A 142386-nucleotide genomic window follows, 5' to 3' on the forward strand; every position below is an offset into this window, starting at 1 on the left:
CTTTGGCGCAGGCCAGCAGCTGCGACTCACATTCGACCCCTAGCCTGGGAACTTCGTGGCCCTAAAATGAAAAAAAGAGACAAAGGAAAAAAAAGAAAAAAATTTAAGACCCCAGCCCCAGGGTGCTGATGAGGTTAGGAGGATGGGTGCAGGTTAGAGGCCCCCCCCCAAGAGGCTTGGACATGACCTCCAAAGGTCTCAGAGAAGTAACACAGAAATGTCCCACTCTTAGAGTTACCAAAGCCTGCCTGTCTTGGCCAGAGGGAGTTGTGTCATAGCATTCTGAGGTCCAGGAGTGCAGACCCATCTGGACCACTGACCCTGAAGAGCCCAGGGGACTGGCCTCCTGGAGGGATCGGTGCCTGAGGCGTCCACAGGAGGGCAGTGTGGCAGCTCAGAGGAACTCTGAGGACCGGGCTCCAGATCCTCCATTACTTCGTCCCGCAGACCTTCTGTCCTGAATCCCCTCCACTCCCTCTTCCTTCCTGGAGTTATTCGAGGGCTGTTCACTAACCCCTCGCACAGGGACAGCTGGCGGAAACTCTGACTTTTCCCCTTCTGCAGCTGGAAGACTCAGGCTTGTCATCCTGTCGCGCCCAGAGCCCCACCCCTTTAAGTACAGGTGCTCTGGGTGCAAGCATGGAAAGTCGAAAAGGGGAAGGGTCAGACGGGTGTTATCCTTGGCCCTGGACGTTTGCTAGCTTTGCCCTTGCCTCTCAGTTCTCCGGGTTTGGTTTGCAGTGCCAACACCCAGCACGAGGGGGCGCTACCGCCCCGCGAACCTGCCCAGCTGGTCAGCTGCGGTAGGGGCGCGGGGGTGGGGTGGGGGGGGGCGGCCAGAAAGAACCGAGAGGGCGTTCCTCTGGGCCCCTTCTCCAGCGTTTCTCCATCTAGAACTTATGCGCAGTTTTGTGCAGGAGCGGCGTGGGGGTGGGAATGCCTCTGGAGCGCAGGCCCGTAGAGTGGCGGAAAGACCTCTGGGGACACCTGGCATGGAGCTTAGAGGGGTGTAGGGAAGAGAGACCTTCTTGCTGGGTGCTTGAGAGTCCAGGTGCAGGCTGCAAAGGGAATGCAGTTTGGAGAACTGGTAATTCCAGAAGAGCTGGATGGACGTAGCCTAGTACCAACCACTATAGGGACAAAGCAGTTGTTCTGGAATTAAGAACCGCTTTACCTCGATATATTTTCTTTCTTCCTTCCTTCTTTCCTTCCTTCCTTCCTCCCTCCCTTCCATTCTTCCTTCTTCTTTCTTTCATCCTTTTGAAGATTGAGGTGAAGAAGTTCTGTAGCACAGTGGGGGTTAAGGATCCGGCATTGCCACGGCTGCGGCACAGGTTGCAAGTGCGGCGGGGGTTCGCTCCCCCAGCCGGGGGAACTTCCACATGCCATGGGTGCAGCCAAAAGAAAAAAAAAAAAAAGATTGGGTGAAATATATAGTAAAATTCAAAATATTCTAAACTTAGATATACAGCTCAATTTTTTTTAGCTTTTTAGGGTCACACCTGTAGCGTATGGAAGTTCCCAGGCTAGGGGCTGAATTGAGCTACAGCTGCTGGCCTGCGCCACAGCAGCACCAGATCTGAGCTGCATCTTTTACCTACACCACCGCTCACGGCAATTCGGGATCCTGAACCCACTGAGCGAGGCCAGGGATCAAACCTGCACCCTCATGGATCCTAATTGGATTCGCTGAGCCACAGTGAGAACTCCCTGATTTTTTAACTTATGTATTTATTACATATACAAACACTTATTACATGTAGGTACAATGCTTATGTATTCACAACTATAGCTCTTTACATATCATGGCTCACACTGGCAATTCAAGCCAAACTTTTATTAAGGGGCTCCTGTGTGACCAGCACCATCCTTACTCTTTTGTAAGGAAGTGAGGACAGAACATTTGTCTGGTGGCTGTGATAGGGTTGGCATTATTCTGAATCATAATCACTCCTCGACGGAACGATACCACTCGTGCATTGGAAGGCAACCGCTGGCTGTGTGATCTACCTGCAGTGGCCATATTTTTGGAGTCTGAAGTGGGACGAGTTGTCTGCTGTGTCTGAATATACACACTCACGGAACCTCAGGAAGATATTATTGGATCCAGGATATTCGGTCAAGGCAGCCACGCTTCTAGCACAGAGCCAGGCGTGGAATGGCCAAGGAGGGCGTTTTTTTGGGGAATTGATCTTGCTCTCTGGCCTGGGGCTACATGTCTCTGGAAGCTGGATGAAGGGTGACGTCTTTGACCACAGGCTGGATCAAAATGAGCTGGAGCCTGTCGCGTGTGTGTGAATCCGTTGGGCCCTTCCGAGGCACCCGTCTCTCCCCAGCTTTGTGGTCAGCCTGGCCTTGCCCCACCCAGACCCCATCCTGCCCCAAATCAGGGAAGTGCTCTAGCGGGAAATCAAGTGAGTGGGCAGGATGTGACCCATGGTGAGGCAGCTCCCAGATCTGGCCTGGCCCCTGAGTCAATGAGCTACTTCGGGCTCTTTAAGGAAGCCCTTCCGCCAAGTCACTGCAATGTGGATACCTCTTCTTTTCCCTCGGCTGCTCCTCCCCATCCAGGTGTGGGTCTTTGGGGGCGGGGAGCTGGTCTCCTCCTCCTTTAAGCCACGAAGGGCCCGAAGAGCCGAAGGGCCGTTTGGAAGAATAAGGGACACCAAGAGACCTGGCCTCAGCCTGGGGGCAGAGGAAGCTGCTCCCTTGGGGGTTTGGTGACAGCCCTGGCCTGGGGGCCTGGTCTTTGGTGGAACCCTGGGGTCCAGGCCTGGTGAGGGACTGGGGAGGATAGAGGGGGCTGGGCCTGGCTGGGGAAGGCTGGCCTGGAAGGCACCCAGCCACGGCCCTGGGCCAGGGTGGAAAGTATGTGTGTGAGCTCATTTGGAAGGTGGCTTCTGGCCAGTCAGGCCCTGCCTCCTTTCCAGGCCCTGGCTGCCCAGCCCCCTCGAAGAAGGCTGCCTCTGGGTCTCCCCAGTCTCCCAAAACTGTCTGAAGGAGGAAGGCTGAGACCCCCCCGCCCCAGACTAGGTGACAGGAGTTGATCTCCTAAAGGAGGTGAATTCAGATTTGGGGGAGGCAGAGTTCCCCTTGTGGCTCAGTGGGTTAAGAACCTGACTAGTATCCATGAGGATGCAGGTTCAGTCCCTGACCTCGTTCAGTGGGTTAAGCTGTGGTGTAGCTCGAGGATGTGGCTCAGGTCTGGCATTGCTCTGATTCGACCCCTAGCCCAGGAACTTCCATGTGCCATGGGTACGGCCCGGCCCTAAAGAGACAAAACAGGAGTTCCCGTTGTGGCACAGTGGTTAATGAATCCGACTAGGAACCATGAGGTGGCGGGTTCGATCCCTGGCCTTGCTCAGTGGATTAAGGATCTGGCGTTGCCGTGAGCTGAGGTGTAGGTTGCAGATGCGGCTGGGATCTGGGATGTGGCTGTGGCGTAGCTCCGATTAGACCCCTAGCCTGGGAACCTTCATATGCCGTGGGTGCGGCCCTAAAAGGACAAAAAAAAATCAAACCCAGATTTTGGGGGGTGGGTTCTATGGGGGTCCAGGGACTGTAGAACAATGGAGAAACCTAGCCTGGGGTTCCCCTAAGGCTTTAGGGAATGGGCCCTGAAGGCTCCCAACACCCCCCCACTCCCTCCTAGGCCCTGCCTCAGACCTTCAGGACCCCATCCCTCTCCCAACTACTGCCATTGTCCCATTCAGTTCCTCTGGTCTCTGAGTCCTGCTGCCTCCTCCCCTCCCTCAGAATACCTGTTTCTGCCCCCAAGAAGGAAGGTGACTCCTGGCCAAGTGGATTCCTGAGGAAGAGCCCGTCTCCCTGTGCTCCTGCTACGCAGCACAACAGGTAGGCACGCATATGCTGACAGATTCCACAGAACACACACTGCCCCACAGACACCCAGCTACACACGGGCCACACTGAAAGAGACACTCAAGAGATGTGGTTGGAATGTGTGGAAGAAAAAGTCCGACAGACCTGTGTTTTTAATTTGAATGAGCGATGAGCTTGAGCAAGTCTCCTCTGGGCCTCAGTTTACACATCTGTAAAATGGGGGCCGTGTTGGTGCCTGTGTCCTTGAGTGTTGTGAGGACCTCTGCGGACGCTGGTTTCCTTCCACCTCCCCTTCGCTGGAAAGGGAAGTAGACACAGCAGATACAGAGAGGCCTGGGAAACCTACCAGACTGCGGGGAGACAGGGCCTGGGGGGAGGGACAGTGAGTGTGCGTGGGGGTCGCTCTGCTCAGTCTTCTCTCCTCTAGGGAGCCTAGCTCCTCTGAGATCTTCCCTTCCCTTCTCATCCCGCTGACCCAGCACCTGGCTGGCAGCCTTGGAGGGGTGGGCCCTGCTGGTGGCAGGAGCCCCGAGAAAGGAGGTGATGACAAGGGAGTCCGGGGCTCCCTCTCCAAATGTGTGGGGTGCAGTGGTGGGCAGAGTACAGCCTCTGCTCAGCGCTCGCCCCCGGTCCAGGCTCCTTAGCGCCGGCTTCCCTGGGTTCTGCCCAAACCTCTTCGCAGATTCCCCTTGGCTCCCTCCTGGCTGCTCTAACTCACATGTGCTGCTTTCGAATAAAGGAACTTGGAACCATAGAAACTGGGTCAGGCCCAATGGACAAAGCAGGGTAGGGCCAGCGAAAGCAGTGTTTGCAGGTCTCTCAGGAGCCCCAGGGCCCTCTGATCGCCCCTCGCCCCAGCCTGACCTGCTGGTTTGCTCAGTTGGGGCCCAGTGGGGTCCTGGGGCAGTTTCCCTGGGCTGGATCCCTCAGGCCTGAGGCTCGTCAGAAGCACGGGACCTTGCAGCCTCCACCCCGCAATTCTCTCTGCTTGGGAAGCCTCTTCTACCTCTTCCCCCTTTGTCTCTGGTCCTCCATTCCCATCTCTCCCCCTTGGCTTCAGAGAGCATCTTGTGATTCCAGAATCAGGGCCAAACAATTTCCTCGTGATGGGGAAACCACACTCCAGCCGCGGGAGCCCTAGGCTCCCCCTCTTCTCCCCTCTGGCGGTCCCCCCTCCCCATGCTCCTCCGCTGGCTCCAGCTGTGTTTTGCAGAACTCCCACTGGATAACATCTGTAATTGCCTCCAGATGTGGGCCACAAAAACACAAAGGGGCCATGAGCTCATCTTTGAGCTCCTTGCCACACGCACTGGCCCCACTGCCCCCAGATGCCCCTGAATTCTCAGGGTCCCCATCCTCTCCAGTGAGGGTGGCAGGGAGGTGGTGTCCAACTCCACTGAGACGCACAGGCTGTGCCAAACAGCTGTTGGCAGGAGAGGCACAGGAGGCCAGGCGTAGGGTCAGGGTTCCTGGCTGGCAGGAAGGTGGGGTACCCCTTCTGCCAAAGCAATCACACGAGTCAGCCCTGAATAGCAGCTGGACAGAACGCCTGGCTTAGGTGGGGCCAGGGCTCTTGGAGGCAGGCCCTGGAGGGGGCCTGGGCTGCAGCCCGGGGAGGGCTGGACTGAGGCAGGAAGGGAAGGAGGGAAGAAAGAGGGCTGCTCCCCTCCAGCTGAGCTGACTCAGCAGCTGAAGGATTCCTCCCTCCAGGCTGGTTTGGAGAAAGAGTGGGTCAACAGCCCAGGAACTGTGTCTGGGGCAGCAGTTTTGAAGGAAAGAGGAGACAAAGCCCTGTCATTCCGCCCTTCCAACCCAACCATCCTCACCTCTTCTGGGCCTCTGGGGGGAGACCCCTGTTTTGCCGCTCCTAACTGCCTATGGGGCAACCCCTTCTTTTCCTTTCTGTGGCTTCTGGCCCTGAAGAGGAGCTCTGGACCGGGGAGAGGCTGAGGTCCTGAGGGCCGGGGTGAAGGGCCTGTCCCCCAGCCTGAGGCTGACTGTGACAGGGAAATCCCCCAGCAGGCCGCATGAGGCCTGACGAAACCCAGGGTCTGCGGCTAAATCACACGACAGGGTCTCGCAATTTAGGAAGATTTTCCGAGCGGCCTCAGCTTGGCCACTTCCTCTTGCCTCTGAAGTCCTGGTCCTCAAAGGTAGCCTCTTAGGCCAGGTTGGGAGAGAGCAGCTAGCGGGCTCTGTGGACCACTCCCCTGGCCCCCCGGAGTGTGCCCGCCTCCCCAGCTCTGGGCCCTGCATCCCTTTTGTCCATCAAGAGTGAACAGATTCAAGGAGTTCCTGTCACGGCGCAGCAGTTAACGAATCTGTAATTCGTTGAGGTTGAGGGTTTGATCCCTGGCCTCGCTCAGTGGGTTAAGGATCCGGCGTTGCTGTGAGCTCTGGTGTAGGTTGCAGATGAGGTTCGGATCTGGTGTTGCTGTGGCTCTGGCATAGGCCAGAGGCTACAGCTCCAATTCGACCCCTAGCCTGGGAACCTCCATATGCCACGGGTGCAGCCCAAAAAAGGAAAGCAAAAAAAAAAAAAAAGAGTAAACATATTCCTTTATGAAAAATACCAAAAACCCACCTCACAGAAAACACTGCATGGCCCTCCTGCTTTCCATTCCCCTCGTAGCCACATCCCAAGGCACACAAATTGCAGCCACACAGAGAATGTGAAACACTGTTTATTCTTCGTGGAAAGGATGAACAAGGTCAAAAATGTCCTTAGAGGGCACTGACCCAGCCCCGCCCTGCAGGTTCCTGGGGTCGGATGCCTCTGCCCCCCACCCCCACCCCTCCCTATCCCCCTTGTTAACAAAAAGGAACGATTTGAAGGGAATTCATATATAATAATTATAATAAAAATATACATTAAACAAAACAAAAAACCCAAACAAGACAATTTAGCCGAATTGCCAGCACCGTTCACCTCATTCCTCCCACCCCCTGCCCCCGACCCCTGACATCCCTCTCCCTTCGCTGCCCCCCCCACCCCTGTCCCCAGGGTCTCTCACTCTCCCAAGTCTCCAGTACCATAACCACCTTCGGTGGCCGAAGGAGACTTCAAATGGGTGGGCTGGGTGGGAAGGGGGGCAGGACACCTGTAGGATGGGCTGAGCAGTAGGAGGATCGGGAAGGGAGGGGCTCACCTGACCGAAACGCCCCGGCGCCTGCCAGCCCCATCACGCAGCCTGGCTGATCCTCGGCTCCCTAACTAGGTGGTTGCTCTCACTTCGGTCCCCAGTCCCCAGTCCCAGGACGTGTGCCCTCGCTGCTCCTTTTTCTGGCTCCCTGCCTTCTCCTCCCTGCTGTCTGATAGAAGCAAAATGGCACCACACAGGAGCAGGTGTGCCTTTCTCGGGCCCTTCCTGAGAGCGCCCAGAAAACAAGCCCTCCTGGTACCACAGCCCACCCTGACGCCCTGCCTGCTGGCCTGGCCAGCCCGGCCCCTAGCCGTCCACTCCCGCCGCACCTCCCTGGTTCACTTTTTGGTCCTGTCCTGTTCCCTCTGACTGCTCTGCCCCTGGGTCCCTACCCCAGCTGCCTGTGTTTGAGCAAGGTTCTCTCCACGGCTTCCAGTCTCCCCCCCAGGGCTCCGGGCCAAGTCACCATCCTGGGCTCCACCCTGGGGAGCTGCACCCCCTGGCCTCAGCTCTTCCAACCTTGACGTCCCCATTGGAGGCTAACATTTGGGAGGGTAGGGCTGTCAAGAGTTTCTGCAGCCCCAGTTTAGTCCTTAATGGCTCAGGCTCCTTCCGAGGAAGTTCTCGGGGGCAGGTGGGGTAGAGGCAGATCTTTGTGGAGAGGACTGACCCTCTCTGAGCTTTCCTCCCAAGGTCTTAGTGCAGCCCCCACCCTGTCACTCCCCCAGAGTCTCCCGCACAAGGGGAATAGATTTCTTTTCGCCAGAAAGAGTGGTGGGAGGCTGTCAATTGGGAACACCTGGGGGCTTGTGGGGTGGGAGTGCCCAGAGCCTCCTGAGGTCAGAGTTCAGAGGTTAAAGGTGTGTCAGGGAATGGAAAAGGAGCAGGTGACCCCACTTGACCTTTACCAGCGAGGTCCGAGGGTCCTGCCTTCAAGTGCAGAGCCTAAGACATTCAGATGGGGCTGAACACACACCAAGCCACGGGGGGGCCCCTGAGGGGCAGGGGCCGCTCAGCCCCCAGGGGACTCATCTAGGGAAGAAGCGATGCCAGCGTGGAGGGTGGGACAGGCCAGTCATGGGACAGAGAAGAAGGGAGGTGGGGGGGGTTGGGAGGGGGCTCGGGACGGCTGGGAGCAGCCCACCCACCACCACCTGCTGCCACTGGCCTTCAGAGACAAAGTTCTCGTGGTAGGAGTGGGCGGGCGGCAGTGGGGGTCAGACCTTGTCCAGCAGGGAGCGCTGGCAATAGAGCAGTCGCTTGGGGGTCCCGTGGCGTCGGAAGAAGAAGACGGCGAGGCCCACAGCCAGCACCAGGAGCAGCAGCAGCACGGGCAGCACCACGGCGGCCGCGCTCACTGCCCCGCTGCCTTCCTCGTCCACCTCAATGATGATCACCTCTGTCTCCTCCTCAGTCCCCTCATCCGGCCGGCCCCCCGACGGGCAGCCCATCCAGTCCCGCAGGGCTGACTTGGGGTAGCCCGGCTCGACCTTCAGCTTCTGGTTGTTGAACTTCCAGTATTTGTTCCCCTTGTAGAAGTAAGTGAAGACTGCGGGGTCAGCGAAAAGGCGGCACGGAAGACAGGAGGTGGGGGCAGCGTCCAGAGACGGGCCAAAGAGAGAAGAGCATTAGGAAATCCATCAGGGGACCAGCCAGATGAGTTAATCTCTTCATCTTTCTGAGCATCAGTTTCCTCAGCTGTTTAAAACCAGGTAATTCTAGCACTGAGTTGAGAGAGGGCTGGGGATTAAGGGATCTGAAGCGTGGAGAGCACTTAGCCATGCCTGGCCCATGGCAAGGGCTCCCCTCTACTCATCATTATTTTCTATCCAATGCTCTCCATCTCTCCTCCTGTTCTTTCTTTCTTCTCTTTTCTTTTCTTTTTTTTTTTAGGGCCGCACCTGCGGCACATGGAGGTTCCCAGGCTAGGGATCGAATCGGAGCTGCAGCCACCGGCCTACACCATAACCACAGCAACGCAGGAGTCGAGCAAGGTCTGTGACCTACACCACAGCTCATGGCAACGTCGGATCCTTAACCCTCTGAGTGAGGCCAGGGATCGAACTTGCATCCTCGTGGATGCTAGTCAGATTGTTTCTGCTGAGCCACGATGGGAACTCCCTTCCTGCTCTTTCTCAACTCCCTGTCCCAATCCTCCCCTCTCAGACACCTCCTGTGCCCCTCTCACCTTCATCGCTGCCCATGAATGACCCCCTGGGAGACTCAGGGATTCCTTCCCAGACTTTGATGTTTTTGGGGTACTCGCTGTCCACTGCCCTGAGCTCCTCGTTGAAACGGTAGTACCTGGAGGACAGGATAGGAAAGGAAGTGGTTGGACCCTGGGCGTGTCCTCTGAGGGGCGTGGGACCTGAGACTGAATTCAGCAGTGAGCTGGGGGTGCTGCGGACAGGGTGGGGGACAGGGGTTTGGAGTAATGAGGGCCTACAGCTGAAAGCAGCGGAAGGTGGGGGTGGAAGGGAGGGCCCAGGCTGCAAGGAGCCACCAGCAGCCCTTAATGACAGTGCCGGGCAGCTGGGGCGGAGGCACGGTGTTGGGGGCAGGAGGCGTCAAATGACCAGGTCTGAAATGGTGACCCGGTCATATCCCACTCATTCAGCACCCAGTGGAGGCTGCCCGTTGCTAGGTCACAGCAGAGGCTCAGCCAGCTCTTTCCCCAGGGAAGCACCTCAGGGGGAAGTGGGTCTTCCTCCAGAATGGAAGGAAGCTGGTGGTTCAGTCTGAGGGGGAAGGCCTGCGGCCGAGAGGCTGAGGTCTTACTTGTTTCCCCGGAAGAAATAGGTCTTTCCGTTGGGCATCCAGAAGAGAGCAGCATCAATCTTGTCAGTAGGCAGTCCTCGGCCCAGCTCCTTAATGTGCTTGGGGTAGCCAGGCTCCAGGGAAGCTTCATCAAACACCCAGTGCTTGTCTCCTGGTGGGGAGAGGGAAGGGCGGGACCTGGGTTCCAGCTGGGCTCTAGAGTCTTTGGAGGAGTCAAGTGGAATCCGCTCCACCAGGGAGACCCTGCCCACACCCAAAGACTACGGCAGAACGTCAGGTTACCTTTGAAGAAGACGAATTTGCCGTCTTTCCTCTCGTAGGCAGTGTTGATGGATGCTGGCAGGCCCCGCCAGAACTGGCCGATGGGCATGGGGTATCCATCCATCACCTGGTTTTTCCTCACCCGCCAGAACCAGCGTTCCTGGGAGGCAGTTTATCACGCTTTGTAGCTTAGTCCTCCAGCTCAGTCCCCATCGCGCCCCCACAGGCTCAGGTTTAGTATTTAGTCCTCCTGCTGCTGTTTGCACCCAGCCACCTGGTCACAGAGCCCTTTCACCTCTAATTCCAGCCCATTTGTTCCACTCACCTTGAAAACAAACATCTCCCCTCGGAGCATGGCCACGGTGTCAAAGTTCCCATCACAGATGTTGGGCCCATAGGTGGGGTTTTTGGGCTTATCAGGAACAGAGGGCTTGGAGGTGGTCCTGGGTTGAGGAGGCATCTTGGTGGGAAACCCTGACTCACTTCCTGGAGCAGAGAATACGAGGGGCACTTCAGATTTGGTGGCAGAGTTGGAGGAAAGGACAGACATATGGGCAGACCACACCTTTGGAAAGGTGAGGATGGTCCTTTTGGGGGAGGCTGAAGAAATCAGCTGGGAAAGTGGAACCAAAAGCAGGAGTTGGGGGAGTTCCCATCGTGGCTCAGCGGTAATGAACCCAACTAGTATCCATGAGGACTCGGGCTTGATCCCTGGCCCCACTCAGTAGGTTAAGGATCTGGCGTTACCGTGAGCTGTGGTATAGGTGGCAGACGCATCTCAGGTCTGGCGTTGCTGTGGCTCTGGCATAGGCTGGCGGCTACAGCTCCGATTGGACCCCTAGCCTGGGAACCTCCATATGCCGTGGGTGCTGCCCTAAAAAAAACCCAACAATGACAGGAGAGGGTGGTGGCAGGGTTAGTTGGGGGGCTGGGGGGAGACCGTCGGGCATGAGGGAGGGGAAAATGCACAGGCCAGAGAGAACAGGAGCGGATAAAGAGCAGATGTGGGCAGAGATTACTTGCCATAAAGTTGCTGGATGCCCCGGCGGTCATCATCGGGTAGCACAAAATTCTCTGTGTCCATCCACTGGTAAAAGGGTGCCATGATGGCCGAGGGGTCATTGGAGTGCTCAAGGCCCAGGGCATGGCCCAGCTCATGCACAGCCACCAGAAAGATGTCATTCCCTGGAGGGGTGGGGCGGTTAGGATGGCAGCCTGGGTCCCTTCCCTCAGACTCCCTGCTTCCCCATCAGAAGCTTCAGGTTCACACCGGAAGCCGGCTGGCTATGTTTCTACCCAGAGTGACCAAACCCTGAGTCCCAGCCACATTTTTGGCAGATGAGGCACAAAGCGATTCAACAACTGTTCTGGGTAGAGGTGACAGTGCTCTGGGGGCAGATCCTCATCCCAGCAAGAACTGTGTTAAAAGGTGAAGCCGAGGGAGTTCCTGTCGTAGCTCAGTGGAAACAAATTCCACTAGTATCCTTGAGTACGCAGGTTCGATCCCTGGCCTCGCCCAGTGGGTTAAGGATCTGGCATTGCCGTGAGCTGTGGTGTAGGTTGTGGACACGGCTCGGATCCAGTGTGGCTGTGGCTGTGGTGTAGGCTGGCAGCTGCAGCTCCAATTCAACCTCTAGCCTGGGAACTTCCATATGCCCAAGGTGTGGCCCTAAAAAGCAACAAAACAAAACAAAACAAACCCCAAGGCCTTATCTGGGCCTCTGCTTCTCCCAAAAGCTGGATATGACATTTGCCTGGAAATGTGGGTGATGCAGATGCTCTGATATCCTTGACTGGGAAGTCAATTACTGGGCAAGAGATAGGATCAGATGTAAAAAGCTCAAAACAGGATTCCTGCTTTCACTGGAAGTCAGACTGGGGGATCTTTGTGGTCCTCCCCAAAGATTTGGAGGTCTGAGGTTTGGGGAGGAGGCAGAAGAACCCCCACACAAATGACTCTCAACTCTCCCAGGGAGGAGTCTCCGGGCCACCTTGCTCACCATTCAGATCCTCATTCCGGACAGTCCAGGGTTCGGCAGAGTCAAAGTGCGTGTCTCCTCCAATGTTGGGGCCTGGGAAGTAGGCATGGGCCAGGAAGCCACCCTCGCCATCGAAAGGCGTGCTGTCACCATGGAAACCTTCAGCAAAGAAGATCATGATGTCCGCCTGCTTCTCGTGGCCCTCACGGATGTAGGCATAGGGTACCTCTCGGAAGCGCAGCGGCGTGGCACTCTCCCACACGCGGAACGCCTTGCGGATGGCCTCGAATGTGGCATATTCGCCCACCTTGGGGGTGTAGTTCTGGATGCTGCGGTCCCGCCACGTGGGGAGAGGATGGGAATGTGTTAGGATAACAAGGGGCAAACTCTCCTTTCCTCTGCTCTCCCAGGTCCGCCTGAACCGCCCAGCCACCTTTGTCTGACCGGCTCTTCCTGCCACTTCACGATGCCTCTGCCCCAGGAATTGAAGGCTTTCTGGCTTTGGGTTGTCCCCTCCATAGGCTGCACCTCGCTTCAGGATTAGAGCCGTTTTCCTCCCTACTCCCAAGGATGCTTCCCAGGAACATGGGTGAGTAGGGCAGGGAGCCTCTGGGTCTCTAAGCATCCCCAATAGGGAAGGGTAACCCGATGTGAGAAAGGTCACTTGCCTGTGGGACTCACCAGAAAGTGATCTCGTTATGCTGCCATTTGAGGCCCTGGATGGCATAGCGCTTCCTTCGAACATTGGCCTTGATCTCAGCCCCGAACTTGTCTGGAACACCACAGCGGGGGCGCCTCATGGCCCTGGGGTGGGTTGAGGGGTGAGGATTGTGGTCAGGAGCGTGTATGAAAGAGAAAGGTCTCAGGGGGAATGTGTGGAGTCAGTGTGGGGAAGAGCCAAGGTCCTAGGTCCAAGGGAACAGGGCAGGGTCAGGATCAGCTTGTGGGGACAAGGTATGGGGATGGAAGTAGGCATTCGGGTGGCAGCCTCTCTGGTGTTCAGTGTCATGTCGGTGGGTGCTGGGCAGAATTCCTGCCGGGGTCCAGCACTTACTTCATGGTGTCTGCATCAGCCTTGCCTGTCACTCGCAGACCGTAGAACCTCTGCATGGCAGCAATGGCAGCTGAGAGTGACTGGGGCGAGCGCTGTGTGTGGGTACGCAGGTCCCCAGGGGGCAGGTAGCCATACTGCTGCAGCCAGGCCTGTAGGGAAGGGATGTGGCTTGGAGCATCCCCACCTGGCCCAAGAGGAGCCTCTGCCTCCTCACAGCACCTGGAATGCACCCTTGGCTTGGTGTGGAAAGGGCAACAAGCTCCCAGCTTGGCTCTGGCAGTAGGTCTGGAGGAACTCCCAGGCTGGATCCAAACTCTGGCCCGGGCCCTAGTATGGCGGATTCTTTTGGAGGGGTGGGGAGCCAGAGCTCTGGGCTTTGGCTATAAATCTTTTGATGGGAGCCCTGGTGGTTTAATTGCGTTCTAGGATGTCTTCTCAGAGCTGAGATCGCTTCTAGTGCTTTCCTCCTCTGCGTCAGTGTTCTTCTAAATACAGCATGTCCCATCTGAGACTAGGATGTGCCTACAGGGGGTGGAGAGGGGGAAGGCTGAGGGGACCCCACTTTGGAGCCTGGCAAGAGGCCCTCCTGGGGCATGTATGCCTGTGCCTCCAGGATCTTTACAGCTGAGATCTTTTCAAAAAGGAGGGCAAAAAGAAGCTAGGGCTCTGGAGGGCTGCTGATAGGGAAAGCTGGGGTCTTTAGAGGTGGCAGAGATGTGATCCAGGATCCTGCCACTATCTGCATCCAAACAGCATCTAACCTAGGGCTTGGGACCTAAAGACCCATTTGAGATTCTCGGTAGAGGGAGTGAGAGATTGGGTTGGTGGTTAGGGTTAGAGTTAGTATTTTATTTAATTTTTGCTTTTTAGGGCTGCACCCACAGCATACAGAGGTTCCCAGGCTAGGGGTCGAATCAGATCTACAGCTGCCGGCCTCCACCACAGCCACAGCAATGTGGGATCTGAGCCGTGTCTGCAAACTACACCACGGCTCATGGCAACGCTGGATCCTTAACCCGCTGAGCAAGGCCAGGGATCGAACCTGTGTCATGACCCTAGTTGGGTTTGTTAACCACTGAGCCACGAAGGGAACTCCAGGGCTAGCATTTTAGTGACTATAGTTTATTGCAGATATGTTGTGAATTGTTCATAATATAAAGGCTGGCATATTGCTTTAAAGTTAGGTTTTTGGCGTTTGATTGAAAGGCACACACACTGCATAGGCCTGTTGAGGAAAAAGTCAGCCTTTATTGTAAGAACAATGAAGTCTTTTCCTAAAGCCTGGAAGGTAAAATGAGCTAAGTTATATATGGAATACGAACATGCTGGGATCCTCCTATGGGGAGACATTACCCGGACCGCTCTAGTCTGTGCTCCAGCTTTGCATTTTTTTTTTTTTTTTTTTTTTGTCTTTTTAGCTATTTCTTGGGCCACTCCCATGGCATATGGAGGTTCCCAGGCTAGGGGTTGAATTGAAGCTGTAGCCACCGGCCTACACCAGAGCCACAGCAACGTGGGATCCGAGCTGTGTCTGCTTTGTCTTTTTTAAGCAGTCCTCAGGGTGCTTGCTGCAGGTTACCTGCAATGTGAGCTTGGGGTGCAGAGGGGTGCCCCTACCCCAGGTCATTAGGACGGCTCTCCATGTGGCCTGTCACCTCGAGGCCCAGGCCCTGGTGGTGGAGTCCTGCTCTTGCATTGGGGTTGGGGGTGATTCAGGAGCAGCTGACTGGGGACCTGAGCCCGCAGGGGCAAGAATTGCAACATGGTTCTGGGAAGTGATCCCCCATGGCTGATGACGGGAGTTAGGGCCCGAGATGTAAACAATACAGCCTCTCCCCAGCCAACAGGCCTGGCCAGAACTACCCTAGCACCACCCAGCTCTGGGAGCCCCTCCTCTGTGGTGGGGGTGGGGTGGGGAGCGAGGTTTAACCTCGGGTATACCAGAAGGGAGCAGAGCAGAGTGCGTTGCTCCTCGGCTGGTCTCCTGGGAGCTCCAAACTTGCCCTGACCTGTGCTGGCTGATGCCACAGTGAGTGCCTGCAGGAGGCCTGCTGTGGCCTGTGCCCAAGTATGCAGGAAACTCCCTTTGCCCCTGGCCTTACCTAGAGGGGAGTCACACCCCAGGCTTATGACCTCTGGTGGGGGAGCAGCTGCTTCAGCTTTGAGAAAGGATGGGAGCAGCCCACTGCTGGAGCTGGAAGACTGAGGTCAGGCCCTCTCAACCCTCAGGGAGCAAAGCCGAGGAAACTTCTAGGGTAGGATGACAGGATAGAGGGTGGCAGAGAGATGGGGAGAATCCACATCCGGGGGGAGTTCTAGGATAAACCCCGCTTCCTGATGAGACTTTCAAGAAGGTAGGCAGGTCTAAATATTCACACCTACAATCTCCACCCTGTATCCAGCAGAGGAAGGTGGAGACTTAGTCAAGAAAGGGACTTCTCTGGAGTCAGGAGAGCTGCAAGTCCTGGAAAGGAAGGGCCCCCATTCCTCTCCTCCTCCCAGGCCTAGGATCTAAGCAAAGCAAGAACCACAGAGGAGACTATGAGGTCGGAACCACAGAAGAGAGGACTCTTGTGTCTGCGGCTGAGTGGGGGAAGGGCCAAGTGCCAAACAGGCCAGCGGGAGGAGAGGGCTGTCCAGGAGCTGGTGCAAGACTCGAGGTGGTGGGAGGGAGCTGGCTGCCTGAGGCCCAGGCCACCCCAGCTCTCAGCTCTCGTCCAGATTGGCCTGGAGAGGGAGCAACTCTGTTGGGTCAGAGAACTCAATCAGCTGGCTTTGTCTTGAAAATTGAGTGGTGCAAGGTATTGCCCTAGGGGAAAATCAAGGACAGGGACTCCCCTGGCCTAGGAGTCCTTGGGGGGCAGCGGGTTGGGGGACTCTCTGGCTTTTCTGAGGGCCCTGGATCCCAGCCCCTGGGTCTGCTCCTCCCTCCCTCTGCCTCCCATCCTTCATGGCCCAGACGCAAATGGTGGTTCTGGCACTGGGGCTGCCCATGACCCACTTAAAACGGAGCCAGGGCTGCTGCCCCTCCCCTAGGGGACCTAGTGGGGCAGGGGAGGGAAGGAAAGCAGGGCAGGCGAAGTTGGCAGTGGGAAGCCCCCCAGATGCCCAGGCTCCTTTTGTTCGGAGCTCTCCCCTTCAGGCCTCAGAGGAAGACTCCAGGCCTGGGGAGAGGTTGCCTCTTGCTTGTGGATGGTGTCAGATTTAGCCCCTGGGCAGATTTTCACTCTCCCAGGTCACCCCGTTCCTAGGGCCACACTTTTCCCCTCAGGACAGAGGGAGTGTGTTCTTTCTGGAGATGTTTCCTCCAGGGGTGGGACCAGGGCCGGGACCAAGAGGGAGGAAGCCAAGTCCAGATCCCTTCCCCCTGCTCTGCAGCTCAGGCCCTTCCCGGCCCCTCCCGACCGCACCCAGGCCCTGGCCGTGCTGAGTGGGTTGGGATGGCCCAAAATAAGAAGCTGATCAAATCTGTCTCCCACCTTCACCCCAAAATAAAAGAGAGAGAGAGGAAAAAACTTCCTCAGACAACTCCCACGCGGCTTCCTCCCGGGCCCGGTGGGCCAGCGTCGGGGAATGGGTGGGGGGCAACCCAGTCTGTGAGACGTGTGCGGGCACCTAGGGCCAGAGCCTGGCCCTGCTCCCCGGTACGACACCCCCAGTCTCCCTGCAACTGACACAGAAAAGCAATTAACAAAAAGAGCCTAAAGGCGCCGATGGCGGAGCAGGGAGAGGAGGCGGCGGCCAGGCCAAGCCCCCGGCTCACAAGGAGAGCTTTGTGTGTCCAGAAACTCGGGCCAGGGCGCCAGTGCCGCGACCCTCGACGCCAGGGCTCCGGGCCGGGGCACAGAGGGCTCTCTCGTGGAGGTGGGGGTGGCAGGGGGGCCAGGGCCGCTCCGCTGTCCACCCCCCGACCACACCTGGCTGCCGAGGCGTCGGGGGAGGGCCGGGACCGCCCCGGAGGCAGGAGGCGGCAGCGGCGGCCGCAGCGTGGGGGGCCGGGGGCAGCACGGCGCGGTCTCCGAGTCCCCCCGGCTGCCCGAGCGCCGCCGGCGAGCGCGGGCGGGAGAGCGCTGGAGAGCTGGAAAGTTGGAGAAACAACAAACTCTCGCACATGACAAGAAACCGGGACAGCGCGGGGTCTGAGCCGAGTCCAAATATTTATCAGGCTCCTGACCGGTTCCAGGGCTGAGCTCAGAGCCCAGGGGAACTGGGGAGGGGTGGGGAGTGGGCCCCCGCTGGAAAGTTCTTCCAGGGAAAGGAATGGGGAAAAAAAGTCAGCGGCTGGGGTGGGGGGGCAAAAGTTGGATCGGTGAGAGGAGGCAAAAGTTGGATCGACTTGGAAGTTTGGAGAGGGGGAGGGAAAGGAAAGGAAGGGGGATCCTGCAGGCCGAGACCCCGAGAGCCCTCCTCTCCGACCGGGGGCTGTTCCCCCGAAGACCCCCGGGCTCGCCTCCCCGCGGGCGCAACTCCGGGCAGGGCCCGAGGAGCTCACTTACTTCGGGGCTGAAGCTTTGGGCAGAGCTGAGGGAGGCGAGCGCGGAGGCGAGCGTGAGCAGGGGGAGCAGCAGACTGCGGACGGGTCGCGGGGCGGGAGACATGGTCCGCGACCGTCCAGGCAGTCGGGCCGTGCGGGCTCCGCGGCAGGGCCCAAGCCCCGGGGTCGCGCCGCCGCTCCCTCGGGCAGCCTTTGTCTTCGGTAGGCACTGAATTTGGGTTCCTAGGGCGCTGTCCTCTTGGAGATGAGGGGCTTGTTCTTGAAAGCGCCTGTTTGCTCGTCCCCTCTTTTCCGTTTTTTGATCTTTCTTCTGCTTAGTGGGCGAACTGGATCGTGAGCCCTCTCTCTTGCTCTCTCCACTGGTCCCTCCCTTCTCCCACAGCCTCCCTCCGCCCCCGCCCCTATGCCCTCCTTTCCCGGTGCGGACGTGGTTGTTTCAGCCTGAATCCAATTACAGCCAAGAGCCGGGTAAAAAAACCCCTAAGTTGCCTTTCTGTGGTGGAGGCTGCCATCTGCAGGGGTTGAGGCCACAGTCGAGAGCGGGGGACTGTGGAGGGACTCAGGGGACGGGATGTGGGAGACTTTCTCTCTCTAAGCATATTTTGGGTGGCTTGATTCCTCTGGTATTCAGCATTTGTCTCACCTCCGTGGGAAGTACTGAGAGGCTCAGTGGCTGGGGCAAACAAGAAGCTCAGAGTCCGTGATGGTGGCGGGGGGCGGTCTTGCTCGTCCAGGAGACCTGATTTGAGGGGTTGTCTCCTGGGACCTGTGGCTCAACCGTATTTTTGTCCCTTATTCTTGACAAGCACCTGTGTCCCTCCCCTGACCAACCCCCTCCCCCCTAAAAGCAACAATAGCAAGACCTAACTACCCACTGAGAGATCCCACCACCACACTGGATCTGGGGATCCTGTCCTTGTAGAAAGACAAATGCACTTCTTTATTATTGTCATTTGTAATCTGCTGTTCCTTAAATTAGGACTGGCCAGGGAAGAAAGGAGTGCAAGACTATGGAATCTAGGGAAAGGCAAACGGAGTCTGGTGAAATTGCTAGAAAAAGGGAGAATGGGAGTCAGGACTAAGGAGTTCAGTTCCCCCGCTACCCCGGAAAAGGAGGTAATCCCTTAAAAAGTATAATCTCCAGAGGCTGAGGAGACTCTGAGAACAAAAGGTGGAGGTTTGCAGGGAAGGGGGAGGGCAGGCTAGAGCTGATGGTGGGAAAGGGAGACAGATAAGAGGCTGAGGGCTAGATCTGGAAAAGCAAAACGAAAGAGGCAGGAAAAGTGTGGGAGAGCGAAAACTCGACCATCAGCGAAATCTAAGATCTAAGAATTGCATTGGTCAGCGAGAGAGGAAGGAGGTAGTGGGGGGAAAGACAGCAAAAGAAGGAATAATGGAGGTTGGGCGAAATTAAGTCAGGTAGGAAGTTTCAGAAACCCCAGAGACCCAGGAACTATCACATTTGTGGCAGGAGAATGAAAGAAAAGTCTAGTGCTCTGTATTGTATTGGAGCAAAGGTCCTATTTCCCCCAGACTCCATGGGAGGAGCCACGATCAATACAAGGAAAGGTTTCCCTGGGACCTGTGCAGCTAACAGGTTTGCAAGAAGTATACGGTGGCTATGAGGTGCCCTAGTCCACAGTGACTATTTGGTGGCTAAGCACCTCAGGGCTCCCCTATACAAATGGGGGTCAGGAAGTGCAGGCCTCTCTCCAACCGGCCTCTGGAATTCAGTCAGAACCACAGAAACCTCAGGATCCAACTCTTCGGCAGAACAAGCAATGCCCGTCTGCTTTTCCCCGAGTCAGTCTTCCCAGTGGGGCGATCCTCCAGGGCCATGTATCTTAAGTTTAGGAAAACAGATACCAATTGCTTGCCAAGAAGTAGGTCTCAGCTAGGAAAGCCTTTTTCATCAAAACATTTATTAAATGTGTAACTGCATGCAGCCTGAGCTGTATATGGGCTGTTAAAAGGCTTGGGTCCCTGGCTAAAAGCAGGAAAAATGTTGCCCCTTTTTCGTTTGTTGCCCCTTTTTTGTTTTCGCAGAGCTATAGCTCATAGTTAGGCTAGTCCCATGGCCTGAAAAAGAGGCGGTAAATATCCCAGAGCAAGATTCCTTTGAACTGGAAAGGAGCTGGGGGTGGGGGCACCGAGCCATCCCTTCTAGGCAGTAACCTTACAGACGGTTCTTCTTGGTGTCTTTCCTCCTTTGCCCGGGAGACAGATGGGGAGCATAAAGTTTTTCCTCTGGCTGGGAGGCCGGGTCTAGGTGATGGAAAAGAAAGCCAGACACAGGCTGGGGAAGGGAGACAGGAGTTGCTTTTTATTGACTTGGTTGTGGGTTCTGAAGTAGAGCCCCTTTGGATTTAAGAGCATTCTTCTGCTTGCCTTCTTCTTCCTGCAACTTCTCCTGCTGCCTGAGCTGCCATGCCTGTAACCCAGCATCCATTTCCTGTGACAGCAGTACAACTCGTCTCTGAAACAGACAGGAAAACAGTGTGGATAACATCTGGGGCTTGAGCTCTGCACCGTATATCCTTCCATTCACACAGATCAAAGTCAGAGGTTTCAGCTGGAATATGACACCGCTGACTGGGGAAGGGGTGGAACCAGGTCCTGGGCTGGGAAGCAGGAGGAAGGCAGCAAAATGTGTGTCTACCACTGGTTCCTGCCCTAAGAGTGCCCCATGCTATCCTCCCTTCTCACAGTCCTGTTAAAACCTTTGGCTGATAAAACTTTGGAGTGAGGGGTAGGTGTTAGATGCCAACATAGCGCAAAACAAATTACTACTAGAGTTCTCTTGTGCAGCAAGTTAAGGCTCAGGCATTGTCACTGCAGAGGCTCGAGTCGCTGCTGTGGCATGGGTTCGATCCCTGGCCAGGGAACTTCCACATGCTTCAGGTACAGCCAAAACAAAAACAAAAACAACAAATTACGATTTAAATTTTCTCCCCCTGAGTTCCCATTGTGGCTCAGCAGTAACGAATCTGACTAGTATCCAAGAGGACATGGGTTCAATCCCTGGCCTTGCTCAGTGGGTTCAGGATCTGGCATTGCTGTGAGCTGTGGTGTTAAGTCGCAGATGCAGCTCGGATCCCACATGGCTGTGGCTGTGGCATAGGCCGGGAGCTGCAGCTCCAATCTGACCCCTGGCCTGGGAACCTCCATATGCCACAGGTATGGCCCTAACCAAAAAAAAAAAAAAAAAGAAAAAAGAAAAAAAATATTTTCCTCCCTCCAGTTACACACAGTTTGCCCGGCTGGGGTTCTAGCCACTCACTGCAAACTTTTCCCTTTGTGCTTTTCTTCGAAGCTGGCCTTTCATTGGAGGAGCAGGGCGGCCATCTGCAGATAGAAGGGAGAGAAAAGGCAAGTGTTAGAGATGGCCTGCAGCACCCTGGGAAAATGGCTGTGACATGAAAGAAGGAAGAACCAGTCCCCAAGCTTGGCTCTTCCATTTCACACCCATTGTAGCTTAATTCCCCTAGAACACTTCCCTTGTCTTCAAGGGGGAGGTGTGCCAGAACCACCAAGAACACGCTCCCCCTTCTTCCTACTCTATTTTACTCACTCCTCATTAGCTTGGAATTCAAGGTCCTCTGTGGTGCTGAATCTCGTTTGATCTTCAGAAACCCTCCACTCAAGCAATCTGATTACTGTCCTACTCACCTTGCTGAATTCTACTTCACTCCATAGCGAAACACGCTCTTTTCATTTTCTTCTGGCCAAATTCTCTTCCTTAGGCCCACCTCAAGCCCTATCTGTCCCAGAAGTCCTTCACTAACCCCTTTAACTCAATGAGCTCTCTCTTCTTAAAGATGTGCATATCCATCACTTAATATTCACCTATTTGTTTGGAGACATTTATTGTACTATTGATTGTTTTCAGCTTCCTTTCATCATCTTGGGTCCTTCTGGAAAGGGGCAGAGCACTGAAATATTATTACTAAATGTTTTTTTTTTTTTTTTTTTTGTCTTTTTGCCTTTTCTAGGGCCGCTCCTGTGGCATATGGAGGTTCCCAGGCTAGAGGTCTAATCGGAACTGTAGCCGCTGGCCTACGCCAGAGCCACAGCAACGCTGGATCCGAGCCACCTCTGCAACCTACACCACAGCTCACGGCAACGCCGGATCCTTAACCCACTGAGCAAGACCAGGGATTGAACCTGCAACCTCATGGTTCCTAGTCGGATTTGTTAACCACTGTGCCACGACGGGAACTCCTATTGCTTAATTTTTAAAATGTCCATGCTTTGTTTTTCCAGCTGGACTTTAAGTTCCTTGGGATCAGGGACTATATCCCTTCCTTTCACGGTAGTATAGTGTTGGCACATAATAACAATTCCATAAATATCTGCTGACTTGCTGAAAAGATGCAGTATGTGGCCTCAAGTAGTTTATAATAGAGATTAAAATACTTTTACTTTCTACAAAGAAAGAGAGTGAAAACTCTGCCCAAAAGTCTAAAGCCAAGACAAATAAGAGATTATTTATCAGGAAAGGAAACCAGTACTGTGTATATTAGGTGCTTTACGTTGGTTATTTCATTTTATCCTTACAAGAACCATCTGAGATAGGTATTCTTGTTTAACAAATGTAGAAACTGAGATACAAGTAAGTAATTTGTGTAAGACCACAAAGTTAACAAGTAGAGAAGCCTGGATTAAGAATCAGTTTCAGGCTTTCCAATATTCCATACTACTTCAGAGAGATCCTAGGCTTCCTGCAGTAAACACCAGGTAGAGGAATTCTTACTATGGCACAGTGGGATAGGCAGCATCTCTGTGGCACCAGGACACAGGTTCAGTCCCTGGCCCAGGTTAAAGGATCTGTGGTGTGGATCTGATCCCTGGCCTGGGAACTCCATATGCCATGGGGCAGCCAAAAAAAGAGAAAAAAAAAAAAAGTAGGAAAACAATCTTCACCATCCTCCTCTGTCACAAAGTATTTGATTGAGCAGGTTTTATACTCCTACAGAATCCAATACTCAAGTCTCTGTGCTGCTGAAGGGGGCCTGGCCTTTGCCCAGTTCTACTCCTGTCTTTGCTACTACCTAGCTGTGTGCTCCCTAGCAATACTTCTGTAGGCATCAATTTTCCCACCTGTGAACTGGAGTCCCAAGAGAGTGGAGAGAGGCTTCAACTTTTGTAAGGGCTTTCCTTTCTAGGATTCTTTTTTCTTTTTTTTTTTTAACGTAAAGGGAGAAACTTTTCCTAAGGGAGCTCACCATCCTCTGTGCTCGCCCTTTTGCACTTCTCTCTGAGATGCTCATTTAGGCAGCCTTTCAAAGAGCTCTCCTTGAGCTTGGTAACAAATTCTCAACAATGTATTCACCACACAGAAGAGCGGTTCTTGGTAACTTAGAAAAAACCATATTCCTCTTTGACCAGCGTAAAGTCTTGTCACTCCCCCAGGACGTCCCAAATCAGAATTATCTTCTGCTTATCCCCCAAAGCCAAGAAGATCCTGTCTAGTTTTACTTTCCATAGACGGTAGTTTAATTTCCAAAACAAACGACAGGGTTTCTCCCCCCCCGCACCCCGTCCCCACTGCAAAGATAAAGTTCAATACATTTAACGACACCCCAATAAAAGTTAAAGGAAAAAAAAAACTCAATACGTGGTCGGCTCAGACACACCCCCACCGTGACACCTCCCCCAACTCCGTCCAGAGGCGTTTCCTCTGAAGTAGAATTAGCCTGATTAGTGCTCACCCGCGTAAGACCAGTCTGGGAGCTCCGTAAGAGGTCCGTAGCCAGAGGGGTTGGCAGCAAAGCCCTGCCTGGGTGGAGAAAAACAGCCCGGTGAGGACTAAGTTCAGCTTCTGGTCCACCCCAGAGCCCCCCAGACCGGCACTCACTGGAGTCGCCACTGGCTGCCCGCCTGAGCCGCCGTTCCGCAGTGCAGCCTCCGGACACCTGCTGGGAACAGAGGACAGAGTTGGAAGAGCGACTGTGCGGCCAACTCAGGGGTCCCGTCCCATCCCTGCAAGCTCCCGAGCCACCTACCCTATACACACTTACTAGATAGCAATATACCCCAAGCAGCCATGCTGAGGCGCAGAGCCGGAAATGGGCGTGGCCTCGATGGCCACGCGGGACGCTGCGGGGGAAGCCGGAAGTAGCCATCTTGAATCTGGTTTTCAATCACGGGCCCCGCCATCTTGGCTCGCCGTACGGAATAGAGGGATAAAGCTGCCTCCCCGGTTTTTTAGGCGTCGTGTGAATCCTCAGTGGTGGCTACAACTTTGGTGGAAGTCGCGTCCTTCCAGACTGAGCCGTTCTGAACTGTCCTTTGGAAACGCCCTTCGTCGCCCCTGGGGATCTCTAGTCCTTTGAAATTTATTCTCATTTCTCAGTTGAGTGACATTCACGTGACCTCATTCTGTCTTCTAGCATCACTGTAACATTTTCCCCAGCCTAAGACTCAAATCTAGGTTTCAGTTCTCACTTATTTATGAAACAATATTGAAGAGTTTATGTGTGACAAGCACTGTATTCCTTCCGTGCAGGAGAGTCTATGGAGAGCAAAGCAGAAGTCGCTATTAGGATAGAGCTCCTAGTCTAGAGAGAGATGACAATTATCAATTACACACATTGCTGTAGTATTACAGCTGAGATGAGTGCTGGGAAGGGAAGTAGGAGTTGTTTGTGAGTATATGATGAGAACTTGATCCAGAGTAGGCAGTCAAGGTTTTCTTGAGGAAGAGCTAAGATCCCATTTCGTTTTTTTAAGAGCTTCCACCACCATTGTCTAATATAAGCCTGTAAAAACCTTGTGAGGTAGGTAGTAAGTGGCCAACCCAGATCCGTGGCTTCCTCTCTCCTTTTAAACAAAAAAAGAATCACTCACAGACATACTTCATTTTACTGTGCTTTGCAGGTAATGCATTTTGTACAAATTGAAGGTTTGTAGCAGCCTTGCATAGAGCAAGTCTATCCATGCCAGATTTTCCAACAGCTCACTTCCTGTCTCTGTGTTACATTTTGGTAATTCTTGAGTATTTTCAGCTTTGGCATTATAATATTTGTTATGGTGTCTGTGATCAGTGATCTTTGACATTACTGTTGTAATTGTTTTGGCCTTTTTTAGCAATGAAGTATTTTTAAGGTATATCCTTTTTTTTAGACATAATGCTATTGCACCCTTAATAGACTACAGTATAGTGTGAATATAATTTTTACATATACTAGGAAAGTAAAAAATTCGTGGGACACACTTTATCTTGGTATTTGCTTTACCGTGCTGGTCTGGAACAGAACATGAATTATCTCTGAGGTATGCCTGTACTTGCTTTTGGGAAGTCCTTTATCTTTAATTTCTTCATTGAAAAAAAGCTTATTATACCACATTTATGAAAACATTTTAATAATGATAAGGTAAGTGAAAGTGCTTTATAAATGGTGGAACTCCTACAAAAGTGGCCGTTACTGTAGGACTAGACTAGACACTGCTGACTGGGCAAACTTGAAGGAGTGGTGTAATGGCCTATCTGGAAGTTTATCATTTCCTCCTGTAAGACTGGGAGGTTTTTCCACAGGAGGTGGCTCTCAACTGTGCTTTGAAAGAGGGGAAGGGTGGATCCTGGTTTAAGAAGTAAAAGCAGCTGTTTTGATAACAATAAGAATGGCAATAGAGGAGGGCTGACCTAGAAAAGATGGGAATAAAAGAACTTGGCTATATGCCAATGGATGGTCCCAAAAAACTAAGCAAGAGAAGTAAGACAATAGAATACAAATACCATTTTACATTTGTAGCTTTAATTTTCAGTTATCAAAACACTTCTATATAAATTTTCATAAACCTGTAAAGTGGATAAGATAGTCTAGGAAGCAGTCACCTTACAGATTGCTTGCAATTTTCAGAGATCAGGAAATTGAATCAAAATGTGGCTGTAGATTTATTGTGTTACAGTTGCAATAATGACTGAGTAACAGCTTTCCCAAGCCAGGCTCCATGTGGCTTTGGCTGGTTCTGAGATGGACAGCTGAAGCAGACAGTGCTGCAATCCCATTACATAATTTACAGTTGGAGAATAAAGCAGGAGAAGCCAAGGGCTGGGAAAAAAAAAACAAAACCTCAGTGTCAACATTCAAGATCGACAGGAAGATGACAGGCTGGCACTACCACCAATACTATGTAAAGGAGTTGAACCAGCAACACTTCTATCTTCTAGTAGTTCACACACACTGTGGGTGCAAAATCATAAAAAAGGCCACATGCTTTAAGGTGAACTAATAATGTGGACAATAGGAACTCCACATGCAGAAGTGAACATATGCACCAATTTAATAGCTGTGGGAGTCAAGGAACCAGAGCTGAGGACTTTGGGGCAGAAAGGGAAGCTTGATCTGGAAAACTGGGAAATCTGGGAGGCGAAAGGTCTTTGGAAGGAAATCAAGTTCAGCCTTTGACGTGGTTAGAGTGATGTGGCAGGGGGACAATCGATGGGTTGCAAATAGCAGGAAATATGGGTTAGGATTTTGAGAGGGAGAGAGAGAGGGAATACTAGTGCTGACAGCTAACATCATCAGCATTCTCAGGGACCTCATGGAACACTGTTGCGGGGGATGGGGTCTGGCACAGGGACAGCACTTCTCAATGACTTCATCAGACTCTAAGCCACAGGAAAGCAGCTTCATCATCCCCTAGCTAAATGTCTTTCATCCTCTGGATTTCATCCGGCAAAGGTGGGAAGCATCAGGAAACGGAGCTTCATGTCTTTCCTCTCTTAAACTCCTTTGCCTCTCAAGGGCATCATGGCCTGTGTTTGGCTTTAATATTTTGTAATCCACTCATGTTTTTGTCCAGCGTGTTTATTCAAATGCCCTGCTGTCAGGTCTGTATATGGTAATTTTTGTACAAGTGCCCTAGGAAATTCAGTGCTTTTAAAACCGTTGTGATGAATAATGATGACATTGGAGAAAGATGGTAAGTAAAGCTGACTCTAGGGAGCTAATTCCCCCTCATTTTGCAACCTCTTCCCCTTTTTGCATACTGTGACTAAATTCTAAGATTGAAGAAGAGCAAACTATTTGGGAAGTGTCTTGTTTCACATTCCTTCATTAGCTTCCTCCTTAAGACAGCTTAAGATCAAATCACTGTCACCTCAAATCACTGTCACTTCATGCAAGAACTGTGGGAACTGACAGCTATAAACCACCCACTCACACAACACACTGCTTTGCATATTATTTCCTTATTACTTACATAATTTATTGTAACATATTCCTTTTCTTTTCTCATGGCTGTCAAATCCCTGTTCAATCAGTAAGGGCTAAATTCTGCGTTAAATGACACAGCTTCAAGATAGGTAAATTATGACCTCGGGCTACATTCTTTTTTTCTTGCCCCGAAAGCTGGGACTTCTCTGAAGCGGTGTCCCTTTCCACCAGGCTGATCTTGAAGATGGGGGGGGTTCTCTGCGAATCTCTGCAGAGTGGCTTTAAAAGGGGCCAGAGCGGGACAGCGTTGTAGACACAGCAAGGTCTAAATAGGAAACTGTATTGCTTACAAGTCATCTTTTAGTTTCAAAATGTGGTGAAACATTTCCAGATCCCCCTCCTTGAATTAGCCCAGCAACTCCCTCTTTTATTGGGTCCACGCTTCAGCTAAGACTCTTCAGATGAAAGCTGCAGTGGGGACTCCAGTCTCGCGGGCACCCTCAGCCTGAACATTTTTTGTTAAGTGCTGCCTCCTGGCGGCAGCCCTTTGGCATGACACCTTCCCAGCCCGTTGGAGACCACTTTCTTTAATTTGGGATCTGGAAGCTGATGCAACAGCTTCCCTGAGGGGGCGGAGAGCTGTGGTGCCCTTCCGGGAGACCCCTCTCCTGGCTCCAAGCTGGCGCCGCTCCCTCCCCTCCCCCATGGGGCTTTGCGGTCCAGAGTCCCTTCAGAGTTTCAGCCGAGAGCGTCTCGGGGCTGGAGGCGGGGTTGCCAGGGTTCGGGGCCCTCGCCCAGACCCGTCGGGCCGCCAGCTCGTGCTGGATTGGGAGGGAGGGAAGAGGAAGCTGAGCGTTCCCGGGGCGGAGGACGCATCTAAGGGTATCCACGGTCATTTTCATTTGCCAAGGGCGGCGCAGCTGTGCCTGAGCGAGGACAGGACTGGGGAGTGGGTTGCGGGGCCTCTCGGTTCTGAGACCATTGCGATTTTCGTCTACACCCATCACAACCCCCCTCACCTAGAGTTTCCCGGAGCCTGGGGAGGGGCAGAGGCCGCTTGGCCAGGTGGAGGGAGTGACGGGATCCGGGCGAGACGGGGTTCTGATCTCCCAGGGCAGAGCCCGCCTCGGCCTCCGCAGCCAGATCTAGACTTCGGGGGCTACCGAGCTCTCCAGAGGGGCTTTGGGGACAGGCGGTGGCTGGGTCGGAGTTGGAAAGGCGAGATCTTCTGGCTGCAGACACGGAATCCGTGGTCGAGAGAAAGAGGGAAATAACTGGGAACCGCGGGGACGACGTCGGGGGCCGGGCTGGGAGATCTAGGCGGCGGCGGGGGCGGGGGGAACGACGGAGGGGGCAGGGGGCAAAGGTGAACGCTGCGCTGGGCGGGGGCAGGGAGGCCACGCGGAGCAGGGAGGATTGCAGCGGAGGGGGCTGTTCTGGGAAGAGTTCACGCAGCAGGGTTTGCGGTTCCCCCTTCCTCGAACCCACCTGCATTTGTGTGAACCTGAGCGCTCGCCACCCTCTGCCTTCGCCACCTCTGCCCTTTCATCCCTTCGCACCTTGCTCTTGACGCACCCAGACTGGTCACCCGAGCCCGAGCCCGGGTGTGGGGCACAGCAGCTTCCGATCCGGAGAAGTCGAGCTAGATGAGGGGCCTTTTGTTTTTGTTTTTCTATTAATGAAGCAGAAAGTCCCTTTCAAACCATTCCAGGCCTCCTGGTAAAACTGAAAACTCTACTCTTCCCCTTCCCTTCAACCCCTTCTCTCTAAAAAGAATAAATAACCCCAAATACTCAGTTGTTTGGGAGCCAGAGCAGCAGCGAAGTGGGCCTGTGGGCAAGTTCATGGCAAAACTAGAGCCCAACCGGGAAATTACTTTAGGAGAAAGGGCATTGCTCATTCATTTATTCTTTGGGCAAACATTTTTATTTTTATTTTTTTGGACTGTCTACATGTCCTGCACTGGGAATAGAAGTAAGTAAAGCTCTGGTGGTTCTGCATTCTAGTGGGGGAGGTGACAAAGCAACATATTCCAGGTGGTAGTCAGTGCCTTTGAGGAAAAGTCTGACTTGGTGAGAAGGATGGTGATTGGGAAGAAATTAGTTTTCAGAGACTCCTCAGGAAGGGTCTCTCATAAGTGGCTTGGAGCACAGACCTGAATGGAGGGCGCGAGGGAATGAACAGTATCAGTGGGAAGGAATGTTCCAGGCAGTGGGAACAGTACCTGCAAAAGCCCTGAGGTGGGAGGGAGCATGATTGTATGGCCAACAGCCAGGAGGCTGGTGTGGCTGGAGTGGAGGGAGGGGGAGCAGGGACCAGGGCCCACAGGGGCAGCTCTAGGGTTGTCTTCGTAGGACTTCACTCATTTACAACTTGGACCTGAGCCCAGAGTGGGATTAAGGGGCAGGCCAGCTGGGCAAGCAGCCTGGTCTAAAAGGGCACTAAATTATCCTTGGAGTAATTCAGACGTTTGGAGCCAATGAACTCTGATTTCTGTCTGTGTCTCTTGGTGAATTGTAAGTTGGCTCCCCTCCACTGACAGAATCCTTGACCACTGCTGACCTAGGCTACCTGTCTCTGGAATAATTCTGCAACACGCAGGTACAGACAAACTGCAGGATTAGCCCCTAGACCAGCCAGCTGATATTGCCTAAAGGCAGTGATCACAGCTGGAATTCTGAAAATGCACCACACTGTAAAGTGCCACTCCCTGAGATTTATGCTATTGTCTACATTTAAAATGACTTGATATGCCTCCCAAGAACCGGTCTGCTTCAGTAAATTTCACTTGTAATGAAGTCTTGAGATAAGCTCTTTGAGTTGAGTAAAAAGAATGAGGCTTATGGATTTTAGTCTTTATTCTGAGAAAATGGGTATTCAATCAATAGATATTTAAATAATCCTGACTTGAGGGGGGTACCCACTCATAATCTTGCAGGGTGCCAGGGCTTGCTCTGGTCCACTTGCCCACCTCTTACCTGGCAACATACATATCACCTGAAGCAGTCGGGGACCTGAGATGTGAACCGGCTCGCCTAGCGTTCCCGCGTGTGCATGGCTCTGCCTACCCCCACCCCTACGGGCCTTCTTTGGCACCAATTGCCTTACAGGGAGACTGAAATGGCACTGAGGCTCTTGAGATAGGACCATAGAGTGTCAGCGCCCTCCCCATGGATCCTATGCCCTCCCCAGGGCCGCGGATAGTATGTAAGTAGGAGATGAACAGGGCATGGAATGAGGGGGGAGGAGCGTGGTAAAGCTCAGCCAGAGAGCACCGCAGAGCCTAGATCGCTGGGAGAACTTGAGAGCTCAGTGAATGTAAGACAACCAGGAAGTTCAGGGGCTGAAGTAGCGGAGAGGAGGGGCTGAAGCTCTGAGTGGAGAAGGTGCCTGGAGGCGGCTGGCGTCGAGGTCCTCTGGGTCTGAACCGGCAATCCCAGCTCCAAGCCGTCCCCTCGCCCCTCCCCGCTGCCGGCCAGAGTCACACATGTGTTTTCCTGTTTTCCATTTCGGTCCCCGTCGTCACCCTCTGCCTTTTCTGCTCCTCAGAGTCAACGTCTAGCTGCTGGAGCTCAAGACTCACCCCGGGGTTCCCCTTCCCGCACCTGCCCCTCCTCCTGAGCGCTGGTAGCTCCTCCTCCTCGCACCTGCCCTAAGGTCCCAGGACAGGTAAGAGATGGGAGAGGAGGGACAATGGGCGAGAGGGGACATGCTGGAGGATGGAGTGAATCCTGAGATTTGGCTGAACCGGGAGACCCTAGAGTGTCTTGTTTCTTAGCTCTTGCCCTCCCCAGGCAGAGCCTCTGCCCAGAGACTTCAGCCTTTCTACGTTAGTGGAAACCCCTGGCCACAGAAGTAAACAATTTCTATCTTTCTTGCTCCCGCCCCCGCCTTTTAAGGGACTGTCATAGCCATAGTGAAATATAGGAAAACAAATGGAGAATTGGGGAGGGAGGAGCTGAGTTTCCAGCTTGGGGAGATGGGGGGGGTCCAGCCGGAGCAGAGTGCGTCTGTTTTCTGTTTCCGTTGTTAGGGGAGGCGGCACAGCCTGGCTGGAGCCAGAAAGGCAGGACTGGGTGTCTCAGGGAGAAAGCATCTTTTCACCTTAGCTCCCTGAGCTTAACTGAGGAACCAAAACCCTGACATATGCACTGGTTCCTGGAGGAAGAGTGTTTTGGTTTTGTCATTCACGGGTGGGGTCCAGGCAAGGGGCTTCACTGGCTGTTGTGCCCAGCACTGCCTGCTGGGGGCCCTGCTCTCTGGGTTCCCTGTATGTGAAACTTCTCCTATAGGAAGAGTGTGTTGTCCTGAAATCTCCACTAGGACCTCAGAGATGAATGTGCCTCACATGGCAAAGACACGGGGTGCTGAGTATCAGGAATGCTGTTATTCTCTGGGGTTCCAGGCTCTGCAAGGTTCTCTTGTAAAGCCTGGGGTGGGAGAGCACTTCAGGAGAGTCCCAGGCTGCCTGACTGGTGGAGGCATGAACCTGAGAGCTGCGATCTCTGGGAGGACTGTGAGTCACCAAGGACAGTGCCTTCTGGCCACAGAGCTCGTGCTGGACAGTGACTGAGAAAAGAGGGGGCATCCTTCTCTGAAGGACTGGGTCCTCTGTCCAGTTTAGACAGGCTAGGAAGGTGATTCCTCGTGAATAGCACTTCCTGGGGATACCACTAGGGTGTGCTGTTTTCTGGAGTGTGCCATTCACCCCCTAGTTTCTGTCTGTTTCACCCAGGGTTTCTGTCTCCAGATTCCATGATGAGGATTTCACATTTCAGATACCACCAGCCAGGAACTAAACCCTCTGTCCACTTACCCTCACACTTCCCCATCTTCTGTCGCTCCTTCACTCCTTTTTCCTTTGTCCCATTAGGACACACAGTCACCCTTGGTGCCAGGGAATTTGATCTTAAAAAGCCTGGTCTGATGATGTGTTTCCATGTGTTTTTGTTTGCTTTAGAAGTGGGCACCCTGGCAATAGCAGCACTGCCAAGAGGACTGGTAATTTCCTCTCATCCCTGCAAAGGGATGAGCTAGGGGAGGAGCAGCGGGAAGGAGAGGGCCTTTAGCTGACAAAGGCAGAGGGAGTTCTTTCAATCTAATCACCTCCTCACCCAGGTAATTCATTAGAGAGCCATCTAAAGTGCTTTCTTGCCTAGGAGGAGGGCTAGAGACTGGACAGGCCGGAGGGGGTGGGGAAATTGGAGAGAGAGCACAGATCTCGGCCTTTGCTGGCCAGTCTTCCTGCCTCTCTGGCTACTTTGGTATCAGGACAGGTGACTTAGTGTCTGCCTAAGGGGCAGCTGGGGGGATTAAGTGAGATAAGGCATGTAGGTGCTTAGCAGTGTGTCTGGCTTGGGTTAAGTGCTTGGTAAGTGACATCTGTTATTATAGGAACATTTAGAGGGGAGCTGGGAGAAAAGGACAGGCTTCTGGATGGATTTCAATGTATTCGTTAAGGGTGCCTTGGGAGACGCTTGATCTCTGGGAAGGAGGACACCAAGATCTGTGTCTGGGTTAAAAAAAAATTAAGGAACTAGAATGGGAGGCTGTAGGGTAGCGATAAGCTCCCTCCCCCAAGGGCATTTTAGATCTTTATTCTCTGGTAGAGGAATAACCAAAGAGTGTTTGAAAGGGCATGAGAAAGGATAAGAAGTTGGATTTCAGAATGAGTAGGGTTTATTTCTGTTGGTAAAAGAAACCCAGAATATTTAAGTACACTCTAACAACAGAATTTATGATTTCCCCTAAATGCTCAACTTCCGTTGTCTGTTCTGCGCCAGTTCAGCATAACTCAGTGAAATCTTATTTCCCCATATTTTTAGGAAATTGGAGTAGGTTTGTATTCAGGGGGGTGTTTATGGGAATTTAGGCTCCCTCCAAAGGTCTGGCTGAGATGGAAGTGCATGCAATCGGGGTGCAGATGCGGCCAGAGAGTGGAGTCTCATTTCTCCATTGTTTCCTTGGAAGCAGCTCGAGGCTCAGCCTTGGGGTCACAGAGGCAGCTTAGGGCAGCACCCCTCACTCTGTGTGGGGAAGTGGGCAGAGTTCTCTAGGACGTCAGATCACGAGTTGCAGGACTGTACTGACACTTCCTCTCATCTCTGCCTGTGAACAAGCCTGTGTGTCACAATGTGCAACCTTCCTGCCTTTCTTGTTTGGGGTGAGAGGGAAGTGGGGCTAAGGTGGGGCCTGGAGGACAGAGGGAGAATGGACTGTGCATTCTTTCTCAGCCGCAGCCCTGTGCTCAGCTACTTTGCTCCGGGACAGCTTCCCCAGGGTTGCAGCAACTGCACCCAGCTGAATGTCCGGTCCTTTCTTCTGGCCCCCAGTCCTGGAGCAGAGCTGACAAAGGAGATTCCAGAGAGAGCGCCTTCTTATCGCAGAAAGTGCTGAGCCCAGGGCTCCTAGCCTTCCCCTTGCAGATGTGAAGGGCGCGTGAACCTTGGACCCAGACAGTTGCTTAATGCCCCTCTCTCCCTCCTTCTCTCCCTCCCTCCCTCCGCCCTTCTTGACTTCTTGATTTGACTTAAATCCATAAGCATTTGCCTGACCTTTCCTTTTTACTACTGGCTGCAAGGCAGGAGCACTCAGACCACAATTCCTGGAAGCTGCTTCTCTGTGTGGCCACTGCTGCCGCCGGCTGCAGGGAACCTGCTTCCCACCCAGGTCCAGGGAGTGAGTGTGCTTCCCACCCTCCCCCTCAGCCCCTCTCATCTTGCCCATTCTCCTTTTGCTGCTCTGCAGTGTCCAGTCGCTGTCCACTTGCTTGGCCAGCTCGGCCTGTCTTCCTCTTAGCGTCTCCTGCTCTGGAATGCCCAGCATCTGCTACTCTGCTTCAGCTGTTTCTTGCCTGGGCTTTGATGCTGTTTCTCCGGCAGCAGCTCCTGGGTGGGGAGTGGTCATCAGCCACCTGCAATCATCACGAGGTTGGGCTGTATGTTTGGGTCACTGTTCTCTCATCCCTACTTTTTTTTTGTCTTTTCAGGGCTGCACCTGAGGCATACAGAGGTTCCAGTCTAGGGGTTGAATTGGAGCTACAGCTGCCAGCCTGCACCACAGCCCCAGCAACGCCAGATCCTTAACCCACTGAGCGAGGCCAGGGATTGAACCTACATCCTCATGGAGCCACAGTGGGAGCTCCTCTCATCTCTGCTTTTTTTGGGTGATGCAACTCTGTGGGGATTTGATGGCTGGAGGCCTCAATACTAGGGGCTGGGAGAGGTATCTGGGAAAGGAAAATCAATGGAAAGAGAAGGGCCTGTCTTCTTGTTGGGTGATGCTGGGCTGCTTGGGCTGTGCTGGGGCTGAAGAGTTCCGCTAGGGGTTCTTAAGGGATGCGTCCTGAGCTGGGGGGTGGTTGTGATTTTTCAGCAGGAGATCTCCGAAGCCTTGAGGTTTGCCACAGCTTGGGTCCCTGGGGGAAAAGAGTGGTGTTGTGAGGAGAACCCACAGATTAGCTGCTTACAAGTTTGGTTCCCAAGGTTGCAGCTCATCACTGGTGACAGGTGAGACTGAAATGGGAGGGAAGGCAGACTTTTGGGGGCTGAGGCTGAAAAACACAAGCTCAAATCACGCTTACACCTGGGAACTGCCAAATGGCTCTCGTTCCCGTCTCCAGGGGCCTCAGATAGAACCAGGATTTAGTTGTCTCTTCTGTAGATCAGGTGGGCAGCAGCAGCAGCCGAATGATGAGAAGCACAGGTATTTTCTCTCTGGGGCGTGAGTGCTTCCCCTTTAAGAATCCGGGTAGGGTTATTTTTTGCTGAGCCAGTTAGAGAAGAAGTTCATGTGAGGTGGGAGGCGAGAGAGAGGTCTCTGAAATGGTGGGGAGCGGGGGAGTTGCCCCTACTAGCCCCTGTGGGGAGACTTCTCTGCCCTTGGCAATCTGCTCTATATTTTCACCTTTCTTCCTTAGAGGGCAATGCCAGGAAGCTGCTGAAGGCTTTCTTCTCCTCCTCCGCCATGGTTGACGGCATGAAGTATGAGGTGGCCTCCCAGCACGAGAGGGACGCCTCCCCTTTGGCCGAGGAGGCCGGCCCCCGGTCGGAGCAGGTAAAGCTGAAGAAGGAGATCTCACTGCTGAACGGCGTGTGCCTGATTGTGGGGAACATGATTGGCTCGGGCATCTTCGTCTCCCCCAAAGGCGTGCTCATATACAGCGCCTCCTTCGGCCTCTCCCTGGTCATCTGGGCCGTCGGGGGCCTCTTCTCTGTCTTCGGGGCCCTTTGTTATGCGGAACTGGGCACCACCATTAAGAAGTCTGGGGCCAGCTATGCCTACATCCTCGAGGCCTTCGGGGGACTCCTTGCCTTCATCCGACTCTGGACCTCCCTCCTCATCATCGAGCCCACCAGTCAGGCGGTCATTGCCATCACCTTTGCCAACTACGTGGTGCAGCCCTTCTTTCCCAGCTGCTTCGCCCCCTACGCTGCCGACCGCCTGCTGGCTGCTGCCTGCATCTGTAAGTGGGGCCGGGGGCGGGGCCGGGGGCGGGGCGGGGCGGGGCGGTGTGTGGAGCGGGTCGCGGGTGGGGTGGTGGGCAGAGGCCCGATGTGACTCGGATCAGCCAATAAGAATGAGACGGAAAGGAATGCCTCTGACAAACACTTTTTTCTTGTTGTTAAGTTAATGTATGCTAAGTGTGAAAATGTAGCCGGCGTCTAAGTGTCAAAAAATCCGTTCTCCCAGCTTCCCAGGGTAAACATTATTAGCACGCTCTGCCCTTCCTGATTTTTTCTTTTTCCTTCAGGAGGTGGAGTTTTGTTCTCTTTTATAAAAGATCGGGATCATAGCACACATATAATTCTACAGTTTTCTTTTCTTCCCCCAGAATTTTTGAGTGATGTTCTTTTCTACTTATAGATCTACTTTAAAAAATGCATTATTCAGAGTTCCCGTCGTGGCTCAGTGTTTAATGAACCCGACTAGGAACCATGAAGTTGAGGGTTCGATCCCTGGCCTCGCTCAGTGAGTTAAGGATCCTGCATTGCCTTGAACTGTGGTGTAGGTCGAAGATGCGGCTGGGATCTGGCGTTGCTGTGGCTGTGGTGTAGGTCGGCAGCTGTAGCTCCAATTCGACCCCTAGCCCAGGAACCTCCATGTGCTTCTGGTGCGGCCCTAAAAAGACAGAAAAAAAAAAAAAAAAAAAAAAAAAAGCTTTATGTTGTTCCATGTTAATTTTAACAATGCATTTATTTAACTCATCAGATCTCTGTTAATGCCCATTTAGTTGGTTCCAGTTTTTCAGTCTTACAGATAATGCTCCAGTGAATATCCTATTGCATTTGCATGAGTTTTTCTGTGATTCTTTTTGGGCTGCACCTGCTGCATGTGGAAGCTCCCAGGCCAAGGATCAAACCTGTGCCGCAGTTGTGGCTTGTGCCACATCTGCAGCAATGCCAGATCCTTGACCCACTGTGTCACAAGGGGACTTTCTAGATTCTTTCTTTTAAAATTTATTTCATTGAAGTATAGTTGATTTACAATATTGCGTTAGTTTTAGGTGTACAGCACAGTGATGTATATATAATTTTCCTTTTCAGGATTTCCCTTGTGGCCCACATTCTTTTCCCATATAGGTTATTACAAAATATTGAGTGGAGTGCCCTGTGCTATATAGTACATCCTTGTTGTTTATTTTATATATAGTAGTGTGAATATCTTAATCCCAGCCTCCTAATTTATCCCTCTTCCCACTCTCTTTTTTCTTTTGGTAACCATTAGTTTGTTTTCTATATCTGTGAATCTCTTTCTGTGTTGTAAATTAAGTTCTTTTTTTTTTTTTTTTTTTTTGTCTTTTTGCTATTTCTTTTGGGCCGCTCCTGCGGCATATGGAGGTTCCCAGGCTAGGGGTCGAATCGGAGCTGTAGCTGCCAGCCTACGCCGGAGCCACAGCAACACGGGATCCGAGCTGCATCTGCAACCTACACCACAGCTCATGGCAACGCCGGATCGTTAACCCACTGAGCAAGGGCAGGGATCGAACCTGCAACCTCATGGTTCCTAGTCGGATTCGTTAACCACTGCGCCACGACGGGAACTCCCCTTTTTTTTTTTTTTTAATATTCCTGTGGTTATTTGTCTTTCTCCGTCTGGCTTCCTAGACAGATAATCTCTAGATCCATTGATGTTGCTGCAAGTGGCATTATCTCATTCTTTTTTATGGCTGAGTAATATTCCATTGTATATATGTACCACATCTTCTTTATCCATTCCTCTGTTGATGGACATTTAGGTTGTTTCCATGTCTTGGCTCTTGTAAATAGTGCTGCAGTGAACATTGGCATGTAGGTATCTTTTTGAATTATGGTTTTCTTGGGATAGATGCCCAGGAGTGGGATTGCTGGATTGTATAGTAATTCTATTTTTAGTTTTTTGAGGACCCTCCATACTGTTTGCCATAGTGGCTGCACCAATTGACATTCTCTGTGGGCTAGATTCTTAAAACTGTCTTTTCAGAAGTTCCCTTCGTGGCTCAGTGGTTAATGAATCCGACTAGGAACCCTGAGGTTGTGGGTTCGATTCCTGGCCTTGCTCAGTGGGTTAAGGATCTGGTGTTGCCATGAGCTGTGGTGTAAGTTACAGACGTGGCTCGGATCCCACGTTGCTGTGGCTCTGGTGTGGGCTGACAGCAACAGCTCTGATTAGACCCCTAGCCTGGGAACCTTCATGTGGCGCGAGTGCAGCTCTAGAAATACAAAACAAAAGCAAAACAAACCTGTCTTTTCAATCTACCTTGGCCTTTTCTCTGGCTCATAAATAAAATATTGTTTTAAAATACAAAACGAAAGCAAAACAAACCTGTCTTTTCAATCTACCTTGGCTTTTTCTCTGGCTCATAAATAAAATATTGTTTAAATCTATACATTCAGACAAGCCATCTTGGAGGTACCAGGAGACTGGTCCTCTGGCAGTCCCATCCCTTAGCTGCCTCTGTTCTGGAAAAGTGCCCTCCCACCGTGGGAGACCCTGGGACCTTGGCCACCCCTACCCCCAGCTGTGGTGGAGCTCAGAGGTCCTGTCAGTTGAAGGGCCGCAGCAGCAGCAGCCGCCACGTGGGGCGCAGGCATTTTGTAACAGGTACAAGTGCTTGCCGAGTCAGCCCTCTCAAGCAGCCTCATGTGCTCTTTTCTTTCAGTTTCTTCACTGCCCCGTTTTGCTCTCAGCCTTCTCTCCAGTCTCCCTCTTTGGGCTGTTGTGCCGAGAGCCTGCTGTCCTCTGTGGGCTGCTCCCAGGTGTCGTGTTTGGGTTCAGACTCATGTCTGTGTATGAGGCTGTTTGTCGTGCTGGCCACAGTCAAGAAAGTGCGGAAGGGGCAACTGCCTTGTGTTGCAAGAGGGAGGTTTTCCCTTGAAATCTTTTTTTTTTTTTTTTGTCTTTTTGCTATTTCTCGGGCCGCTCCCGCGGCATATGGAGGTTCCCAGGCTAGGGGTCCAGTCGGAGCTGTAGCCACTGGCCTAAGCCAGAGCCACAGCAACGCTGGATCCGAGCCGCCTCTGCAACCTACACCACAGCCCACAGCAACGCTGGATTGTTAACCCACTGAGCAAGGGCAGGGACCGAACCCACAATCTCATGGTTCCTAGTGGGATTCGTTAACCACTGCGCCACGACGGGAACTCCTCCTTTGAAATCTTAACTGTGATCTCTGTAGTTTCTCTGGCATCGTTTACAGATCATCTGGTAGATTGGCTTACTGATGAAACTAATTTTAGGATCCTGTTGGTCTTGGGGTCCCCTCAGGTGTGAGTGTCCTGTTACGTACCTTGTGTAGAATAAGGATTATTCCATCAATGAGTAGAATTTCCAAGATGGCTGCATCCCTTTAAGCACCAGAATTCTATCTTAGCCATCTTTTTGGAATCTCTTCCAAACCAGTGATCTGTCTGCATGCCCTCAAAACTTGACATTTTTTGGGGTGACTGAGGGTCACTACTGTACCATATCAAATCTTCTATGACTGGGGCCTTTCCTGGCCACCAGCGTGGGGATGAATGATTGCTTCCTCAGTGGCCTCAGAGTGCCAGCCTGGCTTCAGTGTCTCACGTTTTCTTCTTTCATGATTGTGGTGTGTGTCTTTTCCAACACCTGTTGTTTCTTTTTTTTTTTTTTTTCGGTCCTTTTAGGGGCTGCACCTGGGTCACATGGAGGTTCCCAGGCTAGGGGTCGAATCAGAGTTGCAGCTGCTTATGTATGCCACAGCCGCAGCAATGTCAGATCTGAGCCACGTCTGCGACCTCTGCCATGGCTTGAGGCAATGCCAGATCCTTAACCCACTGAGCAAGGCCAGGGATCAAACCTGTATCCTCATGGATACTAGTTGGGTTCTTAACCCACTGAGCCACAAGGGGAACTCCTATTGTTCCTTGATTCTGGCATTGTGCTTGCCTTCATCAGTCTTTTAAATTTGCTGCTTCTTCTAACTTGGGAATAGAGACGTTCTCAAACTCCTCCTGTGCATCCAAGTACACACACACACATAAATGCGCCCTTCTAAGAACACATGCAGAGTAGGCACTGTTGTGCTTAGTCTGTAGAGCTCTCTAGTTAATAAAAGACAGTTTTGCACCTGAATTTAAGGCATATATTTGAGACAACTCTGGTAGAGAGAAAAGCATATCAGATTTGTGTTTGAGGAGTTCCCATTGTGGCTCAGTGGTAATGAATGAGACTAACGTCCATGAGGATGTGGGTTCAATCCCTGGCCACATTCAGTGGGTTAAGCATCTGGCATTGCTGTGAGCTGTGGTGTAGGTCACAGATGCGGCTCTGATCTGGATCTGGTGTGGCTTGGCCCACAGCTGTAGCTCTGATTCGACCCCTAGTCTGGGAACTTTCGTATCCTGCAGGAGAGGCCATTAAAAAAAAAAAAAAAAGATTTGTGTTGAGGCTGGGCTCAATAGCTGCGTGACCTTAGCCAAGGGATAAGGACTGTTTATTTCCAGGCTGCTCTGAGCATGAAACGAGAATCATTGAAAACTATAAATCATGACTCAAGTGTAAGGTATTGATGATTATGATGTTTCAAATTGCTCTGTCTTGGTTGCTTACAGGACTGTGTTCTATCTGTAATAATCTTCAGAGGGACATAGAGATCTGGAAGAAAGTTCAGAAGGTCAATGGAAATTGTAAATAAGAATTTAGGGACATATGATTCATGAGTTTTTTCCTTCAGCTCTTGTTTACTGAGCGCCCAGGACAAGCCATGCCAAGACATTCCGTCCAAATAGCACCTGGGCAGTATTAGCTCATTTGTTGAACTGTAATCACTTGCGAGAAAACCAAGAAGTAGGGAAAGGAAAAGACCTGCAAGGAGCCAGGGAAGAGGCAGCCTAGGACCAGGTGAGGTGAATTTCTTGTGGGGGGGAGCAGCTAGGAAGGGGTCACAAGGACCATGGTGCCTGGACTAAATTTTTTTTTTTTTAGGGCTGCACCTGCGGCATGTGTAGGTTCCCAGGCTAGGGGTCCAGTCAGAGCTACAGCTGCCAGCCTACACCACAGCCACAGCAACATCAAATCCGAGCCTTGTCTTTGACCTACACCACAGCTCACGGCAACGCCGGATCCTTAACCCACTGAGCAAGGCCAGGGATCGAACCTGCAACCTCATGGTTCCTAGTCGGATTTGTTTCCACTGTGCCATGATGGGAACTCCTGGACTGAATTTTGAATAGATGCCTAGCGGTCTCCTCAGACACTTTGCACAGAGGGAGCTGCTCTTGAAAAAGTGCCGGTGCAGAAAAATGCATAGAACCCGGTCAAGGAATTCCAGGTGGTTGGTATGGCTGGAATGTGGGTAGGAGATGGATGAGAAGGTAGTGGCTGGAAACATAGCCCAGGGCCAGCTCTGGAGAGATTAATATGGTGCCTAAACAGGTTAGACTTTATCTTGAAAGCAGGCAGAAGCTATTGACTTTAAGTGGAGACGGGAAATCAGATTTGCTTTGAAGAAGAGTTCTGGCCTTGTGGAGAGTTTGGTTTGTTTGTTTGTTTGTTTTTTGGCTGACTTCTCCATGTGAAAGTTCCCAGGCCAGGGATGGAACCCTCACCACAGCAGCAACCTGCACCTCTGCAGTGACAATGGTGGATTCTTAACCTGCTGTACCACAAGGGAACTCTGTGGAGAGTGTTTTTGGAAAGAGTGAGAGACACAAGGTAGGGACACCAGGTTGGGGAGCTAGAACCGGAAGAGGAGTGTTGGACTGTGCTGTGGGCGGAGCCTTTGGGAGGGAGATGAAGGGATGGATAAAGAAATGGTTATAGGAGTTCCCACTGTGGCTCAGCGAATCCAACTAGTATCCATGAGGACAAGGGTTCAATCCCTAACCTCGATCAGTGGGTTAAGGATCCGGGGTTGCCCTGAACTGTGGTGTAGGTCACAGACACGGCTTGGATCTGGTGTTGCTGTGGCTGTGGCGTAGGCTGGCAGCTGTAGCTCTGATTTAATCTCTAGCCTAGGAACTTCCATATGCCGTGGATGCAGCCCTAAAAAGACAAAAAAAGGAGTTCCCGTTGTGGCTCAGTGGTTAAAAAACCCAAATAGTATCCATGAGGGATGCGGGTTTGATCCCTGACCTTGATCAGTGGGTTAAGGATCCCGTGTTGCTGTGGCATAGGCTGGCAGCTATAGCTCCGATTTGACCCCTAGCTGGGAACTTCCATATGCTACAGATGTGGCCTTAAAAAGACAAAAGACTGGAGTTCCCGTCGTGGCTCAGTGGTTAACGAACCAGACTAGTAACCATGAGGTTACAGATTCAATCCCTGGCCTCGCTCAGTGGGTTAAGGAGCTGGCGTTGATGCGAGCTGTGGTGTAGGTTGCAGATGGCGGCTCGGATCCAGCGTTGCTGTTGCTGTGGTGTAGGCTGGAAGCTGAAGCTCTGATTCGACCCCTGGCCTGGGAACTTCCATATGCCGTGGGGGCTACCCTAAAAAAAAAAAAAAAAAAAAAAAAAGAAATAGTTATAAGGTGGAATTTTGAGGACTTCTGGAAGTGGAGGGCATGGGAGCTCTCCCAGGTGATGCTAAGGATTCAAGCTTGAATAGATGGGCGGTGATGGGGTTGCCATCTGAAGCAGGGAAGGTGGGCTGAGTGATGAGGTGGGGGGCATATGGGGCTTCTGCTGGGCTGCTCATGTGCCTTCTTAGGGTCATCATGAGTCAGTCGTTTTCCTACCCCAGTCACACGTACATAAGAGAGGCTGAAATGTACATGGTGCTGCCAGCCCATCAGTGTACAGTGATGAGCGTACATGTGTAATTTCTAATGACCAGAAGGTATGTGCTTACTGTTAAGACACCCCCTCTCCTAGAGCCATAGTCCCTGGGAAACAAATCTAGTCCTCAGGGAATTGCTTGCAGAGCATGGAACCAGAACAAAGGACAAATTTTTTTTTTTTGTCTTTTTGCCTTTTCTAGGGCCGCTCCTGCGGCATATGGAGGTTCCCAGGCTAGGGGTCAAATCGGAACTGTAGCCGCTGGCCTACGCCAGAGCCACAGCAACGAGGGATCAAGCTGCATCTGCAACCTACACCACAGCTCACGGCAACGCTAAGTCTTTAACCCACTGAGCAAGGCCAGGGACCGAACCCACGACCTCATGGTTACTAGTCAGATTCGTTAACCACTGTGCCATGACAGGAACTCCTGAACGTTTTGACTGTATGAGGAAAGTGTGCTAAATGTGGTGGTGTCTGTAAAATATGGAGCCGAAAGGTAGAGCCCTTGCCCTCAGGGAACTTATGATGTGGTGGAGGAGACGGGAGGAAAGAGTCAATTAAACAGCATATTCAGTGCTGGGAGCGGGGTGGAGCATGGCTAATTTGGGAGAGGAGGTCTGCCCTCCACCCTGAAGGATGGAACGGAGCCGCAGGGGTGGGGGGGGTGAAGCACCCATTCGCCACAGCCTGCAGGGCCAGCGCCGTCTGACACTGACTGCTCCCTGACCTGTCCCCCTCTCTCTGCTCTAGCTCCTGCCCTTTGTGCTTTCCTCCCAGTTTGCCAGGCCCGTTCCTGCTTCAGGGGTTTTGCACTTATTGTTGCTTCTGCCAGGAAGACTCTTTCCCCAGATGCTCTCAGTGCTTATTCCCTCGCTCTATTCACGTCTTTGCACAAATACTGCCTTACCAAAGACCTGTTCTATCTGAAATGGTCATTCTAAGTCACCCATCCTGTTTTGCTTTTCTCTGTCAATATCTTATGACCTGGGATTAATCACTTATTTGTTTATTGTCTATCGTTCCCTCTAGAATATCCACATCATGAGAGTAAGGACTTTGTTTTGCTCACTGCTGAGTCTCCAATACCTAGGACAGTGCCTGGCAGAAATATCTGTGGAATGAAGGAGGGGCAAAGACATTCTAGGCACAGGGAAAGGCAATGGAAAGGCACAAAGGTGAGAAAAAGTGTGAGAGGGAGTTCCCTGGTGGCTCAGCGGGTTAAGGATCTGGCATTGTCACTGCTGTGGCATGGGTTTGATCCTTGGCCCTGGAACTTCTGCATGCTGTGGGTGTAGCCAAAAAAAGCATATGGGGGAGTTCCCGTCGTGGTGCAGTGGTTAACAAACCTGACTAGCATCCATGAGGACACGGATTCGATCCCTGGCTTCACTCAGTGGGTTAAAGATCTGGCATTGCTGTGAGCTGTGGTGTAAGTCGAAGGTGTGGCTTGGATCCTGTGTTGCTGTGGCTGTGGTATAGGCCTGCAGCTGTAGCTTCGATTCAACCCCTAGCCTGGGAATCTCTGTATGTTGCGGGTGCGGCCCTAAAAAGCAAAAAAAGAAAAAAAAAAAAGCTTGTGGGTATGGGGTGTGTGTGGGGGATTGTGGGATGTGAGGAGCCAAGCAGAGGCAGAGGGTTAGCACACGAGGCAAAACCTTCCTACAGGGTTTGGATTTTTATCCTAAAGCATATAAAGAGCCATAGCAGGGTTTGAAGGAGGGAATCGGCACACAGCTGAGATGGGACATAAGAGCATGGCTGGAGGCAGAGACACGGGCTAGGAAGCTCTTGGAGCAATCCAGGCAGGAAATGACAAGCCTGAACTAGGGTGGCGGTTGGTGGGGGTGGATGGGGGTAGATCAGAGAGCTGGTTTGGAAGGTATAATCAGGGAGTTCCCATCTTGGCTCAGTGGTAATGAACCTGACTAGTATCCATGAGGAGGCGGGTTCGATCTCTGGTTTTGCTCAGTGAGTTAAGGATCTGGTGTTGCTCTGAGCTATGGTGTAGACTGGCGTCGATAGCTCTGATTTGACCCCTAGCCTGGGAACTTCCATATGCCTAGGGTGTAGCCTTAAAAAGACAAAAAGCAAAACACAAGGTATAATCAGTACAACCAATAACTCTTCACTGAGGTGTCTGGTGTAGGAGAGGCAGGTGACAAGGAAAATGTCACCAGCCTGTGAGCTATGTAACAGAGGCTGAGCCTGTCTCATCTACTGTATTCCTGGCAGAGAAACAGGAGCTCAATAAATATTCCTTGAATGGAGAGTTGAGGTTTCTAGTCTGGACAGTGGGTAGGTGGTGGCATCATTTTTGGGGAGGGGGAGGATGAACTCATGTTGAATTTGAAATTGATTTGTAGTGTAGTAGGTGGCTGTGCCTTTTAGAGCTCAGGAAAGAGGTGGGGCTGGGAAGGAGCATTCAACAAATATTCTTGGGGCACTTGCTATTTCCCCAGCACTGGTTATTGTCTTTATGGAGCTGTGTGTGTGTGTGTACATGTGCATGCAGAAAGGGGCAGGATGGGCGACCCACCACAAGATTACAGTGGGTTATATGTGTGTCATGATTTGAGAGGTCCAGGGAGGCCCAGGAGGAAACCTGAACTGGCCTAGGGGTATAGAAACTCTGCATAAGAAAATTTAAGCTGGCACCTAAATGAAGAGGAAGAATTAAGAGTAGAGAGGGAGGAGTTCCTAGCCTGGCTCAGTGGTTAATGAACCCGATTAGCATCCATGAGGACTCAGGTTCTATCCCTGACCTCACTCAGTGGGTTAAGGATCCAGCGTCACTGTGAACTGTGGTGTAGGTCATAGACACGGCTCAGATCTGTGGCTGTGGCTTAGGCTGGTGGCTACAGCTCTGATTTGACCCCTACCTGGGAACTTCCATGTACTGCAGGTGGAGCCCTAAAAAGAAAATTTATTTCAATTTTTTTTTCCTTTTTATGGCTGCATCTGTGGCATATGAAAGTTCATGGTGGCTCATCAGTAATGAATCTGATTAGTATCCATGAGGATGTGGGTTTGATTCCTGGCCCCACTCAGTGGGTTAAGGATATGGCGTTACTGTGAGCTATGGTGTAGGTCAGAGATGTGGCTTGGATCTGTTGTTGCTGTGGCTGTGGCGTAGGCCAGCAGCTGCAGCTCTGATGGGACCCCTAGCCTGGGAACTTCCATATGCTGCTGATACAGCCCTGAAAAAAAAAAAAAAGGAAAGTTCTTGGGCTGGGGTTGAATTGGAGCTGTAGCCTCCAGCCTATGGCCACAGCAACACCAGAGGATCTGAGCCATGTCGGTGACCTATGCTGCAGCTTGTGGTGATGCTGGATCCTTAACCCACTGAGCGAGGCCAGGGGTGGGAATCGCATCTTCACAGAGACAACACTGGGTCCTTAACCTGCTGAGCCACAACGGGAACTCCTGAGATTCAGATTTTAGAATGTGTGATTTTTAGAAAGATTACTCTGGCTTCAGTTTGCAGGACTGAAAGCAGGGAGACCAGTTAGAAAGCTGTTGCCATGATCCTGTTAAGAGATGATGGTGGCTTGGACTAGAGTCATATTTTGAGGATGAGGAGACTGGTTGACTTGGACACTGATGAGATAAGGGAAGAGATTGTCAATGATGGTAAGATACTCAGATGTGGCATCTGGCTTGGGCAGCTGGGTGGATGGTAATGCCATTTACTTATGGAGGAACTCTGGAGGGGCAGGGGGTTTACAAGAAATTGGTGGGATCAGTTTGTGCCTGATGATGTCTTGTAGGTGGTTGAATATTCCTCTGTATCTGGAATCATGACAGTTGGGCTGGTAATTGGGAACGGTCAGTGTGTAGAAGTTAGTTGAAATCATGGTAGCAGGTGAGATGATTTTAGGATAGGATAGGATGTAGAAAGAAAAGGGCTTAGGATAGCATTCTTTTTTTTTGCTTTTTTTTTTAGGGTCACACCTGTGGCATATGGGGGTTCCCAGGCTAGGGTCTGAATTGGAGCTGTAGCCGCCAGCCTACACCACAGCCAGTGACGTTCCAGGGAGGGGAACTCCAGGATAGCATTCTTAGAATTCTTAGAATTATAAGAATTCTTAGAGAAGTTCCCACTGTGGTGTACTGGGTTAAGAATCAGACTGCAGTGGCTTGGGTTGCTGCAGAGTTGCAGCAGAGTGACTGGGTGCAGTGGGTTAAAGGATCTGGCATTGCTGCAGATGAGGCTCCGATTCAGTCCCTGGCCATGGAACTTCCATATGCCATGGGTGAGGCCATAAAAAAGAAATAAAATAAAAATCAAAAAAAGAATTCTGGAGTTCCTGTCGTGGTGCAGCAGAGACAAATCCGACTAGGAACCGTAAGGTTTTGGGTTTGATCCTTGGCCTTGCTCAGTGGGTTAAGGATTAGGCATTGCTGTGGCTGTGGTATAGGCCAGTGGCTACAGCTTGGATTCGACCCCTAGCCTGGGAATTTCCATATGCCTTGGGTGCAGCCCTAAACAAACAAACAAAAAAATCCTAGAACACTGACATTGAGGGAAAGGTATTCTTTTTTTGGCTGCACCTATGGTATGTGGAAGTTCCTGGGCTAGGGATCAAACCCTCGCCACAGTAATGACAATGCCAGATCCTTAACACACTGAGCCACCAGAGAACTCCCAGAGGGAAAGGTATTCTTCAAAAAAGACGGAGAAGCAGCATCTGGAGAGATCAGAGGGAATCAGGGAGATGGTGAGCGGAAGAGAGCAATTTGAGGCATCAGCGGCCAACAGTGTCCAGTTTGCCAAGAGATCAAGCTAGATAAGGACTGAGTGGAATTGACTGGATTTGCTAACAGGAAGACCACGGGTGACTCTGGAGAGGGAAATTTCAGGGCAGTGAGGGTGGAGTCAGATTTCATAGAGATTGTTTATTCAACCAGTAAGATTTATTGAATATCTGCTCTCTGCCTAGTTCCAGGTTAGGTCCTGGGGATACAAGGATAACTCTGACCCAGTCTATCCTCACATGGCTCACAGTTGATGGGAGAGACAGATGTGGAAGCTGTTCAGAGAAGTGTGGTGCACCCAAGGGAGGTGGGTTTACACTCAAAAGGAGCCTTTCCTAGAGGAATGGGTCACTCAGACAGGGAGCGGAACATCAGAACTGGCAAGAAGGGGTAAAGGGGAACTTTGATGGTCTCTTCAGCGGTGTGGAGGAGTGGACATCTGACCACATTGCGGGGATAAGGGCAGAGGAGGGAAGGTAGATGTGCTTTCTAGAAGGTTGACTGTGGAAGCCAGGAGGGTGGTTGTTAGTGAAAGGGACCAAGTCAGAGGGAGGAGTTTATGGGAAAGACTTAAGCCCACCTGAGGGTGTATTTCTGGAAAAGTTGGATGAAATAATCTTACCCTACAATAAGGTCTTCTGCACGGAATGCTTGGGTACCTGCAGTCAGCATTTTTTTTTTTTTTACTGTTATTTTTAATTGTTATTTCCCCAATAGCAGTCAGCATTTCTTTCTGTTGAACGGTGCAGGGCATACCCTTGTCCCTTTGAGAGGCAGCAGTGCATGGTGATTAAGAGCATGGCATCATGGAGTACCCGTTGTGACTCAGTGGAAATGAATCTGACTGGTATCCGTGAGGACACGGGTTCAATCCCTGGTCTGGCTCAGTGGGTTAAGGATCCGGCGTTGCTGTGAGCTGTGGTGTAGGTCGAAGACACGGCTCAGATCCTGAGCTGCTGTGGCTGTGGTGTAGGCCAGTGGCTACAGCTTGGATTCGACCCCTAGCCTGGGAACTTCCATATGCCTCGGGTGCACCCCCACAAAAAAAAAGAAGATAGCATCAGGCAGGTTAAATTTATTAGCTTCCGTTTCCTCCTCTGGAGAATGGGGCTCTATCTCAGAGGCATGATTTCTATTTTTGCTGTGCTTTGATCCTTTTCTATTCGAACAGTGACATTTCAGGAGAACAGATATGTCTCTGCTGCTGCTGGAGTGGCTTTCAGTCCCTTTACAGGCATAGTCCTCTTTTAGAATTGCTGATGAACTACAGCCCTAGATAAGCTAGTCTTGCTAATAGACCTTGAAATCATTTACTGATTATTGCTTAGGTAAGTTTTTCCTATGCATGGGTGACTTCACTCATTGCTGATTTCCTTGTCAGGGTGATCACATGTACCCTTCTCTGCCAGGAATTCTGCCTCCCTTTCTCCAACTCCAGCATTAGCCTCCATATATGCAGTCCAGGTAACTGTGGTCCCGGTGCCTACCTGCACCCACTTCGCTGCCCTAGACTGGACGGGTTGCTTCTCAGTGACTTCGATAGTACCCGATTCTAGTAATGTTTTGTGGAGGCTGGGGACTGGGTCTTAATGACAGAGCCTGGAACACAGTGGGTTCAAGTTCAGCCCATGCTTTCTGACTGGATGTATGGTTGGAGAAGTGAATGGATGAATGGATGAATTTTGAGTTCTGAGGGACCCTTGCTGTCCTGTCCAGGGTGCTAGAAATGGTTACTTTTTCCAACTAGAGGGGCGTGCCCACGGCCCCACCTCACAGCTCTTTGAGGACTGTTCTAGTTCTTTGTAGCCAGAAGCTCCATCACCCCAGAGGGAGATAGTCCCACTTGCAGGTCAACTTCCTTGCATGCAAATAATAGGGGGCATAAAGTGTGGTGGAATGTGTGCAGTCTTTGGAGTAGGCCCCTGGCTGAGTGGCTTCAGTTTGCTCAATGGTAGGAGAAAGGTAATAAACTTACTTCTGTCAGATTAAATTAGGTGATGTAATAAGTTCAGTAGCCTAATACATAATTGTCAGTCAAAAATGGTATTTATAGGAATTCTTCTTGTGGCTTAGTGCGTTAAGAATCCAACATGGTGTCTGTGAGGATGTGGGTTTGATCCCTGGCCTCACTCAGTGGGTTAAGGATCTGGTATTGCTATGAGCTGTGGCGTACGTAGGTCGCAGACGTGGCTTAGATCTGTTGTGGCTGTTGCTGTGGCCAGCGGCTGCAGATTCGGTTTGACCCCTAGCCTGGGGACTTATATGTGCTGCAGGTGCGGCCCGAAGAAGAAGAAGAAGAAAAAAGGTATCTACTGTTTCAAGTTACATCGCCATCTATATATCTTAAAAAAAATTTTTTTAGGGCCACACCTGTGGCATATAGAGATTCCCAGGCTAGGGGTCTAATTGGAGCTGTAGCTGCCAGCCTACACCACAGCCACAGCAATGTCAGATCCTTAACCCACTGAGCGAGGCCAGGGATCAAACCTGCGTCCTCTTGGATACTAGTCAGATTTGTTTCCACTGAGCCACGGTGGGAACTCATGTATATCTTCTTAATTGCTAAAAACTTTGTTTTCAACGTCTGTCTTTAGATGACTTAAAAGTAGTTTTAATTTTCCAGCAGCTCGGAGATCAGAGGGGAGGGCTGAGACGCTTCTTCTTTGCGGGAGAATGGAGGTGGCAGTTTTCTCTTGGCGTCACCAGGTCTGGGTGTCCAGAAACCAAGCTCCACCTGACAGCCCTTTCTTTGGAGCCATTTGGTCCATTGTTGGCAGTGCTGAACGTTTCTGCTCCCGCCTTGCCTACACTTGCCCACCCTCGGACCTAATTTTTTTGGTCTAGATCTTTGCCTTTTGTTAATGAGACAGTTTTTCTTCTGTGTGCTGGGTCTGCTGTACCAGTCGGCCAGCAGCTCACCTGTGGGGGCCCTGTGAACAGACTGCTCTTCAGAGATCGGGCGGTCTTTGCTGGGGCCTCCTGACTTTTGTGCAGTGGAATGTTGGCTGGAGGCTTGGACGGAAGGGATGGCTCCAGAGTCAGCCTGGCCAAGAAGGGAGTTGCATGCTCTCGGCTCTCAGAGTACTGGTGGGGCTGCTGGCCGCTGTAGGGCCTGTGTGGACAGCTCGTCCCCTGTCTGCAGGAGCCGCTCGTGGACTCTGGAAGACTTAAGATCTCTGGGAGCTTTGGCCCGTCCTCAGACAGCTTCTCCTGGGACCAGAACCGCTGGCTTCAAGTCCTTGTGGCCAGTGAGGTGGAAAAGCCAGACTCTGGGCCCCCAACTGCCTTGTGCCTCGAACTTTGCCTTTTGAACTTTCTACTTGGAAGCTAGTCACTTCTAGTCACTTCTTCCAGAGAGATTTTCCATTTTGAGATGGCAGTGAGGAAACTCACATTTCATGTTCTGCATTCATAGCAACAAATGGGCTGAAGTCAAAGCCTTGGCTTCTTTCTGGTTTGGGATCGTTGTGAACTTTTTTTTTCTTCTTCTTTTTAGGGCTGCACCCACGGCATATGGAGGTTCCCAGGCGAGGGTGAATCCGAGCTACAGTTGCTGGCCTACACCACAGCCACAGCAACGCCAAATCCAAGCTGCATCTGCGACCTACACCACAGCTCATGGCAACACCAGATCCTTAACCCACTGATCGAGGCCAGGGATTGAACCTGCAACCTCATGGTTCCTAGTCGGATTCGTTAACCACTGCCTCACAACGGGAACTCCCAATGTAGACTTTGGAGCAAACTCTTCACCAGCAGGGAGGGAGGTAGAGCTCTGTGCTGGCCTGATCCCCCAGGCTTTTCAGGGGTTCACCCTTGGTCTCTTTTTCTGGTCTTTCTGTTTGCCTCAGAAGAGGCTAAGAGGGCAGCCTAGGGGAGGTTGGGGAAGGAGCTAGGGACAGAGGGCCCCAACCTTGGCTGAACATTAGAATCACCTTGGCAGGTGGGGGGGAGGTTTAAAAAATACTCATGGCCCCTTCTTCTCCCTCCCTGTTCCCCCAACCAAATAACTCTGGACCCCTGGGTAGAAGACTGGGGATGGGCTTGGAGAACAAGAATTGAGGAAGCAGAAAGTTGCTGCTGAAAACTGAAGGAGACCTTGGAAAGAGAGGTGTTCAGCTGTCCCTGTTCTTGAGAATTGCCTGGGGAGCTTGAAACACATGCCAATGCCTGGGCTCCACCCCGCAATTTGACTTCGTTGGCCTGGGTGGGGCCTGAGCCCTGGACTTTGTTAAAGCTGATCGAGCGATGTCAGCTGGAGCCAGGAGCCCAGAGTTAGGTGAGGGCTTGGGCTTGTTCTCATCAAAGTGGTTCTGTACGTGATGACTTGATGATGGTAGCACGCCCCTAAGCAGGCCGATCAGCAGACTCCCCTGGGGAACCCCATCTCAGACTTCCTGAATCAGGGGTGCACCCCAGAGGTGTAGGTTCATGTTCCTCAGGTGATCCTGCTGCTCACTCGGGCTTGCAGTCCTGTTTCTGAGAACCTGAATTGGACCTAGCTGAGTGAACCAGTTAGGATCCAGTGAACAAGGCCTTGCTGGCTTTGAAGGGGCCAGTGGTGTCGATTAGCAGGAGACCCTCCAGGTACAAGGTGCTTGCTTGCTCCCTCTAAGCGGGGCAGAACCATGGTGACTGAAGCGCTGACTGAGTTCGTGGAGGCAGAGTGGGAGGAACCTGATCCAGTGACCAGTGGGGATTATGCTTTGTGTCTTTTTTGTTTTGTCTTTTTAGGGCCGCACCCTCGGCATATGGAGGTTCCCAGGCTAGAAGTCTAATCAGAGCTACAGCCTACACCAGAGCCACAGCAACGCAGGATCCGAACCATGTCTGGGAGACCTACACCACAGCTCATGGCAACGCCGGATCCTTAACCCTCTGAGCAAGGCCAGGAATCGAACCCTCAATCTCATGGATACTAGTCAGATTTGTTTATGCTGCACCACAATGGGAACTCCTGAAATGTCTGGTTTAAGGCAAGAGATCTGAGGCTTTTTTGGAGAGCTTAAATCTGGTCCTTCTGAGGAAGCAGGCTCAGTAGAGTATTCTGGAGACAGCTGGGTATTCACAGCCTGCATGTACCTGTTAAGAGGCTGGGCTGCTCCCCAGCAGTGTGACTCCAACTACACCAAGACCGGCCTAATGCAGCGAGGGGTGGTTTTTCTTGAGCAAGGTGACGAAGTGCTTGCTCACAGCAGTGAAGCCCATAGATTGCTGTCCTGCTGATTGCTGGGGGCTGAATGACGTCACTAGTCAGAAGACGCATGAGCTGTGTCACTGGTGATTTTAAAGTTCAAGATAGTGAAGAGAGTGGCAGGTAGAATCTTCTTTTTTTTTTTTGTCATTTGAAAACTGTGTATGTGGAGAACCCCCCCCCCCCCCACAGAACTGGTACCAGACGGTAAATGCCAAGATACCAGAAGGATAGACTTTGGTGAGGGGATGGATTTCGTAGTGATTGAGAGATACACACTTAATAAAGCTTTAAACTAAAAAAATTTTCTTGGCTGTGCTTGTGGCATGTGGAAGTTCCTGGGCCAGGAATGGAACCCGTGCCACCTCACTGACCTGAGACACTGAAGTGACAATGCTGGATCCTAACCTAACTGAGCCACCAGGGGAACTCACTCCTAAACTGAAATTTTAGAGGAAAGGAGAAAAATGCACAGATAAAAGTATATTGGAGTATCTGGGTATTTTGGAGGCTGTGAAGTATTCTAGAGAAAGAAGAATAAAGGTGGAAAAGTTGCTTAGTAATGCACCACTTGGAGAAGATAGAAGACTGGGAGTGATGTTTTTGGATTCAGAAACATTCAATGAGGCTAATAAACACATTTTCTTTTCTTTTCTTTTTCTTTTTTTGGCTGTCCAAGATATGTGGAGTTCTGGGCCAGGGGTCAGATCTGAGCCACAGATGAGACCAAAGCCACAGCTGTGGCAATGCCAGATCCTTTACCCACTGTGCTGGGCCAGGGATCGAACCTGTGTCCCAAAGCTCCCAAGATGCCACTGATCCTGTAGCACCACAGCAGGAACTGCAGCACATTTGCTCCTTACTTTTCCTGCAAGGAGGAAACAAGTTCAAGTCTGATTAGAATATGACAATGAAAGAGTACATGTCGTTCAAAAGTGATGGATTTGCTAGAAGAGCTGAGATTGATGTGGCATATCAAAGAGAGGTATGATGATCTGCTCTAATAAGGGATGCCCGTTCCCTCTGGGCAAGGTCACATTTTGAGTCTTTTGATTCCAGTGAGAGGGAAGTTTCAGGACCAAGACACAGAGAGTTGTCAAAGGATTTTATCTCCCCCTTTTCTCTTTCCCAACAAATGTAATGAACAGTGCTACCTAGTACAGCCTCCAGGGCCTGCCTGCAGGTGGGCTGCTTCTTACAACTAAACAGAAGTCTCTTTCTTTCTCATGACAGATGCATGACCCATCTCTTAGAAAGGGCACCCGGGAGTTCCTGGTGGCTTAGCAGGTTAAGGATCTGGCATTATCACTGCTGCAGCTCAGGTTGCTGGTGTGGCTTGGGTTCAGTCCCTGGCCTAGGAACTTCTGCATGCCATGGCTCAGCCAAAAAAACAAAACAAAACAAAACAAAACAAAAGGAATCCCTATTGTGGCTCGGTGGGTTAAGAACCTGACCTTGTCTCTGTGAGAATATGGGTTCTATCCCTGACCTGGCTCATTGGGTTAAGGATCTGGCATTGTTGCAATTGCTGGTATAGGTAGAAGATGCAGCTCAGGTCCAGGGTGGCTGTGGCTGTGGTTGTGGCCAGCAACTGCAGCTCCGATTAGGCCTCTGGCCCTGGAACTTCCATGTGCCACAGGTGTGGCCCTAAAAAGTGAAGAGAAAAAAGAAAAAAAAAAAAAAAGGGCAGCAAGGTTCTCTTAGCCTCTGTTAATCCCATCTGCTTATCTTGGAAGAATTATTACATGGTGCTATCAGAGGGCTCTTGGTTTCCACTTGGTGATTTTTCCTGAAGGTCTCCCATAGTAAAGTGCATGGAAATAAACCCCCATCCTAAGGGAAGAAGTGCGGTGAAAAGAAAAAGAGGATAAAAGCAAAAAGAAGTAGGAATGATGTAATGGTGGGCATATGCCATGCACCATTAGATTGGAAGAATAAATTCTTTGCTCTCCTTGTAAAAATTATAAAATTTGTATAAAAGGTAAACATGGTAGCAAAGGAAGCTTCAGTACCTTGAACATCTTTTGCTAAAATTGCATTCTCTGAGAAGTAGGAACTCATTACGTTTAACAAATGGTTTAGTATGGAACACGTTTGGGGTTTTTTGGGGGGCCACGTCATGCAGCAGCTTGATGTGGGATCTCAGTTCCCAGACCAGGGATTGAACCCAGGCCACAGTAGTGAAAGCACTGAGTCCTAACCACTAGACCGATAGGAAACCCCCAAACACTTTTTTTTTTTTTTTTTTTTTAATAGCACTCATAGCACATGGAAGTTCCCTGGTCAGGGATTGAATCTGAGCTGAAGCTGTGGCAACAAAGGATCCTTTGACCCACTAGGCTGGGCTGGGGATCAAACCCACGCCTCTGCAGTGACCCAATCCGCTGAAGTCAGATTCTTTTTTTTCCTTTTTAGGGTCATACCTATGGCATATGGAAGTTCCCGGGTTAGGGTTTGATTCAGAGCTGCAGTTGGCCAGCCTACACCACAGCCACAGCAACGCCAGATCTGAGCTGCATTTGTGATCTATGCTGCAGTTTGTGGTAATATAGGTTCCTTAACCCACTGAGCAAAGCCAGGGATTGAACCCACATCCTCATGGATACTAGTTCAGTTCTTAACCTGCTGAGCCACAACGAGAACTCCCTGCAGTCAGATTCTTAACCCACTGTGCCACAGCAGGAATTCCACATGTTGCTTTTTGATGAGCTTAGATTTTTAGAAATAAGATATACAAGAGACTATGAGAGGTGATGTAACAAGACTAAATAAATACAGGAGTGGCCCAGACCTGCCAGGAGAATGCCCCAAAGGCTAAAGACCAGCATAAACTAGGACCTGAAAACTGACTAAGGCTAACAAAAGACTCCAAAAGCAGTGTTTAGAGTGAGAACAGCAGGGGCAAGGCTGGCTGCTCTGGGGCAATTGGATCTATGATGCTATGAGTGTCCACAGTCCCACTTCTAACTTTGCCTGCAGAAGGACTGCTCACCTAAGAATTCAGTAAAAACCCAACAGGCCAATAGATCTAGACCAACAACAACAACAAAAAGGACCAAGAGAGTTGAAGAGATAGTAATAAAGCATGTCACTGCCCTAAATGTTTTTAACTATCCCCTGCAGGCAGATGGAAAGAACTTATAATTAGTTGAGATGACAGAATGACTGACTGTTAGGCATCTCCAGGATCTTGGAGAACAGGAAGGGTGTAAAAAGGAAGCTGTTGTGTGATGTATTAGTTTCCTATTGCTGCTGTAGCAAATTACCACCAATTTCATGGTTTAAAACAAAGCAAATTTGTATGATTTCCCAGTTCTGTAGGTCCAAGGTATGAATGGGTCTCACATCAAGGTGTCAGTGTGCCATGCTCCTTTCTGGAGGCTCTGGGGTGAACCCCTTTTCTTACCCTTTCTAGCTTCTAGAGGCTGCCCACATTCCTTAGCTCATGGGGCCCTTCCATCTTCAAAGCCAGCAGTAGCTAGTCAAGTCTTTCTCACATCAGATCATTCTGACCCTGACTCTTCTGCCTCTTAGGGCCGCAACTGTGCCCATCACAAGTGATAACCTGGCTTTCCAAGAAAGAGGAAGCGGTGGAATCTGAGCATTCTGCACTGGTAATCCGACATTGATCCCTGCCCCAATTCTAGGCTCATCTGTTCAACCTGGTTAGCAAAGTATGAAGGGTTGAAAAGAGGCTCTCTAGTAACCTGTATGGATTTACTAAAAAGAAGTGAACCTCATTTTGGGGGTTCAGTTTTAATTTTTTATTCAAGTGTAATATATAAAAGGAACAGTGCCTGTGTCACAAGTGGGGAGCTTGATGTGTCTTCAATTTGTGAAAATTCATGTGCCACCAGCATCCACATTAAGAAACCAGCCCTGGAGTTACCTTTGTGGCTCAGCGAACCCAACTAGGATCCAGGTTCGATCTCTGGCCTCGCTTAATGGGTTATGGATTCGGTGTTGCCGCGAGCTGTGGTGTAGGTTGCAGGTGCTGCTCGGATCTGGCGTTGCTGCGGCTGTGGCTTAGGCCAGCAGCTGTAGCTCCGATTTGACCCCTGGCCAGGGAACCTTCATATGCCATGGGTACAGCTCTAAAAAACAAAAAAAGAAGAGGAAGAAATCAGCCCCCAGAACCTCTCCTGTGTTTCTCCCAGTCACTCCCCCTGGTCCCACCCCCACTGTTCTGATGTCTAGTAGCATAGATTAATTCAGCCTGTTTTTATGTCCTCTCTTGTGTCTGGTTTGTTCACTTACTATGTTTGTGCAGTTCATCCATATTTTTGTCTGTAGTTGGAGATAGCTCATTTTCACCGCTGTTTAGTATCCATTATGTATTCTCCTATGTAGCCATTCTACTGTTGATGGGCATTTGGGTTGTTCAAGCTCTTGACTATTAGAATGGTATAGCTATGGACTTTCTAGCATAAATATGTGCTATATTTCATTTGAATCATTTGACAGCATCATTAGATTGCTAGAGCAGAGATGTTTGTATACAGATTTCAGAGAGGTTCTTGGCAAACCTTCATGATATTCTTGTTGACAAGGTAGAAAAAGGTGGACTAGGTAAAAGTACTTTGGTGGATTCTTGGTTGATGTCGTGGAATAATGACGCAGAGAGGAAGGTCTATAGTGATAGGCTGAGGAGTTTCCTTGGTGGCTCAGTGGAAGTGAATCTGACTAGTAAGCACGAGGATGCAGGTTCAATCCCTGGCCTCGATCAATGGGTTAAGGATCCAGTGTTGCTGTGAGCTGTGGTGTAGGTCAGAGATGTGGCTCAGTGGAAGTGAATCTGACTAGTAAGCACGAGGATGCAGGTTCAATCCCTGGCCTTGATCAATGGGTTAAGGATCCAGCGTTGCTATGAGCTGTGGTGTAGGTCACAGATGTGGCTCAGATCTAGCGTTGCTGTGGCTGTGGCATAGCTTGGTAGCTGTAGCACCTGTTTGACCCCTGGGAACTTCCTCTGCCTCCGGTGTGGCACTATATATATAGTGCCAGGCTAGCATTTTTATAAGTGACTTCAGCGAAGATACAGAAGGTATGCTAATCAGATTTGCAGATTTCACAAATTGAAAGCATTTTAACTAACCGATTAAAATTAAGGGGAGGATTTTCTGTTGTGGCTCAGCAGGTTAAGAACTCCACTAGTATGAGAATTTGGTTTTGATCCCTGGCCTCACTCAGTGGCTTACGGATCTGGCGTTGCTGTGGCTGTGGTAGACTGGCAGCTGCAGCTCTGATTCAACCCCTAGCCTGGGAACTTCGCACTTTTAGGTGTGAGCCTGACAAAAGAAAAAAAAAGTAAAATTAAGATGAAAGATCCATTTGTAGTAGATAGGAATGATGCCTAAATATTCAGAGAGGAAATTTGCTAGGAAGGCCTCATATTTTGGATTTAAAAAAAATCACTTTTAATAGGCCCAAAATGGAGAGAGGGAAAAGCTCATTAGTTTGGGGTAGGGGGTGGGGAGGGAGTTATAACTGACAGTGAATTCAAACTAAGACTCCATAGCCTGCAACAATATCTGTAGTTTTCTGTGTGGCTCCCAGTTTCCAGGGAGACACTGACAAAATGAAGTTAATGCAGAAGAGTAAATTGGGCTGATTAGTGGGAAACCATATTTGTCACACAAGAGGTTGAAGAAAATAGGTCTTTAGCCTGAAGAAGGAAGACCCAAGGGGGACAGGATGTTAATCTTTAATATTAAGAATGACTATGATGTGAGAGAGGCTTTAATTTGATTCCATGTGGTTCTGGAGGGGAGGTCCAAGACTACTGGCCAGAAGTTGTGAGAAAAGTTTTTGGCTTAGTGGGAGGAAGAGCTGTTGATCTCTTTAAAAATGGAATGAGTGGCCTAATAAAGTGTTGAGGTTTATATCATCCCTGGGGATTTGAAACAGAAAATGGCTTAAATAGCAGCCTAAGTTGTATGTTATATGTATTTGAAGCTAGTAGTGCTCGGAGTTCCCTTGTGGCAAAGCAGATTAAGGATCTGGCATTGTCACTGCAGTGACTTGGGTTGCTGCTGTGGCATAGATTTGATCCCTGGCTTGGGTACTTTCACATGCTGTGGATGTGGCAAAAACCACAGCAACCCTAAAAACAACAAAAACAAAAAAACTAATGGTGCTGGGAGAATTGTAGGTTGAATGTTCTTTTTCAGGGACTGTTTAGTTTGAGCATCTAAACTAAATCTGGGGAGTTCCTGTCGTGGCTCAGTGGTTAACGAATTGGACTAGGAAGCATGAGGTTGCGGGTTCGATCCCCGGCCTTGCTCAGTGGGTTAAAGATCTAGCGTTGCTGTGAGCTGTGGTGTAGGTTGCAGACTCCACTCGGATCCTGGTCCAGCATTGCTGTGGCTTTGGTGTAGGCTGGCGGCTACAGCTCTGATTAGACCCCTAGCCTGGGAACCTCCATATGCCACGCGTGTGGCCCTGGAAAGGGCAAAAAGACAAAAACAAACAAACAAAATTTGGAAAAAAAAAGAAATCTGGGCATCTGATCCCGAGTGGGCCTGCAAGCTTTGTTCTGCTCTGGATCAATGCAGGCAGGTGCTGTTCTTGCTTTCAGTTCTAGAGCTGATGTTGGGCTTTAGTCCTGAAACTGGCCACCTCCTCCAAGGGGCCCATGGAAGCTGGGTTTGATGACCATTCAGGAGCGTCTCTTTAGATGATTATAGAAATGATTTCGAACCTGCTTCTTCCTCCAAAGCAGGGGTCAAAGCCAGAAGGGAGCTGCACACAAGTCAGGGGTCTGTGGTGATTTTCAGGCCATCTTCCTATGGACTTGGCCCAGTGTTGGTGGAGATTGAATTGTACCTAGAGGTAGGAGGTAGTGCATCTCTGTCCTTGAGGGTAACTCGCAGTTGCCTGCTTATTATTTTAACCCTATGTCCCTTGCTCCCCCCCACCATGCCCCCACCTCTGAAGCAGGACGTTGGGCTCTACTTCAAGAACAGTGTATTTGGCTGGGTTCTGGGGCCGCTGGTCAGCTGTATCCGCTGGGGGTGGAGACAAAGAGCCTGGTCAGCACTGCAGTCTATTTCCTGCTCCCACAGCCAAGAGGCCCTGGAGGAAGCTGGGTGCTGGAGAAGATGAAGGGCCAGCCCTTTCCATACAATTCCCTTCATTCAAATGCAGCCTCCTGTGCTCATACAGAGAGCAGATCAGGGCAAGATGGTGGGTCAGTGGCTGAGGACAAAGGCTCTGGATTAGGGGCAGGAGAAAACACTGTGGGGTAAAAAGGATACAAATGGATGGATAGGGAAGTAGAATAGAGAAGCAGTAGAGATTAAAATGTTAAACAATCCATGAATTTTCTTTTTTTTTTTTTTAAGGGCTGTACATGTGGAATATGGAGGTTCCCAGGCTAGGGGGTCCAATTGGAGCCACAACAATGCTAGATCCAAGCTGCGTCTGTGACCTACACCACAGCTCACAGCAACACCAGATCCTTAATCCACGCAGCAAGGCCAGGGATTGAACCTGTGTCCTCATGGATACTAGTTGGGTTCGTAACTCACTGAGCCACAACACGAACTCCATGTATTTTCTTTCAGAATTTGTTGTAGTAAAGGATGAGTTGGCTTTTCCCTGCCCACATCCCTCAACAAAGCTGAAAACAGAACCTGTGGCACATGGCTGCAGACTGACTGTGAACCAGAAATAGTCCCTGGAGCCTCAAGCCTATCCCAGTTTGGTGTGGGCTCCCAGGTGACCCCAAGGGCTAACCACACCTTTTAATTAGGGGATCCCATTCCCTTGTGCATATGGCGGCTTCAGTTGTCCCTGGTGTTTTTAATCCAAACCTGGCTTGGGTTATGTTTGTTAAGTCAGCAGCAGAGCCCGAGGCTAAGGGGTAGAGGTTACAGGAAAGAGAGAAGGGGCAAGAGGGCTGTTCAATAGCTGGAGGCAGAAGTTCAATGGGGAGCAAAGGATGGATGACCGGCTGAGGAGGATCAGCAGATCTGAAAGGTCTGGCCATTTTGTGGGGTGCTTGGGAGACTACATGCTTGTGTCTTTAATTATTAACTTAGCCCTGCCTTGGCCTGCAGTTATGGGTGCATTTTTGCCCAGCCCTGTGATAAGGTTTGGTTGTTCATTGTCTTGTTTACTAAGCAGAAAGGCAAATGTTTGTTTGGGATAGGAATGCCCCCTTTCTGGAAGAGCAGAAAAGAACTTGGGCAGGCAGGGAGGGGGCAACAGAAGGTCAGACAGCTGTTCCGAAGGGCTGGTCTTTCCTGCTTCTCAGGATGAAGGCGGCTCTGGGCCAGAGTGTGACGAGACCAGGACACGACAAAACAGGAGGACTGGGGACACTGAGGGCCACACCACTACCAGAACTGAGACAGCGAGTACTTGTGACTGTGCTGGTGGCCTGAAGCAGGCAAGCCCAGCACTTTCTCCACTGGTGAGGCAGGCTGGCTCTCACCTTGCCTTTGGAGTTGCTGGGAGAAGGGCTGTTAAACCCTCATTGTGCTCTAGCTGTTGAGCTGGGAAGGAGGGAGCAGAGAGGCGGTCCACTTTGCCGCAGCAGGGAAGGTACGGGCTGCGTGTCTGCCTGCTTGCTTAAGAGGTTGGTGGGGGATTGAGGAATATTCTGCTGAATTTCAGAATTGTTTCTTTCAGCTTTTTTCCCTACCACATCCCGGGGCTATCGGTCGACCTTACAGCACGTGTGGGCCTCCCTTCTTGAATTTCTTCATCTGAAGTAGCAGTTCATAGCTTTTTGGGGGGGAGGGTAATGGATTTCTCTGAGATTCTGATGAGTTATGGACATTTTTCTTAGAAAAATGCATAAACTTTGGGCATATTTCAGTCTTTGTGGAAGCTCCAGGTTAAGAACTGTGGCTCCAAGGGCAAGTCATGAACTTTACTGGAGCTTGTCCAGGTAAAACGATTGCCTCTTCCCCAGGGTAAAAGGACTTGAGAAATGTTTATGGCTCTGACTTTTGCATTGTCCAGTCAGGAAAAATGCCCTGTCCCCTTTCTATAGGAACCTTGGCTCCAAGAATCTTTCCAAGCATGAAAACAGGCAGCTGAGCTGGCTGGCGGTAGCAGGAAGTCTGGCCTCCAGCCTAATCCTGGCCACACATCCTGACCTGCTGGCCCAGACGTTGGATAAGTCACAACAGGACTTGTCAAGGTTAACAGTAATACCACAGCATTAGCGTGCTGGATCCTGGGGTCCATCTAAGGGGGGATACAGGGCTGGAGAGGGGGAGAGACCGTGACTTTTCAGAGCCAACAGCCGGAACACATCATTAATCCTGTAATGCTAACAGTTGCCTCCTATTGCTGTGAACATTTTTGTGTGTAAGCAAATCCACACTTTGTTGTATGTCTCCCGTGTAAGTGCTGGGGGTGTGTGTCTGTGTGTGGTGCTATGTACACAGGTGCTCAGCAAGTGCCTTTGAATGATAACGGTGGCAGAAGTTTCCAGTGCAGAGCAGGTCAGAGCCCAAATGTTTCTGTCCTTGGCCAAAGGGTCTATTTTGGTGACTGGTACAGGAAACATTGCTTGGGAGTTTAATAAGGCCCTCCGGATGGTAGGGTCAGTCACCAATCAGTATTATTTTTCTTTCAGGTCTCCTAACCTTCATTAACTGTGCCTATGTCAAGTGGGGAACCCTGGTACAAGATATTTTCACCTATGCTAAAGTATTGGCACTGATCATCATCATCATCGCAGGCATTGTTAGACTTGGTCAGGGTAAGAAATAATAGGAATAGCAACTAACATTTGTGAAGCATTTTCTATGAGCCATACTCCTCTAATTGACCTTTGTGCATGGTTTCATTTAATAGGTACTATTATTAGTCCCATTTTATAGATGAGGAAACTGATGCTGCAGAATTAAATATCTTGCTGAAGTCCCTAGTTTTGTTTTTTGTTTTTTTTTTTTTGTCATTTTAGGGCCATACCTGTGGCATATGAAAGTTGCCAGGCTAGGGGTTGAATTGGAGCTACAGGTGCTGGCCTACACCTCAGCCAAGGCAATGGAGGACCTGAGCTGCGTCTGCGACCTATACCACAATTCACGGCAACACCAGATCCTTAACTCACTGAGCGAGGCCAGGGATCAAACCCATATCCTCATGAATAGTAGTCGGGTTCATTACCACGGAGACACAACAGGAACTCCCTGAAGCCCCTAGCTTAATAAATAGTGGAGCTGAAATTTGTACCCTGGCAGACTGATGCCAAAGCCTATCCTTTCACTCCTGTGTGTGCTGCCTCCCAGAGGAGGTTCATCCTGGCAAAAGGGCTGGCAGCCATGTGCCAGAGCTGGCTTTTGACGATTGTCGAGCCCCATGCTGAGGCTATAATTGTTAGCTCCTTGGGGATCAACAGAATGAACCTCTTGTACTCACTCCTCTTTCTAGGGGTGAACACCTTCCCTGTAATTACACTGCTGGCTGGGCACACGGAGCCCTGCCATTCTTCCACCCTGTTTCAGCTATCTGGAGTTAGAAAGAGGGCAAACAGAACTGCATCCCTCCTGTTCTCCAGCCCTTCTGCTCCGTGGTGGTTCTTCACCCTAGAAATCCACTGGGGTCCTTCCTGTTGAGATCCTTGTGCTGCCCCCTGAACTCTGGCCGGTTACTGTAGATGTATGTCTTCTGCTCCCTTTTCTTTCACTTGTACCCTTGCTGCAAGGGTAGTTCTAGGCCACACACCTCCTATTGTCACATTCTTCCTCTCCTTTGCTGGGTCACCTTGTAGTTGTGGTGTAGGCTACTGATCTTCCTGCTTTTCTGTGTTCTCTGGGTTCCAGGAGCCTCGACTCACTTTGAGAATGCCTTTGAGGGTTCATCATTTTCAACAGGTGACATCGCTCTGGCACTCTACTCAGCTCTCTTCTCTTACTCGGGCTGGGACACCCTCAACTATGTCACTGAAGAGATCAAGAATCCTGAGAGGTAGGTACCTCATCATCAACTTTCCGTAACAACAGCCACCACTTACTGAGCTCCTGCTGTGTGCCAGACAGCATGCCACAACCAGTCAATTTTATCAGCCTCATTTAATGGATGGGAGGGCTGAGGTTGAAAAGTAACTTGACCAAGATCACAGTAACAGCTAAGAGGTGAACTTTCTTAGGTTAAAAAAAAATTTTTTTTTACAGGCTTTTTCATATTCATGCATTTCTGTATTAACTAAAACAGGTTGTACCATGTGCTTGTGTATATTTAAAATACTTTGATTTTTTTCACACTTATCCCTATATAGGTAACTTTAGGTCAAAGACTACCATAAACCTTCCTCTCCTCTGATCCCTTCCTTGTTTCTCAAATTCATATTGACTAATGGTATTGTTTCAGTCATTCAATGATATTACCCACTGTTACTCTGGATTGCTCTGCAGTCAGGTAGAGTGAAAAGAACAGTGAGGGAAGAGTGAAAGGGCCTGGACCAGTTTTCCACTGATTTGTGGAATGACCTTGCGGGAATCCCGTCATCTCTTTGCCTGATCTTTATCTGTCATTGACGGGGTTATATGTTTTCCAGAGCCTTTCCTGGTTCTAAAATTCAATGATTTTAGGAACTAAGATTTCCCAGGGAGATGTTTTTGTAAATTTCAAAGCCAAAATAATAATAAACTCCTTTTGGCTTTGAGAAACAAAACATACTCTTGATACATATCCAGTGTTGCAACCTTGGGAGCAGAAAACAGCAGATCAAGGCCTGGGTGGTGCTTCCACCTGCCGGACAGAAGGTGAATGACCTAAGTATTTACCCTTCTCTCTTGTTTTCCTCCCAGTCTCATGGCAAAGAGTCTGTAAAGATCATAGCTTTATTGGGCCAGAGGAACCTTGAAAGGTCTCTCTTTGCCACTGGTTAGAAAGGCATCCAAGGTTCTCTAACTAAGGCAGGGGGTTGGGGGAATGGACATTTCCCAGATTGCTCGTTCAGGTACATGTTTTGTTCTTCCTACTGAGGGCCCATTTGATTTTCTGGAGATGCTAGATTTCACAATTTACCTCCATAATTTCTTTTATACTTAAAGACATATTGACTAATGGTATTGACAACGTTAGAGAAGGAATCCTGACCTCTAGATGTAAAACAAAAACCACATAAAACCTTCCTGTGCAATTATTATGCTGTGACATAGTTCTTTGTTGATCCTTTTTCCTTTTCCTTTTTTTGTGTGTGGGCCTTTTCTCAATGTGACATTTCCTTTCACTTGATGCTCTTGTAGTTCTTGAGTTCAGATCCTAAGCCACTATTTTAGGCAACTTCAAAGGCAAAAGCACTGGGGAAATGCCAGGGCTGGCCTCATCCCCAGATGAGAGTAGCAGAGAGAAGTGGAGAATGAGGGAGACTGTGGGACTAATGTGTCCATCATTCTGTTTTGACTGTAGGAATCTGCCCCTCTCCATTGGCATTTCCATGCCCATTGTCACCATCATCTACATCTTAACCAACGTGGCCTATTACACTGTGCTAGACATGAGGGACATCCTGGCCAGTGATGCTGTTGCTGTGGTAAAGGATTTTCACTAGCAGAAGGGTGAGGGTGTGTTTGTGGGCTTCTGGGTATCTTGCTGCTCTTGAAAGTCCCCCAAAGGGGGTAGTCCTTGAAAGGAATATACGTAGTATATTGGGCTTGCAGGAAAGTCCTATTAGGCCCACCATGTAAGAAGGGTTGGGTGGGTAGTAGGGGGGACCTAGGGGCATACTTGTTCTTCCTTGCCTTCCATCCCTGTTAGGTCCTGCTAATGACTTTTCTGTTCATTTTCCTTAGACTTTTGCAGACCAGATTTTTGGAATATTCAACTGGACAATTCCAGTGGCAGTTGCATTATCCTGCTTTGGTGGCCTCAATGCCTCCATTGTGGCTGCTTCTAGGTATGAGTGGCATCTTTTACTGGGGTATATGGTGAAGAGCTATATACCAGGAGAGAGTAGAACTCACAGGATACAGAATTTAATCACGGAACTCCCCACATGATCGCCACAACCCCTTTGTTCTTGTTCCCATCAGTAACCTACAGTTCTCAGAAATCTCAATATTGAGCTCTATTCCATATTAAAGTCCTTTTGAATAGGCAGAGATGGGGGGCCTTGTGGCATGTGAACATGGTCACACCTAGTGTCCCACAAATTTCTTAGCCTCTCCTATCTCACCCAAAATAGGCTTTTCTTTGTGGGCTCAAGAGAAGGCCATCTCCCTGATACCATCTGCATGATTCATGTTGAGCGGTTCACACCGGTACCTGCTCTGCTGTTCAATGTAAGTGATCTCAAGATTGGGGCTGAAAGCCTGAGGTGGAGGAAACTTTCGTAACAATAGATAAAACTGTTCTAGCTTCCCAGAAGCTCTAGAGAAGATTCTATTGACGAAATCAAACTATTGACGAAACATCCACCATGGGCAAGACATTGCAAACTGCTGCAGTGGTGCTTGAGAGAGAACCATCTTCTCTAAGGAATGGTGACCTCCGCTGGTCTAGGATAAGGCATAAAGTTCATGGAATATACTGTAATGACTGCTGTGGCAGACAGTGATGTATTGTTTAGGGGGAAAAACATTCACCTCCATGTGGGTAGAGGGTGAATGAGGAAAGACTTCTTTGTTTTTCAGGGCTGTACACACAGCATGTGGAAGTTACTAGGTGAGGGGTCTCATCAGAGCTGCAGCTGCTGGCCTATGCCACAGCAATGCCAGATCCGAGTGGCATCTATGACCTACCCACAGCTCACGGCAATGCAGGATCCTTAACCCACTGATTGAGGTCAGGGATCGAACCCACATCCTCATGGATACTAGTTGGATTCGTTTCTGCTAAGCCATGACAGGAACTTCCAAGACTTCTTGAGAAAGTGAATGTGAAGTGGACTTTTAAGGTTAGGGTTGCCAGTGGTAGAGATGGATAGGCTTTAGGTTAAGAGAAATGGCATCAGAGTCTGGAGGTGAAGCAGTATGGAATTGGGTGTTAGGAGGTAAGAGCTGGAGGTGTAGTTTGGAGCAAAAGCTATTTGAGGAATTGTTTTGAGCTGTATAGAGAAGTAACCTATATAGTTATAAAAGAGCACAAGTTTGAAAAATGTGCTGGAAAAGCAACTGAGGAGCTACTGACTTAATAGGAAAGGAGGGAGATGCTGAAACTAAGGTGGTAAAGGGGGTAGGAAGAGAAGACAGTTGGGGAGACTGAGGACTTGACAAGGGGGTGGGTTTGTGGGGGATAAAGGAGAGTGAGGAATGTCCTGCATAGTAAAGGCTATGAGAGAAGCTGACATGGGCTTGTGCCTGCAGGGTCTCATGGCGCTGATCTACTTGTGCGTGGAGGACATCTTCCAGCTCATCAACTACTACAGCTTCAGCTACTGGTTCTTCGTGGGGCTCTCTATCGTGGGTCAGCTCTATTTGCGCTGGAAGGAGCCTGACAGGCCTCGTCCTCTCAAGGTAACCCCTCTCCATCCTACCTCTGCTTCAGGGGACTACTCAGAAACCTTTGCCCAGGACTTGGGAGTGGTACCCTGTGGAGATGAAGGGGATGGCAAAAAGGCTCAGAGCTCTGCTCTTCACAGGCAGCTGGGGTCACTCTAGCGGTCTGTCCTGAGCTGTCTAACCTCAGGTATTTCTTCTGTGTCCTCAGCTCAGCATTTTCTTCCCCATTGTCTTCTGCCTCTGCACCATCTTCCTGGTGGCTGTTCCACTCTACAGTGATACCATCAACTCCCTTATCGGCATTGGCATTGCCCTCTCAGGCTTGCCCTTTTATTTCCTCATCATCAGAGTGCCAGAACACAAACGACCTCTTTGTCTCCGCAGGATTGTGGGTAAGCCTTGCATCCTCAAGTTGGCTCAGCTCTTATCCTTTTTTTTTTTTTTGACTTTTTCTGCAAATCTAGTCTCCCAACTTGTCTTTGCTATAGTGCCTACCTATTGTTAAGGCTTAACTGTCCCCCCCAGGCCTAGTCCCATTCAGTGCCACTTGAACTCAGCCCACCTGACCTCTTCTCAGTTCTGACTCAAACTTCTCTTTGTAGCATCCATCACATGGTACCTTCAGGTCCTGTGTATGTCAGTTGCTGCAGAGATGGATTTGGAAGATGGAGGAGAGATGCTCAAGCAACAAGATCCCAAGTCTAATTAAACATCACAAGGAATCTTGAGATGTGGAAAGCAGGGGCCTCTTTTATCTCCTACCAGCCAGAGCCAAGAAGTTGAGAGGAAAGCTCACTTCATTGGAGGCAGCTACTAGAAGCCTCCTAGGCAGCTTCACCAACCTCTGAACTTGCCTTTTGAGAAATGGAGAGTAATTTATTTGTTTTGCTACATATTGTTCCAGGTTTCTTTTAAAGGGATGATAAAGCAGACTGTGATGGGGAGCATGCCAGGTGTGGGCTTGGTTGTTCTGGCAGCACGCTGCCATGTATTAAGATAGTCACTCACCTCTGGGGTGCCTGCCCATTCCTTTCTGTTGAAAGATCTAATAATGCTCCAAATTTCCAGTCTCCTTTAGAGACATGAAACTGTCACAGGTACTGGGCAATAAAAGGGTATGATCCTGAGCTCTCAGTGGCTTCATTTTTATATAGTGTCTTGAGGACAGCTCACATTAGCCTGGCAGGAACACTAGAAACAATCGTCTGTAGAAAGTATCTGAGTATTTCTTCCCTCTCAAGCCAAATGCTGAAAGCTGATACAACCATCTCTACTGAAGAAAACACCTAAGCTGCTATAGCAAAATATTAGCTTGTTAGCTAAAAGCTCTATCAACTTCTGTTCTTAATTATGATTAAAAACTTGAACACATCTACTTTTTATATATAATCTTGGAGTAAATGAATGTGGTTCCTCCAGATAGAATCTCCACTTAACAGACGCATTTCTGACTATACGGCAAGTATGGACAGGACAACACATCTAAGCCCTTCATACCAGGTTACAACACTGAGATACCTCCTAAGAGCATAGGCCAGCAAGAGCAATCACCACCCAACCTATTGTTTTTTTCTGAAGCACACAATCCATTTCCCTGTTTAATAAGCATCCAAAAGCAGAGGGTAGTACAGAGGTCTATTAACTCTGTGGATGGGAAGATCACTTGGTTCCCCAGTGCTCTCTTACACTTAGGTGGAAGAGTCTGGAGCAGAATCCACTTTTAAAGTGAAGATCAACATGTCCCACGGTTTCTAGGTCTGGGGCAAGGACCCAGCATCAAATCTCATTCTAAGGCTGAGTTCTCTGAAGAGAGAGAGAGTTCCTGCCAGTACGAGGAGGGAACAGAATTCAGCCAAGTGTGTCACGCCAGGGATGCTTTGCCTTTGGTTTGTTGCTACTGCTGTTAGTGGTGACGGGAGCGTCATTCTTTCCAGGCTGTAGCAGAGGGTTGTGGGTAAAAGTCTGGCGTAAAGGACCTGGGAGAAGAGGAGAAAAAAAAAATCTCAATGAACAAAGGAAAGGAAGAAACAAACGGCAGAATTTAGCCTGCAAGGGTTATTTACCCCTGGCTGCTAGCTCCAAGTGATTCTGCATGCGTCGTTCCCGCTCTTGTAGCTGATGTGCCATTTCAGCATTCTTCCAACCTGTGTGAAGAGGAGTGAGATAATCACTCAGTCCTGGAGCCACTTCTGGACCATTTCCCCGGGGTCTTGTTCACAGAGAACAGGCCATTACCTCTTTTGAAGCTCTTAATGAAGCCTTCCCGTGGAAGTAATGTGCTAGAGTCATGTACAACACGCTGGGGGATTTTAAGTACTGTGCGGACGGCTGGAATACGGAGGCAAAGCACCTGGCCCAGGGAAAACATGTTGGAGGAGAACCAATACATGAACACTGCCTGCACGAGAAGGAAGAGAAGTTACTCAGAAGCTGCATCCTGGTCAGACTGCCAGGAGACTTGGAGCCAGCCCCTAAACCATTACTTACAGAGGGAAAATGGATAGTTATGGGCAAGACTGCCAGGGGCATCAATCTGATAAAATTTCTCATCCACTGAAGGTCAGAACTTTGCATGCCAGTTTCTGCACCTAACTGAAGTTAAAAAAAAAAAAAAAAAAAGCACAGAGGAAGAATAGCAAATACATGTCAATTTTAATTGCATTTAGCTCAGATTTCTTTCTTTCTTTTTTTTAGGGCCACACCCATGGCATATGAAAGTTGCCAGGCTAGGGGTTGAATCAGAGCTGCAGCTGCTGGCCTACATCACAGCCATACCAACATGGGATCCAAGCTGCATCTGTGACATACACCACAGCTCACGGCTACGCTGGATCCTTAACCTACTGAGTGACGCCAGGGATTGAACCTGCATCCTCATGGATCCTAGTTGGGATTGTTAACTGCTGAGCCATGAAGGGAACTCTTTTTTAAAAAGAATTTTATGACTGCACCCGTGGGACATGGACGTTTTCGGCCCAAGGACTGAATCTGAGCCACTGCCACAACTGCAGCAATGCTGGATCCTTTAACCTACTATGCTGGGCTGAGGGTCAAACCCATACCTCTGCAGTGACCCCAGGTGCTGTAGTCAGATTCTTAACCACTGAACCACAGTGGGAACTCCCAGCTCATACTTCTTATCCATCAACTCGAAAAGAATGACTATTCTGTACAACTACTTTCCCCTCAGTCCCCACACTGTGCAAGTCTGGCACTTGGCAAACCTGAGCTTACCTCAAGGACACCCCACATTGTAGCAGTGACCACCAGGGGTAATATGTAGGTGGGGTCAGATAGTGTGAGATCTTGGAACCACCAGAGACCACCTGTCTGCAGGCTGGGCACAGGAAGGTTGGCCATTTCCCTCAAAGCAATGAAGAAGGAGATGAAGATCGGGGCCTATGGTACAAGATAAACAGTGTCAGGACCTTTTAGCAGAGGGGACATTGGCATTACTCCATTACTGAAACCCATGTAGCATAGTATCATCACCACCTGCTTTCTGGGGGTCTAGAGCACGGGAAACAGGAGATAATCTGACTGGTTCTAGATGAAGTTAACGAAGGGAAATGTGTATTTGCTCACCTGAGTCAAAGGCAGAATAAGAGGTTTAAAGAGTTTAATATCATGCTTTTTCTGGTAGAACGTCATTTCCGAGGAGGCCCTGTAAACTGTAAAGGGAGTGGAAGTTAATGGCTGGGCTAACAGCTATGCTGGTGGAGGTGACCATCCTCATCACATGGCCCGTGAGATTTCTAACTGACCCGGGCCAGTCACCGGAAGCATCAGGCCTAAGAAACAGGTGAATCTTCAGAACCTGCTCGACTGTAGCAACTCCTGACTTAGGCTGTCCCTCCCCCTTGGCTGAATGGCAGGGAAAGGGCAACTCTGGTCCTCTCCCACGCTCGTTCTTAACTGACTCACACTCAGTGTGGTTTCCTGTCAACTTGGCTTCTCTGATTCGAGTGGAAAACTTCTGAATCTCTGGCAAGTGGTTGTGGATCTTGGCTGCCTCTCGCTGGCCCTTCACGATGAGAGGAAACACCAGGCAACGGGCAAGGACTGTACCTGGAAAACACAAATGAGGACTGGAGTGAAATTCAAGCATTCTGCAGCTACAAGGCTGAAGGTTTTTAGGTCCTACTGAAAAGGTCTCTTAGCTCAGACTTTTCTACCCTCTGATTCATGCCAAGGGGCCCCAAGACAAAGGACACGGGTAGGACTTAGTTCCTTCGAGTCTCAGTCTTCTGCTTTGACATCAAAAGTCTGGCATTAACTTCTCTAAACAAATGACCAGGAATCTGGTTTGTTTCCCTGAACAAAAAGGTAGGTGACAGAAGCCACTTTTCTAGATCAGTGGTTTCTAAACTTTTCTATAACCAATGGAACCCTTTTTGCCTCAACTCTTAAGTGGAACCCCAATATACATAACAAATAAAATCAAGCTGCCCTGGGTGAGGAGATAGTCTGACTACAGGATTGTTCAAGCTCTGGCCTTTGCTTTATGCAGAAGCACTTTTATAGATGGCTGGGGCTCCCAAGAATGAAGAATGAAAGCCACTGTCCTTAGAAATCTCTGGAGTAGGAGGTAATCTGGTGGTCTACTGCTTTAGTTTCTTCCTATTTCTTTTCTTACACTTCACATTCCTGATCATTCCAACAACTATTTATTTAGTTTATGTATCTATAGATAAGCAAGTGGGCCTGGATTGAGAAAAGGCCAGGGGGAGATAAGAGCTTTAGGCTTTACTGACATTACGGTGGATGGTGTGGAGTGGAAAGAGACGGGAGTTAAGCTGTGCCACAATGGGAACTCGCCCAGAACACTCTTTTAAATAGTATCTACAAAAAGAAGGAGAAAAGGTAGTACGGGATCAAGGAGAAAGGGGATCAAGATGGTGGAGGAGTAAAACCTGACACCTTCTCACACAAACACATCGAACCCCCCCACAACAGGAGTTCCTGTTGTGGCCCAGCGGTAATGAATCTGACTAGTATCCATGAGGACACAGGTTCAATCCCTGGCCTCACTCAGTGGGTTAAGGGTCCAGCGTTGCTGTCAGTTGTGGTGTATGTCACAGACGTGGCTCAGATCCCTTGTTGCTATGACTGTGGTGTAGGCTGGCAGCTGTAGCTCCAATTCGACTCCTAGCTTGGGAACCTCCATCTGCCACAGGTGTGGCCCTAAGAAGCGAGAAAAAAACAAAAAACAAAAAACAAACAAAAACCCCAAAACAAAAAACCACATAAACACACTCCTCAAAACCCATACACTTGTAGAACGATTTACACAGAACATCTACTGAACTCTGGCAGGAGACCCGAGACCTCCAAAAAGGGCAAGAAACCCTCCAGAGCAAAAAGGGGTGGTGGGGTGGGGGTAGAAAAGAAAAAAAAAAAGAGAAAACAGGAATTAACATGGGACCATCACTCCTGAGAGGGAGCTGTGAAAGGAGAAAGAGCTAGGACAGACAGGGAACCTCAAAGTCTCGGAGAAAAAGCTTAAAGTGCAGCACCGGGACTGAGGAGGGCAAAGCCAAGAGAGATGCACAGACCACTGATACCACTGCTTGGGACACCACAACACAAAGGTGGGGGCTGGATGCTGAGACTTGGGTCAGTTCCAGGGAGAGGACTAGGGTTGGCTCTCCCTGAAAGGGCTGGGAAGTGGAGCATCACAGCAGAGTGAGTACAAGAGGAGTCCTGGGCCTGAAGGAGAAGCAAGGCACCACTGTTGGGAGGAGTGAGAGAAGGAGGGGCAGGACCACCATAAGAACATCTTTCTCTGGGCATCTGTGGGTTCTTGGGCAGTGGGGCACCTCTTGTATGGACAGCCATCTCAGACTCCAGAGGTGGGGGTGGTTCATCACCACTACTGTGTCCCATGAAGAGGTACCACCTGTGGCCCCAGTCACCTGCCAAGGAGGGCACTGCAACCAAGTACCACCCATTGCCCTCACTCCCCTGGGAACACACATGCCCTGCCTCACTGCTGTCAAAGGCTCTGGGAGCTGTCTCTACCTCCTTGAGCATCCCTGCCACTGCCCAGGGCCATGGCAACCAGGAGCAGCCTTTGCCCTCACCTCCCTGCAGGTCCTCACCACTGTCAAAGGCCCAGCAACAAGGCATTGGCTAGAGGCCCTGCCTATTGCCCTCATCTGGAAGCACACACAGGCTGTACACTGGCATACCCCCAATCAAGGGGATAACAGCTTGTACATATCGAAGAAAGTGACAGCAAGCATCCAAACCAAAGAAAGCCCTCATACCAAAATACAAACCAAAAAAACAGTAAGCCCTCACAAACTATCCAAGAGCACTCTATATATAAATAACCCTCTAAGACTATAGTAGATAACTGTTTTCCTTAAACTCAGAATAAGAAAACTATAAGCAAAATGAGCACAGGACCCATTCCCAGCTAAAAGGAGAATTTCCCTGAAGGAAGAAACGATGAAAGAGGCCTCTGCAGTCTAACAGACACGGTGTTCAAAAAGTAGGTAATGAAAATACTGAAGAAGGAGTTCCTGTTGTGGCTCAGTGGTAATGAACCCAACTAGTATCCATGAGGATGTGGGTTTGATCCCTGGCCTGGCTCAGCAGGTTAAGGATCTGGCATTGCTGTGGCTGTGGTGTGGGCAGGAAGCTGTAGCTCCAATTTGACCCCTAGCCTGGGAACCTCCATATGCCGCGGGTGCGGCCCTAAACAGCAAAAAGAAACAAATGAAAATATTGCATGACTTAAGAGCAGGTATGAACAGTAATGCAGATTACTTTAGAAAGGAACTAGAAAATATAAGGAGCCAAGAAAAATGAGAAAATTCATTTTCAGAGACACAAGCTGAGCTAAAGGCACTGAAGAGCAGACTGAATAATGCAGAAGAATGAATAAGTGACTTGGAAGATAGTATAATGGAAATCACCCAATCAGGACAGCAGACAGAAAACCAAATGAAAAAACATAAAAGCAATATAAGAGATCTATAGGATAATATAATTATCTACATATAATTGGGATTCCAGAAGGAGAAGAAAAAGAAAAGGGGATTGAAAATACATTTGAAGAAATTATGGCTGAAAACTTTCCGTACCTGGGAGTTCCCGTCATGGTGTAATGGAAATGAATCCGACTAGGAACTATGAGGTTGTGGGTTGGATCCCTGGCTTCACTCAGTGGGTTAAGTATCTAGCGTTGCCATGAGTTGTGGTATAGGCCGCAGATGTGGCTCAGATCCTGCGTTGCTGTGGTGTAGGCTGACAGCTGCAGCTCTGATTGGACCCCTAGCTTGGGAACCTCCATATGCCGCAAGTGCAGCCGTAAAAAGCAAAAAGAAAGAAAGGAAAACGTCCCACATCTAAAAGAAACAGATTTCAAGATACAGAAAGCACAGAAGGCCCCAAACAGGTTGAACCCAAACAGACATACAACAAGATATATTATAAGGCTATCAGCTGATTTCTCTACAGAAACACTACAGGGCAGAAGAGAGTGACAAGATATATTCAACATGCTGGAAGGGAAAAATGTGCAGCCTAGATAGAAAACTCTACCCAGCAACATTATCAAAAATAAAGAAGTTCTCCAATAAACGAAAACTAACTAAAAGAATACAACAATACTAAACCCATACTAAAAGAAATACTGAAAGGTCTCCTCTAAATAGGAAAGAAGAAAGAAGATACAGGATGGAAGATATTTCAATTGGAAAGTAATTACTTAAATAAGCCAGGATACAACTCCAAAAGGAAAAAAAAAAAACTATTTGTAAAAGCAACACTAGGCATCCTCATTGTGGCTCAGTGGTAACAAATCTATTATCCATGAGGATGCAGGTTTGATCCCTGGCCTTGCTCAGTGGGTTAAAGATCCAGCATTGCCATGAGCTGTGGTGTAGGTCACATATACAGTTCGGATGCTTCTTTGCTGTGGCTGTGGCATACGCTGGCAGCTGCAGCTCCAATTTCACCCCTACACTGGGAACCTCCATATGCTGTGGGTACGGCCCTTAAAAAAAAAAAAGTGACAATAAACACAAGGAAAAACCAAAGGATAAAGATGAAGATGTAAAAAAGAACATCCAAAGAATGTATTTGAGCCTATATGACTATCACGCTAAAGCAAGCAGATATAGGAAGGGGTTAACATACTTGAAAAACAGGGCAACCACACATACAAAAAAAGGAACACAGGAGAAACAGAATCAACCGGAAAGCAAAGTTGAAAATGGCAATAAATATGTATTTATCAATAATCACCTTAAATGTCAACAGACTGAATACTCCAATCAAGACAGAGTGGCAGATTGGATAAAAAAAAACAAGAGCCTAAAATATTCTGCCAACAAGAGACTCACCTTAGGGCCAAGGAAAAGTGAAATGAACGAAAATGAACGGCTGGTAAAGATATTTCATGCGAATGGAAATGACAGGAAAGTGGGAGTTGCAATATTGACATCAGACAAAATAGACTTTAAAACAAAGGCCACAGGAGTTCCTGCTTCGGCTCAGCAAGTGAAGAATATGACTGGTATCCATGGGGATATGGGCTCAATCCCTGGCCTCAATCAGTGGGTCAAGGATCTGGCATTGCTGTAAGCTGCAGCTCCAATTTGACCCCTAGCCTGGGAACTTCAATATCCCACAGGTACGGCTACAAAATTAAAAAAAAAAAAAAAATTTAGAAAAGGACGAACAAACAAAACCTAAAGTCAGCAGAAAAAAGGAAATCATAAAGATGAGAGGGGAAATTTCTCAGAGATGGGATTAAGATGGTGGACTAGAAGGACCAGAGCTCACCTCTCATAAAAGCAACGAAATCACAACCAACTGCTGAACCACCTTCAACCAAACAGACTGCAAACTATTAAAAAAAGATATCCTACTCCAGAAGATGAAGAGGAGGCCACATCAAGACAGCAGGGGGACTATTACATGATACAAACCTGCTGGGTGGGTGGACAGACAAGAAAGTAACTATATCAGAGACTCCCCTATGTGAGTGAGAGTTCCGAGCCCCATGTCAGGTCCCCACACCTGGGGATCTGGCATTGGGAGAAGGGGCCTCCAGAGCACTTGGCATTAAGGGCCAGTGGGGCTTGTGTGCAGGAGCTCCATGGGACTAGGGGAAATGGAGACTCCATTCTTAGAAGGTAAACACAGGCTTTCATGTGCACTGGGTCCCAGGGCAAAGCAGTCTCCACAGGAATCTGGGTCAGACCTGACTAAGGTTCTTGGAGGATCTCTTGGGAAAACAAGGGGTGACTGTAGCTTGCTGTGGGGGAAGGACATTGGAAGCAAAAGTCTTGGGAATAATCGTCAGTGTGTGTTCCTCTAGAGGTGACCATTTTGGAAATACCTGGCTCCACCCATCAGGGCTGAGAGGCCCCAGGACAAACAATAATCCAGGTGGGATCGCAGCCCGCCCCCCCATAGCTGTCTCTAATCCCACGCAGAGACAAGGCCCCACCCACCAGAGAGATAAGAATCAGCTCCACCTACCAGTTGGCAGGCACCAGCCCCTTCCATCAGGAAGCCTGCAAGAAGCCCCCACACCAACTTCAGGCATAAGGGGGACACAGACACCATAAGTAAGAGAGGCTACAATTCTGTTGTCTGCAAAAAGGAGACCACATGAAAAATCTATACAAAATGAAAAGGCAGAGAACTATGACTCAGATAAGGGAGGAAGGAAAAAACTCCCAAAAAACAGCTAAGTGATCTGGAGATTATCAGCGTTATCAGACTTTAGACTGATGACGCTGAAGATGAGGCAAGACATTGGAAATAAACTGGAGGCAAAGACTGATAATTTATAGCAAACATTGAGCAAAAATATACAAGATTTAAAACTTAAGCAAGCAGACATGAAAAATATAATAACTGAAATAAAAATTCATTAGAAGCAGCCAACAGCAGAATTACAGGAGGCAGAAGAACGAATAAGCAAGGTGGAGGACAGATTAGTGGAAATCATTGACGTGGAACAAAAAAGAGAAAAAAGACTGATAAGAAATGAATACAGTCTAAGAGAACTCTGGGAAAATGTTAAAGGCACCAACATCTGTATTACAGGGGTGCCAGAAGGAGGAGAGAGAGAGAAAGGGCCAAAGAAAACATTTGTCAAAGAAAACATATATATCATAACCGAAAACTTCCCTATATGGGAAAGGAATCACTCAAATCCAGGAAGCACAATGAGTACCATATCAAATAAACCAAAGAAGGAACAGCTTGAGACATGTATTAATCAAACTGACCAAAATTAAAGACAATCTTTTTTTTCTTTTTAGGGCTGTAACCATGGCATCTGGAGATTCCCAGGCTAGAAGCTGTAGCCACTGGCCTACACCACCACCACAGCAACGTAGGATCCAAGCTGAGTCTGTAACCTACACCACAGCTCACGGCAACACCAGATCCTTAACCCACTGAGCAAGGCCAGGGATTGAACCAGCAACCTCATGGTTACTAGTTGGGTTCGTTTCCGTTGTGCCAAAAAGGGAATTCCACAAAGAGAAAATATTGAAAGCAGTTAGGAAAAAGAAACAAACATCCAAGGGAACCCTGATAAGGTTATCGGCAGATTTTTTCAGCAGAAACTCTGCAGGCCAGTAGGGAGCAGTACAATATACTTAAAGCAAGGAAAAAACCTCCAACCAAGATTACTCTACTCAGCAAGGCTCTCGTTCAGATTTGATGGAGAAATCAAAAGCTTTACAGACAAGCAAAAGCTAAGAGAATTCAGCATCATTAAACCAGCCTAAAAACAAATACTAAAGGAACTTCTCTAGGTGGAAAAGGCCACCACTAGAAACAAACAAAAATATTACAATGACAAAGTTCACCTCAGTAAAGGCATATATATAGTAAAGGTAAGAAATCATCCACACACAAATATACTACCAAAATCAGAAATTGTGAGGAGGGTACAAATGCAGGATACTGGAGGTGCACCTGCAATTTTGAGACCAACAACTAAAACAATCTTGTATATATAAAGACTCCTGTATCAAAACTTGAGGGTAACAGCAAACCAAAAATCTAGAATAGATACACACACAAATAAGAAACAGCAATCCAGGAGTTCCTGTCATGGCACACTGGAAACAAATCCGACTAGGAATCATGAGGTTGTGGTTTGATCTCTGGCCTCACTCAGGGCTGTGGTATGGGTTGCAGACCTGGGAACCTCCATATGCCATGAATGCGGCCCTAAAAAGAAAAAAAGAAAAAAAAAACAAAAACCAAAAACCCCAAAAGCCAAAAAACCAAAATAGGCAATCCAAAAACAACATTAAAGCTAGTCATCAAACCACAAGCGAAGAGGAGTTCCCACTGTGGCTCAGCAGGAAACGAACCTGACTAGGATCCATGAGAATGCAGGTTCAATCCCTGGTTCCCCTCAGTGGGTTATGGATCTGGTGTTGCTGTGAGCTGTGGTGTAGGTCAGAGACATGGCTTGGATCTGGTGTTGCTGTGGCTGTGGTGTACGCTGGTAGCTGTAGTTCCGATCTGACCCCTAGCCTGGGAACCTCTATGTGCCGAGAGTGTGGCCCTAAGAAGACCAACCAATCAACAAACAAAAACAAAAGAAAACAGAAGAAAAAGGACCAACAAAAACAAGTCCAAAAACAAGTCTTATTGCCATTCTTATTAAAATGGCAATAAGAACATACATATCAATAATTACCTTAAATGCAAATGGATCAAATGCCCCAAGCAAAAGACATAAACTGGCTGAATGGATATAAAAACAAGACACATATATACATATATAGGCAGTCTTCAAGAACCCACTTCAGTTCTAGGGACACATACAAATTGAAAGTGAAAGGATGGAAGAAAATATTCCATGCAAATGGGAATTGAAAGGTGGAGTAATACTACTCATATTAGACAAAATAGACCTTAAAATAAGGAATATTATAAGAAGGACATTACATAATGATCAAAGGATCAATCCAAGAAGAAGATATAACAATTGTAAATATATATGCACCCAGCATAGCATCACCTCAAATATAAGGCAACTGTAACAAACTTAAAAGTAGAAATCGACAATAACACAAGAATGGGGGACTTTAACACCCCATTGACAGCAATGGACAGATCATCCTGACAGAAAATTAACAAGGAAACACAGGCCTTAAACGATGCATCAGACCTCATGGACTTAATAGATATTCTATAGAACATTCCATCCAAAAGCAGCAGGATACACATTCTTCTCAAGTGCACATGGAACATTCTCTAGGATTGATTACATTCTGAGCTACCAATCAAGCCTCAGTAAATTTAAGAAAATTGAAATCATATCAAGCAACTTTTCTGACCACAATGCAATATGACTGGAAATCAAAAAGAAAAAAACTGCAAAAAACACAAACACATGGAGACTAAACAACATGCTACTAAACAACTAAAGGATCACTGAAGAAATCAAAAAGGAAATTAAAAAATATCTAGAAGCAAATGACAATAAAGACAACAACTCAAAACGTATGGGATGCAGCAAAAGCAGTTCTAAGAGAGAAGTTTACAGCAAAACAAGCCTACCTTAGGAAACAAGAAAAAGCTCAAACAAACAACCTAACTTTACATCTAAAGCAACTAGGGAGAGACGAACAGACAAGACCTAAAGTTAGCAGAAGGAAAGAAATCATAAAGATTAGAAAAGAAGTAAGTGAAATAGAAATAAGAAAACCATAGAAAAGAGCAATGAAACTAAAAGATGGAACTTTGACAAGATCAACAAAATTGATAAACCCTTAGCCAGACTCATCAAGGAAAAAAAAGGACTCAAATCAATAAAATTAGAAATGAAAACAGAGAAGTTACAATGGACATCCCAGAAATATAAAGGATCATGAGAGACTACTACAAGCAACTATATGCTAACAATACAGACAACCTAGAAGAAATGGACAAATTCTTAGAAATGTACAATCTTCCAAGATTAAATCAAGACAAAATAGAAAAGATGAACAGACCAATCACAAGTACTGAAATTGAAACACTTCCAACAAACAAAAGTCCAGGACCAGATGGCTTCATAGGTGAGTTCTATCAAACATTTAGAGAAGAGCTAACACCTATCCCTCTGAAACTATTTCAAAAAATTTCAGAGGAAGGAACACTCCCAAACTCATTTTATGAGGCCATTATCATTCTGATACCAAAATCAGACAAAGATACCACAAAAAAAGGAAAATTACAGGCCAATATTACTGATGAACATAGATGCAAAAATCCTCAACAAAATACTAGCAAACTGAATCCAACAATACATTAAAAGGACTGTACACCATGATCAAGTGGGATTATCCCGGGAATGCAAGGATTCTTTAATACTGCAAATCAATCAGTGTGATGCACCACATTAACAAACTGAAAAACAAAAACCATATGATCCTTTCAATAGATGAAGAAAAAGCTTTTGACAAAATCCAACACCCATTTCTGATTAAAGACCCTCCAGAAAGTGGGCATAGAGAGAAACTATCTCAACACAATAAAGGCTATATATGACAAACCCACAACTAACATCATTCTCAACAGTGAAAAGTTGAAAGATTTTCCGCTAAGATCAGTAAAAAGTCAAGGATGTCTGCTCTCTAGTTACTCTACCACGACTATTTAACATAGTTTTGGAAGTCCAAGCCATGGCAATCAGAGAAGAAAAAGAAATAAAATAAATCCAAACTGGAGAGGAAGAAGTAAAACCATCACTGTTTGCAGATGACATGATACTAAGAAAATCCTAAAGACATTACCAGAAGACTGTTAGAGCTCATCAATGAATTTGGTAAAGTTGCAGGATACAAAATTAATACACAGAAATTGACTGCATTTCTATACACTAACAACAAAAGCTCAGAAAGAGAAATTAGGGAAACAATTCCAATTTATCACTGTATCAAAAAGAATAAAATACATAGGAATAAACCTACCTAAAGAGACAAAAGACCTGGAGTTCCCTTTGTGGTGCAGCAGAAAAGAAACCAACTAGGAACCAGGAGGCTGCAGGTTCAATCCCTGGCCTCGCTCAGTGGGTTATGGATCTGGTATGCCATGAGCTGTGGTATAGGTTGCAGATGTGGCTCAGATCCTGCATAGCTGTGGCTGTGGTACAGGTCAGCAGCTGTAGTTCTGATTTGACCTCTAGCCTGGGAACCTCCATGTGCCATGGGTGTAGCCCTAAAAACCAAAAAAAAAAAAAAAAAAAAAAAAGGGAGAGACAAAAGACTTGTACTCTGAAAACTATAAGACACTGATAATCGAGGATGACACCAACAGATGGAAAGACATACCATGCTCTTGGATTGGAATAATCAATATTGTTAAAATGACTATACTACCCAAGGCAATCTACAGATTCAATGCAATTCCTATCAAATTACAAAGGACATTTTTTCTTTTTTTTTTTTTTTTTTTTTTTTATTAAATTTTATTTTCCCACTGTACAGCAAGGGGGTCAGGTTATCCTTACATGTATACATTACAATTACAGTTTTTCCCCCACCATTTCTTCTGTTGCAACATGAGTATCTAGACATAGTACAAAGGACATTTTTTCATAGAACTAGACAAAATATTTTAAAGTTTGTTTTGAAGCACAAAAGACCTGGAAGAGCCAAGCCATCCTGAGGAAAAAAAAAGGAGCTAGAGCAATCAGGCTCCCTGACTTTGGACTATATTACAATGCCACAGTCATCAAAACTCCATCATACTGACACAAAACAGAAATACAAATCAGTGGAACAGGATAGAAAGCTCAGAATTAAACCCACACACCTACAGTCAACTAATCTACAACCAAGGAAGCAAGAATATACAATTGAGAAAAGACAGTCCCTTCCATAAGCAGTGCTGGGAAAACTAGACAGATACATGTAAAAGAATGAAATTAGAACACTACCTAACACAGTACACAAAAATTAACTCAAAATGGATTAAAGACCTAAATATAAAGAACAGATAGTATAAAACTTAGAGGAAAACATAGGCTGAACACTCTCTGACATAAACCACAGCAGTATCTTCTCAGATCCACCCCCTACAGTAATGACAATAAAAACAAAAATAAACAAATGGAACCTAATTAAACTTAAAAGTTTTCACACAGGAAAGGAAACCCTAAACAAAACGAAAAGACAACCCACAGAATAGGAGAAAATATTTGCAAAAGAAGCCACTGACAAAGGAGTAATCACCCAAATTTATAAATACCTCCCACAGCTCAATACCAAGAAAAACAAAAAATCCCATTGAAAAATGGGCAGCAGATCTAAATAGACAATTCTGCAAAAAGACATACAGATGGTCAAAAAACACATGAAAAGATGTTCAACATCACTAATTATTAGAGAAATGCAAATCAAAACAAGGTACCACCCAGAATGGCCATCATCAAAAAGTCTACAAATAATAAATGCTGGAGAGGGTGTGGGAGGGAATGTAAACTGGTGCAACCACTATAGAAAACAGCAAGGAGGAGTTCCCGTCCTGGCGCAGTGGTTAACGAATCCGACTGGGAACCACGGGGTTGCGGGTTTGGTCCCTGCCCTTGCTCAGTGGGTCGACGATCCAGCGTTGCCATGAGCTGTGGTGTAGGTTGCAGACGCGGCTCGGATCCCGCGTTGCTATGGCTCTGGCGTAGGCAAGTGGCTACAGCTCCGATTTGACCCCTAGCCTGGGAACCTCCATATGCTGCAGGAGCGGCCGAAAGAAACAGCAAAAAGACAAAAAAAAAAAAAAAAAAAAAAAAAAAAGAAAACAGCAAGGAGATTCCTCAAAAACAAAACAAAACTCATCTATCCAGAGAAAACCATGACTTGAAAAGATATATGTACTCCAATATTCACTGCAGCACTATTTACAAAGGCCAAGACATGGAAACAACCTAAATGTTGACTGACAGAGGAGTGGATAAAGATGTGGTACATATATGCAATGGACTATCACTCAGCTATAAAAAGGAATGAAATAATGGCATTTGTAGCAACATGGATGGACCTTAAAAATTATCATGTGGGGAGTTCCCGTCGTGGCGCAGTGGTTAACAAATCCGACTAGGAACCATGAGGCTGCGGGTTTGATCCCTGCCCTTGCTCAGTGGGTTAACGATCCGGCGTTGCCGTGAGCTGTGGTGTAGGTTGCAGACTCGGCTCAGATCCCGCGTTGCTGTGGCTCTTGCGTAGGCTGGTGGCTACGGCTCCGACTGGACCCCTAGCCTGGGAACCTCCATATGCCGCTGGAGCGGCGCAAGAAATAGCAAAAAAAAAAAAAAAAAAAAAAAAAAAAATATCATGTGGAACCTAAAAAAAGGATACAATGAACTTCTTTGCAGAACAGATAATGACTCACAGAATTTGAAAAACTAATGGTTTCCAAAGGAGACAGGTGTGTGTGGGGCGGTGGGGGGATGGGCTGGGGGTTTGGGATGGAAATGCTATAAAACTGGGTTGTGATGACTGCTGTACAAGTATAAATGTAGTAAAATTCACTAAAAAAAAAAAAAAAAAAAAAGAAAAAAATAAAACCGAGAGCTGGTTCTGTGTATTTTTTTCTCCCCTTGGGTGTTTTGTTTTTATTTTTGCTTTTTAGGGCTGCACATGCAGCACATGGAAGTTCCCGGGCTAGGGGTCAGATCAGAACTACAGCTGCCTGCCTATGCCACAGCCATAGCAATGTGGGATCCAAGTCGCATCTGTGACCACCACAACAGCTAATGGCAATGCTGGATCCCTGACCCAATGAGTGAGGTCAGAGACTGAACCCACAACTTCATGGATACTAGTCATTTCTACTGAGCCACAATGGGAATTCCCAAGAGCTGGTTCTTTGAAAGGGTAAACAAAATCGACAAACCTCTGGCCAGACTCACCAAGAAAGAACCTAACCAAATAACAAAGAAATGAAAAAAGAGAAATCTCAACAGACACTGCAGAAATATGAAAAACCGTAAGAGAATACTATGAACAATTATATACCAACAAATTTGACAACATAGAAGAAATGGACAACTTTCTAGAGACATACAGCCCACCAAAACTGAATCAAGAAGAAACAGATCATTTGAACAGACGAATCACTAGAAATGAAATTGAATATGTAATAAAAACACTCCCTACTGGAGTTCCCGTTGTGGCGCAGTGGTTAATGAATCTGACTAGAAACCATGAGGCTGTGGGTTCGATCCTGGCCTTGCTCAGTGGGTTAGGGATCCGGCGTTGCCGTGAGCTGTGGTGTAGATAGCAGATGTGGCTCAGATCCTGTGTTGCTGTGGCTCTGGTACAGGTCGGCAGCAGCAGCTCCAATTAGACCCCTAGCCTGGAAAACCTCCATAAGCCGTGGGAAGTGGCCCTAGAAAGGGCAAAAAGACAAAAAAAAAAAAAAAAAAAAAAAAAAAAACTCCCTACAAACAAAAGTCCAGGACCAGATGGCTTCACAGGCAAATTCTACCAAATAAAGAATACCCATCCTTCTTAAACTTTTCCAAATGGTTGAAGAAGAAATGCTCCTGAAAACATTCTATGAAGCCACCCTCACCCTAGGACCAAACTCAAACAAAGATACTACCAAAAATGGAGTTCCCGTCATGGTGCAGTGGTTAATGAATCTGACTAGGAACCATGAGGTTGCGGGTTTGATCCCTGGCCTTGCTCAGTGGGTTAAGGATCTGGCGTTGCCATGGGCTTCGGTGTAGGTTGCAGACACGGCTCGGATCCCACGTTGCTATGGCTCTGGCATAGGCCGGTGGCTACAGCTCCCATTAGACCCCTAGCCTGGGAACCTCCGTATGCCGCAGGAAGCGGCCCTAGAAAAGGCAAAAAGACAAAAAAAAAAAAGATACTACCAAAAATGAAAATTTTGGCCAATACCTTTGATGACTATAGACACAAAAATTCTCAACAAAATTTTGGCCAACTGAATCCAACATATAAAAAAGGTCATGCATCATGACCAAATGGGATTCATCCCAAGTTCACAAGGATGGTTCAACATACTCAAATCAGTATCATACACCGCATGAACAAAAGTAAAGTCAAAAACCAGATGATCACCTTAAAAGATGCAGAAAAAGCATCTGACAAATCCAACATTTCATGGTAAAAACTTTTACCAAAGTTGGTATTGAGGGAACAAATCTTAACATAATAAAAGCCATTTATGAGAAACCCACAGCCAATATAATACTCAATGGAGAAAAGCTGAAAGCATTCCCGCTAAAATCTGGTACATGACAACGATACCCACTCTCACCACTTTTATTCAACACAGTATTGGAAGTCCTAGCCACAGCAATTGAAAGAAATAAAAGGTATCTAAACTGGAAGAGAAGAGGTAAACTGTTGCTATGTGCAGATGATACAATATATATAGAAAACCCTTAAGGACTCCATACAAAAACTACTCTAACTGATCAACAAATTCAGCAAAGCAGCAGGATACAAGACTATCATTCAGAAATCAGTTGCATTTCTGTATACTAACAATGAAATATTAGAAAAGGAATATAAAAAAACAGTACCCTTTAAAATTGTACCCCAGGAGTTCCTGTTGTGGCTGAGCAGGTTAAGATTCCAACTAGTATCCATGAGGATGCGAGTTTGATCCCTGGTCTTCCTCAGTGGGTTAAAGGATCTGGTGTTGCCTTGAGCTGCAGTTTAGGTTGCAGATGCAGCTCATATTTGTCATTGCCGTGGTGCAGGTGGATAGCTGCAGCTCCAACTCAGTCCCTAGCCTGGGAATTTCCATATGCTGGAGATGCGGCCCTAAAAAGACCAAAAAAAAAAAAAATTACCCCCCCCGCCCCAAGATGAAATAACTAGGAATAAAATTGACCAAGGAGATCAAAGACTTACACACTGAGAACTATAAAACATTAATCAAGGAAATTAAAGAGGATTCAAAGCAATGCAAAGATAGCCCATGCTCCTGGGTGGGAAGAATTAATATTAATATCATTAAAATTGTCACACTACACAAAGTGATCTACAGATTTAATGAGATCCCTATCAAAATTACTCATGAGGAGTTCCCGTCGTGGCGCAGTGGTTAATGAATCCGACTAGGAACCATGAGGTTGCGGGTTCGGTCCCTGCCCTTGCTCAGTGGGTTAACGATCCGGCGTTGTCGTGAGCTGTGGTGTAGTTTGCAGACGCGGCTCGGATCCCAAGTTGCTGTGGCTCTGGCGTAGGCTGGTGGCTATAGCTCCGATTAGACCCCTAGCCTGGGAACCTCCATATGCTGCGGGAGCGGCCCAAGAAATAGCAAAAAAGACAAAAAAAAAAAAAACCCAAAACCAAAAACAAAATTACTCATGACATTTTTCACAGAACTAGAACAAACAATCCAAAAATTTATATAGAAGACCCAGAATTGACAAAGCAATCCTGAGGGGAAAAAAAACAAGCATGAGGCATAACTCCTCCAGACCTCAGACAATATTACAAAGCTACAGTAATTAAGACAGTGTGGTACTGGCACAAAAAGAGACATACATACCAATGGAACAGAGAGCCCAGAAATAAACCCAACACCTATGGTCAATTAATCTTTGACAAAGGAGGCAACAATATTAAATGGGAAAAGACAGTCTCTTCAGCAAGTGGTGCCGGCAAAACTTAACAGCTGCACATAAACCAGTGAAACTAGAACAGGCCCTCACACCATGCACAAAAATAAACTCAAAATGGTTTGAAGACTTAAACATAAGACACCATAAAACTCCTAGAAGAGAACAAATGCAAAACATTCTGACATCAACCATACAAATATTTTCTTAGGACAGTCTCCCAAGGCAATAAAAACAAAAATAAATCAATGGGATCTAATCAAACATACAAGATTTTGCATAGCTAAGGAAACCATAAAAAAAGGGAAAAAACCTACAGAATGGGAGAAAATAGTTGCAAATGATGCAAATGACAAATCTCCAAAACAGACGAACTTATACAACTCAACAGCAAGAAAAATGAACAACTCAATTGAAAAATGGGCAGAAAACCTAACAGACATTTCTCCAAAGATGATACATGGATGGCCAGTAGGCAAAGAAAAAATGCTCCACGGAGTTCCCATTGTGGCTCAGTGGTTAATGAATCCGACTAGGAACCATGAGGTTGAGGGTTCAATCCCTGGCCTTGCTCAGTGGGTTAAGGATCCAGCGTTGCTGTGGTTGTGGTGCAGGCCAGCAGCTACAGCTCTGACTGGAACCCCTAGCCTGGGAACCTCCATATGCTGCGGACAAAAAAGACAAAAAGAAAAAATGCTCCATATCACTAATTATTAGAGAGATGCAAATCAAAGGTACAATGCAATCCCACCTCACACAGGTCAAGATGGCTATCATAAATAAGTCTACAAATAACAAATGCGAGAGGGTGTGGAGAAAAGGGAATCTTCCAGCACTGTTGATGGGAATGTAAACTGGTAAAACCACTATGGAAAACACTATGGAGGTTCCTCAGAAAACTAAATGTAGAACTACCATATGATCTGGTAATCCCACTCTTAGGCACATATATGGACAAAACTTTCATTCAAAAATATACACACACCCCTATGTTCATTGCAGCACTACTCACAATAGCCAAGACATGGAAACAACCTAAACATCCAATGACAGATGAATGAAGAGGATATGGTACATATACACAATGGACTGCTACTCGGCCACAGAAAAGAACAAAATAATGCCATTTGCCGCAACATGGATAGAACTAGTGACTCATACTAAGTAAGGCAGAAAGAGAAAGATAAATACCACATGATGTCACTTATACATGGAATCTAAAATATGGCACAAATGAACCTATCTACAGAACAGAAACATTCTCACAGACAAGGAGAACAACAGACTTACGGTTGCTGAGGGGGAGGGAGAGGGAGTGGAATGGACTGGGAGTTTGGGGTTAGTAGATGCAAACTATTACATTTAGAATGGATAAGCAATGAGGTCCTTCTATATAGCACAGGGAACTGTATCTAGTTACTTATGATAGAAAATGAGAGATGATAATGCGAGAAAAAGAATGTATATATATGTATGACTACATCACTGAAGTATAGCAGAAATTGACAGAACATTATAAATCAACTATACTAAAAAAAAAAAAAAAAAAAAAAAAAAAAAAAGAAATGAATGAGGAGAAATTTCCCCCAAGAAATACATGGTATGCTTGAGCAAGTTTATATGTCCAGCGTGGCGCAGTAAAGAGGGAGAAGCTGAAGACAAAGGGGAATAGAAAGGATGATCACTGATGCAATCTATTTGAAAAAGCAGAATTTAAGCATAATTTTAGTGTACAAGAGGAGCAATATGTCTTCCAATTTTAAGTGCCTGACCTGACCTTCTGTTCTTCTCAACCAAGCAGCTTCATCACTAATGAAGTCCCCTTACTTGAAACCTAGTCTAACATCCAAATACCTACACTTCTTAAATCTCAGATGATCAAGTGGTTTTATAATGCCCTTAAGGAAATATAGGCAGAGTGTATCTAAGTATCATGAGTCCCTAGCCATCATTTGAATCATTTTCTTTTCTGATCCCTAAACTTCTGTTAACTATTTCCTCAACCCACTCACAGAACTGATATCTTTAAAACTCTATTCGTAAGTCCCCATTTCCTCTACCCTTGTACAGGATATATTCTCCTTACATGTAGCAATGGCCCCCCACCAAGGCAGGCCTAGGTTAACGTGCATAAATTCCAGTAAGTTCTGGATCAGTCCCACTGGCGTGTATGACCCCAAACCAAGTTCACTGAAGCTCTGTTCTGCAGCAGCTTGGACTATATCTGCAGTTTCTCCAGAAGCCACCTCAGGTACTGCTGTGGGTGGGGGAGTTGCAGGAGTAACTGGAGGAGCCTGAACCTGTACCGGGGAAGAAGAAAAAAAAAAAAAAAAAAAAAAAAAAAGCCGCATGAGATCTTCATAGGGAGAACACATAGAAATCTAGGTTCCCCTATGATAACGAATAATGGGGTACTTTTTGACTTTCTACTTATCATTCTCCCAGAAAACACTGTCCAGATACTTCCAAGTTTAAAATGGACATTTCATTTTCTCCTTTAGGCAGGAAGATAATTTACTCAGAGTAAGATTTCATGACTCGGAGCTCCCATTGTGGCACATCGGAAACAAATCTGACTAGGAACCATGAGTCTTCAGGTTCCATCCCTGGCCTCGATCAGCGGGTTGAGGATCCGGGGTTGCTGTGATGAGGCTGGGATCCTGTGTTGCTGTGGGTGTGCTATAGGCCGGCAGCTAGAGCTCTGATTCCACCTCTAGCTTGGGAACCTCCATATGCTGTGGGTGTGGCCCTAAAAAGAAAAAAAAAAAAAGATTTAATGACTCTCCTTCATGTTGTCAAGTTATTTCTTCTTTCAGTGTTTTCCAAACTTCAGTCATCTGAATATCACGGGCATAATTTTGCATATATTGAAATGTTATATTTATAATTCTTCTTTAAACAATTCGGTTTTAAGTTCAAAATATCTATTCAGTCTCATCCTGAGAAATATTAACGTCCATGAAATCAGGGACCACATATATAAAATTATAAAGTGTGTCTAGGGGACACAGCAGGGAGTTCCTGCTGTGGTGCAACAGAATTGGAAGTGTCCTGGGAGCATTAGGATAGGTTTGATTCCTGGCCAGGCACAGTGGGTTAAGGATCAGGTATTGCTGTAACTGTGGCTCGGAATTTCAAATGCTGCAGGGAGGCCAAAACAGAAACAGAAAAAAAAAAGTGGGTAACCTAAAAGTTGAGAATTGTTTTTTTTATCTGGGTCATTACTGAGGATTTAAGCCCAAGAAATAGCCTCTCATCTCTGAGGGGCTGTTCCAAAGAGGAAAGGAAGGAATCAGGATATATAGTTCTTGTGGAAAAAACCCCAGGTGGTCAAGTACCAAGAGATTACTGTTAATTAAATAAAAACCAGATGTCTCAATTTAATGAGTTAAGTGCTTTTCTTTTCTTTTTCTTTTTTTGCTTTTTAGAGCCAAATGTGAGACATATGGATGTTCCCAGGATAGGGATTGAATTGGTGCTGAAGCTCCTGGCCTACGCCACAGCCACAGCAATGCAGTAACTGAGCCATGTCTGTGACCTACACCACAGATCATGGCAACGCCAGATCCTTAACCCCACTGATCTAGGCCAGGGATCGAACCCAAGTCCTCATGGATATTAGTCGGGTTTGTAAACTGCTGAGCCACACTGGTAACTCCTGAATCCAGTGCTTTTCTGTGTACAGAAAGATGCAAGAGTCTGAGTTTACTGAAATTACTTCTTCTTCTTGCCTTCTTCCCACGGCATATGGAGGTTCCCAGGCCAGGGGTCTAATCGGAGCTGCAGCCACCTGCCTACACCAGAGCCACAGCTACGCCAGATCCGAATCATATCTGCAACCTACACCACAGCCCACTGCAACGCCAGATCCTCAACCCACTGAGTGAGGTCAGGGATCGAACCCAGCAACCTCATCGTTCCTAGCTGGATTCGCTAACCACTGCACCACGACGGGAACTCCCCTGAAATTATTACTTCTTTGATACAAAGCCTAACTATCTAGAGCCAGTATCATGCATTTCTCCATACTGAATCTCCTCAGGGTGCACCATGGGGGGTGGGGAGAGGGTTGCAGCAGCTGATGGCTTGACTACCCTAACATCCTGTTTACTGATACGCAGGTGATATTCTTTGTCTTTAGTACCTTCTTCCTGGTTATAAATTTGACCTGGTTATAATTTTGACTTGGGAGAGATTTCATGACCAATTCTGTCCCATGGCGCCAGGAATTATCATTCCTAAATCAGACAAAAGATTCTGTTGATAGGCCGCTCAATGTGCCAATTTTTTGATTAGGCCTTGTTGATAATCAAAAATTCTCTTGATTGCCTGTCTTATGTGGACAAAAAATGTCCAGCTGTATCAGTAAACAAAGGATAGCCACCAAGCCATCAGCCACTCCCAATGATACACCCTGAGTGGATTAAAGATAGAGAAAAACAGGACACTCCTAAATAAAGTTCGTATCAAAGGAATGATTTTAGGAGTTCCTGCTGTGGTGCAGTGGGTTAATGATCTGGCTTATCTCTGTGGCAGTGCCGGTTTGATCCCTTGCCCAGTGGAGTAGGTAAAGGATCCACTGTTGCTGCAGCTGTGGTGTAGGTTGCAGATGCGGCTCAAATTTGACCCCTGGCCTGGGAACTTCCATATGCTGTGGGTATGGCTGAAAAAGAGTAAAGAAGAAAAAAAAAAGAAAAGAAAAAAGGAATGACTTCAATGAGCCCAGATTCTTACATCATTCTGCACATAGAAAAGTGCTAAACTCATTAGCTTGAGCTATTTAACTCTAATAATCTTCTGATGTTTTGAATACCTGGTTTTCTTGCAAAACTCCCATATAACCTGGTTCCTCCTTTATTTGTTTTTGGAGTTAAGTCCTTCAGAGCTTAGAGGCTGTCTTTGGGGTTCAAGCCCTTAGCAAGTCTGCTGAATAAAACGTAATTCTCAATTTTTAGGTTGTGCTTTTTTGTTGTTATAAACAATCTTGGTGACGATGAATGGATCCTAAGCAGACCTCTCTCCTTCACCTCAACTCTACGAGGATCCAGAGCCTGGTAGCAGCAGAGGCCTCTGGGCCCTGCCTCCCTCCTTGGAGAGTCCAGAAGAATTTGGGTGAGTCTCTTCTGATTCTTGGTAGATGATCCTGAGTTTTATTTGTCAGTGTCTAATAGGTACCTGGCTCCCCAGATGAAAGATACTAGGAGTTGCTCAGTTGAGACACTGACAGGTCTGGACTGGGTGATTACGTTAAGAGGCTGCCTTAACATCTCTGCCTGCAACTAACACTTTCACCAGGTCTACATATGTACAAACTTTACAAGTATCTACTTAATTGGGAATTAAAGGAAATCTTGTCCTGAAAATGGCCAATATGGGGCTCTTTTATTGTGTAGGCCAGTAAGTCAGAGAAGGCTAGCTTGATAAAACATCTTTTCAGGAGTTGTTCAAGTGGTGCAGATGTCTTTCTTTTATTGTACCTAGGTTTACTCAAGGTCATTAAGTTCATGTTATTTCTATTGTGGAATTTGTCAACAAGAAAAAAATTAACCTGATGTGATGTTTTCTTAAGTTATAAAATAAAGGTAAATGAGCTAAGAGTGTTCAGGTGAATTCCTTACGAATAATTATGTTTTGGGTATGTCTGCCTGAAATAGTTTATCCAGATTTTTGTACATCAGAGTTTTGCAAAATTAAAATGATGAGAGTCTACTGAATATCCAAGTTATTTCAAATAAGAAAATACTGAAACATTAACTACTAAACAAATTTAACTACTTTTGTCTTCTTACAAGAGGAAAACTAAAGATATTTGGGGCTTATTAGACCCCCAAATATCAATGTTTTGTCCCACATTAAGAAATCTAAAAAAATACTATGAAAAGGTGTATATTTCTAAAGGTTATAGAATATTCCTAAATTTGTTAACCAGGAAATACAGGTATAACAAATTGTTCACAATCACTTGCTTCTTTTTTTCTTTTTGTCTTTTTAGGGTTGCACCCCAAAGCATATGGAGGTTCCCATGCCAAGGGTAGAACTGGAGCTGTAGCCACTGGTCTACACCATAGCCATGCCAGATCTGAGCCACATTATCTGACCTACACTGCAGCTCACAGCAACACCGGATCCTTAACCCACTGAGTGACGACAGGGATTGAACCTGCATCCTCATGGATGCTAGTCAGATTTGTTTTCATTGAGCCATGACAGAACTCCCAAAATAACAAATTCTAACTCAAGTTATTTTGATCTCCAGCTAACTCTGGGATGCTTCAAAGAAACCCTGAGGCATCTCAGAGAGAAATATTAAACTAATTTAGGCTTATCTGGTATTAAATTACTTGACAAAGACTGTCAAGTGAATGTAGAAAAGCCTTAGGTTATATTGTATGTGTAAATGTGACTGATATAAGTACTTCAAAATTTACATGGAATTCCTAAAAAGTCTGATATATCCTGGTATAATGTTATCAGTCATAATTATAGTTATCTTAAAATGGTGTATGTTGGAGTTCCCGTCGTGGTGCAACGGAAACGAATCTGACCAGGAACCAGGTTTGAGGTTCCATCCCTGGCCTCGCTCACTGGGTTAGAGATCCAGCATTGCTCCATTTGGACCTCTAGCCTGGGAACCTCCATATTTTGTGAGCGCAGCCCTAAAAAGGGGGGGGGGGGAAGAAGTTGTATGTCAAAGAAATATCCAAGTTTCTTGTCAATTACATTGCAATCCGATCTTTACCCATGCCCTTGTCTTAAAATGACTCCACTGGTTTGAATTACCCCCCCCTTCCCTCTTTGGTTTCAAATTTTACCTGACTGAGCTAATTAATTAGGTTCAGGTATTTGTGGGCAATAGTTACATTTCTGATTTGGAGAGATGTGCAAGACAAAGGGCGCTTGCTTTTTTAATTCCCCAAAGAACTGGTAGGTCACCTAAAAGATACTGAAAGACTGATTTGCCCAACTATATTTTAACTTTTTTTTTATATCACTGAGAAGTTTTCCAACTAAACTGAAGATCACGAGTTCTACATTCTAGAACTTTAGGGTTCAATAAAAGTTTGTACAAGGCATTCAATAAAGGCCCTCTTTCTGAGTGCACCAGTTAGACCAGAGCCAAGTCTCTATTTTTAAATTAGCCCCTGAACATTAGATCCCAGTTTTTACTTTATATAGTGTGCGCTCTGGTAACCCTATAGGTTTCCTTCAGCATGCTTAACTAATATTGTCTGAGGGGCAGGTTTAAATGCGGCCCCCCCCTTTTGCTGCACCTGCCATATGTGGAGGGTCCCAGGTCAAGGATCAAACCCTCGCCACAGCAGCAACTTGCAGTGTTTCAGAAGAGAACTCCTGCCCTGTCTTAAAATTACAGGCAGGGGGTACATTCTCCAGTGAGACATGTCTAATAATAAAATTAGGCAAAAGAGATGTAACCATCTTACATAAAGCTCATTTAAATATACCAATTTTTATAAACTTTTATTTCAATTCTATCAACTTCTATACCTTTTAGTTTCCATTAGGATCCCATCAACGAGCCTTGGTCTTTTTTTTTTTTTTTCCTTAAACATAGCTGCACCCACGGCATATGGAAGTTCCCAGGCCAGGGATCAAACCCAAGCCTCTGCAGTCACCAAAGCTGCTGCAATTGGATTCTTAACCCACTGTGCCACAGCACGAATTCTGACAAGATTTGGTCTAAAATGAGTCCAGAAACCTTCCTTTTTATCCTGATCATTTAATCTATTTTTGTATAAAAGGCTCTGGGGTCCCCAGTGAGAGGCTGAACCAAGGACTCAGGCTTTTTAATTTTAAGAGCTGCAGCTGGGGCATATGGAAGTTTCCAGGTTAGGAGTTGAATTGCAGCTGTGGGCCTAAGCCACAACTACGCCAGATCCGAGCTATTTCTGGGATCTACACTGCAGCTCACAGCAAAGCTGGATCCTTATCCCACTGAGCAGGGCCACGGACTGAACCTGCAACTTCATGGACACTAGTCAGGTTTGTTACCTCTGAGACACAAGGGGAACTCTTTGTGTTAGTCTTTCTTTTAATTTGATCAATTGGCCTAACTGTAGCCCCAAGCAACTGCTGGTCAGGTACCTTAGTGTCATATTCTCCCAGACTTTTAAAAAAAAAAAAAGGAGTTCCCATCATTGTGGTGCAGTGGAAACGAATCCAACTAGTAACCATGAGGTTGTGGGTTCGATCCCTGGCCTTGCTCAGTGGGTTAAGGATCTGGTGTGGCTGTGGTGTAGGGTGGCAGCTACAGCTCCTATTGGACCCCTAGCCTGGGAACCTCCATATGCCGCGGGTGTGGCCCTAAAAAGACAAAACAAACAAACAAAAACCCAAAAACAAAACCAAAAAACAAAAACCTGGGGTAAATAGAGTGGACTTGTTTGGAGCTTTTCAGTGTTGGGGACCAACGGCCAGGGGGTGGGGGTCGGGGGGGTTGTCTCTGTGGTCTATCCAACCTTAGTATTCTGTTAAAATCTTTTGTTTTAATCTCATTAACATCTGCTTTATTTATCTCATTTCTTTCTTTCTTTCTTTTTTTTTCCCCATTGCAGTTCCTGGGCCAGGGACTGAACCCACACCATAGCAGTGACCTGAGCCACAGTAGTGACAAATGACAATGCCAGATCCTTAACAGCTAGGCCAGCAGAGAATTCCTCATTTCCTAATGACCACCTAAAGATTTATCCATTTGGGACAATTTCCTTTAAAATTTCCATCTTGCTGGAAAGGAGTCTCTAGACTTTTCCTTCGTTTTTAAAAATTTATTTCCTTGTTAAAGAACCTAATTAACATTAATTACCTTCATGTTTTTATCAGTATCTGTAAGACCCACTGAGGGGAAGCAGAGACCACAAATAAGGTTTTCCAACTCCTTTTTTTTCCTTTAAAAAACTAAGTGAGTTCTGAAAGTTTCCGCTGCAGCACAGTGAGTTGAGAATACAACTGCAGTGGCCTGGGCTGCTGAGGAGGCACCATGGGTTTGATTCCCAGCCTGGCAACTTCCATATGCCATGGGTGTGGCCATGAAAACAGCAACAACAACAACATACACACACACTCCCAAACCAAATCGAAACACAGCTAACTTCGTAGGTTAACTATTTTGTGTATGTGTGTATGTGTAACAGACATATATACACACATACACACATATTTTTTTCACCTTGTAATTTGGCTTTTTCAGTGGTAACAATAAAACAGCTTTTTATAATGAGAACTCTCAAAATTTACCAATTTAGAAGTCTTTCCAATTTAAAGGATCCAATGGCTATTAACAGGTAGTATATTAATTATGACTCAAAACGACTAAGACGCAGGAAGTAGCCCCAGAAGAGAGTAAAAGGATGTAGCCTTCACAAATCTAGACAGTCTACTCCTAAAAAAAAGTCTAAGAAAATAAAGGTCTTTGTGGTATAGGCTGAAGCAAAGAGGTTAAGTTGACTAAAGTCCCTGAGAGTGGGCATAGATAAAAGACCACTCAGAATCTCGGTCTAAGTGACTCTCAAATGTACACCAGATATGTATGTACCCTTCTGGATGTCAGAGACAAACTTCTCAACACACACACACACACACACACACGCAGGACTCTAAGATCAGGTAGAACATTCACATCTCAAGGACACGGGGAGAGAAATCTAAGTTCCCCCTAGATGGGCTTTTGTTTCTTTGCAAGGTCAGAAATCTGAATAGATGTTTTATCAAGCTGGCTTTCTGCAACCTAACTGCACATGAAATAAGTGATCCATGTTGGCCATTTTCAGGGCAAGATTCCCTTTAATACTCATAATATATATATACATATACATATATACACATATTTTGCTTTTTTGGGGCCACACTTGTGGCATAAGGAGGTTCCCAGGCTAGGGGTCAAATGGGAGCTACAGCTGCTGGCCTACACCACAGCAACACCAGACCTGAGCCGCTTTTGTGACCTGCACCACAGCTCACAGCCATGCCAGATCCTTAACCTACTGACTGAGGCCAGGGATTGAACCTGCTACCTCGTGGTTCCTAGTCGGATTCATTTCCACTGCACCCCACAACAGGAACCCCCCCATAATATTTTTATTTATTCATTTATTTATTTTCTTTTTAGGGCCACACCCGAGGCATAATGGAGCTTCCCAGGCTAGGGGTCAAATCGGAGCTGTACCTGCCAGCCTACACTGCAGCCACAGCCACACAGGATCCAAGCTGTGTTTGTGACTTACACCACAGCTCACGGCAACGCCAGATCCTTAACCCACTGAGCGAGGCCAGGAATAGAACCCACAACCTCTACAACCTCATGGTTCGTAGTCGGTATTTGTTTCCCCTGAGCCACAACCGGAACTCCTCCATTTAATACCATAATACCCAATAAAGTAGTACTTGTCAGTTTAAGTATAGAAACCTGGCTAGGGTGTTAATTAGAGGCTGGCTTTCTGAAAAGATGTTAGGCCAGCTTCTCACCTAACCACCTGGTCCAGACTATTCAGAGTCTCTCAACTGAGCAACTCCCAGTATCTTTCAAATGGAGAGTCAAGCACCTATTAGCCACTGTCAAATAAAACTTAGGATCATCAACCAATAATTGGGAGACCCGAGAACCAGGAGAGACTCACCAAATGCTTCTGGACTCTCCCAGGACACAGATGGGCACAAGAGGCCTCTGCTGGTCCCAAGGCTCCAGTTCCTCCTAGAGTTCAGGCGAAGGAGAAATTGCTCTAAGTCCCTTCTTTGGTAGCCAAAAAACTGTTGACTGAAAAAAATGCACAACCTAAAAGTTGAGAATTATGTTTTATTTGGAGCATTATTAAGCCCAGGATACAGTCTCTCAACTCTGACTGTTGCCAAAAGGTAAGAGAGGAGCCAGAATATTTAGAAGTTTTGCCCCCCCACCCCTGCAAAAAAACCCAACAAACACCAGGTAGTCAAAACACTAATAGATTACTGCTAATTACAGAATAAACAGACATCTCAAGTTAATGTTTGTTTCTGTGTTTGGAAAGATGCAAGAGTTTCCTTGTGGCAGAGCAGGTTAAGGACCTGGTGTTGTCACTGCAGTGCCTCAGGTCGCTGCTGTGGTATGGGTTCCTCCCCTGGCCAGGGGTGCCAAAACAAAACAAAACAAAACACACACACACACAAAAACCACGCAAAAGTCTGGGCTTATGGCAGTCATTCCTTTGATATGTACCTTAACTATCCAGGGCCAGTATTGGGTTTCTTTCTATCTTGAATCCCTTCAGGGTGCACACTTGGGGGTGACCTCAGATGGCTTGATGGCAGTAACATCCTTTGTTTACTTACATAGCAAGTGACATTTTTTTTTTTTGTCCATACTTGATATTCAAGTTAGACTTTTTTTTTTTTTTGGTCTTTTCTAGGGCCGCTTCCCACAGCATGTGGAGGTTCCCAGGCTAGGGGTCTAATCGGAGCTGCAGCCACCGGCCTATGCCACAGCCACAGCCACGTGGGATCGGAGCCGCGTCTACGACCTACACCACAGTCCACGGCAACGCCGGATCCTTAACCCACTGATCAAGGCCAGGGATCGAACCGGCAGCCTCATGGTTCCTAGTTGGATTCGTTAACCACTGCGCCACGACGGGAACTCAAGTTATAATTTTTAATACATACACAGAATCACATTTCATACCACTATCAATGGCTTGCCATCATTGTGGAAACACCTGGTACATAATGAAGTCTCTCCTTCAGTACTCTCAATCATTTCCCTACTGATTTGAAAACCTATCCCAAGCTAGATGGAGTGCTCCACGATTCCCCCAGTCAAAACAGGATTAAAAACAAATCAAGAAACCAGCACCACTCCTAACGCTGCTGGGTCGAAACGTCACTTACCTGGGCTTCTGCATAAAATATGGCAGAGGTACTGAGGCCCCGGGGGCCTGGGGCCGCGAGGAGGACATAATGTGGGTGTCCGCAGCGCCGGCCGGCTGGGAACCGGAGCCCGGGTGTCAGCGGCTTCCGTGGCCATTGGCGGAGCCCTGCGACGCTGTGGAACTGAGTGGGTAAAAGAAGGATGTAGTCCTTTTACCGAGATAAGTCAATAGTTACGCTCCGCCCCCACCCTTCCAAGAAAAAGGCAGTCCGCTACCACAGGTGAGGACATTGCTACTCCTTGCGCTCAGACTGCGAGTGTGAAGGCATATAATCAGCGAGTCCTGCATTTCAGCTACCTCAGAGCCACCCAGTGGCCCAGAGTTTCAGGCTGAGGTTTCCTTGGAAGGGATGACGCCTGTTTCTGGGAACAGACCAGGAGACCCGGCTGTTGAGCCCGTAGGGTTGGGGACGTAACCCTACCGCGTCCTCCTGTGACCTGAGGTCAGGAGACGCAAGTCCCAGTGAGGTGTGGGCCTACTCATTCATGCACACAGCACGAGTCACCCCTGGCTCGTCACAGGGATAGGGTGGCATCAGAGCTCAGTCTCGGGGTGTCCTTACTTGACGCTGAGGCTGTAGCAAGCGCAGAAGCTCCCGGCGTCCGCACATCAACCCCATCGCCATCTCGCCGGAGAAAGGGCTTGCGTTTGCGCCTGCGCACTCAGAACCGCAGTCTCGCGAGAGGAGGCCCTTTTGGAAGTGGGCGTTAAGCCACAGCTGCCAGCAGGCTCAGGAGGTAAAGGAAACTGGAGCTTGGCGGCCATATTTGAAGAGGGTAAGAGGACACAGAGCTGCTTTAACAAGATCTCGCAGAGGGTGTTCTCCCGAGATTGAAGTTCAGAGCCTTCTAACAGGCTTTCGTTAATGGCTGCGTGATCCTGGGGGCTTTTCCTTCGTCCTCTAAATTTGCGATTCTTCTGTGATTTGTTAAGTTAAAAAGCGTCCTCGCCACGTCAGGTCTTGGCTGTACTTGGAGTGGGTTTTTCTTGCCCAGTGATGTTCAATTCTTGTTGCTAGATAATATTGCAATCGCAGATAAAGTGAAATTTGAGAGTGGTCTGGAGTTTGACAGAAATTGAGGGAAATATATATCTCCCAGACAAAGCTTAAAAGGAGATGCCATACTTCCCTTTTCCTTTCCCCCAGTAGGGTCTGGTTGAGGAGAATCTTGTGACACTGAGGGCATAAATCTTTACATCTTTTTTTTTCTTGTACTTAACGGCTGCACCTGTGGGCTAGGGGATGAATCAGACCTGCAGCTGCAGACCTGTGGCAACACAGGATCCTCAACCCGTTGAGTGAGGTCATTGATCAAACTTGCATCCTTATGGACTCTATGTCAGGTTCTTAACCTACTAAACCACAAAGGGAACTCCAGAGGGGCAAGTCTTTAAAGATGCTGAAAGGTAACCTGCTGAAGGTGGTTGTATGGAAAGATAGAAGAACGCTGATGATGTCACTGGGCTGCTGCAGCAAGCTTGGAACCACCTAATTCTAGATTTTGTTGTGTACCATAAATAAAGGTCTTTGTTGTCTAGACTCTTAAGTCTCTGTTGCTTGGGTTCTTGAAACTGAAATCATTTCTGGAGATATATGAGGTAAAGTTCCTTTCTTCTAAAGGGGGGAAAAAAGTACTGCTTAGAAAGATAGGAGTTGACTATGTGAGAAACCCTATAAAGCCTCTCAAACAGCAGAGTGCTTTTGGAATAACAAAGTGTAGCTTTAGGAAAGATGTGATAGCCCAAAATGCTTTCAATCATTGCTAGTTTAGGCTGATTATAAATGTACCTGACAGGAATGGTTTAAAAAAAAAAAAGGCAAAGGAATATGATACAGATTTAGTAGTAATTTGGGGGTATTACCTATCAGTCAAGTATGTTGGATACTATCATAAACGATTTTTTTTTTTTTGTCTTTTTGCTATTTCATTGGGCCGCTCCCGCAGCATATGGAGGTTCCCAGGCTAGGGGTCTAATCACGGAGCTGTAGCCGCCAGCCTATGCCAGAGCCACAGCAACGCAGGATCCTAGCCACGTCTGCGACCTACACCACAGCTCACGGCAACGCAGGATCGTTAACCCACTGAGCAAGGCCAGGGACCGAACCCGCAACCTCATGGTTCCTAGTCGGATTCGTTAACCACTGTGCCACGACGGGAACTCCGTAAACGGTATTCTTAAAGTTACTTTGAAAAATCAGGGAGTTCCCAATGTGGCTCTGTGGTAATGAACCCGACTAGCATCCATGCAGATGTGGGTTTGATCCCTGGCCTTGCTCAGTGGGTTAAGGATCGTGTTTCTGTGAGCTATAGTGTAGGTTGCAGACAAGGCTCAGATCTGGTGTGGCTGTGGCCGGCAGCTGTAGTTCTGATTTGACCTCTAGCCCGGGAAATTCATGTGCTGCAGGTGTGGCAAGCAAAAAAATAAATAAAAAATAATTACTGCAGTTAGAGGTGGTGACAGCTACAGTACTTTTGGCCAAACAAAACAAAACAAAAACAAAAAAACAAAAAACCAAACCAACGCCCCCCCAAAACCCCACAAAAAAAATCCTAAAAACAACTTACAAAAAAGTAAAAAACTTACTTTTGTGCCCCAAGTAAATCATGCCTCCAAATTTTGCACCCCTGATAGTTTCTTCCTCTTGAATCTGGGTTGGCCTATGACTTGCTTTAGTCCTTAGAATGTGTTTTAGGACTATGCCTTAAGAAGACAATAGCTTTTGCTTGGGCATTTGGGGGAAGCCACTACTGTAATTTTGACTTGAAGACTTCCATGCTGTGAAAAGCACAGTTTGACCATATGGAGGAACACTGGGCCCTTGACTAACAGCTCCAGCTCAGCTCCCAGCCAGCAGTTCCCAACTCTTCAGTCATGTGAAGAAGGCTGTTTTGGAATTGATTCTTCAGCCTACTGGAGCTACTTTGGGTGACTCCATATGGAGAAGAAAAGGCTGTTTTTTCTCTGTCTGGCTTTGCCCAACATGAAAAATAGAAGCACACAAAATGACCTGGTTCCAAGCTACTAAGTTTTGGAGTACTTTGTTGTGTGGCAATAGATAACTTGAAATGTATTCTAGTGTTATTTGAGTAGGTATTTGTACTTGGGAAGCGAGCATTTCCTTATCAGTAGAGCTGAGTTCTGCTTATATTAGTTTACACTAATTTCTGACTTATTTCTGTGTGTTTTTATTGCCTCTTCATGGGAATTGGTCCTCTTTTCCCCTTTAGATTGTACATTTCTAGAGGCAGAGAGCAAGTCGCCTGTCTTTTGCACGTTTCTCTCCCCTCATTAAGCTTGTTTTCAATGGATCTCAGAATTCTGTGACATAGGAGTTCCTGTCTTGGTGCAGTGGAAACGAATCTGACTAGTATCCATGAAGATGTCAGTTCGATCCCTGGCCTTGCTCAGTGGGTCAGGGATTCCGCATTGCTATGAGCTGTGGTGTAGGTCACAGGTGCACTTTGGATCCTGTGTTGCTGTGGCTGTGGTGTAGGCTGGCAGCCTTAGCTCTGATTCAGCTCCTAGCCTGGGAACTTCCATGTGATGTGGGTGTGGCCCTAAAAAGCAAAAAAAAGAAAAAAAAATCTGTGACAAATGTTTGGTCAAATTGTTCATTAAAAAGTACTAATTTAAAAACTAATAACTTAAAACCGCCCCATATAAAACAAGTGGTCTACAAAATATATTTAGAAGAAATATATTTCAGAAGAAATTCTGAAGGTTTTATGATACATTGTTATCATTAACTACTTTTTTTTTGTTTTTTGTTTTGTCTTTCTGTCTTTTCTAGGGCTGTACCCACAGCAAATGGAGGTTCCCAGGCTAGGGGTCTAATTGGAGCTGTAGCCACCAGCCTACACCACAGCCACAGCAATGCCAGACCCGAGCCGTGTCTGCAACCTACACCACAACTCACGGCAACACTGGATCCTTAACCCACTGAGCAAGGGCAGGGATCGAACCCGCAACCTCATGGTTCCTAGTCGGATTCGTTAACCACTGAGCCATGATGGGAACTCCAATCATTAGTCTTTTACTATTAAACTTAAGCGGCCAATTGAGACAAATAGCTCTGGGACCATTCTTCCACCACTGATTAAAATGGGTGGAAAGTATTGGGGATAACATTCTCTTGGCTTTCTGGGCAGACTTGGTGTCCTTGCTAGCTCCAGCTGCCTTCTGGTCCCCTGCTTTGATGACACCCACAGCAACTGCCTGTCTCATGTCATGAACAGCAAAATGGCCCAGAGAGGGATAGTCAGAGAAGCTCTCAACACACATGGAATCATACCGGGAGCCATATCAATGATGGCAGCCAGCATCACCAGATTTCAAGAATTTGGGGCCATCTTCCAGATTTCTCCCAGAATGACCATCAATCTCCTACTTTAGCTCAGCATACTTGCAAGCAATGTGAGCTGTGTGAGAATTCAGCACATGTGTGTATCCAGCACTGATTTGGCCTGGGTAGTTCAAGATGATCACCTGAGTTTTGAAGCCAGCTGCTTCCATTGGTGAGACTTTTTTTTTTTTGGTTTTTTGAGGGCCACACCCATGGTATATGGAAGTTCCCAGGCTAGAGGTTGAATTGGAGCTGTAGCCACAGGCCTATGCCACAGCCACAGCAATACCAGATCTGAGCCTCGTCTGTGACCTCCACCACAGCTCACAGCAACGCCAGATCCTTAACTCATTGATCAAGGCCAGGGATAGAACCTATGTCCTCATGGTTACTAGTCAGATTTGTTTCCTCTTAGCCACGATGGGAACTCCCTTGTGTGTCATTTCTGCTGTCACCAGCCTCATTGCCACAATGAACATCTTTGACAGACACATTCATGATACTGAAAGCCACACTGTCCCCAGGAAAGCCTTCACTCAAAGCTTCATGGTGCATTTCCAACTTTACTTCATTTGTAACATTCACTGGAACAAAGGTGATCACCAAGCCAGGTTTTTGTTTTTTCTTTTTAGGGCCACACCTGCAGCATATGGAAGTTCCCAGGCAAGGGTCAAATCATAGCTGCAGCTGCCAGCTTATACCACAGCTGCAGCAATACCATATCTGAGATGTGTCTGCGACCTATACTGTAGCTTGTAGCAACACTGGATCCTTAACCCATTGAGAAAGGCCAGGGATTGAACCTGCCACTTCATGGATACTAGTCATTTATTTTTGTCTTTTTAGGGCTGCACCTGTGGCATATGGAAGTTCCCAGGCTAGGGGTCAAATTGGAGCTGCAGCTGTTGGCCACAACAACATGGGATCTGAGCTGTGTCTGTGACCTACACCACAGCTCACTGTAACACTGGATCCTTAACCCACTGAGCAAGGCAGGGATCAAAGCTGTGTTCTCATGGATGCTAGTAGGGTTCGTTACCACTGAGCCACAATTGGAACTCCAATCATTCCAGGTTTGAGAACACCAGTTTCCACTTGATCCACAGAGACAGTACCACTAACACCAATTTTGTAGACATCCTGGAGGGGCAGACACAAGGACTTGTCAGTTGGACAAACTGGTAGCAGGATGCAATCCAGAGCTTCAAGCAGCAAGGTTCCACTGGCATTCCCATCTTTACAGGTGACTTTCTATCCTTTGAAGCAAGGCATGTTAGCATGTGTCTCCGGCATGTTGTCACCATTCTAACCAAAAATTGGTACAGATGCTACTGGGTCAGGTTATAGCAAATTTTCTTACTGTAGGTGCTGACCTCTTTAATGATTTCCTTGTATCTCTTCTGGCTGTAGGGTGGCTTAATGGAATCCATCTTGATAGCACCGACAATTAATTGTTTCACACCAATAAGTTTATTTTTTATGACTGTGAGTCTCTGTTTTGTAAGTAAGTTCACTTGTATAAGTGATGTTATGATATTTGTCTTTCTCTGACTTCGTTTAGTATAATAATCTCTAGGTCCATCCATATTGCTGCAAATGGTATAATTTCATTCTTTTTGATGGTTGAATAATATTCCATTGTGTATTTGTACCACATCTTCTGTTATCCATTCATCTATCAATGGACATTTAGTTTGCTTCCATGTCTTGGCTATTGTAAATTGTGCTGCTGTAAACATTGGGATGCATGTACCTTTTTGAAGTAAGAGTTTTCTTTTCCAGATATATGCCCAGGAGTGGGATTGATGGATCATATGGTAGCTCTATCCTTAGGATTTTAAGAAACTTCCATAGTGTTCTCCACAGTGGTTTCACCAACTTACATTCCCAGCAACAGTGTAAGAGGGACCCTTTTTTTTTCACATCCTCTCCAGCATTTATTACTTGTAGATTTTATGATAATGGTTGTTCTGACTAGTGTGAGTTTATATTTCATCGTAGTTTTGATTTGCATTTCTTTAATAATTAGCGATGTTGAGCATCTTTTCATGTGCCTACTGGCCATCCACATGCCTTCTTCAGAGAAATGTCTATTTAGGTCTTCTATTTAGGTCTTCTGCCCATTTTTTTTGATTGGGTTGTTTGCTGTTTTGACACTGAGCTGCATGAGCTGTTTGTATATTTTGGAAATTAAGCTCTTCTTGGTTGTATAATTTGCAAATATTTTCTCCTATTCTGTGGGTTTTCATTTTTTTTTATGGTTTCCTTGGCAGTGGAAAAGCTTATGCATTTCAGTAGGTCCCATTTGTCTATTTTTGCTTTTACTTCTATTGCTTTGGGAGACTGACCTAAGAAAACATCACTGCAATTTATGTCAGAGAATGTTTTGCCTATGTTCCCTTCTAGGAGTTTTTTTTTCTTTTCTTTTTTGTCTTTTTGCCATTTCTAGGGCCACTCCTGTGGCATATGGAGGTTCCCAGGCTAGGGGTCCAATCAGAGCTGTAGCCGCCAGCCTACACCACAGCCACAGCAACCTGGGATCCAAGCCACGTCTGTGACCTACACCACAGCTCCGCGGCAACACCAGATCCTTAACCCACTGAGCAAGGACAGGGATTGAACCCGCAACCTCGCAGTTCCTAGTTAGATTTGTTAACCATTGAGCCACGACGGGAACTCCCCCTACTAGGAGTTTTGTGGTGTTATGTCTCAAATTCAATTCTTTAAGCCATTTTAAGTTTATTTTTGTGTATGGTGTGAGAGTGTGTTCTAACTTCACTGATTTTTTTTTTTTTTGGTCTTTTTGCCATTTCTTGGGCCGCTCCCGCAGCATATGGAGGTTCCCAGACTAGGGGTCCAATCAGAGCTGTAGCCACTGGCCTACCTACACCAGAGCCACAGCAACGGGATCCGAGCCGAGTCTGCGACCTACACCACAGCTCCTGGCAAAGCTGGATCCTTAACCCACTGAGCAAGGCCAGGGATTGAAACCACAACCTCATGGTTCCTAGTCGGATTCGTCAACCACTGAGCCACGACTGGAACTCCCTAACTTCATTGATTTACATGTGGCTGTTCAGCTCTCCCAATACCACTCGCTAAAGAGATTGTTTCTTGTCCATTGTATATCCTTGCCTCCTTTGTTGAAGATTGACTATAGGTATGTGGGTTTATTTCTGGACTGTCTATTTTGTCCCACTGATCCATGATGCCTAAATTATTGTTTACTATGTGCTGGGCATTGTCCTACGCTATATATATTATCTCACTAAATCACTGATTTAAACAATAAGGTAGGAGTTCCTGCTGTGGCACAGTGGGTTAAGAAGCCAACTGCAGTGGCTTGGGTCTCTGTGGAGGCACAGGTTTGATCCCTGGTTTGGCACAGTGGGTTAAAGGATCTGGCATTGCCACAGCTGTTGCATAGGTTGCAGCTGCAGCTCAGATTCAGTCCCTGCCAGAGAACTTCCATATGCTTCAGGTGTGGCCATGAAAACAAACAAAAAATACCACCCCCACCCCCCCAAATTAAGGTAATATAGTACCAGGCTTGGGAAAATGTTAAATCATGATAAGCTGTAGATTTGGGGTTTTATTATGTAGACATGAAGAATAATTCGAAGGCCAGAAAATCATACAAGGAAGGCACTTTAGAAAGATTAGCAACAGAACAAAACAGACTCAACTCTATTCCAGGGGTCAGCAAACTTTATCTGCTAAAGGCTGGAGAGCAAATATTGGAGGTTTTGTGGACCTTGTGGTCTGTCATAACTACTGAACTCTGTCATTTTTGTGTGAAAGCAGTGACAAACAGTATGTGAACAAATGGGTGTGGCAGTGTCTCAATAAAACTTTATGTACAGAATAGGTGGTGGGCTAGATATAGACCTTTGGCTACAGTTTGCTGACTCCTGAATAGACAGTAACAGAAAAAAACTGGCAGTCTGAGACCAGTTAGGAGGAGAATATCACAATTACCCCTATCTGCAATGAAGTGGGCCTGAATTACACCAGGCCAATGTGATAGAAAGGGACAGATATTGGAGATATTTTAAGAGAAAAATGGAGATCAGTGGCTGTGGGACTTGAGGTCGAAAAAGACTAAAGATACTGAGGATTCTGAGCAGAAAAGTCAGGAAAATAGTGTCACTGACATACCTGGATAAATTAGTGCACTAGTCATTTTCTTGGTTGCTCTCAGATCCTTCTCTGTTCTTACCCTCCCTGTCTTCTATCACATGGAACTACATTTCCCTGCGTCTGGCTTCTGAAGAACTGGCAATGGGTCACTGGCTGAAGAGTGTAGAAAGAAACGAGAGAATCTAGGGGGTTTCTTAAAAAAAAGAATTTCTGGGTGGCTTCCCTGTTTTTTCTTTGACTTCATTGCCCTTCTGTTACCCATGTACCAATTCCCTATGGTAAAATTCCTCTGACATCCTTTGAATGGTTTCTCTTTTCTGGCTGGACCCTAGCTAACATATCTCAGAAGTTGTGTCAGTTATTAGGTAATTGTTTTAGCTCCCCAATCTGACCTCTTTGTGATGCTGGGTGGGGGTGAGTCGCAGCAATAATCTACAAACTGCATTTCTGCTCCACCCCGGCTCCTTGTTCAAATCTGGCAGTAGAGGGCGCTAGAGGGAGACTGAAGCTTAGAGAGGGGAAAGGGATTCACTTATTCCCTCTGGGCTTCTTTTCTCATTGCATTTCATAGGAGCAGCATCCCAGACATGTATTGTTACCTCAGCAATTATTCTCTTAGCATTTGCTGAATCTGATTTTCAATTTTCCCCAACACTTGCAGAAGAATTTTTTTTTTTTTTGTCTTTTTAGGGCTGCACCCAAGGCATATGGAGGTTCCCAGGCTAGGGGTCCATTCGGAGTTGTAGCCGCTGGCCTATGCCATAGCAATGCCAGATCCAAGCCTCATCTGTGACCTACACCACAGCTCACAGCAATGCCGGATCCTTAACCCACTCAGTGAGGCCAGGAATTGCACCTGTGTCTTCATGAATACTAGTCATATTTGTTTCCGCTGAGCCATGATGGGAATTCCAGAACTCGTCTTAAAGCACCTGCTCAGAGACACCAGCACCAGCTGTCTGGTGCTCCCTCCTCGGATCTCTGAATTCAGTTCTAGGATTCCCTTTGCTAAGCTTCAAAGTTCTACTGACACCAGCTCTTTCCCAGTTGTTTCCTCCCCGTGCGGGTAGTAGCTGCTTTCTGTGGTTGCTACTTCTGCCGTATTTTAAGAGTTCTCTTTTTGCCCTCTTGGTTAGAGAATTAACAATTTTAGACCTAACTTAACAACTCTATATCCAGTTCTCTCTGTGGAAATAACTGATGTGGTTTCTGTCTCTTGACTGGAGCCTGACTGTTGCAGAAGTGAAGCTGGATTTCAGGGAAGGTGTCAGGTTTAGCTTTGGCTATCTGGATTTGCAAAGACAGTGGGATATTTAGGTAGGACTATCTTGTCCATGAATGGGAAAATGACACTAGAGTTTGTGGGAGAGATGGGAAACTGAAAAATGTTTGTCATTGTTGGTACCGATGTGAGGATGGAAACTGTAAGCCTGCTTGAATTCTCCCCATGGGTGGAGTGGAGAGCCAAGGGCAGATGGAGGACAATGGTTTCACATGCACTCACGAAGAAAAAAGTAGCAAAATTAGAAAAAAAAATCACAAACTTGAAAGTATAATGATAATTTTATGATTAAAGCACTGCTAAAATGAAGCTCATACCAAGGTTTTTTTTTGGGGGGGATATAGTTAACTTCTTACTCAACTGGTGTTTCCAAGCCTGTCCCAATATTGGGGTTATTGCTACACATGAAAGCCTAAGTATCCCAGGGCTCTTACTGTTTCTCCAAGACCTTTGGGGAAAGCCACCAGGTCACATCAAAGCCCTTGACTTATTTTTCCTTTTTCATCTTTTGGTCCTGCCAATCTACTGCCAACACGATAGTGATACTGCAGAAGATTACAAAAATGATGAAAAATTCTTATTATCTAATGAACAGATGAGACTCTATTACTTGACCATTATTTTTTCAATGTCTTATCAGTTCATTCAAACATCCACTGTGTGGCTACTTTGTGTTGGGTGTCTGTTATGTGTGGAGTTTACTGCTCACACTTGTTCTAAGCCTTTTCTCTCCTTTGGTTCCCTCTGGCTGCCCCTCAAGTAGCTGTACCCACTTCTCTCTCTCTCTTTGTGTGTGTGTGTCTTTGTAGGGCCGCACCCACGGCATATGGAGATTCCGGCTAGGGGTCTAATCTGAGCTGTAGCTGCCAGCCCACGCCAGAGCCACAGCAATTCGGGATCCTTAACCCACTGAGCGAGGCCAGGGATCGAAACCTCAACCTCATGGTTCCTAGTCAGATTCTTTTCCGTTGTGCCGTAACAGGAACTCTTACTCACTTCTCTTTTAACAGGGGTTCTTACCTCCCACTTTCCAGACAAAATTAAGAAAAGGTCATGTGACACTTCTGCCACAAAAAGATTTCCAAGACCATGTATAAAATGATAGAAAAACTACAATAAAAAAAGAAATTAAGAATACTAATTTAGCATCTAAACTTATCATTCATTTCAACTTGTTTTTCTTTGGGCCGGAAGGGATTTACTTAGAAGGCAGTGGTTACTGGAAACTTAAAAGGGGAATCCATTCATCCCAAGGAGTACAGGTTAGCACAGCCCTCCTGTCCTCAGCAGGAACCGGTGGGAGGGTTCCATTTCTATCCTAATTAGAGACATCAAACCCTCACTTTGCTAATCTCTGGCTGCTTTTTCACCCCACAAAAGGATTGTTAGAGAGAGACAAGCATGGCAAAGAAAAAAAAATAACCAACAGTGGGTGGGAAATACCAGAAGCCTCATTTACAACCATGAGCTTTAGAATGTACCTTAAGACAGAAATGGCACACCAAAAAGAACTTAAAACAAAAGGGACAAATAGCGTCTGATTCTACTTATATGGGGTACCTAGAATAGCCAAAATCATAGAGATGGAAAGCAGAGCAATAGTTATTAGGGCCCAGAGGGAGGGGAAGATGGGAAATTACCGTTTAATGGGTACAGAGTTCAAGTATGGGGTGATGAAAAGTTCTGGAGATGGAGAGTGGTGATGGCTGCACAACAGTGTAGATGTACTTAATGGCACTGAACGTACAAGTAAAAACAGTTAAAGTGGCAATTTTATATTATGGATATTTTACCACATAAAAAAATCAAACACAGGGGAAAAAAAAAAAAGATACGTGAAATGAGCCTTTTAATTCACTCCAAAATAATTCTCTCTTTCTCCCCAACTCAGAAGAACTGAATTTCCACTTTTTAAGTTTGAACTATCCTTGTGTTCTCAGTCCTCTTTGTTTTCTCCCTTGGGGGTGCTACAACATCTAGAATCAAAGATCTTCTCCCTTAATTAACTGCTTTTTTGTCTAGCTTAAGCACCTTTAATTTCCTCTTCTCTCTTTTGCCTGCAGACATAATCTTTCTTCCCTGTGCTGGAAAACACACATACACATATACACAACCTTCCTTTGACCTTGATGCAATTCTTAGCCTATTTTTCTCATCCTTTTATTGCAAGTTTAGGAATGAAACTCCATTTTCTCAATGCACAGTCACTCCTAGTTCTGCTCTCTTGACCCGTGCTGTTCCTTCAGGCTCTGTCCTTGTCATTCGGACTGGTCACTGAAAGGCCATCCTGGCTTCCTATCTCAAAACATGGTGGGTTTTTCTTAGCCTTCATTCTCTTAGCTTCTCTGTGCTATTTGGCACTGTTTTTTTTAAATTTTATTTTATGATTTTTATTTTTTCCATTATAGTTGAGGCGTTTGACACTATTGATCTCCACCCTGCCTTAACACTCATTTCTCATTTTCATAGCACAACATATGACTTTCTTCTCATCTTTTTGCTCTAACCTCTTCAAATAGTTTGGATGACTAAATACTGGAACTTAATTTCCAATATCTGTTGCAATTTGAAGAGGGCATGCAAGAATTCTGGGTGTCACTAAGAGCTGATTGCTGCTCAAATAGGCTTTGTAAGATGCTGTCCAATGATGTTAAAATATCCTTCACTTGGAAGGTCTATGTATTTGACTGTGTCCAAGGCTGGTTAAAGTAACCAATCTTTTAAGAGATAATGGTCCCTATGTAGTGTCTTCTCTGAACAGAGCTTGCCATTTCAATTCCCTTTCTTTTTTTTTTTTTTCCTCCACTGGATACAGGGGGTTTTATTGATGCTGGTGGGAGTAGGAAAGGCCCCCAGGATCCCTGAGGGGATGGGGTGGGGGCTTGAGTCAGTAAGTGCATGCATAGGGCCTGGGCACATGGGGTAGGTTAGGGTACATTTATCTTCCTAGGATTCTTTGGCTACTACTTTGGGGATGGGAGAGAGCATCTTAAGGCAGGAGCAATTGGAAGAGCTCCAGTCTGAGAGAAGGCACAACAGGCAGTAACATCTGTGTGGAAAGCTGGACCAACTGGTCAGTAGGGGAAAGTAGGGAGGGGGCACTGGGTTGGCTTCTTGGGGAGGGGGCTGACCTTGGCCTGCGTGAGCTCTCAAGAATATCTGGTGTTCCCAGAGGGGTGGGGCCCAAGGCCCCTTTCCCAGTGGGTGTCCTTAAGGAGAAAAAGGTATTTGGGGAGCCCCCTAGCAAGGGGTGCCAGAATTAGTTCTTAAGGCACAGCTGGGGGAAGACAAGGCACCAAGGCATAACTGGTAGGGGGGCAGGGCAACTCCAAGCTGAGGGCCAGGGTCACCCGAGGATGCAGGACCGCCCACCCTTGATGGGTAGGCTTTAGTACCGCCTGGACAGCCTTTGCAAAGCCTTGCTTGACACCCTTCTGCTGCAGAGCTGAGCACTGGAGTAGTGTACAGAAGAAATCTGCATGGCCAGCGTGGCCTTGCTGCAGTGTGATGGACGCCTGACCCTGCTTCTAGAGACACCGTAGGGTGTCAGGCTTGGCTCTCAGGCCCTTTTTGGTGCCCACTTCTGGATGCCACTTGTGCCACACATTCTCATAGGAGGGCAGAATGGCAATGGAGAAACATGACAAAGACGCTCGTCTGAAGAGTGTGCAGAGGTTGTCATACTCCTCCTGGCCCTCTATGTCCCACAGGTCCCAGTTCACAGGATGCCCCTCCACTGCACTCTGGGCACTGTATTGTTGACCACTGTGGGGAGGTGCTCCTTGGGGGAAGGCGCTGTTTGTGTAGCAGAGGAGCAGGCACGTCATCTTGCCTACAGCACCATCGCCCACCGCCACACACCTGTGGCTCTGCATCATGTGTGGGGCTGTTGCAGTGGCGGCTATGCCTCCTTCCTCTTCTGGCCTGGTTCCCTTCCAGCCTCTGCTCAGGGGGCGTCAGGGGTGGGGGTTGGGGGGAGCTGAGGGCAGTGGCCCCAATCCCCTTTCTTTTCCAAAATTTCAACCTTTCAGTTACTAATTTCTCCACTACATTAATTCCATTATTGAGGCCATGGTCAAGTTCTGTCTTCTGACCTTTACTTTGTATTTCCCTAAGGGTATGTGTTGACTTTATTTGTCAGGTTTTTAGAGTTCTGAAGGTGTTTGCTGTCACCTCACAGTGTTCTATGTAAGAAAAAAGCTCCAGTTTGACAGGCTTTTCTCTCTTAAATGTAGGAGTTATTTAACATAATCTAGATTTTGAAAAGTAGAATGCTTCTTGGAAATTTTATGTTTATAATTCAAGATGCAAAAATAGAGCTTGCTGTCTGAGAGGAATTCTCTTCATAGTGAGTACTTGAAAAAGTCCTCATCTTACTGAGACTGCATAAGAATAAGAAAAAATCTGTTCTTATAAATGAGATAGTTCTGTATTACGCTAAGTTATAGGTGAACTTCTAGTTTTTACTTTTGTTAGTTGATACTTATCATGGAGACTTAGGCCAAATGGAAAGAAAACTGAGCATTGTGAGTTGATGGAAAAAGGAGCCTCTACAACAAAGAAAAGAAGGCTGAAGTTGTTTCTCTATGAACTTTAACTATAATTTATCCCTGATTTTAATCATGGCAGATTTTACTAGAGCTTTAAAACTCATCCTTGCTGCTGTCATTTACTTTGTGTTAACCACTCATTGCTGAAACTTAAAGATTCAAACTAGAGAGATTTCTCTTCTTAAGGTTCAGAGCCCTTCTCTAATTTTCCCTTTTTTATTCTCTTGTGTTGTACTGCCTTTTCCCTACACATTTGTTGTAGCTGAGTTGTACAGTTCAAATTCACAGTCTATTTTTTATTTCCATGTGAGGGAATTTCAGAGTATAAGGTCACTTGGCTAATAATAACTAAGTCAGGTCAAGAATTTATCCTCCAATTAGCAAAATTGGGATCAATTAGAACCTCAAAATTCATAATAATAGAAATATAATAATACACTAACTTAAGAATCTGCGAATCCATACCCATGTACACAAAAGAATGAATAAATATGTAAAAGGTAAAGAAAGGAAAATCTCCTTCCAGCAGAATGCCAACTAATGAATGTAATAAAGGAGGAAGGAAGGAATGATGGAATTAGAAAATCACCACTTGGCAACCACCACGTTAATAATTGTTTTAGGCAAAAATCATCAATAGAAGCCAACATTTGTGGAGGAGTTTGCTAAGGAACATGACACACGGTCTCAAACTATCTCCTCCAAGATTTATCTAGTGATTACAAAGGGAAAGATAGACCCTGGTAGACACTGTCTTAATCAAATAACCAAAGTTAATATTGCCAATAAGGAGACCAAGTAGCATCTTCTCCCTCTGATGTGATGCACTGATACGTTGGCATTCCTGATCCAAATGCATAAACTCAGTCTAATCATGCAGAGACATCAAAATAATCTCAGTTGAGGGACTGCCTACAAATAACTGGGATGTAGTCTTCAAAAAAAGTTCAGGTCATGAAAAACTGATTAACTGTTCCAGATTAAAGGAGACTAAGGAGACATGACAGCTAAATGTAACATGCAATCCTGGAATTGGAGACTGTATTTAAAAAGGAAGGACATTGTTGAACAATTTATGTACTTTTACTATGGACTGTAGATTACAGAATGGTATCATACTGATGTTAAATTTTCTGATTTTGATAATTTTATTATAATTATGTAAGAGAATGTCCTTGTTCATAGGAAATGCACATTGAAATATTTAGGGGCAAATAGCTATGATGTTTGCAACATAATTTCAAATAATAATTGTTCAAAAAAGCAAATACACATACACAGAAAGAATAATAAAGCAAATGGGGCAAAATGTAAACACTTGGTGAATCTGGGAAAGAGTATATTGAAGTGTTTTCTATGATTCTTGCAACTTTCCTGTAAACTTGAAATTATATCAAAATAAAAAGTTACCAAATAAACCCAATTCTGACTTTTGGGAGTTAGTTTTTTAAAGGTAAAATCTTTTTTTTTTTTGGCTATGCCCACGACATGAAAGTTCCTGGGCCAGGGATCAAACCCAAGCCACAGCAGTGACCTGAGCTGTTGCAGTGACAATGTTGGATCCTTAATCTGCTGTGCCACAGGAGAACCTCTTTAAAGGTAAAGTCTTTAATTGTAGTAAGCACACAGAAGAGTGCAGACACCAAAAGCGTACAGCCTCATACATTTTTATGAAATGAACCTCCCATGTAATCACAATCCAGGTCAGGAACTAAAACATTACCAACATTCTGGAAGCGCCCTTCCTAGTCGTTACTGCATCATTCCTCGGCAAAGGCAGCCTTTCCATGACTCCTATTATCACAGTTTTTCCTCTCTTTGAATGTAATGTAAACAAGATCATACCATATGATTTTTTTGTGTTTATTTTTTTCCCCACTTTTTTGTCTGTGAGAGTCATTTCCTATTGCATGTATCTGTAAATCATTTATTTTCTTATTAACATTGCACTGTATTTAAATAAGCCATAATTTATTTTACCTGGTCTACCACTGTTAGACATTTGAGTTGATTTTTTTTTCTTTTTAGGGTCACACCTGAAGCATATGGAAGAAGTTCCCAGGCTAGGGGTCAAATCAGAGCTACATCTACTGGTCCACACTACAGCCACAACCATGCACAATCCAAGCTGCATCTGCAACCTACACCACAGCTCACTGCAATGCTGGATCCTTAACCTGAATCCTCATAGATACTAGCTGGGTTTGTTTCCACTAAGCCACAACAGGTCCTCCCTGAGTGATCATTGCCTCCTGTTATTCATCACCTCATGTAATCCTCTCTCCCTGAGTGTGAACTGGACCCAGTGACTAGCTTCTAATGAATAGAATATGGCAAAAGTCATGGAATTTCACTTCTGAGATTAAGTTACAAAAAGACTATGGCTTCCATTGTGACTCCCCTCTCTCAGATTGCATATCTGGGGAAAAGCAGTGCCATGTCATGAGGCAGCCCTCTGGAGAGGTCCAAGAGGTGAGACACAAGTGTGCTTGGAAGCAGATTCTCCAGTCCCAGTCAAGGCTTGAGATGACTGCAGTATCGCAACAGACTGTGAGCTAAGCCACACTGGATTTCTGTGAGAGGCAAATGTTTGTCATTAGCTGCTAAATTTGGGGGTAATTTGTTTTGCAGTAATTTAGGTCTAAGAGATTCTTTCTAGTTTTTGACTATTTCAAATAGTGTTGGACGAATCTTCTTATATGTGCAGTGCACATATGTGGGCATTTATTTTGGAGTGTATACCTAGGAGTAGAATGACTGGGTCATAGGGTACATTTCTGATAGCTTTAGTAGATACTGCCTTACAGTTTTCCAGAGTGGTTTTACCAGTTTATACCTCTACCAACAACATATAAGAGTTCCCGCTCTTTCATATTCTTGGCAGCACTAAGCATTATTGTTTTTTTTTAAATTTTAGTCACTATGGTATCTCATTTAAAAATATTTTATCTTGAAATAATTTCAAACTGAGAGAAAAGTTGTGAGAACAGTACACAAAACTTTCATGTTATCTTTACTAGATTCCTAAATTTTAACATTTTACCGTATTTCACTCTCCCTCTAATGTATATGATGATTTTTTTTCTGAGAACAAATTGCAACATAATGACCCATCCCTTAAATAACACAGTGCATTTCCTCCAAACAACAGCACTTTCCTATATAATCATAACATAACCACTCAGAATCAGAAAATCAACATTGATACACTACTATTCGATCCATAGACCCTGTTAAAAATTTTTTTTCTTAAAACTTAAGCTTTGTTTTTTTTTTTTGGTCTTTTTGCTATTTCTTGGGCCGCTCCCGCAGCATATGGAGGTTCCCAGGCTAGGGGTCTAATCGGAGCTGTAGCCACCGGCCTATGCCAGAGCCACAGCAACGCGGGATCCGAGCCGTGTCTGCAACCTACACCACAGCTCACAGCAACGCCAGATCCTTGACCCACGGAATAAGATCAGGGGTTGACCCCACATCTTCATGGATACTAGTTGGATTTGTTAACATGATGGGAACTCCTATTAGTACTCTTGATTGGGGTTTGTCCAATGCTTCCTCATGTCCAGGCTCAGGCTATGCATTTGGCAGAAGCACCCCCCAAACTGATGCTGTGCTCTTCTCAGCACATCACATCAGGAGACATCCGATGTTAACCAGTCCAATTGCTGATGGGGTTTACCATGATCGCCCGGCTAAGTTGACACTGCCAAGTTTCTCCACTGTGAAGTCATCATTTTTCCACTTGTAATTTAATAGTGTTTTGTAAAGAGACAGTCCCAGACTATTCCAATATCCTGTTCCTTATCAAACCTTGCCTACCAATCTTAGTATCCATTGATGATTCATTCCTCAGTCAGCCACCAATATGGTGGCTGCCAAGTGGTGATTTTTATTTTTATTTTATTTTATTTTATTTTTGTCTTTTGTCTTTTTTTTTTTTGTTGTTGTTGTTGTTGCTATTTCTTGGGCTGCTCCTGCGGCATATGGAGGTTCCCAGGCTAGGGGTTGAATCGGAGCTGTAGCCACCGGCCTACGCCAGAGCCACAGCAACGCGGGATCCGAGCCGCGTCTGCAACCTACACCACAGCTCACGGCAACGCCAGATTGTTAACCCACTGAGCAAGGGCAGGGACCGAACCCGCAACCTCATGGTTCCTAGTCGGATTCGTTGACCACTGCGCCACGACGGGAACTCCTGATTTTTATTTTTTTAATTAATTAATTATTATTATTATTATTTTGCCATTTCTTGGGCTGCTCCCGCGGCATATGGAGGTTCCCAGGCTAGGGGTCTAATCACGGAGCTGTAGCCACCGGCCTACACCAGAGCCATAGCAATGCTGGGTCCGAGCTGATCTGTGACCTACACCACAGCTCACGGCAACGCCGGATCCTTAACCCACTGAGCAAGGCCAGGGATCAAACCAGCAACCTCATGGTTACTAGTTGGGTTCGTTAACCACTGCGCCATGACAGGAACTCCCATGTGGTGATTTTTAAAGTCTACAATTGCTTTTACATTATTGGATGATATTCTATTGTAAGGAAAAGATTTCCCTCCTTCCTTATTCAATCATTCTTTTGTTCATATCTTTATGGACCCAGGGATTCCTATGTTAGTCAGTGGATTAGGGTCTGTTACTATTATGATGATGATGATCAGGTTGTCCCAGGTTTGGCTAGTGAGAACCCCCTCAGGCTAAATCCTGTCTTTTACACATATTCTTTGAGTACTTCCTTATTTTCTCTTATAAAAGGATATTCCAAGATCATTTTCTGCCCAGTCCTAGAACCAGTCATTTCTGAAAGGAGCCCCAGTTCCTTTTAGCAGAGAATGTATTTAGAAACCAAGATCTGGGTAACCAGTAGGCTTATAATAACTATGTATCACATGAATCCACTGATTATCTATCTACCCATCATCTATTTACTTATTTTTTGGCCATGCCTGCGGCATGCAGAAGTTCCTGGGCGAGGGAGTAAACCCAGACCACAGCAGTGACAGGTTAAGGAATCTGCTGAGCCCAATCATTTATTTTTATCAAGTGTGAGCTCACACCAACATCTCTAATTCCAATGCAGTACCTCCAGTGTTTTTTTTTTTTGTTTTTTTTTTTTCCTAGTCTCCTTCCATTCCATATGTGTTAATTCCTCCTCAGGTTCTGATAAGCCTGGCTCCTATCTTCATGTATTTATTTATTTCTCAGTCTTCCTGTATGTAACCAATCTCCCAACCACAAAGACTGCCTCCTTGGTTGGCGTCCTTCTTGGTCCTCCCAACTTTTCAGTTCTATCCCTGATGCCACCTCTTTGTCCAGCATCTGCCTTTGTTTGTTCTTTTCCCATGCCTGCCTTTTTTGGTGGCCATACTGGCACCTTCAAGGGATGAGCAAGGAAGGGCAGGGAAGACGAAGAGCCATCCAGCTATTCTGAATCTTAGGCCAGTGTTTTATTCATCTGGCTCCTTAGTGAGAATCTGACTCTCTTTAGAAAATTTATGTCCACCAAGAGGTTGGCTCCTTAAGATATTCCAGGGTACTGGGTTATTTAATGACTTAAAGTAACTAATATTTGCAGGATTAAGCATTGTTTAATGAGACTAGGGTAAAGAGAAGCAGGAGCAGGTAGGAAAGAAAATTTAGGGAAATATGGAGAACAGTTTGGAGGTACCTTAGAAAACTATACATAGAACTACCATATGACCCAGCAATCCCACTCTTGGGCATATATCCAGACAAAACTCTACTTAAAAGAGACACATGCTCCTGCATGTTCATTGCAGCATTATTCACAATAGCCAAGACATGGAAACAACCTAAATGTCCATCGACAGATGATTGGCTTAAGAAGATGTGGTATATATACACAATGGAATACTACTCAGCCATAAAAAGACCAAAATAATGCCATTTGCAGCAACATGAATGGAACTAGAGACTCTCATACTAAGTAAGTTAGAAAGACAAATACCATATGATATCATATCTGGAATCTACTATTTGCCACAAATGAACCTTTCCACAGAAAAGAAAATCATGGACATGGAGAACAGACTTGTGGTTGCCAAGGGGGAGGGGGAGGGAGTGGGATGGACTGGGAATTTGGGGTTAATAGATAGATGCAAACTATCGCATTTGGAATGGATAAGCAATGAGATCCTGCTGTATAGCAGTAGGAACTATATCTAGTCACTTATGATGGAGTGTGATAATGTAAGAAAAAGGAATGTATACATGTATGTTTGACTTGGTCACCTTGCTGTACAGTAGAAAATTGACAGAACACTGTAAACCAGTTATAACAGAAAAAATAAAAATTATTAAAAAAAAAGAAAATATAGAGAAATAATCACTATTCCAATTGGGTCTTAGATAGAGGTCAACTCCAGTCTTAGTTTTCTTTTCTTTTTCTTTTTAGGGCTGCACCTGTGGCACATGGGGGTTCCCAAGCTAGGGGTCACATTGGTGCAGCTGCTGCTGGCCTATGCTACAGATGCAGCAATGCCAGATCCTAGCCATGTCTGCGACCTACACCACAGCTCACAGCAATGCCGGATCCTTAACCCGCTGAGCGAGGCCAGGGATCCCGCATCCTTATGGATGCTAGTCTGGTTCACTACCATTGAGCCATTGACAGGAATTCCCCTCCAGTCTTAGTTTTATAGTGAGAATGTTTCCCATCAGTGCTCCTGCCCTGGAGCATGAATTTGCTATAGAAAGGCTGGTTGGGTTGGCATGGGGATGGTAGATAGGTTTTCAGATCCATCCTGTAGTGGAATGCACATTTTAGAATCAACTTGGCCTCCCTAGATGCTCTGTGGTCAGGCTGGACCCTTAAGCAGCTTCAGATTCCCAGGCCCCTGCCCCCAGGCTGGAGTCAAATGGCCTCTGGAGGGCAGAGGAGCACCATGTGATCTTCCCCAGTGCTCATCGGCGCTAACTACTTCCACTGCCTTGTTCATTTGCTATAAACTTCTAGAACTCCTTGGCAGGCTCTTCCATATTTTGTCTAATAAACTGTAAAGAATAAGAGTTGTATGGTCTGGCATCAAACTCAGAAAAGTTAAGTGACATTTATCTAATGTTATAAAGTTATATCTATATATATTTATATGAGACTCTTTGGTTCATAACTATAAATAGGTAATAGCAATTAGCAATCATGAATTAATGTTAAGTACAAAGATTTGTTTGATGTAGTCATTACTGTCAGTCTGTAAGATATAGCTGTTTGAATTTCTAACAGTGGGTGATGATAGCCGAGGTACCCCATATTTGGCTGTGTAGAACAGTGGCTAAGTTCAAGGATCATCTCCGACTGCTTGGGTTTGTATCCTTTTTTTCTGGTCGTTTTATGGCTGCGCCTGAGGCATACACAGGCTCCCAGGCTAGGGGCTAAATCAGAGCTGTAGTTGCTGGCCTACACCACATCCACGGCAATACGGGATTCGAGCTGCATCTGTGATCTGCACCACAGCTCACGGTAATGCTGGATCTTTAATGCACTGAGCAAGGCCAAGAATTGAACCTGTGTCCTTATGGATGCTAGTCAGATTCGTTTCCGCTGAGCCACGATGGGAACTCCCTTGGGTTTGTAACTTGATAGCACTCACTAGACGTGTGTCTTTGGACATGTCAGTTGCCTTTCTGTGCTTCAGTTCACTCATCTGCAAAAGTACTGCATGGGGCTCTTATGAGGTTTACGTGAGAAACCATATGTACAATTTTTAGAGCAGTGCCTGGCACATGAGAAGCATGCAATAAATATCAGTTTGCAGTTGTAATTGTTATCATCATCTTAAGCATCCTTAGCAAAAAATTCCACAACAAATCTAATCATCTTTGTCTTGGTTCTCCTTTTGACATCAGGAGCTTATTGTTTATGACTGAACATATATAGAGAGCACCTCTATTTGCTTTTTTGAAATAGATGAGACTGAGTTGGTCCATTCTGGGAAAATAGCTGGTTGGATCTAGCTGTAGTTTTCTTCAATCCCATTTATGTTTTCATCATTCTCACTGGGAAGTTGAAACTGCTCTTCATAGATACCAATGTTCCACTATCTGACCCAGCATTTGCTGACAACTTTTCAATCACTGTGGTCTATTTAATTCTCTCTACTCTAGAGGGATTTCTCTGTCAAGAAAAACTGAACTGAGCAATTTCAAACTTGTACTTTTTTTTTTTTTTTTTTTTGCTTCTTAGGGCTGCACCCGCAGCATATGGAGGTTCCCAGGCTAGGGGTCAAATCGGAGGTGTGGCTGCTGGACTATGACATGGCCACACCAAGGTGGGATCCAAGTCATGTCTGTGAACTACACCACCGCTCATGGCAACACCAGATACTTACGCCACTGAGCAAGGCCAGGGAGTGAACCTGTGTCCTAGATGCTAGTCAGATTCATTAACCACTGAGCCATGATGGGAACTCCAAATTTGTACTTAACTTTTAACTTAAAAAAAAACCTCTTCTGTTGAGGAAGAAACACTGAATGATGTTGGGTGGAGCTCTGAATTGGGAGCCAGAAGGCCAGAATTCAAGTTTCAATACTGTAGCTATTTGCAATTATCTACTGGGTATGTTCTAAGTGTGAAGCAATATGCCTGCCAGGCACTGAGGGGATTCAAAGAAAGGATTCAAACAAGTGGACTTTCTTCTCAGAGTCTCACAACCTAGTTGGAAAAACAAAGCAGCTGTCATACAAGACTGAATCAAATAAATGCAGAATCCAGCATCTCATAGTAAACTGGGGGAAAGAAGGAAATTGTAATAAGGGCGTTGGGGAAGGGTGCCCTAGGCAGTCAGGGCCTCTTCCACCCGTTGTGTGGTCTTCTTTGTATCACAAAGTCTGGAAACCCTGAATGGTATTCCCCAGACTCCTTTACTTTCAGGGTTCTTACTGTAGTTTATGTTCTTCCAGTGAGGGGCACTTGGCCAAGTTTGGAAAGCAGAAGAGAAGTCCAAAACATTTACCCCCATCTCGTGTGGCAGTGTTGGTAAGTGGATGTGTGGGCTTCTCAGACGTGAGCTTTCACAGTGGCCATGATGCTCCCCAGCTGATTCAGGGCTGTGAGGTCTGGGTGAGCAGCAGCTTCCGGCAGGTTCCTAATTGCTTGAAATCAGCTGTTTCTCATTCAGTACTCACTCTCTAATAAAACTAGGTCTTCTGCAATGCCATGCTCTTGTTCATTTCTGAGTCTTTACTTATCTGTCCCCTATCTGTCACCTATGTTGTCCTCCTACTCCCCCCATTTGTATTCTGTCTTTCATGGCCTAGCAACTAGTCAGTGATTGTTACATATTAAGCAACCAATACTTCTTTTGATGAACAGAGGAATGAATGAAAGAAAAGGAGAGGTTACAGATTTGGGCAAATCTGTAAGTGGGATGGGGATGGTGACCATAGTGGAGAGGGTAGAATATGAAGAGACAAAGCAGAGCAACAGTTGAAGGGGTTGGGATCATGAAGAGGATAAATGGAAATGTGGGCCTTCACGGAGTAATATCATTGGGTTTCTAATAATCTACTGAGAAAATACTGCCTGCCATGTCAGTAAACAAAGGATGTCACAGTTATCAGCAACTGCAGCCACCCTCATGGTGAGCCCTGAGGGAACCCGGGAAGGAAACAGTATCTGCCATCTAGCAGCCATCAGACAACTCTCCAAAGGGTGCAGCTCGAGGAAACTCAGGCTGTGAAAATACAAGATACTGGCCCCTGATATCTGAGGTGCATATCAAAGGAATGATTTCATTGAGCCCAGACTCTTGTGTCTTCCCATGTAGAAAAACACTAAATTCCTTAACTTGAGATATCTAGTTTTCTTTTATTAAAAATAATCTTTTGTTCCAACTACGTGCTCTTTGTTGCAAAACTCATATATGTCCTAACTCCCTCATTGCCTCCTTGGAGTTTTCTCAGGGTTACTTGAGATGCTGCCTCCTGGGCATGAAGTCCTAAGAATGTCTGCCAAATAAAACATAAGTCTCAACTTTTAGGTTGTGTATTGTTGTTTTTTTAAGTCAACACTACTCTATATGAAAAAAAAAAAAAGAAAAGCATCAAGTTTTGTTAACTATATAAGCATTTGCTAAAGAATAAAGGTCAAAGATAGGATGAGTGAAGAAGCATGTCTGGTATAGCTTGAGGGTAAGAAGAATGAATTGTCGGAGGTCAACCAGGTTGGAGATAAGCCATAGAAGAATATACCAAAGGAGAGCCCAAATAGGAAGATAGGTTCTATAGATGAATAATGGGGAAGGACACCCAGGCTGAGATAGATAGTAGTATTTTTATAGGATGCTTTAACACAATACCAAAAGTGTTTTTCAGGTGCATTATCCTGTTTATCCTCATAGCAACTCTATGAGAAAAGTACATACTACTATTAAAAATAAGTTTGCTTGGAAGAGCAATGTGTTTATTGTGGAAAATTAAAATACATAGACACACAAAGGGAAAGAAAAAAAAAATCACTCTTAAAACCATCTTTATGGAGTTCCTGTCCTGGTGCAGTAGAAAAATCCAATTAGGAACCATGAGGTTGCAGGTTCAATCCCTGGCCTGGCTCAGTGGGTTAAGGATCCGGCGTTGCTGTAGCTGTGTTGTAGGTCTCAGATGTGGCTTGGATCTGGCGTTGCTGTGGCTCTGGCGTAGGCTGGCAGCTGTAGGTCCGATTAGACCCCTAGCCTGGGAACCTCCATATGCTGCAGGTGTGGCCCTAAAAAGACAAAACAAACAAACAACAAAAAACCCATCCTTATTAACATCTTGATGCTGGCCTCTCAGCTTTTGTATGCCTATTTATTTCTAAATTAAACAATGGGATATCATATACTTCAGTTTGTTCTTAAGCTTGCTTTTTTTCGCTTAGGGTATTATGAACATATTTTTAGTTTTTTTTCTTTTTATGGATGTACCTGTGGCACATGGAAGTTCCCAGGCTAGGGGTCTAATTGGAGCCATAGCTGCTGGCCTACTCCACAGCAGGATTCAAGCCACGTCTTTAATTTATACCACAGTTCACTGCAACGCTGGATACCTAACCCACTGAGCAAGACCTGGGATCAAACCTGCATCCTAATGGATACTAGTTGGGTTTGGTATTGCTGAGCTACAACAGGAACTCCCTGAACCAGCCTAATTTTAATAACTAAGTCTATTTACCTAATTAAATTTAACCTAATTATAGCCTGACCATGCATAAAACTCCTTTTTCTGGGCTCCCTTTCCACAAACATCAGGTGCATTATCCTGTTTTATCCTCATAGCAACTCTATGAGAAAAGTGCATACTACTATTAAAAATAAGTTTGCTTGGAAAAGCAATGTGTTTATTGTGGAAAATTAAAATACATAGACACACAAAGGGAAAGAAAAAAAAATCACTCTTAAAACCATCTTTATGGAGTTCCTTTTTCCATCCAGAAACCATTATCTATAGGACCAAAAAAAAAAAAAAAAATCACTCTCTTTAACACAGTGTATTTCCATTCCTCATACCTTCTTTTGCTAAAGACACACATCCTACTCTCCTTGCATACTGAAAATTTTTTTGTGGGTTTTTTTTTTTTGGTCTTTTTAGGGCCACACCCACAGCATATGGAGGTTCCCAGGCTAGGGGTCCAATCAGAGCTGTAGCTGCCAGCCTACACCACAGTCACAGCAACACAGGATCCAAGCTGGGTCTTCCACCTACACCATAGCTCACAGCAATGCCAGATCCTTAACCCACTGAGCAAGGCCAGGGATCGAACTCAAAACCTTATTGTTGCTAGTCGGATTTGTTTCCATTGCACCATGACAGGAACTCCTGAAACGTTTACCTTAATATTTTTAGTAGCTTTAATTACATATTATAATTTTGACCCTTAAAACCTTAATATCTAGTGAAAACCAACAAGGATAAAGTAATTGTGAACTTTTCTCATACCAGCATTTTCTTTTTTTTCTTTTTTTTTTTTTTTTCTTTTGTCTTTTTTTGCTACTTCTTGGGCCGCTCCAGCGGCATATGGAGGTTCCCAGGCTAGGGGTCGAATCGGAGCTGTAGCCACCAGCCTACGCCAGAGCCACAGCAATACAGGATCCGAGCCACATCTGCAACCTACACCACAGCTCACGGCAATGCCGGATCATTAACCCACTGAGCAAGGCTAGGGATCGAACCCGCAACCTCATGGTTCCTAGTCGGATTCGTTGACCACTGCGTCACGACGGGAACTCCATCATACCAGCATTTTCTGATTGGAACATTCCATAATCTCCAGAAGCATTCATTTTCTCATAGCATTAATTCCTTTCTTCTTTTTTTGTCTTTTTCTAGGGCTATACCCGCAGAATATGGAGGTTCCCAGGCTAGGGGTCTAATCGGAGCTGTTGCCACCAGCCTACACCACAGCCACAGCAACATGGGATCCGAGCCACGTCTGGGACCTACACCACAGCTCATGGCAATGCCAGATCCTTAACCCACTGAGCAAAGTCAGAGATCGAACCTGCAACCTCATGGTTCCTAGTCAGATTCGTTAACCACTGAGCCACAACAAGAATTCCTAATTCCTTTTTTCGATGTGGTAAAAGGTGTGTCTAATAAACACAAAAATGTTTAGCTTCTCTCTCATAAGGAAACAAAAGCAGGTAAAATTTAGATCTATTTAGCAATTAATATTCAGTATTTTATTTGAAATGACCTGGATATTCAATAATTTCCCATCATTTACCTTGACTAAGCAAAATTCAGGTTACCAAAAATTTGGAGAAATTATTTATTTTGGAGAAACTATTTAGATAGACATACCCAACATAATTATTCCTACAGAGTTCACATGAGAATTCTTATCTAAGGTATCTTATTTTATAACTTACACAAATATCACCATACCAAGTAATTTTTTTTGTTACTAACAAACTCTGCAACAGAAATAACATGAACTTATTGACCTTCAGTAAACCTAGGTACACTAAAAGAAAGACAGGTTTTTGGGTTTTTTGGCCATGCCCTTGGCATGTGGAAGATCCTGGGCCAAGGATCAAATCCACGCCACAGAAGTGACTTAAGCCACAGCAGTGGCAATGCCCAATCTTTAACCCACCGTGCCAAGGGAATGCCAAGAAAGACAGGTCTATGTTGATTAAAGCAGAAAGCTGCAGCTAGCTTTAATACCAGATATTAATATTGAATACATATTAACTTAATATTGAATATTTCTAGGTCACATGAACCTGAAATTCATTCTGCCCAGTTTCATTTCTATTTAGAAGCATTTAATTCATAAGCATTTATTTATTTTTTTAGGACCACACTCGTGGCATATGGAGATTCCCAGGCTAGGGGTCGAATGGGAACTACAGTTGCTGGCCTATGCCACAGCCACGAGGGATCCAAGCTGCATCTGCAACCTACACCACAGCTCAGGGCAACGCCGGATCCTTAACCCACTGAATGAGGCCAGGGATTGAACCTGCAACCTCATGGTTCCTAGTTGGATTCGCTTCCGCTGCCCCACAACAGGAACTCTGTAAGCACTTACTTTTAACTCAGTAAAATAGCATTTTTTATCAGTTTAATTTTGATAATATTTCCTGGAGGTAGAGATCTCTCATATGTACTATGTATACACAGACATGTAAATAGACAAATTTAGAGACCTCATAGATTCATTCCGAAAACTTAGTTATGAATAGGTATTACAATATAAACCTACTAGTTTATAAATAACAGTTGTCATTAAGTCAAATTTATTTGCTTAGATGACTACGGCTTTAGTCTTTTTCTAGGGCTGAATCCGTGGCATATGGAGGTTCCCAGACTAGGGGTCTAATCAGAGCTGAGGCCGCCAGCCTACGCCAGAGCCACAGCAACACCAGATCCAAGCTGAGTCTTTGACCTACACCACAGCTCATGGCAATGCCAGATCCTTAACCCAATGAGCAAGGCCAGGGATCGAACCTGAAACCTCATGGTTCCTAGTCGGATTTGTTAACCACTGAGCCACAATGGGAACTCCAAGGCTTTAGTATTTACAGAAAAGAATTTTAAGATTTGTATTTGCCTTTAATAAGCCCTTAAATCTATGAATTAGATTTGGAGTGAGAGAGACTTTCTAGCAGTTTTATTTTTATTTTATTTTTTGCTTTTTAGGGCCACACTTACAGCATTAGCAGTTTGAGTTTTAAAAGGCCCCTTTTCCTCCCCCCCCTTTGGTTTCAGGTTTTACTTGATTGAGCTAATTAGGCTCAGGTCTTTATAATTAGGCTCAGGTTTCTAATTGTAGAGATTTGCAGACAGTTCTTTTTAATCCTCCAAAGAACTGATCAGACACTTAACTATTAAAAGATTAATTTCCCCAACTGCATTTTCTTTTGGTTTTTTCCTTTTTCCTTTTTTTTTGGGTCTTTTGTCTTTTCAGGGCTGCACCCGCGGCACATGGAGCCTTCCAGGCTAGGGGTCCAAACGGTGCTCCAGCCGCTAGCCTACGCCAGAGCCACAGCAATGCGGGATCGGAGCTGCGTCTGTGACCCACACCACAGATCACAGCAATGCCGGATCCTTAACCCACTGAGCGAGGCCAGGGATTGAACCTGCAACCCCATGGTTCCTAGTCGGATTTGTTTCCGTGCGCCACGACGGGAACTCTTTTTCTTTTTAGGGGCGCACTTGGGGCATATGGAGGTTCCCAGGCTAGGTGTCAAATCAGAGCTGCAGCTGCCAGCCTACGCCACAGCCACTCAGGATCCAAGTGGCATCTGTGACCTTCACCACAGCTCACAGCAATGTCAGATCCTTAATCCAACTGAGCAAGGCCAGGGATCAAACCTGCAACATCATGGTTCCTAGTCAGATTCGTTTCTGTTGTTAAACCCAGAGCAAATCTCTATTACTGAGGGGCAGATATATATGCCCTGTCTTATAACTCCAGGCAGGGGAAGCATTCCCCAGCGAGACATAATATCTGTGCCGCAACATAATTAGGAATAAGCGATGTAACCATCTTATATAAAGCCCGCTTAGATATACCAATTTTTATAAACTTTCATCTCAAGTCTATCGACTTTTATACTTTTAACTTTAGTTTCATTAGGATCCCATCAACAAGCCTTGCTCTTACAAAGAGACCAAAAACATTCCTTTTTACCCTGATCACTTTATCTATTTTTGTATAAAAGGCTCTAGGGTCCCCAGTGAGGAGTTGAACTAAAGGACTCAGGCCTTTTTCTCAATTTTTTGAGCTTGATTAATTGGCCCAAGCGATTTGCTGGTTGGGTATCTCCTCACAGTTTTCTTCCAGCCACATATATATACATATACACACATTAAACTGGGGTAAATAGAACAGACTTGTTTGGCACTCTTTAAATTTGGTATTGGGCTGCACTCCGGGGGCATACAAGTTTTGTAACTGCCTAGCTTTGAGACCAAAGAAAGTGCCCCAAGACAGCGACAGAGACATCAGTGGTTCATAGACAGGGGATCTTACACACCTGAGGCAAGGTCCTAAGGTCCTGGCATGGCATCCCACTGCGTATGACAGGGTGCAAACAGGACAGGGCTGCAGTCTTTGCTACCTGGGGAAGAAGGAAGCTACCATTTATTTATAGGGGGAATTGCCATCAGGTTGGCTCATTAGTTGCCAAGGAAACCGACAGTTGGGGTGTGTCGTTCAGGTTAACAACCACTCAGGTTAGTCCCTCAGGTTAACTCCTCAGGTAAACAATGTTTCCCTTTAATAAACAAGCAGGTGGAGACTTTCTGGCCCAAGGACCAAGGGGTGAGCACATTCTTGTGAGTAGGTATAGGTGAAGCAGGAACTAGTCTAGCAGGGAACACACAAAGAACAAGAGAACAGCCATCCTGAGTGGCCTGAGCATACAGTTAGGGACAAATGGGAGTCCTTTTGACCCTTAGGTAGTGCTGTATCAAAACCTTTTTTTTTTTTCTCTGCACCTGAAGTATGTGAAAGTTCCCAGGCCAGGGATTGAGCCCTTGCCACAGCAGTGACCCTGACCACAGCAGTGACAATCCTAGATCCTTAACCTGCTAGGCTACAAGGGAACTCCCCAAAGTTTTTAATCCTATTAATACCCATTTTATTTACACCATTTCTTAATAACCATCTAAAGATTTTTATCCTTTTGGGATGAATTCCTTTAAAATTTCCATCTTGTTAGGAAGAAGCCTCTAGATGTTTCTTCAGTTTTATCTTACTTCCCTGTTAATCAGCCTAATTAACATTAATTATTCTAATGTTTTTATTAGCAGCTGTAAAACTCATCTGAGGGGAAGCAGAGATCACAAATACATTTTTTAAAATCGAGTTCTTAGGTTAGCCATTACACACACACACACACATTCCACCTTCTAATTTGTTTTTATCTCCATAGGTACTGGTAAAACAGATGTTTATAATGAGAGCTCTTTAAAAATTTGCCAATTTAGAAGTTTCTCCAACTTAAAGGATCCACCATCTGGCCATTAATAGCCATTAATATTTTTATAGTGACTCAAACCAATAAGATACAAGAGATGTTCCCACTAGAGAGTGTAAAGAATGCCACCTATACAAGATCCAGAAAGTTTATTTCCCCAAATAGTCTAGGAAATTAAAGTCCTTCATTGTACACGCTGATTTGATATCAGAGAAACAGCAGCGAATGTTGGCATGGAGCAATATCTTAATTTTCTGCTCAGGAATTGAACCTGGGCAGCCTGGTTGAAAACCAGGAGTCCTAGACACTAGACTAACTAGAGGCTAGAAGCAGAATTTCCCTGATTCTTGCCCCCTCTTGAAAGCAAGAATGTTTCAAGGAGGCAAAGACTTGGAAAATACATAAGGTTTATTGTTAGAGTCACAGTATGGTATGTGGGAGAGCACACAAAGAAGTAGTTTATTTAAGTCAGAAGCAAAGCAGTAATACACGCCCTAAAGATGAGTGCAGGTGCGGGTGTCCCCCTCAATGAGGAGGACGCCAGAGAGGTGATTAACTCACTTATATAGCACAGTTCTTCCTGGTCTTTTTTTTTTTTTTAAACATTTAGCCAGTTATCTTGTTTTATTTCTCATACCTGACTGGACACAGGACCCTCCCTGATATGCGATATGTCTGCACATCTTTTGGCAAAAAAGGATTCTAGAGCAAAGGGTGCCAGGGCGGTATCAGGACTTATTATGGCCTGGCACCCCCTCTCATTTTGACCCCTAGGAGCATCACTGCGCATGTTGAATTGGGGAGCTCTCCCTGACCCCAGGAGTGATTGATTGGTCATCATATCTTTCTGCTCCAGCAGAGCTCAGCTCCTGCCATTAACTTTTTCCTTGAGGTGTCAAAGAGAGAGAAATAAGGTCCAATTTACTTGGCCTAACAAGTCCCAACTGTTCTCAGCCCAGGGGCCCATCTACCTCCTACCTCAGATTCACTGAAGTTTAAGATGGCACAAAGCCCCTGAGAGTTGGCACATTCAGGCAAAAGACTGCTCAGAATCCCAGTCTATTCCATCAGTTGCCAGATGTATGCCATATGTATACTTTCTGGAGGGCAGAGACTAAGTTCTCAAGATACACACACAACACACACACATACACACACACAGCCTGCAGAAAATCAGGTAGAACATTTACATTTCAAAAGAGAGAAATGCAAGTTTCCACTTAGAAGGGGTTTTTTCCTTTAAGATCAAAATTCTGAAAAGATATTTTATTTTTTGCTTTTTAGGGCTGCACCGGTGGCATATGGTAGTTCCCAGAGCTATAGCTGCCGACCTATGCCACAGCCACAGCAACGCTGGATCCTTAACCTACCAAGCGAGGCCAGGGATTGAGCCTGTATCCCCATGGATCCTAGTTGGGTTCATTAAATGCTGAGCCACAAAGGGAACTCCTGAAAAGATATTTTATGAAGCCAGCTTTCTGTAATACAACTGCGTACTCAATAAAAGAGCCTCATGTTGGCCATTTCCAGGGCAAGAATTCCTTTAATTCCCAATTAAGTATTTTGTACATACATAGACCTGGCAAGAAGTTAGTTGGAGGCAAAGATGTTAGGCCAGCCTCTCACCTAATCACCCAGTCCAGACCTCTCAGTGTCTCAATTGAGGAACTCCCAGTGTCTTTCAGCTAGAGTCCTCCAGTAGCTCTTGACTGGGGGGAGGGGGGGTGTCACTCTGCAGTATCTTTCAGCTGGGGAGCCAGGTACCTGTTAGACACTACCAAATAAAACTCAGGATCATAAACCAATAATCAGGAGATCCAAGAACCAGGAGAGACTCATCTAAATTTGTCTGGACTCTGAGGATGCAGACGAACCCAAGGGGCCTTGGCTGGCACCAGGATCTCAATTCTTAGAGTTGAGGTGAAGGAGAGAGGTCTGCTCTGGATCCCTTCATTGGTCACAAAACCTGTTGGCTGAAAAAAATGCCCAACCTACGAGTTGAGAATTATGTTTTATTTGGCAGACTTAAGCCCAGGAGACAGACTCTCAGCTCTAAGGGACTATTCTGAAGAGGTAAGGGAGGAGCCTGGATAACGAGTTTTTGTAAAAAGGAACAGGTATCTTGTATAGCGAAAGATTATCTTTAATTAAGAGTTCCTGTCGTGGTGCAGTGGTTAACGAATCCAACTAGGAACCACGAGGTTGCGGGTTCGATCCCTGGCCTTGCTCAGTGGGTTAAGGATCCGGCGTTGCCGTGAGTTGTGGTGTAGGTTGCAGACACAGCTCGCATCCCACGTTGCTGTGGCTCTGGCATAGGCCGGTGGCTACAGCTCTGATTCGACCCCTAGCCTGGGAACCTCCATATGCTGCGGGAGCGGCCCAAGAAATGGCAAAAAGACAAAAAAAAAAAAAAAAGAAAAAAGAAAAAAAGAAAAAAGATTATCCTTAATTAAAGAAGACTAGATATCTCAAGTTAATAAATTTCACACTTTGTATGGGAAGATGCATACATCTGGACTCACTGAAATCATTCCTTTGATATGCACCTTAACTATCTAGGGCCAGTATCCTGTTTATTTCCACCCTGAATCCCCTCAAAGTGCACTGCTGGGGGTACCTGCAGTAGCTAATGATTTGAGGGCCACAGCATCCTTTGTTTACTGACATGGCAGGTGATATTTTTTGTTTACAAGTGGAATAACTTGGATCAGTAGGTTTACATTTCATGACTCCCCCCACCGCCACATTTCCAAGACTGGACTCCTGAAGAATCTCACCAGCTGTTGGAGAGCATCTTTCCTGCAAATCTTCTACAACACAGGGTATTACAATTTTTTTTTCCATTTTTAGATGCTAAAATAAACATTATTCTCATTTTTAAAAACAAGAGCTGAGGTCAAAGGAGGCTGCAAATGGTATGGCATGGATGGCAGAGCCTAAATATATCCAGGCCAACACTTTAACCTCATGTTCTCTCAGTTGCTCCTCTCCCAAGGATGAACCCACACTAAAGGGCTGTATTTTGTCTCAAGTAAAACAGATGTCAGGCCACCTATATTATATTGTTAAAAACCTCAACATGATGGTGGACCCCATTAATTGAATATGACTACTGGAAGAAGATGTTTATTTCTTGGAAGTTTCATATAAAAGATCCCTTAACTGTTCCCCACTTTAATACTTTCCTAATATGACAACCGCTTTTTTTTTTTTTTTTTTTTTTGACAACTGCTTTAAAGCAGGGGGAGAAGGGAAAGGCTTGTTTGACTCTGTGTATATGTAAGAAAGAGAATCATGGTACATTTTTTTTTTTTTCCTTTTTTGGCTGCCCCTGCAGCATATGGAAGTTCCTGTTCAGGCCAGGGGATGGAATACAAGCTGGAGCTGCAATACATGCCACAGTTGCAGCAACATTGCATCCATTGCACCCACTGCACGGGGGTGGGGATTGAACCTTTGCTTCCACAGAGACAAGCTGGATCATGAATCCACTGCATCACAGCAGGAACTCTTTCTTTCTTTCTTTCTTTTTATTACTCTACGAATTTACTACATTTATAGTTGTACAATGATCATCACAATCCAATTTTATAGGATTTCCATCCCACAAAACCCAGCGCATCCCTCCACCCCCCCCAAACTGTCTCCTTTGGAGACCATAAGTTTTTCAAAGTCTGTGAGTCAGTATCTGTCCTGCAAAAAGTTCATTCTGTCCTTTTTTCAGATTCCACATGTCAGTGAAACCATTTGATGTTGGTGTCTCATTGTATGGCTGACTTCACTTAGCATGATAATTTCTAGGTCCATTCATATTGCTAAAAATGCCAGTATTTCATTCATTTTAATGGCTGAGTAATATTCCATTGTGTATATGTACCACATCTTCTGGATCCACTCCTCTGTCGATGGACATTTAAGTTGTTTCCATGTCTTGGCTATTGTAAATAGTGCTGCAATGAACACTGGAGTACATGTGTCTTTGTGAGTCATGGTTTTCTCTGGATAGATGCCCAGGAGTGGGATTGCTGGATCAAATGGTAGTTCTATGTTTAGTTTTCTGAAGCATCTCCATACTGCTTTCCACAGTGGTTGCACCAATTTACAATCCCACCAACAGTGTACTAGGGTTCCTTTTTCTCCACACTCTCTCCAGCAGTTATTGTTGGTAGACTTTTGGATGATGGCCATTCTGGCTGGTGTAAGGTGGTACCTCAGAGTGGTTTTGATTTGCATTTCTCTAATAATGAATGATGTTGAACATCTTTTCATGTGTTTTTTGGCCATCTGTATGTCTTCTTTGGAGAATCATCTGTTTAGATCTTCTGCCCATTTTTGGATGGGGTTGTTTGTTTTTTTGGCATTGAGCTGCAGAAGGTGTTTATAAATTTTGGAGATTAATCCCTTGTCAGTCGATTCATTTGCAAAGCTTTTCTCCCATTCTGTGGGTTGTCTTTTCGTTTTGTTTAGGGTTTCCTTTGCTGTGCAGAAACCGGCAGGAACTCTTTCATGGTACATCTTGATATGGGCTTAGGGAGACTGTCAAGCTGTTTTCCAAAGTGGTTAAATCATTTTGCATTCCTACGAGCAGTGTATGAGCTCCCGCCATCTGCAGACTCTTTAAGGATCCTTCACATACATACACTCTACTTTTCCTACTGTAATGGGTCATTTTGGGAGGATCCTTTCTGTGAAAGCTTCAGAGAAGGTTATGTAATCTGTTTCAGTTTCTCACTCTAAATGGGTAGCATAACAGACTCCATTATTAGGAAACTCTATTAAGAAAGAAAGAATATTGAATGCCAGTCCTCTTTATTCATCACTCCTCTGAATTCTCTTTACCCTCGTCATTAGGATGACCAAAATTAAAAACTTTGGCTAGCAAACCAATTAGTAATATCAAGGATTTTTATCTCTGATATTAAAAAAAAAAGAACAAAATGCATTTCTGGGCTTCTACTCATTCTTCAATTTTCCTTTTTTTTCTCTCTTTTTTTTTTTTTTTTTTTGCTGCATCCGTGGCATGTGGAAGTTCCTGGGCCAGGGATCAAAACTGCATCACAGCTGTGACCTGTACCACAGCTGCAGCAATACCAGATCCTTAACCTGCTGTCCCACATGGAATTTTCCTCTTCAGTTTTTCTTTATCTGTTCTCTCTGAATTTTAATTTTATAGACAAAAGCATTTCCTGGTGATTTATATTTACCCTCAGTTTCACTCTTTTTGGAAGTCCTCTCTCTCCTTCTACTCTTCATCAGTGTGTTCCTCCAGTGTCCCCTATGTTCTCTGCCTTTGGGATTGGTGGCTGCATCTGCCTGCATTGTTCCTTTGCACTGGGACAGCCCAGGCCTTGGCTCATTTTTGGCCTTCCATAATACAGAATGTTTCTGCTTCTTTTTGCATGCTGTTAGAAGGGAAATAGAGAGTTACATGATGCTCTGACTGTGTGTGTCCAGGAAAGGCCCTGTGAGCATGAAAGCCCTGGGTTTTTATTATCCAACCAGAGGGAGGTATTCATTTTCACTTGAATAGAGACACACAGTTCTTTTTTAGACTAGAGCTGGCTATTTTGCATAAAACAAAGAAGTTATACATTAGCATGGGGTAACTGGCTTTTCTCAGTAGCTATCGAACAATGGCTAGAAACAATGGTTTAATTATAAGTTGCCACAGTTAAAAGACTCATAACCCACACACAATATCTTATCAAAATTTCGCCATTCCTTTGGAAAGAGGTTTAAACTGGTCTGTGGGTCTAATGAAGAGCTTACTTTGTACTTTCCATTTCCTCACTGCTCCCAAAGCCTTTCAGGCCTATTTCAGCCTCTGGCCTTTGCCAAAGCTGTTCCCACAGCCTGGGGTGCCTTCTCTCCTTTCTTTTACTTATCTATTATTTACTTCTCTTTCAAAGCTCTTTTCAGGCAATTCTTCCTTTTAGAAGGTTTTTTTTTTTTGTTCCAACTTTACAATTTCAGTCCACTGAGCTCTCCTGTCTATGAACATTCATTTCTAGTCCATGTAATTTAACTCAGATTATTCTTCAGTTGTATGAATTGGTGGTCTTGTCTCTTTTTGCAGAAATGAGCTATTTGAGAGTAGAGACCACGTCTTTTCTCATTTTGCATTGCAGTGCCTAATACAGATTCTGACAACATAAAATTCTGTTGAACCAATGAGGACTGAATGTTAGGCACATGGCAGGTACTCAATAAACAATTGTTGATTGGTTGATTAAGGGGCCATTGTAAGAAATGCTAGTGAGTTCCAGCTGTGGTGCAGTGGGTTAAGAGTCTGACTGCAGTAGCTCGGGTCACTTGCAGAGGTGCAAGTTCCATCCCTGGCCCAGCACAGTGGGTTAAAGGATCTGGTATTGCCACAGCTGTGGTGTAGGTGGCAGCTGTGGCTCAGATTCAGTCACTGACTCAAGAACTTCCCTATACTTGGGTGCAGCCATAAAAAAATGCTGTATTTTTTCTCAGGTAACCGTGGGGTGAGAGCGCTGAATCCTAACCAGTAGACCACAGGGGTCAGCAGGCTTGACGGCTTGATGTAGGTCCCCAGTCTTGTCTCTTTGGAAAAAAAACTCAGCAAAGAGACTGAAGGTAGTGAGGCAAGTGAAGTGTTTACTGAGAGAAAGCATGGGTGGGCTCAGAGAGACAGAGACAGAGAGAGCCACATGCTTTGGGGTGGTTGAATCACTTATGTGGGGGTGGTTCTTCTTGGCTTCCTCTGGCCAATCATCTTGCTTTGTCTGGCCTTGAGTCCATATTTGGCCTGACTCAGGGCCCTTCTCTGTATGCATGTGCATCTTTTAGCCAAGATAGATTCTAACACAAGGGTTTCTGGGAAGTTGACAGGATGTACTATGATCTGGCACCCCCTGTCTTCTCTGACCCCTGAGGAACCTCTCGGTGCACGTGTAGTTCAGGAGGTCTCTGTGACCTCAAGAATGAGAAATATATGGTCTCATCTTTTATCTAAGCGGGACTCAACTCCTCCTTGTTCCTGCCATAATCTTTATCTGTCCACAGGGATGGATTCTAGTTGCCCAGGCTGTGGCTGATATATCTCCTGCCTCAGTATAAACTCATTCACAGCATCAATTTAATGCTGGTTTGCACTAGCTGTAGAGGTTCAGTTAGAAACTACCCACCCTTGGAGTTCTCCTGTGGTGCAGTAGGTTAAGAATCTGGCATTGTCGTTATAGCGGGTTGGGTTGCTGCTGTGGCATGGGTTTGATCCCTGGCCTGGGAACCTCCACATGCCATGCGTGTGGCCAAAATTAAAAAAAAAAGTAAAAAGAAAAGGAGTTCCCATTGTGGCTCAGCGGTAACAAACCTGAGCAGTATCCATGAGGACCCAGGGTCAAACCCTGGCCTTGCTCAGTGGGTTAAGGATCTGGCATTGCCATGAGCTGTAGTGTAGGCTGCAGATGTGGCTCGGATCCCATGTTGTTGTGGCTGTGGTGTAGGCCAGAAGCAAGAGCTCTGATTTGACCCCTAGCCTGGGAACCTCCATATGCTGAGGGTGCAGCCCTGAAAAGACAAAAAAAAAAAAAAAAAAAAAAAAGAAAGAAAGAAAGAGAAAAGCAACTACTCACCCTCACCCTCATGTCTTCCTCCATCATTGACTCCTTTTCTCTCCCTACAGTGAGTTGTATAGCAAAGGGGTAGATTAAATAAAAGAGGAGAGGATATGGAGGATTAGGAGGGATAAACAGACAACTGGAAGATATTTTAAAATATTTTGAAATCTTGGTTATGAATTGTATGTGGCTCCACAGGTTGAAAATTATATTTCATAATGATTACGTGAAAAGTGTTGGGCAAATAATGACTGGGCAGGCAAGGTTTTGTTCAACATATGGTTGGTACAAACCACTGAGCATAGTACCTGTTTCTAAGGATGGCAGGGGCTTTTGCAGTGAGGATCTCACACAGCCCCCTGGGGGAAGGGACACTGTGCCCAAAGGGAAGGTTTCACCTGGATGTCACAGGTTTAGGAAGAGAAGCCAGAATAGCATTTTTTTTTTTTTTTTTGGTCCTTTTCTAGGGCGGCACCAGTGGCACATGGAGGTTCCCAGGCTAGGGGTTTAATCGGAGCTGTAGCCGCCCGCCTACGCCACAGCCACAGCAAGTCAGGATCCAAGCCTCATCTGCCATGTACACCACAGCTCACAGCAACGCCGGATCCTTAACCCACTGAGCAAGGCCAGGGATCAAACCCGCAACCTCATGGTTCCCAGTTGGCAGAATAGCATCTTAGTATGCCTTCTCCATGGCCAATCTCTCTTTCCTCCTCTCTCCAGTTATTCCAAGGCAGGCAGCTGTGAGCAGCACAGGGAGGAAGGAGAGCCACGCTGCACTGCTTGGGCTCCCACCTCCAGCCTCCTAAGCGTTATCCTTCTGTCAGAGAAAGAGCCTTCCAGATTGAGAAGCTAGCCAGACCTTCATTTGAGATTTTTCTCTATGAATTGTTCTGATGATTAAGGCAGAAGTACAATTATATGTCAACTCTGTTCTCCAAGGAACAAGCAAAGAATGATTTCACTTGATTGTTAAAACTATAATGTGATTTGAGAACCCTAAGGGACAAGTAGGTAGTGGCAGATAAACACAGATGAGGGAGGACCTTGTTGTTCTGTCTGTAGACAGCAAGAGGATGCTGAAATAACAATTACTAGGAATTCCTGTCATGGCTCAGTGGTAACAAACCTGACTAGTATCCATGAGGATGCAGGTTTGATCCCTGGCCTTGATCAGTGGGTTAAGGATCTGGTGTTGTCATGATCTGTGGTGTAGGTCGCAGATGTGGCTTAGATCCTGCTTTGCTGTGGCTGTGGCATAGACTTCAATTGTAGCTCTGACTCAACCCCTAGCCTAGGGATCCTCCATATGCTGCAAGTGCAACCCTAAAAAGCAAAAAAAAAAAAAAAAAATTACTGAAGGAATGAATATATGAATAACATGCTACTCACCATTCATTAAATATTTATTGAGCACCAACTATATGTTAGACCTGAAACCAGTCCTTGTCTTCAAGAAGCTAACACTGAATTAGGGAAGGAAATATTCGCTTTGAATATTTGCAGTGCTGTCAGTGAAACAAATAGGTGTTGAAGTAGAAAAACTGAGCGAGAGGATCTATATAAATTGACTGATCAGGGAAGACCTCCCTGGGGAGTGACCTTTATGCTGACACCTTAGGAATGAACTAAGCTCACATGGGCAAGGCTGGGGGGAGAGGAACTCTCCAGAGGAAAGGGCATGTGCAAAGGCCCCATGCTGGGAGAGCTGGTGTATCCTAGTACCAGAAGGAGGCCAGTGTGGTTGGAGGGTGATGGGTAAGGGGCAAGGGCAGGAGTTGCCACTGGCCAGCTAGACCTGGGCCAGATAAGGCACCCTGTAATCAGCTGGGACCTCTCTCTTAAAAATTGAATGCTCTTGGAATCACCAAAGGACACTGCAGGTTAAAGTAAGCCATTTGGGTTTAATTTGAAAGTTAAAGGGAAGCTACCCATGAGTTTTAGACAGGAAAGGACTTGACCTTATTTCCATTTTATGAAGTTCACTCTGGAAGTTCCTTGGTGGCGCAGTGGGTTAAGGATCTGGAAGTTGTCACTGGTGTGGCTTGAGTCGCTGCTTGGCACAGGTTTAATCCCTGGCCCCAGAACGTCAACAAGCTGTGGCACAGCAAAAAAAAAGAAAAAAAGAAAAAAGAAAAGATCACATTAGCTGCTGTGCAGAGGAGAGGCAGGAGGCAGGCAAAGGAGGGCTCAGGGAGGTGAGTGAGGATATCATCACAACTCATCCACAAGAGATGCTGAAGATCAGGTGAGTGCAGTGAGATGGGAGAAGAAGTTGGCATTGAGGTTTGTTTACAAGAAAGAAGTGACAGAGGTTAAGTGTTCCTTTTCAAAAGTGACAGAGGTGCGGAAACTTGAAAGTCTCCCTGAACCACTGAAGCCAGCTCCTATGCCAGGATTTCTCCCACAAGGGGACCCACAGGCACCTTGGGAATCTCCTTCAGAAAGACAAAGGAGGAGTTCCCGTCGTGGCTCAGTGGTTAACAAATCTGACTAGGAACCATGAGGTTGTGGGTTCGATCCCTGGCCTCGCTCAGTGGGTTAAGGATCCTGTGTTGCTGTGGCTGTGGTGTAGGCCGTTGGCTACAGCTCCGATTCGACCCCTAGCCTGGGAACCTCTGTTCCCTGAAGGGTTTCTTCTAAAGGAGAGTTGGTGAGTGCCTGCTCCTGGTGCTGTGAGCATGGCAGAGGGGCTCCTGTGGCTACAGAAAGCCCTTAGATCTCTTTGAAATGCACCGTTGGAAGTTGCTAGTATGTGTTGAAATGGTGAAAGGCCTAGTGAATACATGTGTGTGTGTGTGTGTGTGTGTGTGTGTGTGTGTGTGTGTGTGTGTGTGTGACCAACCTGTCTGCTACACCTCCCTTCTATGTAAGAACTGGAATTTGGGGACCCTTCAGGGGAGGAACCTGAAGACCCAATAAGGAGATAACTGGAATTGGTGTCAATAGAGAGGACAAGGACTTGTATAATTAACTGAAAAAAAAAAAGATATGACCACATGCAGCCACATATCTCCATGGATTAGTGGAGCAGTTGATATATTAGTTAAAAATGGAGAGATGGATGGATGGCTGTATGAATGAATGAATTTTATACCAAGGGAATTTGGAGTTGTTTGGTTTGTGGTATGAACAAAGGTAGATACTACATATACCATGTATCTGTAATTTACCTTCTAGTACAAAAGGTCTTAGATCCTTTACATGAACAATGTGAAGTTTCTGAGGTTCCTAAGACAGTGTAACTCTCAAGTGTGCAGTGTAACGTTGGAGAAAGATAAAGGGACGCACTGAAGGAAGTGAGTTGGGCACTGAGACCAGGAGTCTGCAGCATGGTGTCACAGCAAAATGGGAAGGAACATTATCCTTTATAGTTCCTCACTGCTCTATAGACACAGAATATCCTAAGAATGTTTGTTGAGCAGCGTGTGAGAATTTAAGATGAAAAGCTGGGACATGACTAAATTCTCTTTTTAAGAAATATGCTGATGGCATCATCATGGGGCAGGTAGGGAGGAACCCAGAGGCAGAGAATGCTGGAAGCAGGGAGCAGAGGCACAGGGGTGTGGAGAGGGTGTGGGAAGGCTGGAGATGAGAATGGAGACAGCCAGTGGAGATTTCTATTCTGCTGTGATGTGACCCCCAATTCAGGTTTCGTCCTAGCAAAGCTGTGAAGGTGGCCAAGATTGTCTCTCCATCTCTCTTCCTCTCCTGAGTCTATATGCCCTCTGGCAGCTCTTTGCCTGCCACATGCTTCCACACCAGGCTCAGGGTGAGCAGCACTGCAAGTGCACTGGACTTGGAATCAGAAGGTCTGGAATCCAGTTCTGGTTCTGCCACTCACTGACAGCAGTGTGAGCTTAGATTCTCTGAGATTCTCAGCTTCCCCTGTTGAAAAATGGAGACCAAAATATTGGGTACTGCATCTCAAACAAGTGTTATAAGGCTCAAATGATACAATGCTTTTGTTAAATGCTTTTTATTTTTTATTTTTAAGTTAATTTTGGGGGGAATCTTTTGCTATTTCCCGGACATTTATTAATTTTTTTTTTTTTTTTTTTTGGCTATGCGCTTGGTATGCCGAAGTTCCCAGGTCAGGGACTGAACCTGAGCCACAGTAGTGACTTGAGCCACAGCAGTGACAATGTAGGATCCTTAACCAGTAGGCTACCAGGGAATTCGTGTTAGTGCTTTTTAAATATCATAAGCTCTCTATTTATTATGAAGGCCTGTTCCTCCACCCCCCCCAAAAGTGACCTATACATTACTCAAAATGAAATACTACATTTTCCTCTTATCTGTCAAACTCACATTCCTTTTATGAGTGAGCAGTCCTCAGCCAGCTTTTGGCAGGATTATATGATTAAGTTAATTCTCAGCAAGGTGTGTGCCTTGTTAATTTTGGCTGGAAGTGCTTCTCATGAGGATTTTAATTTAATTTAAAAATTATTTCATTAGGCGTTCCTGTCGTGGAGCAGCAGAAACAAATCTGACTAGGAACCATGAGGTTTCAGGTTTGATCCCTGGCCTCACTCAGTGGGTTAAGGATCGGTGTTGCCGTGAGCTGTGGTGTAGGTGGCAGACTCGGCTTGGATTTGGCGTTGCTGTGGCTGTGATGCAGGCCGGCAGCTGTAGCTCTGATTCGACCCTGAGCCTGGGAACCTCCATATACCGTGGGTGCGGCCCTAAAAATGACAAAACAAACAAACAAACAAAACCAAAAGAGAAGTAGGTACAGCTACTGAGGGGCAGCCAGAGGGAACCAAAGGAGAGAAAAGGCTTAGAACAAGTGTGAGCAGTAAACTCCACACATAACAGACACCCAACACAAAGTAGCCACACAGTGGATGTTTGAATGAACTGATAAGACATTGAAAAAATAATGGTCAAGTAATAGGGAGAGTCTCATCTGTTCATTAGATAATAAGAATTTTTCATCATTTTTGTAATCTTCTGCAGTATCACTATCGTGTTGGCAGTAGATTGGCAGGACCAAAAGATAAAAAAAGAAAAATAAGTCACGGGCTTTGATGTGACCTGGTGGCTTTCCCCAAAGGTCTTGGAGAAACAGTAAGAGCCCTGGGATACTTAGGCTTTCATGTGTAGCAATAACCCCAATATTGGGACAGGCTTGGAAACACCAGTTGAGTAAGAAGTTAACTATACCCCCCCCAAAAAAAAAGCTTGGTAGGAGCTTCATTTTAGCAGTGCTTTAATCATAAAATTATCATTATACTTTCAAGTTTGTGATTTTTTTTTTTCTAATTTTGCTACTTTTTTTCTTCGTGAGTGCATGTGAAACCATTGTCCTCCATCTGCCCTTGGCTCTCCACTCCACCCATGGGGAGAATTCAAGCAGGCTTACAGTTTCCATCCTCACATCGGTACCAACAATGACAAACATTTTTCAGTTTCCCATCTCTCCCACAAACTCTAGTGTCATTTTCCCATTCATGGACAAGATAGTCCTACCTAAATATCCCACTGTCTTTGCAAATCCAGATAGCCAAAGCTAAACCTGACACCTTCCCTGAAATCCAGCTTCACTTCTGCAACAGTCAGGCTCCAGTCAAGAGACAGAAACCACATCAGTTATTTCCACAGAGAGAACTGGATATAGAGTTGTTAAGTTAGGTCTAAAATTGTTAATTCTCTAACCAAGAGGGCAAAAAGAGAACTCTTAAAATACGGCAGAAGTAGCAACCACAGAAAGCAGCTACTACCCGCACGGGGAGGAAACAACTGGGAAAGAGCTGGTGTCAGTAGAACTTTGAAGCTTAGCAAAGGGAATCCTAGAACTGAATTCAGAGATCCGAGGAGGGAGCACCAGACAGCTGGTGCTGGTGTCTCTGAGCAGGTGCTTTAAGACGAGTTCTGGAATTCCCATCATGGCTCAGCGGAAACAAATATGACTAGTATTCATGAAGACACAGGTGCAATTCCTGGCCTCACTGAGTGGGTTAAGGATCCGGCATTGCTGTGAGCTGTGGTGTAGGTCACAGATGAGGCTTGGATCTGGCATTGCTATGGCATAGGCCAGCGGCTACAACTCCGAATGGACCCCTAGCCTGGGAACATCCATATGCCTCAGGTGTGGCCCTAAACAGACAAAAGATAAAAAAAAAATTCATTAAACATTAAATAAATATTAAATATTTGTAATCTACATGTAAAATAAAAGGACAACAGTAAAATGAACACGCATGTATCTACCACCCAGCTTAAGAAGCAGGACATCATCACACTATTGATGGTCTGTGTGTACCCTCTCCAATGC

General features: G+C 46.4%; 4 protein-coding genes and 2 pseudogenes across 16 annotated transcripts; 1 reads left to right on the forward strand and 5 right to left on the reverse strand.

Moving 5' to 3' along the window:
- On the reverse strand, positions 6512-17941 carry MMP14 (matrix metallopeptidase 14 (membrane-inserted)). Of its 2 annotated transcripts, NM_214239.2 has the most exon segments (10): positions 6512-8535; positions 9175-9290; positions 9765-9915; positions 10047-10185; positions 10351-10511; positions 11049-11210; positions 12026-12333; positions 12686-12808; positions 13059-13207; positions 17555-17894. In NM_214239.2, coding segments are annotated over 10 exon segments (1743 nt in total). In that variant the 5' UTR covers positions 17657-17894; the 3' UTR covers positions 6512-8203.
- On the reverse strand, positions 19457-23657 carry MRPL52 (mitochondrial ribosomal protein L52). 3 transcript variants are annotated; one of them, NM_001185151.1, is made up of 5 exons: positions 23574-23622; positions 23411-23471; positions 23265-23332; positions 20834-20898; positions 19457-20029 (listed from the first exon to the last, which is right to left on the reverse strand). In NM_001185151.1, exons 1-5 carry the CDS (start codon positions 23599-23601, stop codon positions 19877-19879), a joined length of 375 nt encoding a protein of 124 aa, NP_001172080.1. In that variant the 5' UTR covers positions 23602-23622; the 3' UTR covers positions 19457-19876. The 3 variants fall into 3 exon arrangements, with proteins under 3 accessions (NP_001172080.1, XP_005666327.1, XP_020953790.1); XM_005666270.3 differs by having other exon boundaries at positions 19851-20029; positions 23411-23468; positions 23574-23639; XM_021098131.1 differs by having other exon boundaries at positions 19920-20029; positions 20827-20898; positions 23411-23468; positions 23574-23657.
- SLC7A7 (solute carrier family 7 member 7) lies at positions 27784-67416 on the forward strand. Of its 10 annotated transcripts, none has more exons than XM_013978223.2 (11): positions 27784-30383; positions 34089-34222; positions 34633-35178; positions 61477-61602; positions 62669-62813; positions 64260-64383; positions 64643-64746; positions 65035-65131; positions 66155-66304; positions 66498-66681; positions 66892-67416. In XM_013978223.2, exons 3-11 carry the CDS (start codon positions 34680-34682, stop codon positions 66996-66998), a joined length of 1536 nt encoding a protein of 511 aa, XP_013833677.1. In that variant the 5' UTR covers positions 27784-30383; positions 34089-34222; positions 34633-34679; the 3' UTR covers positions 66999-67416.
- OXA1L (OXA1L, mitochondrial inner membrane protein) lies at positions 66720-98710 on the reverse strand (the record flags this gene model as incomplete). The annotated part of the gene is given in 11 exon segments (XM_013978229.2): positions 66720-68265; positions 68353-68433; positions 68525-68687; positions 68777-68881; positions 69524-69688; positions 69875-69960; positions 70214-70357; positions 87955-88168; positions 97743-97904; positions 98346-98506; positions 98509-98710. Coding segments are annotated over 11 exon segments (1611 nt in total), but the record flags the coding sequence as incomplete, so codon positions are not given.
- Positions 102050-106311, reverse strand: LOC102160893 (annotated as a pseudogene).
- Positions 110897-111425, reverse strand: LOC100157923 (annotated as a pseudogene).

This window comes from Sus scrofa, chromosome 7 (assembly GCF_000003025.6).
Source record: "Sus scrofa isolate TJ Tabasco breed Duroc chromosome 7, Sscrofa11.1, whole genome shotgun sequence".
Classification (NCBI taxonomy): Eukaryota; Metazoa; Chordata; class Mammalia; order Artiodactyla; family Suidae; genus Sus; species Sus scrofa.

Bases quoted from the DNA above. Each gene is read 5' to 3' on its own strand.
- MMP14 (XM_021098303.1), bottom strand. From the start codon at position 12,749: ATGTTCGAAGGAAGCGCTATGCCATCCAGGGCCTCAAATGGCAGCATA. The intron at 11,211-12,025 runs GTGAGCAAGGTG...CCACCCCTCCAG, and splicing joins CCGGAATGAGGATCTGAATG to GGAATGACATCTTTCTGGTG. The intron at 8,536-9,174 runs GTGAGAGGGGCA...CTGACCCCGCAG, and splicing joins ATTCATGGGCAGCGATGAAG to TCTTCACTTACTTCTACAAG.
- MRPL52 (NM_001185151.1), bottom strand. From the start codon at position 23,601: ATGGCTGCTTGGGGTATATTGCTATCTA. The intron at 23,472-23,573 runs GTAAGTGTGTAT...CTCTGTTCCCAG, and splicing joins TTGGGGTATATTGCTATCTA to CAGGTGTCCGGAGGCTGCAC. The intron at 20,030-20,833 runs GTGAGTGGCTAG...TGTCTGTTTCAG, and splicing joins CACAAAGGGAAAAGTTTGCA to AGACGAGTTGTACTGCTGTC.
- SLC7A7 (XM_013978223.2), top strand. From the start codon at position 34,680: ATGGTTGACGGCATGAAGTATGAGGTGGCCTCCCAGCACGAGAGGGAC. The intron at 64,747-65,034 runs GTATGAGTGGCA...CACCCAAAATAG, and splicing joins TCCATTGTGGCTGCTTCTAG to GCTTTTCTTTGTGGGCTCAA. The intron at 66,682-66,891 runs GTAAGCCTTGCA...TTCTCTTTGTAG, and splicing joins TTGTCTCCGCAGGATTGTGG to CATCCATCACATGGTACCTT.